Source organism: Gallinula chloropus, assembly GCF_964237585.1.
Source record: "Gallinula chloropus genome assembly, chromosome: 17".
In the NCBI taxonomy this organism is placed as follows: Eukaryota; Metazoa; Chordata; class Aves; order Gruiformes; family Rallidae; genus Gallinula; species Gallinula chloropus.
The window spans coordinates 1,834,132-1,978,310 of record NC_140102.1 but is presented as its reverse complement, the minus strand read 5'-3'; the positions used below and the strand labels follow the sequence as shown (position 1 = coordinate 1,978,310).

At 44.8% G+C, this 144,179-nt stretch overlaps 1 protein-coding gene across 1 annotated transcript; it reads left to right on the top strand.

Moving 5' to 3' along the window:
* Positions 1–44,246: 44,246 nt before the first annotated feature.
* Positions 44,247–88,384, top strand: SFSWAP (splicing factor SWAP; the record flags this gene model as incomplete). The annotated part of the gene is made up of 18 exons (XM_084272268.1): positions 44,247–44,506; positions 47,038–47,207; positions 47,697–47,834; positions 50,366–50,451; positions 54,344–54,569; positions 55,593–55,708; positions 56,613–56,748; positions 59,392–59,629; positions 59,951–60,082; positions 60,445–60,538; positions 62,812–62,989; positions 65,480–65,713; positions 66,824–67,014; positions 77,453–77,718; positions 80,722–80,847; positions 84,237–84,407; positions 84,974–85,046; positions 87,968–88,384. 18 exons carry the CDS (start codon positions 44,247–44,249, stop codon positions 88,031–88,033), a joined length of 2,901 nt encoding a protein of 966 aa, XP_084128394.1. The 3' UTR covers positions 88,034–88,384.
* Between the last annotated feature and the right edge of the window lie 55,795 nt (positions 88,385–144,179).

Sequence of the window (144,179 nt, the reverse complement as noted above, 5' to 3'; positions counted from 1 at the left end):
TACTTTGCTCATGATTTAAAACAAGAGAGACATTGCACACCAGTTTGAGAACATTTTGCTCACCTCATTCTTTGTCACAGTGTACAACATCCTCATCCTTCCTATCTCTGTCCTTTCAAAGACACATCAGTATAAACACTTTTTGAATGACTGATAGGAAGCTGGGGAGTTGAACTTCATGCATGGCAGCATCAAATTAACAGAGGCAGAACATGAATTATACAGATAGTTTTTCATTTATTTCCTTCAGACTGTACAGCTAATTAAGACCTGTATTTTTCATACGAATTCTGTAATTACTCTGACACACAATAACCAAGCCAGTTATCTCTGGTTAGTACTATGCTCCGTAACAGAGTAAATGTTCATGGTGGTCTGTGGGTCTGACTTTAGTCTGAAGCATAAAAACTAATAACTGAAACACTTGGTTATAGGAGATCCTCTGCTGTGAACTCTTGCTTACATTTGCTAAAATCACACACCCTCCTTCATGAGGAAGAACGAGCCCATTAGAAATTCCCATCTAATGGATGATGAGCAGGCCATTTCAAGAAAAAAATAATCCTTCTGCCTGGTAAAAAATATGCAGAGAAATTACAGACCTACCAACCTCATCAGTGCTTCTAAATATCTAATGGGAGGATGTGAAGAGGACAGGGCCAGACTCTTCCAAGTGGTGCCCAGTGACAGGACAAGGAGCAATGGGTACAAACTTCTCCATTTTAAGGGTGACAGAGCACTGGAACAGGCTACCCAGAGAGGTTGTGGACTCTCCCTCTCTGGAGCCATTCAAAACCTGCCTGGATGTGATCCTGTGCCACATGCTCGAGGTGATCCTGCTTTAGCAGGGGTTTGGATTAGATAATCTCCAACCTTCCAACCCCAAACAGTCTGGGGTTCTATGATCTGAGACCTGAGATTGTTCATGTCTGAGCATCTCACAGTATCACAGGTGTGTTTACTACATTATAGACAGGACACACAGAGTAACTGAAGAGTTCTATGGTGGTCCATTGCACCCTACAGTCATCAAATATGGCAATGACCATTAATTAACCATCTATTGCACAAACAAAACTGGTTTTGGGTTGGTGTTTTGTTTTTTTTTTTCTCTTAACACAAAAGACTGAGGGGCTGAGGTGCAGATGCAGTGTAAGAGAAGTAGGATTTAGGCTGGAACACCTACTTAAACAGAAGTAACATGCATCAAGACCACTTTCCCTTTAATTTTTCCAAACTTCTTAGATTAATTACTGAAGAATTAAAAGCTTACTTCCCCCCACCACTGCTTCTCTGTTAAAAAGGTTGCTTACCACTGTATTAAAATCAAATTTAACTTTGTTTTATGCAGGGATGAGGGGATTCAGGACCTGAGCTACAAGAAGTCATGTGAGACTGGATCTCATCTAAATTCATAAGTTATAAGCACCAATATTGACCTGACAATGTTATCAATACTCCTTAAATACAATAATTGAGGAAAAATAGTGTTTATGGTTCCTGGGCTTTCCACACATTACTAGTTTTAAGCATGGGGAAAACACAAAACCCAAGAGGTTGCCCAACAAGATGTTACTGGGAAGCTGCTGAATGCAACACTGAGAGGCAGAGACAACATCAAAACTTGGAAATATTTTCCTCACTTGTCTTCAGCATAAAAACACTGAATTGACCCTCTGCAATTGTACCTGTTCCTCTTACAGCTGTGGCCACTCACAGAGAAGATTAGACATAGAGAGAAAAAACTGACACTCTTATCACCTCTACTTATCCAAATAAATGAGTCCATCTGAAAGGATTATAGACAAATTAAGAGTGGAACCAATTTTTGCTAACACATACTATGCATTTTTTATATCTACAACTGAGAAAAAGAAACCAAGGAATCTCAGTGCACAAATGACACCATTTATTTCTTAATCTCCCCCTTTTAAAAATTCATTTCCAAGTCAGTTATATCTCAGCAACTTTTTTTCCTCTACCATGGATCAGTCACTGTAAGGGAGCCCACAGGAAGCAAAGGAGAAAGTGGTAAGGTGAGGAGATGGAGATGTATGTTTCTCATTTGACCTTCTTGACAAAGATAAGGTGGAATATATTTAAGCACCTATAGAAAACAGCCCTTTTTCTTTTTACAGCTCTCTCCTATCTCTCTCATTTTTGTGTGGAAGATTTGCTGCTCTCCCACAAATCATTATCTCTCCTTGACATGCTCTGGCCTACGCTCTGCTGTGACTTTCAATAACCATCTGCATTCTTGCTGGAGCATAGAGTTTTGGGGACAGAGGGAAGGAATCACACATCATTGCCACCTAATGACCAAAATAATGTCAGACTATTCAAGGATTTTCACATTTTCATAATTCTTTCCTGGTTTTTTGCCTCTTCCTCCATGTGGCCACCAAATACTCCTTCTCTTTGACAACGACCTTAATTTCTTAAACCTAGGTGTAAAGACAGATCCACAAGTATTTTGCTAAGCACTGTACACACACCACTGTATTAGAGATATTAATACCTCTTCACACTGTTACTGTTAAATTTATAGACACACACTGCATATGGAAACACTGCTCATTTGGGATCCTGGGGGCATCAGGAGGAGTGTGGCCAGCAGGTCACAGGATAGGATCCTCCCCCTCTGCTGTGCCCTGGTCAGGCCCCACCTGGAGTGTTGTCTCCAGTGCTGGGCTCACGATTCTGTGACTCTGTGATTCTGTATGTAGGAAAGGTGGGACAAGGAGTATCAAAAGATATCCCTATTTGGGCCTTTCTAATTGTTTGCTCTCAGTTCCACCTGCACTATTTCCCCACAGTTGTGTGAAAGATGCCATTTCCTTTGTGTCAGTGAAGGACACAGGCTGAGTGTTGCCTACCTTTATTTATTACTTGAAAAACACTTGATAATTGTCACAAGACAGAGCAAATGAGGTTTTTGAAGAAGCCTAATGAAATTGATATCCATCGTTTACTGGATTTTGAATGGAATTGGGCATCTAATTCTTTAAGTATTTTAATGAAAAAAACCCCACATTAAAATTTCAGTAAATGGCTAAAGCACATAAAGAAACACTGGTGCAATCAGTGGCTGGCATTGAGAGCTCTGGTTGAGCAAGCAAATAGAAACAAAAGAGGAACTGCTTCAAACAGAACCCTCCAAAGTTTCTGCATTATTTAGATTCTACTAGGTTTTAGTAAGTGAAATACTTAACTACACAACAGTTTTCAAACTTTGGGAGTTGACTGGAGTCTTTTTTTTTACTTCATATATCATGAAGGACACTAATAGCCTCCTCTCTTTGTGCATAATTTATCTCAAAAAGATGAGTCTGTGGACAATATAAAAGCAGCAATAAATCTGATTAATGCCTCTGGTACCCCATGCATTCCTGGTGTTCCTCTAGTTGTTGTTATCCCTAGGAAAACTCTTCAGAGGATGTAATTAACTCCAGGTAGCATGTCCCATCTAGCAATTACACTAACAGGGCACCCAGCCCTCACTTGAGTGTATCTGAAGGCAGCTGTCTATCACTTACAGTTGCACTAATTGAACAGGCAAATCCTAACTGCTCTGCAGACAGCCTGAAAATCCACATCCAAGCAAAGATGCCAGTTAATGGTGGGATGAAGATATTGCTTCTCTTTTCAGATACCTGTGTGATACCTTTGGGACAAGCAGCCAACTTTCATTGTGTTCATGCAGAATCTTCCATGGTGCAATTTGAACTGCTATTTAAAGCCCTAGTCTTTGGTCTAATGCAAGCAACAACCCATCATGATCGCTGGTGGTGAAAAGAAGCACCTCAAGTGTGCATTTCTGACCCTGACAACCAGCTCTGCTTGCTGTGGTGCCATAGTCAGAGCTGCCTCTCCTGCCTGGGAGGTGGCAGAGCAGAAATCAGCTCTCACAAGTCGTTTAGACACACTAGGGACCATGCCCAAGCTAGGGAGTGCCATACTCTGTGACCTTAAACCAGTCACCCCACACTCTTCCCCCCTCTGAGCCTTAGGTCCAAATATATACCATGGACATAAAACTCATTCCAGTTCATAGGAACAGTGTGCAAATTAACCTTTCCAAAACACAGTGAAAGCTCCTAATATACTGCCAGGTTTCTGTAGAAATACAGTCTCATAGCTACTGCTGTTTAAGAGCTGGTGGGCTTTTTTGGGCTCTTTGCTTGTTAATAAGGAAAAAAGTGAGGTGAATTAGAAACACTTTGCTATTCATCTCACTTATTGCCTTCTATCCCTTCCTCTATTGACTGCTTCTCATTACTCAACTCCCATCAGTGAATACGATCTCCTATCACTGCTCTTTGGCTCTGCAACGATTCACCTACCCCTTTTAATCCATTTTTGGAGGCTGTCAGTTTTGATTTCTTGCCTCCAAATGTCATCTTCATCTTTGGTGTTCTGTCATTCTTAATCCACAGCGAACTTAAACACACCATTCTGGAAAGCATGCCTCAATTTTAAAATAAGCAACCATTACTTCATGTTGCAGTCTCACTCCCACAGGACAGCTGATCAATCCAGACCCCAGATAAGAAGTCTTCATGGTGAGCCCATAGCAGTTCATCATGATGACCAGAACCAACCCGCAAGGCAGGTAGTAGGATGCACACAGGGCTTGAAAGAAAACTGGCATAACACACATACTGCCTGAGAGCTTCACAGTTTCATATGACTGTGTCAACTGCTGTCTTAGCTGATTTGACATATGTCTAGTAGCCCGACTGCCAAGGAAGTAGAAAGACAGTTTAATCAAAACACTGGTCATGAGCAAAATTCTGGATGATAATCTCATTCCCTGAAGTATTTCTTCTGTGCATGAAAGATGGAAACACATCAGCCAGATGAACAGAGAATCATCAGAGAAGAAAAAACAGATATTGTAACCTACAGCCCAATGTGAAGAGGAGTCAGTAGGTTGGGGGACCTAATTTGGGCTCCTAATTGGCAACAGAAGCTGCAAAATGTTCGAGGAACTTGTGAGGCAGGAGCAATCTGTTCATGATTCATTTGGCTGGCAGAAGACAAGCAAAGTGGCTGATGGCCTGACCTTTCTTCCCAGAGAGCTGATAGACACTGTCCTCATTTGAAACAATTCCCTGGAAAGGTAGAAGAGAAGTGATAGTGCATCTTTAACTAGATATTGCTCTTATCAAAGAGCTGCACCTTTTACTTTAACAAAGATTACGAAAACAAAGGACATGCTACTTCAGTAATGAGAACAGAAGGCTCTTAAAGTGTCTACATTCCCCTTTTCACCCATTAATAAAAGCTTTAGCTAATAACTTAGCCTATCTGTTGTTTCAAGGGCAGAGCAGCACTCATATTTTCAGGTGTGTAGACAATAATGAATTTTGGAAAGTTCCTATGAATAAACTTTTTCAGCCCTTGTCATATTCCCCTTTTTAGGTTATTCCAGTATCCATTCTAGTCTCTCTTTTTAAGATAAAAGCCTTTGTTAGAAAACAGGAGAGCACAGTGACGTTCAGAGTGTCTGTCCAATTCTAGATACCAATGTAGAGACAGCACAGAAAGACAATTTTTGGAGATCAGATGGTCTGTGTTTTCAAAGTGCCTGAATTGGAGTACCACAGAGTCAGCAATCACAATTGAAAGGCTCGTCTAAAGTACCTCATTTCCTACTGTTTTGGCTTTCTGTTGCCAGTTACTTTTCCATGGATAGCACTGTGCATGACATGATGTGGAGATACCTATGGCTTGGAATACTCCATCATTTTGGGGGCACATAATCATTCCAAGTGGAATAGAGAAACTTGCACATGAAGTTAAGCGAAGGAGAAACCAAAGCAGTGCCAGAGGCCTGTTTCAGCACAGTCCTAATAAACAGTCCCTCCAAGAAGGGTGCATTCCTTGGAAAGGAAGAGAGCAGCTGTACTAAATTTATACTTGGAACAATTGTTTTCACATGAGATCCCTACGCCTTCTCCTCTTAGCTACCACACACAACCGACCTCAGGGCTCAAAGATCAGCCTTCTTGCTCAGTTCAAGTGAGCACAGAAAACCATAGCAGGCTCTAACCTTTCCCTTCCTCCTCCTGCCCTTCAGAAAATGAAGCCAAATGAGAGAGCAGTGTGTGCTAAGAGGATAAAATCTCTTGTGTCTTTGTTCTCCTGTAACTCAGCGGTGCAGGGTAAAGACTGCAAGGTTAGCTTCAGAGCACATGATGAAGCACTAAGAAGTCCTTAGTAAGAGTTGTGTCCTTTGGGCAGGCAACAGTTCTTCTCCAGTGTTTCAGAAGGGCCCAGTGACACAAAAGGCACAAAACTACTGAGACAGCAAAACAGATTCCAAGACAGCCCAGAAGTCATTAGGTGTTCTTGTTTCCAGAAGGCATCAGCAATCCAACACCAGGTTTTGCACCACATGAAGACTGTAGGCAAAGAACACACCTACGCTGGCATTTAACACTGCAGAAGAGACAAGTATTGCATCAGTAAGAAAGGTTTTGCCTGGTGTGTTCTAGATAATCTCTATGGAAGCTTTCTTAGAGGTTTTCACAGACATACATGGACAAGAATTTTCTCCTCCATAGCCCATCCAGTCCTCAACCACAGGGGAATTAATTGATTTGCAAGAAATCCCGTGTTCCCAGTGTATCCTCATCACATATCAACAGCCAGATGAGAACAAGAACACAAGAACTCCTTCTTGTGCCAGACCTGTACATTATTTATCCTTCTTCTCATGGCAAACTGACCTCCAAAACACAGGTTTAAAAAGTTGATGAGACTTGCTAGCCCCAGGGAGATCTAAGCTCTCATGGAAGAGCAAACACATTTGGTAGCACTCCAGATCCACTGGGGAATTGTGGAGTGTGTTTTCCAGATGACATGTCATTTGTCAGAGCCAGCCAGGGGAACGTTACCAAAGGCTGAGTCCTTCACTGCATTTTGGAGATGCTGTCTCGTGATGTGAGCAAACTGTTGACATAAACGAAACCAGGTGGGATACTGAGTTATTCATTCCTGAGATCTATGAGCTGTGCATTAAAAAATATAATAATTATAGAGAGCAGCTGTGTACCCATGGCATGAAGTTTCCCAGGTATTTTTATCACATCAATGCAGTGTCAAATCACTTCAGCTTCCAGTGTGTGGGGTGTGAGGAAGCAGAAGACAGGTGGTGTTCCTTGTACTTTTGCAGAGATTTTTGCATGTCTGTTCCAGTGAAATGCTGGAATTGGAGATGCCTTATGGTCAGGTAGATATTTCACAGATGGGTTAAACGAATTCCATTTTTCTCTCCTATTGATCACCTGGATTTAAAAGGTTTCGCCTGATTAGACCGTGCAATGGGCTATATTTAAAGCTGGAGCTCTCAGTGTGATGCTGGCACAGGATAAATACATCTTTTTAAATCCATGGTGGGAAGGGGCACTTTCTGGAAGAGGGGAAAAAACTCCCTCACCAAGCATGTGTTAACTTCAGACACGAGGGAAAATCATACAGGGGAAATGAAAGGGAGAGAGAGAAATGCTAACCAAAATCAGATCATTTCTGCTGACCTCCTGCATTACCCAGAGCCTGTCCCTGGATTTCTTGGGCAGAAAGGCATTGTGGTAGAAGAGGAAGAATTCAGCCAGTGTACAGACACCCATGCCAAGGAGCTTGCAAGAGTGTTATTGAAGTAAAAAAGCCAAGCATCCAGTCAAACCTTAGTTAAAGCACCTTGTAGCAATGCATCATCTCAGTGTCTTTAGTTCAGTGACCACATACGGGTTGTACACAGGATTCCAGCCTCATTCCATGCACAGAACAGGCAGCAGCATTCAGTTTGACTGACTTGCAATCCTTCCTTTATTGCCCAGCACTTAATGCCTCTTCCTGCCCCCTAGCTAAATCCCAGTTTCAAAGTAAAATTCCTTTTCATTGCAGCTTTTCCATAGTAGCTCTTCTAAGATCTTGGACATTTGGGTCAATGGGATCCTGGGGAGCATCAGGAGGAGTGTGGGCAGCAGGTCACAGGAGGGGATCCTCCCCCTCTGCTCTGCCCTGCTCAGGCCCCACCTGGAGTGTTGTGGCCAGTGCTGGGCTCCCTGGGATCAAACAGCCAGGGATCTCCTGGAGAGAGTCCAGAGGAGGGACAGAGATGCTGAAGGGCCTGGAGCATCTCCCCTGGGAGGAAAGGCTGAGGGAGCTGGGACTGTTCAGCCTGGAGAGAAGAGACTGAGAGGGGATCTGATCAATGGGGATCAAGAGCTGAAGGGTGGGACACAGGGGGACATGGGCAGCCTCTGCTCAGTGTCTGTGGGGACAGGACAAGGGGCGATGGGCTCAAGTTGGAGCTCAGGGAGTTCCCCCCCAATCTGGGGAAGAACTTCTTCCCGGTGAGGGTGAGGGAGCCCTGGGACAGGCTGCCCAGGGGGTGTGGAGTCTCCTTCTCTGGAGAGGTTCCAGCCCTGTCTGGACACCGACCTGTGTTCCCTGTCCTAGGGATCCTGCTTGGGCAGGGGGTTGGACCTGATGATCTCACAAGGTCCCTTCCAACCCCTACGGTTCTGTGACTGTGTGATCTTTGCAAAGTCAAACCTACAGTGCTGACAGGAGGTAAGAGGTAGTGCTATTCCTATTTCACAGGTGGGGAATGCCAGCACAGAGGCAATGCTAAATTTAGGAAGATGTGAGTCACTTAAGATATGGGCTTTTTTTAGCATATTCATTATTCACACCCCACTTAACTATGCACAAAGACTGAGGCCTTGCATTGAAGTTTCTGCAATTTACAGAAGTTTGCTTCGAATGACTTCCTATTAAATGTTTCAAAACTGCAAGTTCCTGATGGAAAACTGTGTCTGGTTTCCCACAGGAAATGAAACACATACAGTTGTGCCATCTGCCTATTCATGTGCTGTTAATACCCCTTCCGCCTCATTTCTGAACCTGTGGGCTGGTTTCAAGCAGAATTGGCAGAGGAAAAAGGTCTCTAAGTGAATGCCTCCAGGCCTAATAAAAACTAGCAGCTAACAGGGAGCAAGACCAAAATTACAGCCTCCACTGAGAGGAACGAGGTGACACCTCTCCCTCATTCCTGTCCTGCCAGGCGGTGCCAGACCCCGGCTCAGCACACACAGCTTTCAACTAGGGGACCTGGGGCACACATGCATGGAGCTGATACCCATGTTCCCCTTTGAGAAGCTGTGTTCTCATCTGGTGATACAAAACAGAGAAGCAGAAGTGGGCAAAATCCTCTCCAAGATATACAGTAATGAGCACATCTCGGTAATGATCGCTCACTGCAGGGCTGTGCTGGGCTGCCAGACAAATGTCACCCTCTTCTATCACTGCCAGTAGAGGCACTCGGATCAAGCATGGTTTTCACTTCCAGAAATGCCAGCACACTTTCCAAAGGATGCTCTGGTGCTCATCTGACAGGACACAAGCATAAAGATTTGGCATCGCTTAGCCAAGAATAAAATGGATCTGCTTTAAAAGAGAAACCCTGTCCCTGTCCTTTCCAAAAGCCAGCAAAATACACTGCAGGGAGGTGAAGGAAACTAGTTTTGGGAAAGCAGCTGTTGAGCTCAGCACAGCTTTCATATAAACAGAAGTCTATGCCATCTCTATTAGCATGGCTATACCCGAATTTCCTGCAGCCAACCCTCACCTGAAAAACTGGCAGGGGCTGTTACCTCGTTCCCTTCAGCTTGCCTTGGTCTCAAGAGGGTCACCTCCATGTCTGACACCTCCTGCCCTCTTTACAACAGCCAGCAATTCCCCCCATGCCTTCCATCCCTTTCTGTGAGACCCTATCTGTAGTGACCTGACATGGTAGACCCTGTGCTACTCATCTCATCAGCAAGTGGTGACACTGTAGGGGAATAATAGGGTGACATTGACCTTGGGATGCAGATTGTGCTGAGCTTCTCTGCAGTCTGCTCAGGGAATGTGCACCAGACCTGCCATGGCATTTGCAAACCAGGCAATGAAAGAGATATCATTCTCATCAGCTTAGAGGTGTTTATGTCATACCAAATGCACTTTTATAGGAAATATAACTGCAAGCAGAGGAAGAATTGGCTGCTTTTACCATAAAGCATTCCTAGATAGGGTGATGTGAGGGTTTGTGGCATGGAAAATTAGAGAGACACACATCCAAAAAATGAATTGTAATGGTGCAGCTGTAAATTCACACTCTCTCACCTACACAGAGCTTCACAGCTCTCTAGCAGCTATCCAGAGAGAGGAACCTACAGATCAGCCAAGAAGATGCCAGTCACAAAAACAGTCACATGCTGATTCCTCCTGCTAGAAACCTGCCCTTGCAGCAACCTATTTGGCATTCCCTACCCTGGAGCTGCAAATGGAAGAGCCCAGGCTGGGGAGTCTTATCCTTCTGCCTCTTTCTCTGCCACCACTATATGATGAGGACTAAAAGTACTGAGCCCATTGCTTGGTTCAAGAGTTCCTTCCACCCAGAGCAACCCCTGTGTGCAAGCACACTGTGCTGGTAATGACAGGAGTGCCGTGGGTCTGATGTTCCCATCTGGTGGGGCCTGTGAAAGTTGTGCTCTTGATCACAGCAGTGTCAGAGTGAGCACAGAGAAGGAAGAGTCGAGCTAGTGAAGAGGTAAAAAGCACTCAGACAAACCTCGGTTTACAGGAGGCAAAGGCACTTCAGGAGGATGGGGTTTACCCTCCAACAGTTCCCTCAGGTGACAGCTCGTGCTGTGCAGCTCTGCCCCAATGTCTGTGAATGCACCCGCGTGGTCTAAATCAGGAGAGGGCTCTCTGTCAGAGAAATCCAGTAAAAAATAAAAATAAAAAGTGAAAAAATGGTTGTTTCCTTCCTTAAATAAATAGGATTCAGAGCAGGAACTGAAACCTGCTTTGAACAGGAGTGGAGACTCCAGATGGGCAGTTTGTCTCTCAGGACAGGTCTCCAAAGAAATACTTGCAGTCCCAGGAGTTTGTAACTGCAGGTGTAAGGATAATCTTCTCTACACTGTCCTTGTTACAACACTTAGAAGAGAAACAAAACAAAATGCTTTGAATGGAGTGCACAGAAACCCACTATAACTGCTTCTGGCTGGGCTTTCCAACTGCCAGGTTGTTCACATTGGATGCTGCAGCAGCTGGCTCTGTTTCTGGAGCAATATGGAAAAGTTAACTAGGAATCAGTTCCACATGGCAGTCAACTGGAAGGCCTAACACTGATTATTATAGGATAAACACAATTGGAAAGGGGGGGGGAACAATACAAGCTGAAGAAGACAAATGCAGATGTTAATCTGACTTCTGTATACTCAGAATTCCAGTTTGGGTCACAAAAAATACCAATATAAACCCCAGAGCATAGATCATTTGGTCCATCAGGGCAAAGTCCAGCAATAATTGACTTCACCCCATCTTATAACAGTGCTCTAGGCTAGAAAGTCACACTGACACAAATAGACACTCCTCAGTTCCCATTTTCTTTTGTTCCACAAATTCACTTCAAATTTGGCAGAGCATCTTCTGACCTGTAAGCTATGTGACAGTCATGCAAAGTCAGATGAGAACCTCAGGTTAGTGGCATTCTTGAAATAAAGCCAAAAGTTGTGCTAAGTTCACACCCCCAACAGTTAGTGAGAGATTTGAGGGGGTCACAGTGCAGAATTTGGCCAGTGAACTGTCTGTCCGTTACCCAAAACAGGTCCCTCTCAGTGACTGTCCTGTCCTAAGGTCATTCTTGGAAGACAGGCAATCAGAAAATGAAATGAAATTGTAAGCAGATCCTTCAAGTGAAACCTTATTTTATATCTAACTCCAGGCTTGGTTTTGTGTGCTGAAGAGCTGAGTGGAATCTCATTTTATTCAGTGCTGGAAAAACATATTTTGATGAGCAACTTCTGAAACAACTGAGGGAGACACTGAGATCTGCTTGAATATATATTTCTTGTATAGTCTTCATTTTTGCCAGTTAAAATATGTTGCAACAGCGGGTACCAGTCTGGAATCTAATCTGAAATAACAAAAAGTACTGCAACACTTCTCAGTGTACTGGTAGACACATTATCTAATACTTTGCTGCTTTATACTGCCCTTCCCCACTCCCTCCCTCCCCCAATCCTTGAGAAATAATGGAGAAAGACCCTTTAAACAAGCTGATTCCCCTCCTGTTCCTCTGCTCCCTTCAGGGACTGGAAGGCTGCAATGAGGTCCCCCCACAGCCTTCTCTTCTCCAGGCTGACCCAGCCCAGCTCCCTCAGCCTCTCTTCACAGGGGAGCTGCTCCAGCCCCCTGAACATCTCCGTGGCTCCTCTGACCCCTCTCCAACAGTCCCACATCTTCCTTGTGTTGGGCCCCAGCTCTGGACACAGGACTCCAGACAGGGTCTCCCCAGGGCAGAGCAGAGAGGGACAATCCCCCCCCGTCCCTGCTGCAACCCCTCTTGACTCACAGATCAAATGGGCCCTAATGAGAACTGAAATTAGCTGGTTACCCAGCACTCTGAGGATGTGATACTCCTAGTTTTATTTTCCAAGTTGTTCATCTTGCTGACAATTTTCCCTTTCTTTCCCTTCTCCCCCTCTACTACTACCTGTCTCATTAGGGGGCTGAGTTTATGGTCAAGCCCTTGAAGAATTCAGTGCTCTGAAACAAAGGAAATCATGTCATAATAATCTTAGGAAAATATATACACATGAGAAAGCATCCCCTGCAGAAACAGCCATTACTGAGTATTACACAACACTGGGCATTTTAAGGCATTGTTTAATTTAATTGCTAGTACCCATTTTAATTAATAAGAGTTATATTTCTACCATAATGAGCAATAGCTTAGAATAACAATGTAGGAAATCCAAAGTGTTGGAACAACTGAAGATATCTGGCTTCTTAAAGAGCTGCAGACTTAGCCCAGGAATGTGACAACAGATTACAGCATGGTATCCAAGCAAATGTCCCCTCATAATCCCCTCTGCTTATAGCTTCTACAGAACAGTAAGTCCTCCAGGATAGGAGCTGCATCTGCAATGCCTTTCGTGACACAGCTTTGATCTGAAGTGGAAAATACAGGGCTAAATTCATAATAATACATCTGTGACACCTCTAAAGTTTTCCCATGTAAGCTTAGGCTTAGCACAGTGGTAAAGGATTTAAAAAATGAAAAGGTATAAGAAATTGCAGAGAGAAGTTATGAGGCATTTCTGTAGTGAATATGCACAGTATGCAGGCAGCAGAGGCAGGTAGTTCAAAATGAGCAACAGCAGAGGGAAGCTGGATTGTCATGTAAAGGTGCTCCTACTGCTTCTTACATCAAGGCCTCTTAACATGAAATTTTAGGTCCCATGCATGCATGAGACAGGCTGATCTTCACCATTTTTCTAGCCCTTTTCTGAAATCCTGAATGCAGATGGGGATGGTCTCCAAGGGCACTGGGGATATCCAGTCCCACAGCCCAGGGAAGCCAAGCCCTCTGAGCTGTAAACTACAAGCACTCTGCTTGGACAGGACCCAAACCTGACTCCTGAAACAGGTATCATGGGAAGGGGCTCTAGCACTGTTCCTGAAAGGATTCCTCTACCTACCTGCTCCTTTTCTAGCCTCTGTCCTCACACTTTTAGCCTGTCCTTTAGGTAGGGTTCCTACCAGCTCATACTTGCTCTGTAGCTCACTATGGCACATAGAAGGAGGGGCAGGCTGTGAAAGCTCCAAAGAGGAGCTGGTTTTCTCCACCACCATCCCAAGTGGCCCTGCATGCAGCAGCCTCTGACACAACTGCTAGAAATAGCCAGCAAACTACTCCCCAGCCTCATGTCCAGACCTGCAAAGATATTCAAGGACAGAAAACGGTCTGACTGTGTAAGCAAGGCCCTACGTACAAGTGATGGAGGCTGAACACAAGGAATTTTACTTCACTGAGCAAGGTCTCTGCTGATTAAAGCAGCTTGACCTGTGACAAATCATAGAATCATAGAATGGCATGGGTTGGAAGGAACCCCAAGGATCACAGAGCTCCAACCCCCCTGCCACAGGCAGGGCCACCATCCTCCAGGCCTGGAGCTACACAAGACTGCCCAGGGGACAAAAAGGGGACAAATGGGACATAAATCTATTTTTTCCTACCAACAGTGATTAAAATTTATTTTCTACTGCTTCAAACATACAAAACAGATCAAGATAAGCAGCACGGACCAGTAAATTAATTCCCCCTGCCCTCGTGACAAGTGGCTCTCCTTAGAAACATTTCTATTTCTCCATAGGGAAGTCCCTCCATTCTGCACAAGGAGAAACATCTGCTTCTGACAGTGCATAAACAGCCACGTTTGTATGGCTGATGGCTGAAGGCTAATAAGAGCAAACCAGATTCAGCTCAGAACATTAACGCTGCCAAGAAAAGCGCTGTCTGTGCAAGCTGTTTTGGCTTGTGTGCCCAGAGCCCAGCGGGACTCTGAGCTGGCAGATCATAGTTCACACTGGTCTTGCATTGGAGTGCTGGTGGGTTTTTATTCTGCAGCTCACCCTGCACACAAAGCTTCCCACACAAAGTCAAAGAAAACAAAACCTCAGTGAACGCTCCAAAAGGCAGGGGTTTGCTTTGGACACGTAATGAATCACTGCAGCACTCTCCCTCACCACCACTATTCACCAGCAAAATGAAGTGGAGAGTGGTCAACTGCATTTGCCAATCATTTTCTGAGGTCATGCCAGATGTGCTTAGGGATCTTGGATTTAAAGTTCAATATGTTGCCACTTAAGGTCAGCATCACACCCTTCCTCAGCCCCTCCTGGGTCTAGTGAGGTCTTGCTCTTTTGCTCTATTTCAGACCTTTGTCTCAAGGAGTTTTTACAAGTTTTCTGGAGGTGCTGAGGAAGAGGATGTGGGCTGCACAGACCAGACAGGCAAACTGCAGACAGTTAATTTCATTGCCCTTTGGTCCCACAAGATAATGAAACGATCCAAAACTGGAAAAACTCAGTTCTAGTCAATGAACCAAGATTGAGAGAGCTGCCATACAACTGAAATGCTTCTTTGTGCCTTCTGCAGTCAGCTTAATGGGCCTGGGGATGAAGATTTGACCCTATACGTTGTAAGAAGAAAGTACTAATTAGTTTGAAAGTGAAAAGAACTTGCCATTTAGATTATGTAACCCATGTTGCTGCTGTCCTACATAACTACAGGGAGCTAAATAATATGTAATTGAATGAAAGATGCAAGATGGGGCTGGAAAAATTGTTGAAGTAATTAATACCACCAGTCAATTATATTGATTTATACATTCAGTATTCCAGGCAGAAATGGCCACTGTAGGTTATTCTCCTCAGGAGTCAATGTATTCAACTGCTATGCAAAAACAAAGGGGAAAAGTCAAAGAACAGAATTTGTAACATTTGCAGCTGAAAAAAAAGGAGATACTGAGTACACAGTGTGTACTGGGAAGTACACAGTATCAGCAGAGGGGTGGCAGCAGAGACAGGGAGGGGATTGTCCCTCTCTGCTCTGCCCTCTGTGTCCAGAGCTGGGGCCCAACACAAGGAAGATGTGGGACTGTTGGAGAGGGGTCAGAGAAGCCACGGAGATGCTCAGAGGGCTGGAGCAGCTCCCCTACGGACAGAGGCTGAGGGAGCTGGGCTGGGTCAGCCTGGAGAAGAGAAGGGACCTCATTGCAGCCTTCCAGTCCCTGAAGGGACCCCAGGAACAGGAGGGGAATCAGCTTGTTAGAGGGCAGAGACTGGCAGGACAAAGGGGATGGAGTGAAGCTGAAGGAAGGAAGGAAGGGTTAGAGGGGATATTAGGGGGAAGTTCTTTGCAGAGAGAGTGGTGAGGGGCTGGAACAGGCTGCCCAGAGAGGGGGTGGGTGCCCCATCCCTGGGGGTGTTCAAGGCCAGGCTGGATGGGGCCCTGGGCAACCTTGTGTAGCTCCAGGCCTGGAGGTTGGTGTCCCTGCCTGTGGCAGGGGGTTGGAGCTCTGTGCTCCTTGGGGTCCCTTCCAGCCCAGACCAGTCTGGGATTCTATGATACTGCAGAAGGGAAAGTCCTGCTGAAAAAATTGAATGGAGAAAGAAAGAGAAGCAGACATAAAGCACACAGCATACATTGCTTAGCCAAACATGTAACACAATACCAGCTGCTTCAATATATTGTTATTTGCACAGTTTATTCTGCCTCTCTGGCATTATTCAAAATCCAAAGGCAGAGTTTCTCCTGCCTCTGGCTGTGTAGGTACATACAAAACACACACCCGTACATACACACACAGAGAAAGCAGCTTTACAAGCATGAGTCTCGAGGACTCCAAGGCATGAAGCATCACAATTCCTACCCCTACACAGAGTTATCATGGTAACAATATTGTCAGTTAAGGATAAAATAACAATTTGCATTATTATCCACTGTAATGCAAATTGTTATTTTTACCAGCAAATATATGGCTGGCTTTAGCCTCAGTGGCAGGATGAATGTTAAATCAGAGCTGATGAATAATTCATAGATCTTATATAATGCAATGGCTTGTTCTAGGATCCGTGTTTGAAGAATGACTCCTCCTGGTTAGACGGTGTTTGGATTCCAGGCCAGTGACACCCTGGCATGACCTGCCTGCAATGAGATAATGATCTGCTGATGAAAGGGTTTGTTTGTTGTCTGGGGTGGGTTTTTTTTAAACCATTAAAATTTTATTGAGTTTTCATTACACAGACATAGCTACAGAGGGCTGAAATAAGCAGACTCAGAGACTGAGTAAGCACGTTCCTCTCGCTAAGCTGCCTGCAGAGTTAACAACTATGTGAAGCAAACTAAAGGCCCGTTCACAGCACATCCTACTCAAAATGGAACGCTGCCCTTGGCATCAGGAAAGCTGGGTCCCTTCCCAGCCCTGCCAACTACCTGGGACATGACAGAAACACAGGGAAGGGATTTCCTTCCACGCAGGAAGACTGCACCCTTCAGAGGACAGGGACTGAGCCTTGGGGGTGTTCCAACCAGACCATCAACTTGACTGAGATGCCCTCTCCAAGGTGGCTGGAATTAAGATACTTGGCACCTATCAAGAGTGGGAACAGGATAAAGGTTCTGTGGCTTTTAACTACACAGTTCCAGCATGATGAGAATCTTATTCACAGATATAAAAAGAGCAGGAATCCCAAAGCTTTGGGATGTTTAGCATAACTGAGTATACATTTTTCCAAATGTCATGGGAAACATGTTTGAACATTTCATTTAAAAAACAAAAAATGCAAGAAGATATTTTCTCTAGTACACAATGGCTTTTGGTTGCTTTGAGGGGTGAGGGGTTTTTTGGGGGTGGGTGGTGGTTTGGTTTTTTATATTCCTCTCCCACATGTTATAAATATCTCCACTAATGAGAAAGGTCAAAAAATGAGTGGAGGAAAAGCTCGACAGGATTGTGAAATGCTGCCCTGGATGTTTTTCTAACTAAGTATGTGCTCAGAAAACATCACTCATTACAAAACAAATAACACAATTAAACCCATATTCTCCTCAAAGGAGTTTTGGGGGGAGAATTAGTTAAACTATCTCAGAGTGAAAAAACCCAAAGCATGGCTGATACGGGCTGAAGGGCTGTATAGCTCTTGATCCAGGTTATTCCATGATGAGCTGTTACACAAATTCTCACATCCCCCTCTTTAATGCCATCTGCTATCAAACACAATATTGATCTAGAGGCCTAAACAATACAACAGTCCCAACACCCATATGGGCTGTTGAGGTGCTGGCTGGAGTCTATCAGTGGGATATAGAGAATCCTACACAGCAACCCACATGCTCTCCTCACAGATGAAGGTGCAGCTCAGAGTTCTGGCTAATTTAACACAGTCATGAACCCTCACACTCCTCTTCTCACGTCCACAAACCCCCTGTTATTGCCAATCTCCCTTCCACACTGCAGTGTTTAAGGGGCCAGTGTTGAAACCACAGGGATTCTCATGTGAAGAGATTACTCCTAACAGGAGCTGAAGTCATTTCTCCCTAACCTTCTTGATGACCCTGAAAATATTTATAATTCCTTAGCATTTATGCATTGCTCTGATTCAAAAGAATTAGGAAAGAGATACTCCCAGCAAGGAACTAATTTACACATATCTCACACCTTTGGGAACTGATTTATAACCATCATTGGCTTTAATAAATTCTGCCTCCCTGTAGTTGTTAGTTCCCAAGAGACCTTGATAAAAGCCAAAGTGTCAAAAGGATGGCTAACACCTTGCTGCCCAGATCACTGCAATTGCTCCAAAAAAGGAGTATGTGAGAACTGTTCTGCTGAATTTAAAATTAATTTGGGATTTCATAAAAAGCTCTGTCCGTCTGAGGCTCACACCTGGTGTTCTCTAACAACCACTGAGGCAGCTCTCAGAAGCCAACCAGCACAGCCCACAACAGCAGCATGCAAAAAAAAACAGCCTGGCATCCAAAAGTATCACCTGGTGTTAGTAAGTGAGAAAAGGGGACTTGCAGCAGGAGGAATACTCCCAGAAGCTGTTGTGCTACTGCTCTGAGCTATGTCCTTCAGCATCTCTGTACCACACCATGCATCTATCAGACATGCAAGCACGAAGCTAGGAACTAAGATTGGATAAGGAATGTTATGGGGTGGAAGCATCCCTGGACCTTCTCAGAGAAGAAAGACATCAGCTTGCTCAAACACCATCATGGAGGCTGTGACTGATGTCCAGATACTGCAGCTAAATGTCACAGCAGAAGCAGACAGCACTCACAGAGGTGCAAAAGCTACTGTCTGGAGTTATTCCTACAGCACCTTCAGCTAAAGTAGCTGAATTATAGCTGGACCAGGTATGTTGCATGTGTTGCTGCAGTTTGATCAGTGCTCTGTAAGATCAGAGCTGTGACAATTCAGATCAAAGTAGGGATTTCTAGTTTGGCTCTTAACTTACTCTATTTGATGAATGTCTTTAGCTTTCAAGCGTGTGCTTGCAGCCCTCCTAGTTCAGTAAGGGATGATGGCATGGTTTTGTTCAGGTATGCTGCCATCTAAGAATAAATAGGGATGAGAGGAAAATAACTACTCATTACAAAAACTAATAAATCCAACCCAAACTCTGTATTGATGCTGTGCTGCCTCCAGTTACATGAGAGACTGCAGCACACCTTCAGCCCAAGGAATCCTTTGGGTTTTAAGTAGTAAGTCATCTCCTTGAATGCAAGTTAGATGCCTTACAATATGCTCCCCACATGTGAGCAAGCAGCTGCTCTGCTGCTGTTGCTCTAGAGACAGTGGAGGGGAAGGAAGATTACAGATGGGTATGGTTATGAGATGAAAAGCATATTGTTTAGGTTCAGCAGTACTGAAACATCCATAGTGCTGCCGTTTGCATACAATGCTCTTTTCCATTTAACCACGATGACAAAATGATAATTGCCTAGCTACAAATGTCTCCATTTCAAAAGGCATATAAACTGACAACCAGGGAGGGGAACAATAAATCCCCTCTAAAAATCAGAGACAAATTTGCCTAAGCCATGCAGCCTACTGCTGAGGGTAACAAACCCCTCAGACCTCCCCATTAAGCAGGGTTAGACAATGCTACCATATAGGTAGGAGGCTTCTACAATAGACCTAAAGCCCTTTTGGAACCGATAACTCATGATAGCTGGTAAAATTACTTTCCATCCAGGTCTGGTTATTCTGTATGTTGTGCTAATGATGCTGTTTCTCACTGAATGGGATACTTGCGATGCCCATTAAGGATCTCAAATTACTTTTACCAATAGTAGATCCATCAAGCCAAGTACTCCATGAAGAGATTTATATAGATGTATTCAAGAGCACACACAATGACATTTAAGTTCATCATGCTGTACAACTTTCTTCTAACATGATCTTCAATTTCTAATTAAGAAATCTGCCTGCTACTTTTCTGTCCACTTTCCCTTTGTATGTCAGCAGCTGTGCTAGCTGCTGAATGGAACTTCAATAGTACTGCTAATAGTAGCAAAGCTTGACAACTGATAGCAGTTTGATAGCAAAGTCATCACCTCTGTGTTCTTGAAGTGCAGAAAGTGTTTTGAGAATCCTTAAGAAGAAAGCAGGCAGGTACAGACCACAAAATCCATTAATTACTAACTCACTTAACCAGTGCCTAGGGTGCTGCTTCTTTTGAGGCTGTTCTACCCCTGTTTGTGGATGTGGCTGGGTGTCCCAACTCAATACCATCTCTCCTCCTGGACATTAAGACTGTAACACCTGGAATTTGTCTATACATTGTGTTCACATGTATTCAGTTACAACCACTGCAGCAAAGAAGTGGTTAAACCAGCACCAACTGTGTGTAGCTAAAATTAAATGTCTTCCTGAGGCAGAGAAGTGTTGCAGCCCTTGCAGAACACCTGAGTCTCAGTTACCACGTGGAGAGTTCATCCTGCTGTGCGTAATGCAGCACGGCGCTGAGATCCCTCAGCCTGCTTCTAAATTAACTGGAGCAAAGCTGCTTGTCCTGGGTCACAGCACTACATTGGCTTCTGCTATTCTGGGGACCCGAGCTGTACATGGTTGCAGCACCCCAGCCTGCCTGGAATCACTCCAGTGATGCACCACAGCACGCACCCTTGGCCTCAGCTGTGCTCTGACCAGGCAGGGTGACCTGCAAGCCAAGACCTACCTACCGGCTCCACCCTGGAAGCCTCAGACTTCAATCACGACTTGTATGCCCACCCATCTCTTCAGAAGCATTGCTGAATATCAGAATTTGAAGCCCAGCCTGCCCCTGCTGATTTCTAAGCCTTGTCCCTTCTGGAGCAGCACTGCAAACTGAGCAGAGGGAGCCTTTCAGTTACCTCCCTGCCTTCGGCATTCTGCTTTCTCCACTTTTTTTTCAACTGGAAAAGTACCCATTTTTCTGTATTCTTTCTACAGAGACATGTGGATTTAATACAGGTCTCAAGATAAGGTATGGCTAAGGAAAGGACTATTCAGATGGCTCAGGTGATCCTACACACTCTGTCCAGATCAGCCCTCGATGCCATCCAGTGGAAAAGCATTCCAGTGCAGTAGGACAGGACAGTGTTTATACCCCAATTCATCTCTTAGCCTACTCCCCAACAGCTTCTCCCTTGAGAACAAGCTCAGGTAAAGCTCATAAAATTCTTCAAATATATAACTGCCAAGTATCACAATTACAGTTTTAGTGGACCTGATCTATTTCCCCCACCAAGGCAAAGAAATAATGGAGTGTCTCAGCTCAGATATTCTCCCTTCCATGTTTTCACATGCCCATTAATATTTTTTTAATTTATTTTTTAGAAGCATCACCCTGGCATAGAGCACAAAGACTTAGTCATCAAAACTGAACCCTAGTGATTGTAACACAAATGCTGCTCCGAAGCTGAAAGCATTAATCACTCCTGCAAATAAAGGACTATTTACTAACACTTTTATCTGAGCTCAGACAAAACACTTGTAAAATAGCCCTTTGTTGGCACCTCAAACTAAAGGGCAAAATGTTACTGTGGGTCTGCAATTTGTCATCTAGAAACTTATAATGAGCAACTGAGGGGACAGGCACAGCCCCGATTCTGCTGCTTTTATTGCATCCACCAGCCTTCCTGTCTTCTCAGCTGCTCTGACTTTTCAAACTGTGGCTCTTTAAGTTGCAGCCCGAGGAGGATGCAGAAGGTAAGTTAACACCACAGACTTCCAGCATATCAATGTGAGCAGTTCTTCATTATATGCAATATTTGGCAAAAACCAGGCAAGTGAGAAGAAAAGTAGGGATATCACCTAATTAGCAGCAGATGAAGGTACAAATCCTACTGTCCTCTTCCATATGTACAAGATGCAAGAAACAAACAGTTTTTTGGAGGGGAAAAAGCACTTCAGCTATAAGGATCATAGTATTTACTTGTTGATCACATCTTGCTTTCTCTGTGCAGTTATTCCAAGAATGGTTATTCCAAGGTTGTCATTCAAGGGTGTTTGGGCAGGTTTTGACTCAGAGAAATTTATATATGCTGCACTCAAATATGATGCCTTTCCTTTGCTGTTGAAAATCACCCCATACATTGCCCAAGAACAAGCCAAAGGCTAGCAAGATAGGAAATTCACTTTACAGAAACAAAACTCCAAAAGCCAGTGCTACAGAACTGAAGTGATTGGGGTTTTTAATGACACTTTCCTGGATCTTTTTCATTTAAGTTCTATACACTGATGTAAACAGCTCAGCTGATAATTACTCTGTATGTCATACAGTAGAACAGGTCTGCCACTGACTTGTGGGGGTCACTCTAAGTGCCTTAATGAAATCTCAGCTTTGTTCATATACGTGTTAATCTGTGACACTCTGTATGCTTGTTCAATAGCTCTTCCCTCTGCAGCTAGTAATAGGCTTGGTACAAATCTAGCTAAATCAAGTTACTATAAGACAGAGAAATTAATAGATTTAAAATTCAATTAATTTCTGTCTATATTGTGAGATTTCACTGCCAGGCTTTAACATACTCGTTTCCTGAATGCTGACAAGCAGAACAACTTGTATTGATTCCCAGTATTCACCCTCCATATGACATCACTGACAGCTTCATTACATGGCGTGCTAATTATTTTCCATGTGGTCACCCTTAATGAGATTAAATATACTTTGTATTTTCAAGGCATTTATTTGGAAGGAATGTGATTGGATTTTCATCACATCAAGGTTATTGAGCCTAATACATGGTAGAAAGAAAAAAAACAACTAAGCACTTCTGAAAGAGAGGTCATCCACAGATGTTATTTAGAAAGTACATTACTGAAGTCATTTTTGTGAGATATTAAAGAGGTATTTTATTTGCAACCCTGTGCCATTCAAGTTGTTCAGATGTTCTTTGCATATTTATAATGCACACACACTTGGGACAACTTATCTCCTATTTGGAAGCAGAATTCAGGTTCCACTTAAGTCAATGGGAATTCTGCCATCAACTGTAATGAAATCAGGATTTGGTTGATACTATATGTAACTCAAATAGCTTCAAACTACTCAAAAATACTGGCATGAATTATCACCAACTCCTGCCTGTTGTAGAATTCCTCTCACAACAATCAGGCTGCAGCAACAGAGACTATGACTGCAAAAGGGGTCACAGTACCACTGCACTAGATGGAATACTCATGTCTCATCCATGTTATGGTCTTAATCTGCCTGAGTTTTCTCTAATTTAAGTCATTTAGTACATAACCTGCAGACACAGAATAGTATTTCACTGCAAAAAAACGTGCTCCTATAACCAGCCTGTTTTCAGGTGGTTCATACATAAGGAATGGCACCTGTACGTGAATGTATAATGCCTACAAAGAAACAGGTTACAACTATCACAAAAGCTTTTCTTTAAGGCAACATAAAATTCTGTATCTCAACTGGTCTTTTAAATAACAAAACCTTGTCCTGATTCACCACATAAAACAATTATGCTAATTTCTACTAGTCCTCTGTTCCTGCAATGACTGAGAGTTCAACACGATCATAATTTGGCTGACTGGGAGATTGTAAAAGAGGCACAAATAAAACACTGTGCCAAACAAAAAATCCATAGCTAGTAAGCCATACAATGTTCATTAATAGCTGCTTCCTCCCAAAGGACTCCCACCAGCCGGCAGAGAATCTCACGTTCTTGTTTCCAAGGATCTGTGTGTGATTCAAACTAATTTTCACAGTTAATTCTGTTTCACACAACTCAGGCATTTCAATGGTGACTATTTGCTAGCTGATCTCCTTCAGCTCATCCTCTTACTGCACTGAATGTTGACCAAACAAACATTTATCGTGTATATATAAGAAAATGCAAGCAAACCTAATAGGTGTTCCTGGCATGAGCAGGACAGCTCACTGCAGTCCCTGTGCCTGAATTTCCACCCACTTCTCTCCCACCTGTAAATGGGACTGGACTCTGTCCTCTGAAAATTTAATAGTGTCACTGTGAAAATGTGTGTGCCTAGTGAAAGCAGGACTTTGCATGCTAAGGAGACTCTATTCTAATGTTAACGTGCTTTTTACTGTCCAGCTGCCAATAATTCTGAATAAGCATCTGCTTCCAGTCTCTCTCAGTACTGTTGGCTTGAAGGCTTGAGTTTCGTTCTCCACCCAGTGCTTACTGAGGGGGTGATAAAGGATGCAAAACTCAGGCTTCAAAGGGCTTCGTTTTAGGGATCAAAAAGTGGAAAGACATTAGTTTCTGCAATGACCCTTTCTGAACTTCTGTTCAAGCTGTTTGCATCTCTCCCTGCTGCCCAGAAAAGAGCTGCTGTTACATAGCAGAGGGACATCAAAGTTGTCTCCAACTCCAACCAATTCTGTCATACAAGAGGAGCAGGAGACAAGGGTCACATCACCACTAAAGCCACAGAAACAGTGGGAATGAGTTACAGTCTGTCAAACGGCACTTAAGTATCCAAGAACTACAAACACTTCAGGGGAGCTCAGGCCCCTCCTCTGCCTTGCATGGATCAGGTGGGTCAGTGCAGATATGAATTTGGCCAAAGAGTTTTGCATGTTATAAACCCTGCTCCATGACTTGTTATTTTATTCACCTTGCAATCTGCACAATCTGCAATCTCCAGTTTGCAGAGGTGCTTTAGTAACAAGTAAGTTGCTCAGTTCAGAAGTCAGTTGCCTGTGCCACAGAATCAGCAGGATATAAATAACAACATGGATAACTGGTTCTGTTCAAACCTTTAGTTAATCTGAAAAGAAAACTTCTGAAATAACCATAAAGATCAGCTCTCCCACACATCAAGCAGAAAACCAATGCCCTCCTCACTTTGATGTGAAAGGATGCGACTGATTCTTTCTTTCAATGATCATTAACATGCACAGAAAACTTGATAATGACTCTCCACCCCCCCTACAAAAACTAATCATCCCTCCTAATTCCCTCCTCAGGTATCCAGGCAGTTAGAACCTGTTCTGCCAAAACCAGAGTGGTGGCACATCCACCAGCATCCTCTCTAAATGCAAAGCCCAGGTAGGGATGACACCCACAGCAGCTGGAGAATAGGAAAGGGGAAAGCAACTCACATCAGTGACAACAAGAATTATTCTGCCAGATGCCCACTGGTTTTGTACCCTTGTACATTATAACACCAGCTGTATAACCAGGATACCAGTGGTCCTACTGTGCTGTTATTGAAACAAAACCAAGTAGGTTGAACAGATGATCAACATCAACATTGCTAGCAGCAGTCCCTCCTTTTTATCCCTGCATTTCCCAGCTTCTCCTGCCAGGCCTGGTCTTGGCTTGGAAGGTCTCTGGGACAGTTTTCTCTGTTCTCTGCCTCTTCACACATCTACTGTCAATTGCAGAAAATCATATTTTCTATTTAGTAGAACAGAGCAGAATTCCAAACTGTGACTGGAGGAAATTTTAGAAGTGGGTATGAACTTAGGGTTGTTTAAATATTAAAAATTTACTGAACTGAACTGAAAGAAGGAAGGGGAGGGAGTAAAGAAACTCCCAAAGAAAGAAAGAAAGTTTGGAAAACAATTCAAATAAACAGATAACTAAAGAGAGATGTGAGTGCACTGCAAAACCAGAGCCATTCCTCAAGTGAGCCTAAAAAGCCAGTCTCACTCAGCCATTCAGACACACCCAGAAGCCACTGAGTGGCTGATGGAAAGCAAGACACAGTGACAAACAGCAGTGAATTTTCTCCCTAGTAGCTAGTATGGGGCTGTGCTTGGGATTTGGGCTGAAAACAGTGCTGATAATACAGAGCCATTTCTGTTATTGCTGAGCAGGGCTTACACAGAGCCAAGGTCTTTATTATTGCTCCTCACCCCACTAGCAAGGAGGCTGGGGTGCACAAGGAGCTGGGGTTAAACCATGACATGGGGCATCCAAAACCTGGATCATTTAAAGAGAAAATAAGTTGGTTCTCAGCGGATTTGCAAGGTTCAAACCTGGTATTAGAAGCAGCATTACCTTGTTCAGCAGAGAACTTGCCTGCCCTTTGAAGATGAAGCAGAGAATCTCTCCCAGGCTCTGGTGTGTCTGCTCCTCCACTAGTGCATTAAAAACAAAGTGCAGAAATGAACTGACTGCTTTTCATTTCTTTCCCTAATTACCAATCACAGCAGCTGCTTGGTGGAAGAATAACATGCTTCCTTCCCTTTCTTTGTTTTTTCCCCTCATTTGAGCAGAATCATAGGCTTGTTTGGTGCATATTTTTGTGGTTGTCTGGTTTGGTTTTGTTGTTTGGGGTTTTTTTTTTCTCACAACACTACTACTTGCTGCTGTCAAGAGCTGGTTTTGTTTTAGTGGTTTAGCTAAGGAAACTACAGCAATACAATAAATAGGAGATAATTGGATACGTCTGTCCTGCATTTATTAGCTGCTGCTGACATACCTAAGAATAAGCCTGGGTGTCAGTGCCATCAGGCTGGAAGTCGTACAGCATATAACAATTTTGACCTTAAGACCTGCAAAGATGCTGTTCTTCAGTATTGCAGGATATACTGCACAAGGACTGAGGCAGAAAACTGTCCCATAACACACACATACTGTCTAAGCAAAATAATGACTGGAATAATTAATGCCTACAGGGACAAGATTCAAGTGAATACAACAATCTGTTCTTCACAACTAACCATCGCCTGGTAAAGCAGCTATAACTCAGCAGATGAGCTGGACAGCCCATGACTCCTAGGTGTTCCCAGCAAGGAGTTTGACTGGCACTCAAAAAATCCAGGAGATGACTGTGGTTTGAAGCAGTAATGATAAACTGACCCAGGATTCACATGAGAGAGAACACCCAGGCTAGCCCTGCAGTCAAGCTCATGACTAGCCTTTCACTGCACTGAAGGATCAAGTCAAAATGATCACCAAACACTTCTGGATATAATTTAGCCTCGACCAGGATCCAAGTTTTATCACTCAGCTTCAGTTCACAGTTACATTAACACATTCTGTGGGCTTTCTTCAGAAAATTGGGTATCTGACATACTGGAATTACCCAAGATAACATATTTGCCTTTGTGCATTTTCACGGGATGATTTCTCTGCACAAAGCATCAGCACCTTTTTTACACGGGCTCAATCCCCACAAATTGTGCAGTATCAGTGAAACAAAGCTTAAGGGAAATTATACACTTTAGCTATAGGGAAATCTGGGTTCTGTAGAAGACTACAACACATTCCTCAGTGGCTCAAGCCATACATTATACCTATATGAAGAGCAAAACAGCACGCAACCAACAACGCAGCTGGCCATGCAGCAAGGCTGCTCCTATCACTTAAATAGATGAGAAAAGTTGCCAGTAAGTGCTGCCAACTGCTGCTCTAATAAACAATATTCCTCTCGACAGAAAGCCAGCACCACGTGCTGATTTATAGTAAATGTGCCACTCTTCCCCTGTGCTATCAGCACTACAGACAGTAACAAGCAGCTCAGAACACAAGAATACACACTTATAAAAACAAAACTACGGGTGTTGGCACCACACCTGATCTGCCAGATGTGAGCATAGAAGCCTTTGAATTGCTGCAGTGGACACTCTAAGGTCCTTTCCTGCATTTATGTTGTTGGTTTCTTGAACACAGCTTTGAGAAGGAAGAGCAATAAATAGTCAGTGAATAGTGTTGAGCGAGATGTCTGACACATTTGGATCTATGGGAGCCTAAGTCACCTCAAAGGCTGTGAAGAGGTAGCAGAGGTGACTCCCTGTTGTAGAGGTGAGTCATATGTATACTTTGGACACAATCAGGCAAAATTGAGAGCTGAGAAAATGCTCTGGGTCACAGATAAATCTGTACAACTTCCTTCTGCATCTTCAGAATGCCTGCCGTTCAATTGCCACCACTCCTGAAGGGAGAGGAGTCTTCAGAACAGTATGAGCCCTCTTCATCATTATCTGCTGATGGGAAGCATCCTGTTTTGGAGACTGCATTAGCTTACACAAGTGTGAAGCTGCAATATTCCCATCTCCCATCATGTTCAAGATGTTTTCACAGTAGGTTATTAGCATTGTAGCTGTACTGATGTTATTCCTGCACGGTGTGCAATAGGTACACTGCTCAGCCTCCCCCAAATGCTCTTCCATGAGCTCTTTCCACATACACAAGCCTGTTCTGGGACCCACCACAATTCTCCGTTCACATTTTACTCACATCTGAAACATGCTCTTCATTCAGAGAATGAAGAGGGGTGGCAGCAGGGACAGGGAGGGGCTTGTCCCTCTCTGCTCTGCCCTGCTTCAGAATCTTAACTCCACACTCCTTAACTCCACTCCCAGCGCCGTCAGAGGCACTCATGCTCCATCCTGAGCCAGCTCCCCAGAAGGTCTAAATAAATGTTTTCATGGAAAAATATACTCTTAGACCTAGTGCAGTTGTTTACATTTGACTAAAGCTTAACACATATTTTTCTGAAGTTAATCTTCCAGAAAGATACTTAAGCTTAGTTCAAAGGCATTTCAGGGCAGAGAACTGTGGATTTATTACAGCAGTTGTGATTTATGTCTAATCTCTTTTAATTGGCATATGTCTGGCTTCAGTTTCCAGCTGCTGATTCATACAAAAACACTATTTAGGACCCAACACTTCTTTTCCCACAAAAATACTACTTCACTGTAATTGAAACCTCTCTCAATCTCTTTAATATCTACATACTCTAAAAACTGAAAAGCTCAGCCCATTTCCAGTTAGATTTGCAGTCTTGGCTCTGCACACTTCCAAATCATTCTCCTGACCCAAACTGGGATTATGCAAATAAGGTCTGTTTGATTTAATGTCCCCAAACAGCCAGGTTTCAAATGGTGCTCGGAAGCATCCACTGCAGCCTTCCAACAGTTACTCTTGTGATTGGAGATAAAAGGGCACTAACTGGGGAGTGTCTGAGTGATCAGACCCTGCTTAGAGCCACAGTTACAGATCAGGACAGGGATGGAGCTGTTTGGCAGCATTTACTACCCTGGCAGACACTGGAAGAAATTTCAGGAAAACCTTTAATTCTGCTTGTGTGTTGAAAGCTGCCCAGAGACAAAGACTGAGTGGTTTCAAAATAATTACTGCCTAGTCCATCTTTTCTTCATTGACAAACGTGCAAGGGAAATAAGAGCACATTAAATGTATTTTGAAGAGAGATACTTTGTCCCAGAAATTCCCACATAGAAAAGGGGGCAGAAAGCTACAGACCACCCACCAGACAGGGCCACTTTCAGCAATCTAGTAGCTGAACACAAGCCTGTGTGAGGTCAGGTCTCACATCATGAGCAGCACCTCCCAGTAGTGGGGTTTGTAATTCTGTTTATGTCTGGAAGCTCTGTCTTGGGGGGTTGTGCTGAATCTCTAATGGCCAGTGCTGCCATAGCTGGCAGACACTAAAAAGGAAGCTTTTAGAAAGACAAGGAAGAATAATTTTCACATGTTGTATATAAAATGAAGTATTCCTCCCAAACAGTAGCTTTTTACAATATCAAGAGAGAGGTTCTGCCTTTCCAGTTAAGGCTTTTACATTGCTCAAAAATGAATAAGCATTTAATTAGAGGACAGTTCTAAAACAACACTTTAAGGAGCAATTTAGATGAAATTCAGTTATAATCTTCCAAAACCAGAAGAGGCCACAACTGGGTAATAAACTACTACTTCCTCCTAGCTGGGAACTTTTACACAGTGCTGTAAGTCTTTCTAAGCAGGGAAGTGACTAAAACATGCCTACATGAAAGTCTGAGCATGAAAATATTTGCTCTCCAAATGTTAATTTGTTTGAAAAAACATTTGTGGTTGTCCTTAGTTTTATATTTAATGGAAAAGCACATCAAAGAATGAAGCAACTCATTACAGGGATGCATGTTTGTTTGCAACCTACCAAAGAGCAAACAGATCTGGGCAGAGAAACACAGGATCTTTCAACAAACTGGAAAATGCTGTAAATTAAGTTACTTTCCTGGTATTTTCTGTGCATTTCTTGGTTTGGTTTTTGGGTTTTGTTTAGGGTTTTTTTTGCCTGACTTGTCTTTTTCCTGGTTTGGATTTGGTATTTTTTAACTCCTGGTGCAATCCTGACCAATGCTGCCCGATAGCTCACAGACCTGCTTGCACAGAAGGTTTTTAAAAGAGCTGCATGTTCCAGCAGCGGGGAAGTTGGAGCACAGGGAGAAGAACTTCTTCCCAGTGAGGGTGAGGGAGCCCTGGGACAGGCTGCCCAGGGGGTGTGGAGTCTCCTTCTCTGGAGAGATTCCAGCCCCGTCCGCACACCAACCTCTGTGACCTGTCCCAGGGACCCTGCTTTGGCAGGAGGTTGGACACAATGGGCTCTGGAGGCCCCTTCCAACCCCTGTGAGTCTGTGAAGTTGGATCAAACTAGTCAATTTTCTGTCCTCTTGAGCATCAGCCAACAGTCAAGGCAGACTCACTTAACCCTCTAAATTAGCAGCTTCCCCCCATCTGAAAAAGGTATCTGGAAATAGCTGAAATCTAAGGTCTGCAAAGAGTATAAAAGAGCCCACATAGCCCAGAAATCAAACAGGCTGCTCAGAACTCCACCAAAAACCAGAAAAACAATGGCAAGCTCTTACATACTTAACCTTGTGACACAGAGAAAGGCTTTAGCAGCTATCCTCCCTCTGAAGTAAAAGTTACACTCACATTCTAGACAAGTGAATGGGTGCTACTTAAGAGCTTTCTTTTTTAAAACCAGCTAAAAAGAAATGTAAGAACTGATTCCTTGATACAGAGAAAACACTCTACTGAACACTACAATAACGTTACCCCATTGTTACACAGAAACTGCTGCTCTTATAAAAGTTGAATGACTTTCACCTGGGAAACAAAGAAATAAAGAGAGAAGGGGAAAAACTCCTACTCTTTAATTTTGTCTGGGCTTTTGCCTTTCTTCTGATATAATTTCAGAAGAAAACACTTCTGGAGTCTCCTCATACCGAAGCTGACAAAACAAGTTTAAGATGTAGGTGGCTGAGGAGAAAGACTTAGGAATATTCTTTTGAAAGGGTAGTGTTTAGTGAATTTGGGGTTGGTTGGGGGTTTTGTTGCTTTCTGCTGGTAAGTTGAAAGCAAAGAGTATCTTTTCAGTGGCTTTTTATGAAGACATATTGGTGACTTCTGTAAATAAACCCACATGAAGTATTATTAAATTAGAACAGCATTTCTCTAACATACTGGTTTGAGGGGAAAAATCTGTTAACAGTTGGCAGCTACAGGACACAGCTTCTCATTTTTCTGGAAGCTGAGCCACGTTTTCCTTCTCTCCATGCAGGGGATTAAAGTCCTCATTGTAGAAAGCAGGTATTACCAAACTCTTTGGTAGAAACAAACATACTGAGGATTTCTAGGCTAAATGTAGAATATTTACTAAAATCAAGTATTTCTTTCATGTGGGAAATGTGGGTAATCAATATAAAAGTTTAAACTCTGTATTTGTTTGTTTAGCTAATTACTGAGTAGATTCCCAATGAACTTCTAAAAGGAGGAGGCACTACATTGCAGAAAATGCTGAGAAGTGTGGAGAAACATCTTAAGAGATTCAAATGTACACGTTAGTTTTCAAATTTCACATGCTCTTTCCTCTTCCCAACTATCTAACTTCCACCCTTATTTACTTAGGAAAGAGTAGTGTAAATCCCAGAGTCCAATGGATATATTCATTCTGTTGGGCTGCTAAGGAAACTTTCTTTCAGAGAAGGCATAAATAAATTTTCAAGAATAATGCAGCCAGACCAGCAGAACCTTCTGGGTGCACAACATGTAAAGAATAGCACAGGAGAACTAAATTATACCTTTGAATATGTAGGTAACTATGATAGATCATCTCTTTCCCATAGTCTAGAAAACACAGATTTTTCTTTCTGTATCAAACATGAAACCATCAGTGCCACAGATCTTCTCCTTAGCTTGTGCTGTTAGCCCTGAACATTAGCCAGTATCAAATTATCCTGTAACAGATCTAAATGTGCAATAAATTCCAATTACAGGACTTTCACTGAGCTGTTCAGTCCTCCTGAAATCACTGAGCTCCACCGCCCTTGTCTTAAAGTCAGTTGAGAGGAGTATTGTGGAGTTGATTTTCCCTTTGGCTTGGAGCAGGGCACATGATAGAGGCTCACAGAATATTCAGGCAATTTGGCCAACAGGTGCTTTCCAAAGGTTTCCAACAGCAAGAACAGCAAAACATTTCAGTGCCTTCAAAAACCACTGACAAATTCTAAATTGTGCTTCTTCCAAAGCCTCAGGGTATAATTAAAAACATTTTTTAAAATGCCAAAACACATCCCATGCCCCTACCTAAACCACTTCTTTGGTAACAAAGATTCGGACTGAAAATTTATGAAAGAGGAGAAACTTTCACACCAAACACTTAAAGCTTAATAGTGTTACAGTTTTGGAAACTGAAAAAATAATTTTGGAGGAGAAATGTTTAGGTAACCTTAAAAAGAAGAGCTACAAGGCCAATTTAACACTTTTTAATTGTTTCAGAATTTCTGGAGTTATTTATACTCAGATTGTACTCAGTCTTCTCTCAGCAAAGTCTCAATAACATCAGATATTTTTTGCCTAAGGAAGGAACAAGGTAAAAATGCCAGAGTAACTGCACAGACAATAATTAAACCCCACACTAAAGTGGGTTGTACCAGATTTGTAGTGGAAAGTCCACCAAAGGAAATAGGTATTTAAGATTGTTTTTGTTTTGCTGGCAAGAAAGACTAAGATGAGATGCAGAACTGGTGTTTGAAGGGATAAAAAGGGATATAAATGTTATAATTTTCTGTGTCTTGTGAGATTATCAGGTCTCAGAGAAAGAATAGACTTACCAGGCTTCAAAAAAAGTGGTTAGAAAATATCACACACAAGGAAGTCACTGAGTGGAGCAATTTCTGGCATTACATTTCTGGCAGCCTGAATTTTCAGACTCATAACAAAGTCTTCCTTTGGGATAACAAAACCTATTTCTTTTGCTGAGCATAAACCTTTGAAAAAGGAAGAAGTGAACTTTGGGGAAGTTCCATCAAGAGCAGGTTGCTGTGGGGAGAAAGAGAAGTGCTTCTTCACTAGCTGGCCACGACCAAAGCATCCCAGGAGAAAGTCATCTTTAAATAATTCTGCTGAGTACACATTTGGGAAAGGTTTGTGTGGTCAGACCCTGTTTAATGGCCAAACTCTGTGCAATGGTTTCTGAGATGAAATGTTTCTGCAGACAACTATCCATTTCAGAAAGGCAGTTGCTTCTTGCACTTCTGAAACGCTGGGTTAGCCCTTCCCAAGGTTCTTATTGCAGTAACAGTGCACACAGAAAACAACAAGGAAAACAAGACTGAGGCACTCCAAGTAAGTATTTCTGACATGGTTGAAAGTCCGAGTTCCTGTTTCTTTCTCCAAACAAACCAGCAGTAAGTAGGTAAAACCAAGAGAGTTGTGTATAGATTTTTTTTGTAGTTGTGAGGACTAACACTGCAAACAAAGCCCTCTATTCCTAGAACACATTCCAAAACCACACTGACATTTCGCAGATGCAATTAGGCCAATAATTAATTCATGTAGCATAATCTAGAAACAAATCTTATAAAGACAGCAGGTCGTTAGGAGCCACCCAGATAATATGAAACCACAAAAAGCACGAGGTGTCTGTGCCCTGCTGCAGTACAAAGATGATCCCATTCCGTCTCTGTTAAATCACAGAGCTTTTTTGGGCACTGTAAATTTGGGTCCCTTCAGCTTTTCTAAGAAAACACTAGGTCTGACAGCATTAAGGTCTTTTTCCAGTCTGGGTTCTCTGATGTCTGAGCTCAAAATGCAGTTTTTTACCTTTGGAGGAGTTCTAGGATTTATCCAATCCTGATGTCCTTTTTATACAAATTGGTATCAACTCAGGTTCGAGTCATCTACTCTGCTGTCAAAGCTCTCCCACAAAGGCTTTAAAAGCTTTTTAGTCAGTCTCTGTGTTTTAAAATAAAGTATTTTCTAAGTGTTGAGTTTGATGTTTGCATCTTGTTTCAGGTTTGCATCTACTAGTTTTGTGCTGTGTCTGGTTTGTGCCTCTAACTCTCAGTTCAATGATCAAGACTGTCTGATGTTCACTTAGCTCAAACACAGTCCATTCCCCAGTCTCCACACTTGAACAGTAGTCAAACACAATCAATAATTAATGCAGTGCAAACCCTGACAGCCTTCCTTTAACACTCCTTGCCAAGGCCCTTTAAATCTGCTCTCAGATTATGAGACAAGACAAATGCAAAGAAGTGCTCTTCATTGCCCTGTTGCTAGCAAGACAGTCACACCCTCAAGTACATGCAACTACACACCCACACATGCTATTTGAAATTAAACCTTTTCATTGATCCACTTCTTGGCAGAAGAGTCTGAGTGTGATTCACATGGCTGTATTATTGTCTCTCTTGCTCAAGGAACCACCACTAGTCTTCTGAAGATTGTCATCTTGTGAGTTCCCAGGAAAGGCAAGAGAAAGAGTAAGAAACTGCACTGAAAAGGTGTAAAAGAATGAGGCCCTTTCAGCAGTGGCAGGTTCCTGCATGACATGTAATTTAAGAAGCCTTGATAATAAACACAACCCAAGCCAAAATGCTGGAGAACAAGCATAAGAGTGGGTAGAGAGGAAAACTTGAAGTGAACAAAATGCACCTTTTGATGCATAGTCCTCACTCTCTACTCATCACTGCCTGCATCCCTAAAGGAGAGGCAGAGCCTCTTGAAATGAGTGGGATCATCTGAGTCAGTGGAAGAGATGTACAGATTCACAGGAGCATTCAGATTAGAATGGAACTCAGGAAGGGTCATCAGTCCAACCTCCTGTTTGAAGCAGGGTCACTGTAGTCAGGCCAGGATACTCAAAGCTTAAACTAAATCCTTGGGGAGGCATTGCATCTTTCAGATTATTTTATGTTATAATCTTCTGAAACAGAACCTGGGCTGCACCAAAAGCAGCGTGCCCAGAGAAGTGATTCTCCTCCTCTCTTCCACTCTCATCAGACCTCCCCTGCAGTAGTGTCCAGTTCTGGGGTTCCCTGCACAAGAAGGACATGGAGCTGTTGGAGCAAGTCCAGAGAACATGAAAGTGATCAGAGGGCAACTCTCCTATGGAGACAGGCTGAGAGAGTTGAGGGTGTTCAGCCTAGAAGACAAGAAGTAGGTTCACAATATAATGTGTTATGTGCATAATTAACATTCTCATTTTAGTTTGCATGTTATTCTTGTCCACTCTAACTAGAGTTCCTGTCACCAAAATATTGCTGCTTATGCCATAAATTAGATCTCTAAGACATTAATTCTATTCCCCAAGACATATCAAAACCTATATGATGTTACTGCTTTATTTTCCTCCAAAACATGAACCAGCTGTCTGATCCAATATTTCACAATCTTAAGCTCTCAGACAGAAGTCACTAAGGTATTGAACATAAATTACTTCTACTGGAAGGAACTTCAGGAATGACTGGCTGCTGAGCAGCATTTATTTCCTTGCCATGTGAATACCTTTAGGTGTGCTCTCTCCTTCAGTCTGACACTTTCTGTGTCAGATTGTGCAGATGAGAACAGAGGTAGTACAACAACACTAAGTCTTTCTGCTCAGGTCCATAGCAGTAGAAACTTCCAGAAGATGTTAGCACAATGTGATCTTTAAAACACCTACTGCTTGTAAGTCTCTCTCTAACACACCAAGTTATTCAGGAACAATGCCAGTACAATCAAATTATTCTGAGATACAATTAAATGGCTTCAGCAGGAGCATATTCCCACACAAAAAATTAAAAGATTTAGGGTTGCAAACAGTAGCAAGCCAAGATGAAAACATTACTAAGTCTCGTCCTATAACTAGATCAGCACAGGCCCACAGACAAGCCTGAGCAGCTCTACTGACACATTTTGGCTGTGCAGAGGCAGATCCTAGGCTGAGATCTTTGTCTTTGAAGTTTTTCTATATTATAAAGCCTACAAAAACAGGAAAAACATCACAAGTCTTGGATTGCTTGTATGCTGAGACTTCATCTTATCATGCTGATCAATATTGTCTCCTTGCTGCATGTGCTTTCCTTTTATGTCAAAATTGCACAGGGTATGGAGATGACAAACACACCTTGTCTGTGTGTCTTTACTGATCATAGCAGATCTTATTAACTCACCCAGCACTATGAAGCATCTGTTTCGGCTTCCTCTGTACAGGCAAGTTGCATTAACTCAAGTGTCTTACCCAGTTCAGACTTTCAAGCTAAGAAATCCATAATGATTGCATCAGAGAGGCATCTTTATGAAGCATCAAGAGATCCTGAAGCAGTTTGCTTCCAGGTTTGGTTTTTCCCCTCAGAGCAATAACATTTTGAGACTCACACATAGAATTCTGTGCATCAAAAAAGAAAGAAGCTGTGGGAATGTACATCAATAGAGGAAGGCAGCACAACAGGCACAACTCTGAAAACATGTCAATGAATTTTAGAATAATAAACTCTAATATAGGATCTCTCTTTCATCACTTAATCAGCATTTTCTCAGATACAAGTATTTAAAAGAGATCATCAGAGACAAATACATGTCCTTAAGTACAGGTATTTTTTCCAACTTCATCCACCTTTCAGAAATGGATCTGATCCCAATCATATTTAGCAGAGGCTAAGGTACTTAATGATCTTCAGCCAGCAGTGGCACTCAGATGGGGTTTTTTAAATTTTAGATTCAAATCTTGGATACTGTCCTCATGGGAACGCTAACAATTGGTACCCAGCAGGTCAGCAGTGAAAGTACAAGTGCTCCACTGGCTTCCCATATTCCTCACTTGATCCCAGACAAAGTGTGAGAAAGAAAAGATTTTTGCAAGGGATTGTGGCAAGTTGCACCAGAGAAAAAACACACAAAGGAAATGGCAAATTACATATGGCTTTACACTGCCTGATCTGAAGCCACAGTGTGTAGCACACTCTGAAAGCACCAACTGTTGAGTATGAAACACTTGATGCCGCTGAGACATTCGGAACCCAAACATCGAACTCTGAAAGGGAAACTGGAGGATTTTTCATCCAAGAAAATCTGAGGCCTCAGAGGAAAGAATTAACTGGATTTGATTACTCAGACTGGCAACATCAATATGAAGGCACTTCAGCCTTCTTCTTTGTCATCTCCTTGAATTGTGCAGCCTTACAAAAGACAGTGTTGCTGGAGGTCTTTGCAAAATAGTCAGCTACAAGATGCAGAGAGCCATAGAATCCCAGACTGGTCTGGGTTGGAAGGGACCCCAAGGATAACAGAGCTCCAACCCCCTGCCACAGGCAGGGACACCAACCTCCAGGCCTGGAGCTACACAAGGTTGCCCAGGGCCCCATCCAACCTGGCCTTGAACACCCCCAGGGATGGGTCACCCACCCCCTCTCTGGGCAGCCTGTTCCAGCCCCTCACCACTCTCTCTGGAAAGAGCTTCCCCCTAATATCTAATTTAAACCTCCCTCCCTTTCATCCCCCTTGTCCTGCCAAGTGTGCAGTCCACTGTCCTACTGTGCCACCCAGCACTGGGTTAATGTGTCTATCAGTGACTTTCACACTCCTGACAAGCTGTGACTCAGCTACATGACTGATGGGTCAATTGTAGCTACTCTGACTTGTAAGCTGCCTTACCAAAAGTTACTATTTTTTAAGGTTATATTCTGCCTCACAGAAATATTTATTTGAGGAAACATTTTTCAAATGTTTTAGACTTCCAATATTTTAAAAAGCATGCATGAAATATCATCAGCTGCTTATCAAGGACCTCACACAAACTTTTACTTCTAAATCCATGTGATTACATCATCTCTCACACACACTATCAAGGGATTGTTAGCAACATTTCTGCCTGCAGCCTTCATGGACAAATTGTCCATGTACTGGTTGTTCTTACAGCCCTGGCAGAATGCACCAGCAACTCTGAATGTAAAACCTTTCAGAGGACCATCTCTCTCCTCTTCACCCACAGATAAAGGTGCAGACTTGTTGATTTGTATTTCACAACAATCAATATTACAGCTGAACCTAGCCAAAATTTAATTTTCCATCAAACCTCAGCAAATCATAACTCTATGCACACCCTACAATATGGACTGAACGTTTTTCTTTCCACTATGGATCAACAAAACTCCAGTGCTGTGAGCAGCAGCCTAGCAAGCAGATGACTCACTGCACAGGTGGATTAATAGATTAAAAAACCTGCTATTTGGGAACATTCACAGGAATTAGAAAGTAATTGAGGCGCACAACCACTAAAAAAAAAATCAAACCTCAAAGATAGTCAAGCATACTCCAATCTGTTTGCAAACAGCATGCCAACGAAGGAGAGGAAATTTTCATGGTTTCTCTTTGTAGACATTCCCTTGTGGGTTAAAGGAACCAATGAACTAAGGTTTGTTGACATTAAACTATCTGCATTAAACCAAAACAAGATCACAACTCAGTATAGTCCCCACCATGGGAGGCTTAAGAACTCCTCTGATCTCCATCTGTGAAACTTTCCAATATATGATCTTGAGTAACTAATCTTTGACAAAACATTTTTAAATTAAGTGCAAATAAAATTAAAATCTTTTTTAAAAAAACCCACTCTATAGAACAGAAGATCACAGAACACTGAAGAAGCTAAAAGGACAATACAAACTGCTGCTACTCTGTTTCTTCCAGGAATGAGTAGTAGTCTACCCAGCCCAAATCTTTAGTAATTATTTCCACACAGGAGTGCAGTATTGATTTCTCTAAAGCACACAGAGGGCCAGGAGTACTTTAGCATCATTTGAGAGTGAGGCCTCAAAAAGCAGTGGCTGTTGAAGAATATTTACCTCATTTGCAAAAAAAAAAAAAAAAACCCAAATCACAGATTGCCAAAGTCAGGAAGTTTGCAAGTAAAGCTTTTCCAGAGCTTCTATATTCATTTTATCCTATAAAATGACAGCCATTAATAATCTGTATTTCCTCCTTGTTATTAGTAACACACACAGCCTCACAATCCATCACAACTAATGAATCTGTCTTGGGTGTTTTAAGCATGCTACTATTATAAAGAAATAACAGTGGTTTAAAACAGGGGCAGACTCTGACCTTTTCATAGCTGTATATTTCCAATGATGTGAAGTACAAAAAAAAACCCCAACCAAAACCCCTAAAAAACTACTGATAAAATGCTAAAAGCATTTTTTGCTGAAAGCATTTATTTTTTACTTTGTGTGTCAAGTGGAATTCTCTTCAAGCAACAGATCAATGATCATCAAGGTTTAGTTAGGAATGGTATCACACTGTTAGACAAATGGTATTGCTCACAGGAAAAGGAAATTTATTTTCTATATGCAGTAAACCTGCTCAGCTACAACCTTCCCTTCTTTTGCAGACAGGATTCTTAATGGCTAAGAGGAGATCAAATACAATGGGTTGGACTGTAACACAGGGCTGGCTGCTTTGTTGCATGAAGAATTTAGTGTAAAACCTTGCTGCCACAAGAAGGGTGCTCTTAAACTTATCAGTGCTGCCTACAAAGTAGCAGCTCATTTTGGTTGCTTTATCTGCAAGACAGAACAGTATTCAAAAAACAAAGCCAGAACACAGTAAGTTACTACCCAGAGACACTGTGTTTTGCAAAGAAAACCACAGCACATTCTTTATGGAACTTGTGTTACAGGTTTCTGCAGGAACAACAAAAGCAAATCTATGATGAAAGGTGAATATAAAGAACTTGATTCATTACAAACTGATATTTTAAGACTATTTCATTTTATCTATGGACCTTTTCTACAGTAACAGAAATTGCTTGCTGCACACCTCAACTGAAAGTGCCTCATACACAAATACTTTTTATTTGGGAAAAACTCTAAGAAAACAAAGAGAATTCTGCTGTAAGAGAATTCAAAACCAAACCCAACATTGTTAGTGGTACTCAAGAGGTTGAATTTACCCTTTCCAAGCACACAGTAGTAAAACACCTTATAAAATACAACGGTGAGAGTGGGTTTGAATAAAGATAAAGTAAAATGAAGGAGAAAGGGACAATCTTTACGTATTGTTTTCTGTTTAACTGTATCTTTGCTTTATAAAACCACCCTCAAGAAAGGACTCAGCCCTCTGGTGTAAAGGCAGCAACCAAAGAAGTTAGTCACAGAAACTGGCAGGCTGTGAAATACACACACAGAAACCCAAAAGAAAATTAAAAGACACTACCAAAGGATGCATGACATATCTGTGTAGTCAACAGATAAAAACAGTGTGCTAAAAAGAAGAGAGGGGGGGTTAGCTCATTTTTCCAAGAGAGAGGTAAGTAGAATCTTTATACAATTCATACAAGAGGTAAGTAACTCTCCAGGTACAAGGTGAGCAACTAAGATATGAATTACAGCAAGCTTATAATTAAAAAGAGCTGGAAATCCTTAACCACTACTCTGCACCCAGTCATTAATGCAGCCAGTTACACACTGCAGTCATTAACATACCCATAAATTGTTTACCTAGCTACTGCTATACAGCAATTCTGTATTTAAAATGTGATTCCAATTCAATTGAATTGGAATTACTGTATGTTTTCTGTGTGGATGCTACAGTAATGGCAGAAGTAACAATAAAATCTGCTCCAAAAGTCACTAACATTTAAGGAATATCTTCTAGAAGAGAATAATTATGTGCAATTCCAGTGTTCAAGGAAACCTCACCGGTTCTGTGCATCCTTCCCTAAAGAAGGCAGCAGCTCTTTTGTTAGAAGACACCACTGAGATAGAAGAAAGGAGTCTGATGGCAGAGTGGGTTCATGCCAAGTTCCATAATGAACAAATGATGGCCAAGAAAAAAAAAGTAACCCTTAGATCTTGGCTCCAGCCTGACTAAGCAGAGCATTTTCTACAAAAATAAAAACCCTACTTCAATAGTTTGAGAGAGCCAATGTCAAGATTAATCCAGTGACATGTGAGCTGCTTTCTATTTTTAACATTAAAAAGTTGTGCTCATGTTGATTAACAGCATCCTTTATGGTAGCTCTCCCATATGCAGTTTTGTCCCCTTAAAACCAATATAGAAGACTAGAGCCTGGTCTTTGAATTTATACCAAATCCCATTCCCAAATTATAGCTTCTTAATTACTGAAAAAAACCACATGTCTTTTTGTGTGGAACTGCTTACCCATCCCATGTCCTGAGTTCTGCAGGGTCTCTAACCCCAGAGCTTCAGATTTCATATCTTCCATGTGCTTGAAGAACCTTTGATCCGTTCTTTTGGTATGCTGAAAATTCCTTCCCATGGCTGCAAAGAGATATAAATGTTATTTTCCTTTAGAATCAGCACAACACACTTCTCTTTCAAACCTACCTCAGAACTAAAACATAATGTATTACACACTTCTAGCTAAACTGCAAAACTATTCTAGATGAACACAATTCCATTAAGACAGAGGGAGAAAGGACTGCTAACAGCCTAGGAAAGAAAGGCTTGGTCTTTTACTTGCCTTATTCCTGATTTCCTACATGCAGCAAAATAAAAATAGGAAAAGTGAGAGAAAAAGAGGGATTTTGTAATTGTTTTCCTGTTACAACTAGCCTCTCTTCATCACAGCCAGGACAGCTGGGATGAATCAAGGGTCTAAATGAAGTAACACAGGCATCCTACCATATAAAGGCTTTTAAGCAGTAGCCTATAGTAATTTCAGAGGATCTTATTAGTAGATATTAAAGTTGGATGTGTCTTCAAGCATGGTAAAAAAAGCATACCCTATATCATGTTAGCACCAAGTTTCCTTCCCAATTACATTGTACAGTAAAAGACACCAAAAAAAGTTGAAGGGGGTTTACTTTTTCACACATTGTGGGAGAAAAGGAATGGATGGGTACCTTTGTATTACAATTCAAATTCATAAACTGCCATGACATGCTTTCTTAAATACATTAAGGATCCCTGTATGTAGTCTGTTTTCATTCCTGCTTGCACAGGTACTCCATAATCCGAAAACAACTGTTGTGATGTAGTCCTGTTCTTCCAGAAACCTCTCTCAGTCTCTCGTCTGTTTACAGGCTAATTGCACGTGAACAAAGAGCCCAGAAAAGTCACATGCTGTAACAAACAGCAAGATGCTGCCCCAGGTCCCAGGTTTCATTTTGTCCCCTTTCTCAAGAATTGACACGTGGTTCCCCTTTTCCATTTCTTTAAGTGATTTTCAAGCCACCAAACACAAATGAGGTTTTGTAGTCCTATCCCCCCTGGTTCTTTACGATTCCGTGGCAACATTATCAACACCTGGTGCTTTATTGTTCCTGGGTGTTCTGGTCTGTTCTCGGTTCTACAAATGGCTCAGCTGGCTGGAAAATTGCTGTTTGTTCGCCTTCACCCATTTCACCATTAGAGAGTTCATTAAATACTCCCTCCACCTTTCTCTAATTGCATTCTTTGTAACTAAGATTTCAACTTTTGTCCTTTGACTCATGCACAGCTCATGTCCTCGTCTCAAATGCTGGTAAAGTGGTCTGAAGTTATCTTATTACATTGTCACTTCAGCTGCACAGAGCCATTTTTGTGCCATACTATCTTTTTGCTGAATCATTTACTTCACCAGAAGACCTATGGAAGTCACAAAATCCTCACCACATATCAATGTCCAATTGCCTTCTTACAGTCCCCATCACACCTTGTTACTTCTTCCCTTGGAGTTCTATTGTTTTATCTTGCACTTTTCTTCACTCAAAACATTTCCCAGCTGGTAGAAAATCATTGTACAACTTTCAAGCACGTTTCCACCTGTCTCCTTGGTGTTTAGGTCTGCATTTTCCTTCTCAAAGACACACGTTACACTTAGGACTTCTATCTTTCATTAAAACAACTCAGTCATTTCTCTAAAACACTAAGACACAACTGAAGCATCGGCCTTCAGCAGATGTATCAACTGACAGCTTTGAAGCACCAGAAAAAGACTAACTTCCACATACTCATTGGGACAGACACACACATTAACTTCAGCAGATTTTTAACCCTCTTTCCTCGGACAGGGGATGGCAGATGGAACTGTACACACATCATTGTTGCCTAAAGGCAGCATTATGAAGCTCACTCCACATTTCACTTTGAGATACTGTGAAAGGCCCCTGTGCTGTTTGCAAGTTAACGACTCTAGATGAACAAAGGTTGAATTTACACCATTTTTTTTACTCCATCCAAGGAAGTTTCTAGACTCCCCTTCAGTAAATGGGTAGCAGGTATCTCTAAGCGCTGACACAAGCAATGTCTCTTTCCGGTGGCTTTTCCTCACACTGCTTTCTGCATTGTGTTCCTTTGTGGACGGTGTTGTCAGCAAGTTCTTCACACAGACAGAGCCCCACAGCTCTGCCTCAGTTAGCAGGCACCCAGAGCCTGTCCTAACAAAGGCTGTGAATTGTGAAACACAACGCGTCTCCTTCCAAAGGAAACCTACACAGTGCTTCCTCGTTCTTTTAAGAGTGGTAAAAGTAGAACTCCTGAGGCAAAAAATACTGAAAATTTCTGCCTGGACTACACAGTTTTAGCAAAAATTCCCCCTTTCGTTGTATTTGGAAGCCGCCCAGCAGTGCCACAGCCGTTCTCCTGCCCACTCGGGCGCCCAGGCCTCTCCCTCGCCCGCCCTACGAGCAGGCTGAGGCGCCTTCCCGCTCCCGCCACACAGCTCTGCCCCGCGAAGCCGCCGCCCCGGCCCTACGACGCGTTTCTGCGAGTCCCGCACCCCTCAGCCCCTCCGTTTCCTTCGGGCAGCGCCGCTGCCCTGCCCGTCGGCGGCTCCTCCCTGCCCTCGGGGCGCTGCGGGGCTTCCCAGCTGCGTGACAGACACCGGGAGATACAGCTCCCTGTCCCCTGCGGGGCCTCCCTCGGGCTCTTTTTACACCCCGTGTTCGCGCTTCAGCGGAGGAACACCCCGCGAACACCCCGCCCCGCCGTGTGGCGGCAGAACGCTGACGCACACCCAGCGCCTCAGGGCAGCGGCGCGGCCCCACCCACCGCTCCTCCCCCTCCCGCGGTGCCGCACTTTCGCCACGCCCGTGGCGTCACAGTTCCAGCCTGGCAACCGGCCGTTGTCGCCGGACGCCGAGTACCGCCGCCGGCAGCGCGGAGCCGCGCCGCGCCGCCTCTCCCTTCCGTCTCGCAGCCGGACTGACGATAAGCGACGGGCGGCGAATCTGTTCCCTGCCGGAAGCCGCCTTGGCTCCGCTCCGCCAGCGGAAGCGGAAGGGTCGCCATTTTGCTTCGGGTGATGGCGACTGTGGTGCTGTGGAGCTGGAGAGTTTAGTGCGGGCCCGGCTTCCTGGGGGACTCGCTTCTCGGACAGTCGTTGTTACTGCGAGTTTCCTCCTCCTCGCTGCATCTCTTGGTGATGTACGGAGGGGTCGGAGGTTCCCGACGGACCGCAGAAGAAGCAGGCCCGCCGCCCCTAATGTTGTTGTCAGGCGGGGGAGCGGTCCCCGGACCCCCCGGAGGAGGTGGAGGAGGAGGTGGAGGTGGGAATAGCCGTGTGGAGCTGCTGGTGTTCGGCTATGCCTGCAAGCTGTTTCGAGATGATGAGAAGGCTCAGTACCAGGAGCAGGGGCGACACCTTATTCCTTGGATGGGAGACCCCAAGATCATGATCGATAGGTCGGTGTAACACAACCCCCAGACTCTGCTGCGAGCTCTCCTGTTATAGCCTCTTTCTGTTCCTCCCCTTATGCTGTGGGCAAGCGAGGGCGGGGGATGAACAAAGGGCTCACTCTGGAAGACGTGTGGGGAATCTTCACTGGCAGATTTGGGAGAGCAGCTCCTCCTGATAGAGTGTTTCAAGTGCTGCTTTTGTGTCGCTGCAGGGCTCCCTCCCCTCTTGGCAGTGGGAACTTGGGGTTCCCTTCTTTCTGACATTGTTGGGAGGTTCCCTTCTTTCTGACATTGTTGGGAGGTTCCCTTCTTTCTGACATTGTTGGGAGGTTCCCTTCTTTCTGCCAGCCAGCCTGCGTTGGGTCTTTGCTCCAATTGTTAGGGTAGGGGTTACAGGGTGGAGAGCGGGAGAGATCTGTTCCTTTTCAATGAAACCACGAACATCATCTTTTCTCCCTTGGAAACCAAGGGAGACTGTGTGGGAATACTGATAAGGCACTTTATATGTTCTCTAAGCAAGAAGGGTGCAGAGTGGGGAGTGGGAAGGTACTTACCCACTTTAGTAGAATTGGGATTTTCTTACTTCTCCTCTGCGATCTGGCTGCAGACTGTTGGGGGGATATCCCAAAAGCAGTTCCTCCTGGCCTAATTACTGTGTCCTCGTGCCATGAGTCACAGTACTAAGGAGAGTGACTTTGGTTTTGTGTGACTGGTTTTCAGGTTTTATGTCAGGAGTGGCTTTCTGTGGTTGTTTTGCAGTAGGTACAGATTCACAGCCAGAGAGAGTAATAGCATCTGCTGGGATGTTTCTTCTGATTTCCAGGTGGTTTCAGCACTGCAGAGTTCTATTTAGAAAGATTCATTCAGGAGGAGTTTTCTGGATGTTTTCATGGGGAGAGGGAAAATGGGAGGTCAGGATGGATTTACAAGTGGAGCACTGAAAGTTCAGTTTAAGAGTTGTGGCTGACCCTGGAAACCTCAGTGGGAAAGGGAGAAGGATCTTGGTTTGAAGAGGATCACATGACATACTATAGATATTTGCTCCCTCAGTTTCATCATTGCTTTGGTGATATACATGGTTTTTCTTGATTTAACAGCTGTATTTGGCTTGGAAAAATAGCAATGAGGGAGGGTCTTTGAATTTCCTTCCAAAGGACTGGAAAGAAATGCCCTTGCACTATTTTGGGGTTTATGCCATTAATGGTTCTTGAAATGAATTTGTCCAATTGGAATAAACATAAAGACATGAAAAAAACCCACCCCAACAATAAATATTTGTAGCTGTGTTTACTTTCTTCCTTTCATGAGAAGTGTTATGATGCACACTTCTAATCCAGACGACCCTTGTGACAGGCTTCATTAGCTGTGGCCCTTTTTGTGGTCCTGTGCAACAGTAACCCAGTTTGCAGGCGTTAGAGAAATTGTTGGGAGCAGAAACTGAGTATGTGCATGTACATCCACCTAACACAAAGAAATCTAAATAACCTACGTTTATAAGTTAAGGTAGCTTGCAATTACTAATCTTACAAACTCCTTTGGAAGCTTAGATTCCTTTTATCTCCAGCAGCAGGAAGTCTTCATTTTCACCACTTTGAGAAAAGCACATTGCTATAAGAAGACTTGGGTTGAAGTTTGCCTGTGGACAGAGCTCGATTAACCAGACCTACGTGTTTCATTAACTATTTGCTATAAGAATATTTACTTTCTTTGTTTTTGGTCTAGCAAGTTGGCACAAGTCAAGAGTTGTGTGTGGGAAGACACCTCAGCGGAGTCGAGTTCACTGTCACTTTATTTTTCAATCAGTTTCTCTTGCTGAAGCATAAAACATGATCCCAATTCAGTGCTTTTCCTGCAAATAAAATGATTTCTGCTTAGTGGAAAGGAACTGTCCGGCCGTTGAACTTGGCCGGTTTTACGGTGAACCTCCTTAAATTGCATGTATATGTTACTGTTCCTATGTATGTGTGTCTCTCTATCACATAACCCAGAACTTATTTCCTCAGCCAAATGGCTAGGGGCCGAGCCTAGCCATGATTTTACCTCCAATGGACGCAAGTTTCTATGGTGAAGATCTCTGCTGAGAGTTCGGGACTAGCAGAAAGAAGCGAGGAAATTTCGGCCGTTGTGTTCTTACGGATAGGTATTTATGGATTCGGGTTTGTGTGAATGTAAGCTATTTGACTTTCCAGAAAAAAAACGTATTTTGCAAGTGACATTGATTGGTTGGTTGAAGCACGTACGGTAAGAGCTGTTAAGGAAATGGATCCCACTTAAAAAAAAAACTATTAAAGGATACCTTTGCCTTTAATTGTAATAATTTATTAGCTGCTTTTGAGAGGAATTTAGACTATTAAACAAATTTTCGCTAGTTGGTGACAAACGATTATCAAAATTAAACGTAACTTCTAAAAGGAAAGATGCTTTAACATAATAAGTATTTTTTTTTTGTTGTTCATTTTTTAATGGGTAAGTATTTAAGTAGTCACATAAACCCAAGCCCTAAGTTCTTTGCATTGACCAGCTGCTTCATATTGCAGGTACGATGGGCGTGGTCACCTACATGACCTTTCTGAATACGATGCTGAATATTCCACGTGGAACAGAGATTATCAGTTGTCGGAAGAGGAAGCTAGAATAGAAGCCCTCTGTGATGAAGAGAGGTATTTAGCCTTGCATACGGACTTGCTTGAGGAGGAGGCGAGGCAAGGTATTGCTCAAGGACACTTCCTCAGTTCAGCACATGTCTCGATAAATCGTTTTGGAATTAAATTTACTCCTAATTTTATACTCTCTTTTTCTGACATTATCTTGACAGTACCCAGAGGATTGGAAAAGCGGGAGTCTTTGCGTGTGTGAGAGGACCTCGGGATAGTTTAACTATAGAGCCACACAGAAACTGCCCAGATTCTGAGGGCAGACTGGGATTTCAGAACCAAAAAAAACCCCAAATAAACCATTTTCTGCTTCATTTCTAGTGTTGTGTAAATGAAAATGCATAATTACATTAGAATGTTTTAACCCTCTTTCAGGCTGTGTACATGCTGTGTTTTTCTGTTCAGTTTTTAATGAAAGCTGAAATGCTTAGGTGAAAACTTCTCATATAAAAACTAAAGTAAAACATGCTACTCTTTCTTTTTTGCTAAGAAATTAGCTTTTAATTGTGTTCTAATGATTGGTAATTGCATTTTTGTTGAAGAGGAGGAATATAAAAGACTGAGTGAAGCTTTGGCAGAGGATGGTACCTATAATGCTGTGGGATTCCGTTATGGAAGTGATTATTATGACCCTTCAGAACCTACTGAAGAGGAGGAGCATCAACCTGCAAAGCAAAGAGGTAAGGGACCAAGATAGGAGGGGTTAATTGAGGGGAAGAACGTAGCACCTCTGTGTGTCTCGCTTGCAGCTGAAGGTTGAAAGTGTGTGTTTCATTAAAATGCAGGTGGGAAATCTCAGAGCATTTCAGAGCTTTATGGAACTGTGTTAGGAGTTTTTGCAAATGTTGCTCTTTATGTTTTCCTGGCACAGTCAGGACTGCAGTAGTCAGGATAGGAAATGTAATCCTGCTGGCTTGCAGGCTCTTACTCAGAAAAAAAACCAGTAATTCATCACATGATTGACTGCTAAGACTGTGTTTCTTGGTAAAAAATGACAAGATCGCTACAAACAAGAATATATGTGTGTTTAAGTTTCAATTTCTTTCATTTTAATTACTATAAACAAGAATGTCTTCAATATGGTGTGCTCCTTTTCATGATCTTAAAAAAATCCCATAGAATCAAGTTCTCATGTTCTCATCTTTAATTACACTAACTTTGTATTTTAACATGAAATCTTGAGGAAACTTTCAAGTGTTTTTGAACTATGTATGAGTGGTGTTTGAATTGTTTAATTAACAGTTGGGTTGTTTACAAATACTCCATACTGATGGGTTACTGTGGTACAAGCTGTGCTTTCTTTTTTACCAAGGTGTGTGCTACAAGGCAGGATTGGTTTAGGTGTTAAAGCTTGTTTAGTGTCTTTTGGTGCTGTGTGTGAGAGGTGGTGTCAGGGCAGTGTCCATGCCACTTGCATTCTACCAAGGGATTCTCCTGTTGGCTTCAATACTGGTGCTGAATTACATTTTTTCTGGGGTTTATTTCATTTGGTTTAGTTGAATTTGTCTGGTAGATTCCACATCCACATAGTTTCCAAGTTCTCTTTGGATACTGGTTTTGAGTGTTTCTTGTTGTAAGCATGTTTTCTTATGTTGTGTGGTCCTGTGTATATATAGGCAACTGAAAAATGGGAGGTGATAGAGGAGAGTGTGTTTGTAGTTTGGTGAATGCATTTCTCCAGTGGTCACTTTAAAAATGGAACCTGCTGAACCTTGGAGGGTGTCTGTATTTTAGGGGACCTGCATGTAAGTGTGCCATGTAACTGAATCAAGTGTATAAGGAATAAATAGCAAATCCAGTTCCATTTGGTAAGGCAGCTGTTGTGAGTTCAAGTTGTGTCTGGGTTGCTCCCCATTATTTTTCTTTCCTCATATGGTGAGATACACAAAGTAATGTATTTCAGCCTCATAAAGTCATATTTCTAGGAATAATGCTAAAATATGATGACTTAGTCATTGGCAAAAGAAATATAACTACCCAGTCTTCCAAAAAGTTAATATTTAGTTAATTAATACTTGATGCAGCATGGAAGTGTCATGCTAAGCTGTTACAAAGTCTTGTGGTGTAATGTGAGAGTTCTCAGTGCTGCTGACAAGGGTAGAGACATCCTCATAGGCCATTGGAGCATTGTCTCAGTTTCTTACCAAACTCTTTATCTTCTAGACACTTTTTATTACTGTTGGATAGCAAAGGGGCCTTTTCTAAGTAACTCAGAAACATCAGTATTATGTTTTGCTGTAGTTTAACTGTACAAACTTAAAATATATTGTTATATGGTAACAATTTCCAAAAATACAGAACATATAAATTCTTAACATGATTTTTTTATAAATCAGAAGAGTAAAATCCAATACTGTAAAAAAAAAACAACCCAAGAGTAACCTATAAGATAGCAACAAAAAAGTTAACTTTCTTTCACAAACAAGGGCATGTATGCAGTAATTGCTGTTACATCTCATCCATGATTAGGATGCTGTGCTGCCTGTAGATGTGAAAAATCTGTTAAATAATTGGATATGTTTAAATGTAATACAAAAGGAACCATACCAACTTTAGATTGAACTCACAGCTGAATGGCAGCATTTATTTTAATGAATTAAGGCAATTACTGGTTTAGCTCTGTAGGTGATGAAAGTAGATTTTAAGCTCTGTGTTGCATTCCCATACAAATTTCATTAGGGAGCTGATGAAGGTGCCTAAATTTGTTTGCATAGGCTGAAATCACTGATAAGCAGGTACCTGAATTCAGATAGACCAGATGTGTAGGTCTTAACAACTTAATTTAACAACTAGAGATACTGGATATCTGTGGTATCTTAATCACTGTTATGAGAAGATTGATCAGGTCCATTGTAAATGTCTGCCCTTAATTTTGTATGGATTTTCTTGTAAAAAAAAAGTAATATTCATGAAAACAAATGTTTTCTAATGATTTAACACTTGTTTGTCTTAAGCACTACAGGCAGGGCTAAGGTTTATAGGATTTTATTCTTCCAGTACCTCTGTTAAGACATAATTTATGCAGTCTGAAATAACACTCAGAGAGGAACAATATTTAAATCTTTAGTGCAAATGCTGGTGTTAGTTTCATTTGAGAAATTCCTTGATTGCAAATCCTTTTAGATAAACTTTATTTGAATTACTTGTTGTTAATGATTGAGTACTTTGGCATGTTTGGTCCTATAGTGTTTTATTCTGTTTTTCCTTGTAGAAACAGCTCAGACAGAAAATGTAGAGGAAAATGAGGAACCTTTCGTTGCCCCTCCAGGACTGAACGTTCCTTCTGATGTGGAACTGGTATGTGTGTACATTTAATGCCACCTGCATTTCTGTCAATTTTCAAGGAGTTTATGGTGCTTTACTGATTGTTTTTTTATTTCCATTACCTTTAACATGGTACATTTTAAATTATTCTAAAATATTAGCTGAATCTCAAGTGTTCTTTCCTGAATTCTTGAGGTCAGTCAACTCTCTTGAGTCTTTTTCCCTCTAAAATTATTGCAGTGCTTCTGCTAAGTGCACTTAGTATCACTTGTGGTATTATTTTAGGTAATGCAAAAAAAAGGCAGTTGTTCTTGGGATGGTTACTAGCTGATGCCAGGGTTGGCATTACAAATCTGCATGACCACTAAACCAAATGATTGCTTCTGTTCAAGATTATTTGTTCTGGATTCTTTTTGATTTGGTCCTAATCTGAAGAGGGTAGCAGGTGATCAAGTATAAAGGCTGTGTTTAAGACTAGCCTATTGAAGGAAAAAAGCAAGTCTATTTCTAGAAAATTCTGAAGTAGAAAGTGTGAGCACATAGAACCTCTTTCCTTTGGGTGATGTTACTGGGACTTGCTACATAGTAGACTTAATTGCAATGTGTAATTTTCCTGAAGGGATCTGAACAGCGAATCACCTGCTTGAATACAGTTGAACCATGAGATTTTCAAGTTTCATAAGAGAGGCTGGGAACAGATAATACTCTTTCTATTATACTGTGGTCATGAAAGTGTTAATTCATACTGGGGCAGCCTTCTCAACTTGATAACATTCAAAGCACTCTGCTAGAATAACTTCTAGTGAACACAGGGTGTTTTTCTGCTTCATCAGCTTTTAATTGAAAACTTTTATCGTGTTCTATTTTTTTATATTAAATAAGAGCTATTTAAATCTAATGTGCATCTTTGCTTGTTCTAATTTTACTTCCTCTACCTCTCTTTACAATGTTATAATGCATTTCGCTAGTGAAGTGTTTACAAACCTACTTGAGTTCAGAGAAGATTTTTATACATTATTGCCTTTAAATGATGAGTTATACTTTAGTCTTAGAGCAAGAACATTGAGTTCTCAGTGAGAAGCTGCTTATTTAGCAAAAAGTAACTGCTGGTGAAAGAACGTTTGCTGGTTTAGATGGCTGTTTTGCTTGAATCCTGTTCTGAAACTAGGGTTATTTTACATGTAAGTTGCAGAATGCAGTGCAGGGTTTACTGAAGTAATTCCTCAGTCAGCTATTGAACTCTGGTGTATTCAGATGAATAACAAGCAATTGGGGAATTTGGTTTGGATTTAAAAAAAACAAAAAAAAACCCTCCAAAAAGCCCAGAAGCCAAAATGCATAGACAGCAGCTCTTAAAAGTGTGTATATTTGACCTTGGGTTGGGAATTGTGGGAATTTATTCTTTTTTAGGCATTGATTATTTGTTGTTTTTCTAGTCATTTAGTTTTACCATTGAATTTATTTTATATTTTTGAATTGAATTGCTGTGAAGGATAACAGCCTGGTATTATTGGTGGGGCTTTGCAGCCATGTTTAAAAATACTTCCCACTCCACCCTGTTCCTATTTTTAAAAAAGAGAGAAATAGGTTGTAAATTCCATTGCCATTTTGTTGATTCACCAATGATTGGAGAAGGTACATATAGATACACTGCTGATCAGTGGAAATGACTGAGTGGTGTTCTAGGTCTTTCCTGAGTTTTCTGCTAAGTAACATTCAAGTTAAAAGACGTGTCACTGATGGTCAACAAATAACCTTTGGATCATTTTGGGGAGGCAGCTGTGGTGCTTGTAAATAAGATAACATTTGAGAATCAACTTGCTAATGTGGAGACTTTGTTCACAGTCTGCAAGGTACCATTTGATAAAGACAGATACACAATAATTCCTGAATTAGTGCAAATGTTAAATAAAGGCCAAGGAGTTAGCCAGTGCTACTGCAGAGAAGATCCAGAGGCTGCAGTGAACTGTTGAGTGTTCAGATTATGGCAGCTCCAACTGCAGCAGTAATGTCATTCTGGAAATCAGAAGAGTTGTACTGGGGTTGGAGGGGGTCTTCCACTGCTTAAAGCTGTTGGTGTCAGAGTTATTGGCAGAGATGACTGTCTTTTGACAATTGTATTTTAAGAAGTGTGTGGATGCTATAATTTGGCCCACCACCATCAGTTAAATTTAGGAGGAGAGGTTGAAGATTGCTTCTGTTTTCTCCAGATGAGAATGTTGAGAGGCAAGATAAGAGTTAGAATTATTTTCCAGGTTTACTGAAGGTTGAAGGATAGTAGCTTAACTTTTGGAGTAAAGGAGACTCATTCAATAAAAACATGTAGTTACAGTTCTAATTAAAGATTGGAACAGGATATCTGACTAGGTGATAGAACTTATGTCATTGGAGTATATTTCAGAAGGGTTTTTGGTCTGGCAAGAGCTCTTTCACACGTTTTAGGAGTTCTCAGTTTAAATGTTTTTGGTATTTTTATTAAATGTAATGGCAAACTACAGTATGTCTCTGATATCAGCATCTCTGCCATTTAATTTTTTCCACTTTGTAATGTTTCTAAGGTTTTGTAGATCAGTGGTGTTATTCTTAGAAGTCAGTTAAAAGCATTAATATTCATAGTGCCTGTTTTCCAGAGCATATAATGGTATCAGATTCAAATTTAAGACTAGATATTAATTTCAGATACATTTTTGAGCTCCCTTGTTGAGTTGCAGCTTTGATTCTCTCAGCCTTATTTGTATTTCTGCTTAAGAAGCACAGAAATAGAGAAATTTGATCTATGATCAAATCATGAAATTAGCAATGCACAAAATGTTACCAGTTTAAGAATTTCATTGCCTCTGAAATAATCACTGGTAGTTTTAGAGGGACAGTAAAACTTGAAACAACTAAGTGCTTCCCATATTGAAGATGTTGTTCTAGTAAAGGATCCAATCAGCTGAAAATAATTTCTAAAATACGCTGTTTGATCACATTCAGGCTTTTTCCCCAAATAGAGTACCACTGTGCTTCCAACCCTCTGAAAAAGATCTAGACCAATAAAAATGCAAAGCTAAAGCGAATCATTAATGTGACACTTCCATCTTTATAGGCTCACAGAGTATGTGTTTCTACAGTTTATTTAGCACAAGGCAAACCAGAGCTATCTGAGTATGAAATTGAAGACAGTGAATGGTGAAGTTCATTCATTCTTTAGCTATATGCTTGTTCTTTCCACTCCTTGGGTTTGATATGGCAGTGCTTAGATGGGATTTCAGGAGTAGAAGTGCATGGATGCTGCTTAACTTTATTAATTTTCCTTTATTGTTAACGTGTTCAGTGACTCTCTAAGGGAATGTGGCAGCAGATAGGTACTGCAGTTCTTCCCTTGGTCTTAAGACACAACATGTTCCTTCTAAGCAAATGCACAGTAACAAGCTATTGTAGTTAGGGAACAATATTTGTACTTTCAGTGATAACAGAATAAAGAGCAGCTTGTGGGAAGGCAACCATACATGTTGAGTCTTCAAAGCGCCTCGAATATGGCCAGGTAGAGCCACTTGAAGTTGCCACTGCTGTGTCAAGGAACACCCCTGTGCCAGCAGAAGTGTCAGTGTGACCCTGGAATGCATCTGGCTTCAAAGCATCTTTTTGCTATATGGAACTCCACCAGGATTTGTTCTTCTCTTCAGTTTGCTGGGCAGTGGCAAAAATAGCTGTGCTGATAGTAGGAAAGGATCTTGCAGAAGGAAATGATTGAGCAGCTAGGGAAGGTTTGGAGTGGGGGGGCGGGTTTGGTGCTGCTGTGCTCTCAGGAGTTGAAAGAGTTGCTAGAGGAAGCTGGGAAGAGGGGCAGGGAACTACTGTTCTTTGTAATTCCCTCTGGAGTTCTAACACACTTTACAAGCTGCTTCTGAAAATACAAATATATGTTATTTTACTCCCCCAGCCACCAACAGCAAAGATGCATGCAATTATCGAGCGAACTGCAAACTTTGTGTGCAAGCAGGGAGCCCAGTTTGAGATCATGCTGAAAGCCAAGCAAGCACGCAACTCCCAGTTTGACTTCCTGCGATTTGATCACTACCTCAACCCCTACTACAAGTTCATTCAGAAGGCGATGAAGGAAGGACGATACGCTGCCCCCTCTGAAAGCAAAGCAGATGAGAAGAAGCGTAAGTTGTTGGGTGTCAGATGGATGGCTGCAGAGTGGGAATCATTGAAACAGTCACTGGTTTGTGTTTGGGTTTTATTTTGTATAATGACCATATCTTTTTGGTGCGTTGCAATGGCAGTGCAGTTATCCTGCAACTGAGATTGATGTGATGATCATAGAATCATAGAGTGGGCTGGGTTGGAAGGGACCCTAAGGATCAGAGAGCTCCAACCCCCTGCCACAGGCAGGGACACCAACCTCCAGGCCTGGAGCTACACAAGGCTGCCCAGGGCCCCATCCAACCTGGCCCTAAACACCCCCAGGGATGGGGCACCCACCCCCTCTCTGGGCAGCCTGTTCTAGCCCCTCACCATTCTCTCTGTAAAAAAACTTCCCCCTCTAACCCTTCCTTCCTTCAGCTTCACTCCATCCCCCTTGTCCTGCCAGTCTCTGCCCTTTCAACAAGCTGATTCCCCTCCTGTTCCTCTGCTTCCTTCAGGGACTGGAAGGCTGCAGTGAGGTCCCCCCACAGCCTTCTCTTCTCCAGGCTGACCCAGCCCAGCTGCCTCAGCCTCTCTCCATGGGGAGCTGCTCCAGCCCTCTGATCATCCCCGTGGCTCCTCTGACCCCTCTCCAACAGCCCTACATCTTCCTTGTGTTGGGCCCCAGCTCTGGACACAGGACACCAGCTGGGGCCTCCCGAGGGCAGAGCAGAGAGGGACAATCCCCTCCCTGTCCCTGCTGCCACCCGTCTTCTGGTAGAGCCCAGGATACAAAATTTGGTGGAGACTCTTAGGAGATTGTTTTGGGAAAGTTTCAGATACAAGAGCTGCTATGATCCTTTAGCTTTTCAAAGCAGGTGTATAGCTCTAGTACAGTGGGAAGTTCATCTGTGCGCTTAGATGGCCAGCAGTATCTTCTTGCATCTGTGTTTTTGTGAATAAGCAGATTTATGAAAACAGTAGTTTCTTAAGAACATATGCTTGTCCTGTAGCATCTTTCTGTCCCAGTCAGATAAAATTCAAACTTTGCTTTTATTTAGACTCAAGGGTCAAATCTGAGGAAGAAGATGATGATGACGATGATGATGATGGAAATTATCTACATCCAAGTCTCTTTGCATCTAAAAAATGCAGTAGGCTTGAAGAGCTTATGAAGGTATGTAACACTATTAAAATTACTTTCTACCTTGTAGAAAAATCTGATTCACAGGCTCAAAAGTTCTAATATACAGGTGTTAACACCTTTTCTGTCTTTTGATAATGAAGTTATTTGTTTGTTGGTTTTTTTCCCAGACTCTGTCTTGGTAATTAAAGTTTGTTTTGGTAAACTTAGAAGTTGACTGTTCTCTAGTACCTAAATTGTTATTTTTCCACTTGCATGGGTTTTTATTCCTGTTACGCCCTTTGGCATTGAGGGCATCAGTCAGGGCTATCATAGAATGGTTAGGGTTGGAAAGGACTTTAAAGACCATCAAGTTCCACCCCTCTGCCATGGGTAGGGACGCCTATCCCTCAGAGCCTGTATTGAAACTGAAGAGATTAACATATTTAATGCCACCTGTATATTTGGCTGAGTTGTAGTTAGGTATGTTGACATGAAGTAATAACAAGTTGCAGCAAATAATGTTTCAGCAGAAAGTACTACTCATTAAACATAAATACTGCTGCATGTGCTATTTCTATTTTCTGAGTTTGATCAATGATGAATCAGGATTACTGACAGGAGGTTTCATACATTTGAGGTGTTCAGAGGAATGGCAGTGGTGCTGCCTGGTATGAAGACAGGTTCTGTGGGTTTTTCCCAGCATTGTCAGGAAACAAGGAAGAACAATACCCACCTTGATTTTTTTATTATTTTTCTTATGTTAGGGATTTCTGTTCCCATTCAATCATTAAATCATTATATTTTGTAATGATTTTAAAAAAATAAGTTGAATCTGATAGGAGAGCTACAAAACCAGTCATTTTAGTGTTTGGACAACATTATTGATGTCTGTTAGCATGCTTTAAATATGTACTTCAAATCTTACGTTTTTTTCCTGTTCTCAATTTTGTTTCAGCCTCTGAAGGTGGTAGACCCTGATCATCCCCTTGCAGCACTGGTGCGCAAAGCTCAATCAGATAATAGCTCGTCTACACCACAGTCAACAGATGGGGCAGCTGTACAGACATCACAAGCAGAATATTCTTCTGATTGTAAGTGCATTGTGATTAGGCAGCTGGTGGTGTGTCTTGATGAATTGTGTGTGGGTGCTGGTGGGAAGAAAGTGCGTTAGCTTTGTGTTTGATCATTCATATCTGAGACTCTTTCAGTCTTCTGGATTTGTGAAGGTAGATTCTTCCACTGAGGATCCATCAAATTTTTAGCTGTTTTGGAAAAACAGAAATGGGCTGGAGGGGATGGGTAGGCAGGAGGCCAACTCTCCAGTCTATCACAATAGCTTTAATGTTTTTTGATAACTTCCATCAGTTTCTATTAATGAAGCCTAATGAATGCCTTCACTGTTGAACGTAACTGTCCTATAAAATAGTTAATGAGATTCCCATTAAAAAAGCTTACTAGATTAAATAAAATGCAGATGGTAATCTGCTTGAAACAGTTTTCCTGGAGTGTCTAATACTGAGTAAAAATCTGCAAAGGCAAACTTGTGTAAATTGAAGGATCCCAGTGAAGTAATAAAAGCTGGTGTTAGTATAATATTATGTTCTGAAGTTGGAAGTAGTTTTCCAGTAAATAAATAAGTCTTTTTCTTTCATTATTCAGTTTTTCATTATTCTATCTTTTATTCTGTGCACTGGTGCAATGTTACATGTAACACACTTCAGGAATATGCAAGTGTCAAAGTTAAAAATTGATCTTTTAAATTATATTTTCACTGCAATGAAAAATCTGTAGCTATGGATCTTAAAAGTTAGTACTCCCTATCAGAGAGCATCCTTTACTAAAGTAGATGCTCTGATTTATTTTGTTCTCAAAAAAACCCAACAAAAGCAGTGATATATTTAAATTATGAGAGATGACGTAGAAGGTTGTGTGCTCAACTGCTTTTTCTGTGCCTGATATTAATATACCAAGACCTTTGCTTATTTCCAAATTCTTGTTAAATCTTTAATCTTAGATTTTTCTTGAACCATTCCCAATCGATGTATAAACTGTCCTGTCTTCAAAGCTCTAAAGAATCTCGTTTGCTGTGGAATGTTTATTAACATTATCTTCTTTGCATGTGTCTGGTTTTCCTTGTCTTTGAAGCTGCTTAATTTAGCCCTTGTAGAAAGCCCCTGCAAACTTCTTTAATTCTGAAAGGTGAAGTCAAGCTTCATTGTGGTTATGTTCCTCTAATTCTCTTCAGATCTCAGAATTCTGAGAAGTCCTTGATTCCTTAAATGTAGAAATGAAACTTACCCTTTCATTTATGGGACTTACCATTTGGCACTACTGAACAGTAGTGCTTCATGATACAATTTGTAGATAATGAGTAGTATGAGTTACCTCAAGGTGGTGGTGGTAGTGATGACGGAGTTCGTGACTTTTTAATAAAGTTATTTCAAAAAAGAATCACCATAATGATCTGAGTCGATTTCAATGCTATTCTAGGTTTAGAACCCCCCCCAAAGGTGGGTGTTGTCCTGTTAATATATGGAGAGGAATATGCATGGAAATAATTTTCATTTTAAACTACCTGAGGAGACTTAATAAAACTGAAATAAGATTTCTATGGAGAGATTGAAAATTACTGGCTATTTCAAGAAAGACTAAAATCAGAGGAAATATCTCTGTAGAATAAGGTTTGTCAGTTCTTTGATTACTTTCTTCTCAGGCTTGAAGCTGAATGTATACAATGCAAACTGGGAGATAGTAATAATATAGTAGCAATACAAGTTAAATTTGCAACTCTTCTCCCTGCCTTTAAAAAATTAACACATCTTTATTCTGCTCTCCTTATAGATAACTTATTATTAGAAGAAAGTAAATACTGCCACACAGGAATGTTTATGAAACTTAAAAGAGGATAATTCATTATAATTTAATGCATTGATTAAACTTTGCCTCTGGAAACGCAAACTCTTGCTGTAAATCCTTATGAAATATTTTACCTGCATACCTTCTGTGTATACATCTTTGTGCAGAATATCTTTAGATTTACAAAAAATAACTGCTAGTTAAAAGTATTAAGCTAATTAAAACATTATAAAATATAATCCTTAAAGAAATAAATCCATGAGCCCTTGAACTCTCAAGAAATAAATATTTAGAATCGGAGAAGCCTCTGGTGTGGAAAACTTGCTCAAATTATTGTTCATTGTATTGTTGTTAAATTGCAAAACTTGTCTACTCTCTGAGGTTTCAGTCAGTAGGTGTGTGTCTATATGTATATATTTATAAAAGCCCTATGTTGTTCTATGTATAGTGACACTACTGGTTTAATTTCTCTATATTGGTTTTTAATATAGGCACATATCTTCCTTAATGCATGCATAGTTTTAATGGAGTTAAACTACCAGGGGTGAATTAGATTAGGAAGAATGTTTCCATAGTAGGTTGTTTATGTTAATAGGCCTTCTCTGGTTCGTCTCTTCATTCATACCTGTCTGGCTTCCAGCTGACCTTCAGGATGTTTTGATTCTGTCCCTTAATCAACATGTTTCTTACTCATCTGAAGTGTGTTACTAGAAGCATTCTTTTTTCCTTTGTTTTGTTTGGTTTTTTACACAAGAAATTGTTTAGTGTGAATCTAGATACTCAGTATGTTTGTACTGGTGCAATAACGTGTTGGCTTTTTTTTTAATGGGGTGTTTTCCTTCTAATTAAACACTGGTCTTGAATCTGTCTTTTTCTAGCAACTGTGGCAGCCATGTATTATAGTTACTACATGCTACCTGATGGAACCTATTGCCTCGCACCTCCACCTCCAGGAATAGATGTTGCTACCTACTACAACGCGTTGCCTGCAGGGGTGACTGTCTCAAGCACTACAGGGGTAGCAACAGTACCTCCCCCTCCTGGTACTACACCTCCACCTCCCCCAGACACAACCGAGAGCAGCAGTGGGTTGACTTCAACCACGACATCTACAAGGTACCTCATACAAAGTTACTTGTTGGTTGGTGGGTCTCTTTCCTGCAGTTCAGTATGAAGTGTTTAGTAAGGCTGCTACTGATGATTCCCCAGTAACATTCCCCAGTGTTTGTACAGCTTTGACTGTCTTCACTTCGGTCTTTGATCTTTGCTACTCAGCTGCTGTGAAGTTTTTGCATGATGGAGAATAATTTATTTTAACTGCATAATGATCCCAGAGGGCAGACACTACACAATGCTTTTTTTTTTTGTTGTTAAAGAAATATTTGGAAGGATACTTTTGTTCTAATTATAAAAATGATGTACTTTTGATGTTTTCAGCACAATTGCACCAGTGGTTGCCATTATACCTCCACCCCCAGATATCCAACCTGTTATTGATAAGCTGGCTGAGTATGTTGCTAGGAATGGGATAAAATTTGAAACCAGTGTTCGTGCCAAGAATGATCTCAGGTAAGAGAAGATGTTACTTCTATTTTAAAAGTTGAGGTTTTCATTTTTAAATATATTACTAGGACATGTGGGTCTCAAGAAGAGAAATTTTTATTTTATTTTATTTTTTTCTCCCTGTTGCAATTCAGGGACCCTACTTCCTGCCAAAGCATTATTGCCCAAATCCTCAAAACAATCAACCTAACAAAAACATGTCTAGAAGGCTTGCTTTGAGATTGTATCATCTGGAAGTTTAGGCATAAGTTACAGTGCTTCCAAACATCAAATAGGGTTCCATCTGCTAGAGAAAATTAGATGGCAAAGGATTGTTGGTATTTACTATGTTCATATGCATTTTCACATATTTGGTTTTCTTTTAACAGATTTGAGTTCCTGCAACCATGGCACCAGTATAATGCTTATTATGAATTTAAAAAACAGTTCTTCCTGCAAAAAGAGAGCAGTGACAACTGTCAGGTACATGTCTGTTTGTATATACATATGCTAAAAATGCCGTGTAAGTGAGAAAAGGGCTTGCTAATCTGTTGTGTTACCATGAGACTTAGAAATGGGACGCTAAATTATGGAGAGATTTTTAAGTGAAGGATGTGATTGCTATTTTTGTGGTTGCTTTTTAGTTTTGTATAGCATTTAAGGGTATGTGAGGTGGTGTGATACTTAGTTCTTGCTTTTTTAGCATAAGCAGCCACTCAGTGTGCTTGTAATATTAAATGGCAATCTGAAAATCCTTTGGATTTCTGTACAGGGGAATTTCTGCTTTGTGGAGGTTTAGAGCTTTGTAGGATTGAGATTCGTGCTCAGTTGTCAGAGAGGTTAGGTGTAGCTGTTCAACAGCCATCCATTATTGTATGCCTCATGGTTCTTTTTAGAGCAGTTGCACTGTAGCTAAGCTACTTTTCTGACATGCTTTTTTCTGAGGGAGGTTTCATTAAAGAGCAGTGCTGTCACTGAAACTGCTGGAGCTTCAAAGTCTCATATGAGTTTACTACTTGATTTGCTGCTTCTAGTCCATGTTATTAGAAGATGATACCCAGACTTGGCATCCTTGTTTTTAACTATTCTCATGTTAGCTAATCTCATTAGGTTGTTCTCTTAGTGAAAAGAAAATTGCAAATAGTATCAGAAATACATTATCTGATGTTAACTTTTCATGGGAAAGAGCTATTTTTTTTTTAGGCCCTATGTCATTTGTCAACTCAAGGCTTAGATTGGGGAGCCTTAAACTGAAGAAGGTAGGCCTGTGGGTAAACTCAAAATCGCTTTCTGGAAAATGAAGAGATTCAATACTAGTTGCTGTTTGAAACACTTGTCTCCTAGTATTTGTTTTGATAGTGAAAAATGTTTTCAAAACACCATTCTTAAAGATAAGCTGTGGTAAATACGAACTTAACTGATACATTACATGCAGAACTGTCCTGTACTGCAATGCTGACTGTTACTCTAGAATTTATTTGCAAACCAGGGGGTTGAATGCATAATACTTATACAATTAATAAGGACTTGCTAACTTTTATTTTGGGGGGAAATTGTATACTAACCAAAGTGAATAATAAAGGATTCGTTTAAGTGTTCAAATGAGTGCAGCTGAGAAGCAAGCAGAAACTGGTTTAAGTCCCTTGACATCCTAAAATGCATATTTTCCTACTGCATGGTTTTCTAAATAATGCCATTCTCTTCAATTTTTTTAGAATAACGTTTTCAATATTATCTTTATGCTTTAGTAATGTACATATGGGCATCTAATACAATTGATTGTTCTCCTTTTGGCCATTAAAGTTAATAAGACATTGTACTACTGGCTTCAGTAAATACAGAATGAAGTCCTTGATTTCCTTGTGTTTTTCCCCTCCGAGGATATTCTGAAATGAGTTCTGTTGGTCAGGGAATGGCTGTATGAGCAAGGAAAGGATCTCTTCAATACTTGGTACTCCAACATTAAATATTCCTAGCAGCAGCCAGTGGATAGCAACCAAACTATTTATTGGGAGAGGCTCATTTAAATGTTGAATTACTTAATGCCTTTCCCTGACTCACCATGTAAATATTTTTAATGCTCTACAATATCCATCTTAAAAATTTTTATGCTGTGAGTTTAGATGTCATCTTGAGTGATTTGGTCATGTTATAGAACCTGTTATTCTTTACTCTCTCAAAAATCTCAGCTCATCTGTACTGTATCAATTTAATACCACAAAAAAACATTGATAGGCCCAATCTTCTTCAGCAGAATGTTGGAACAAATCAAGCACGTTAACCTGTGTCGATCCCTGCAAAACTTGATTCTGTAAAGAAGATATCACATAATTGTACATTATGAGAACATGTCAGAAGCTTTCATTCTGTCACTGTGAATTAACTTTAATGGATTTTGTCCTGGACCCTGGAGATCAAGACCTAAAAGAATATACTTTGGGAAGAAAGTATGTGCTTTTAGGGTCTAATCTTAAAAACAGCTGTTGGTAAAAGTGTACCAGTTGAACATTTGCTTCACTGTAAAATAAGAACACGTTCTTACTGTAGGTCTGTAGTTTTTACAGCTTCTGGGTTTGCATGAAGCCATGCATTATTTGTAAGAGGCAAACTTTTGGTCTTATTGATGTAATAGCTGTTAGGTGATCAGCTGATAATGTAATTTTTTTAGTGGCTGGCAAAATTGCAGCTCCACAGACACTACATGAATTCCTTCATTAACTACCCAGTTGGTAAGCTTGCACCTTTCTTTTGAAAAGGGAGTATCTTCCTCTGAAGATGTTCCAGCAGATACTGCCGGTGAAACTCCGAGTGAGACTCAATTTGCAGATGAACACACACCTGAAGATACGTCTGAGCCAAATGCCAAGGGAGTTCCAGGAACTAAAAAGGATGTTCCTCCTCCTAAAACTGTCAGTGATGGTAAATTGGTGAAAGGTACGTTAGTGTGGTTTGTTGGGTGTGAAAATGTTTGGTAGCAGTAGTTAGAACTCGGTGATCTTTAAGGTTTCCTCCCACCCAGATGATTCTATGATGTGCTTAAAGGGGAAAAAAAATGGCCAGAGGAGAGACAGGGAAGGTAGGGAAAAGAATTTCATCATGTGGAAAATATTTTCACTGGAAACATCAGAAGAGGACTGAAGTGAGTAATTTGATTGCTTTCATATTTCTTTCTTATCAGACTATCAGGTATTTATGGTCTGACAGAATAAATTGTTTTATTTCAGCTTTGTGTGAAGTTGAAGGCTTTCATCAGTGACCTCAATAGAATCTTATTTTTGTCATTTTAAACTCGACAGTTACAAGCTCTGTGCAAGGAAGAAGTTATTCCTTCTGAATAAAAGTAGTGGTCCTACTTGAAGCCATACATAGAGAGGCAGTACACTAGGCTTGTTACACAGTTCATAGAACCATAGAATGCATTAAGCTGGAAGGGACTTTTAAAGCCCCTCTAGTCCAGCCCCCCTGCAGTGAGCAGGGACATCTTTACCTAGATCAGGTTGCTTAGAGCCCCATCAAACCTGACCTTGAATATCTACAGGGATGGAGACTCTGCTAACTCTTTGGGCAACCTGTTCCAGTGATCCCACCACTCTCAGAGTTAAGAACTTTTTCCTAATATCCAATCTAAATCTCCCCTTTTCTAGTTTAAAACCATTCCCCCACAGCCCTTGTGAACAGTTCTCCCCCTAGCAACGACTGAAGCCATCGGTGTGTTATCAGCATTATTCTCATACTAAATCCAAACCATAGCACTATGCCAGCTACCTACTAGAAGGAAAATTAACCCAACCTCAGCCAAAACCAGGACACCAGGGAAGGAACAATCTTCCCTGTCTTCAAAGATGCCCTATTAAGACACTGTAATATAAAACAACAAATGATATTGTTTCTTCTTGTTGTGCCATTAATAAATGGCAAACTGGAGCCTGTGCTTTAGTAATAATACTCTGCTCAAATTTAGATGATGGAGTGTAACCAGTGAGTCATTTCAAGACAATCCTATTCCTATAAACTTGTTTTCATTTCCTCTGATAAGGTACAAATCCCACTTTCTTGTAAGCTAAATACAGTACTTGGCTGCGAGACAGACATAACATCCACACTAGGTTTTTCTTCTGCCTCTGGGAGAGTAAAATCCCATTTTAGGATTTGTTCTGTCGTATGAAAAATTTGGAAAATCGCTATTGTAATACCTCTTCTCTTGGAGTTCTTGAGTTCTTTATTTCTGAGCCTATTTCCTTACCCCAGCACTAAAAGGTGGCAAAGCATTTATTTTTTTAAACCTTAGTATGTAATTTTAATTATTGTATTGAAACATTTCTAATCACAGTCTTACATGATATGTATGCAAAAGGCATCCTGAGAAGGAGAACCATTGCAGCAGACTGTATGATTGTAGGTTGCTTTGCTTGAGATCTGTGAGAAATTCCATTTTTTATTCCTAGAAGTTGCATTTTGGATAAAGGCTCTAGAGACTAATTCTGTATTCTTTTCAGAAAGTGCTTCTCAAAAAAAGCATTCCAAGGGGAATGCTGTGAGGCAAAAGGATTAGCTCAGACTTACAGCTACATATTAGCTATGCTTAATATTTTTTTGAAAATCCATTAATACAATCCAGCTTAAAATGATCTGCAGCTTCCTTTTTATTGTGGCATTCCATGGTTTTTTTACAGATGTTCTTTTCCCTTTGGAGTGTGCTGGCATGAGTGTGTTACGCTGTGCTTTTGTGTTGGAGTACTAAGACTGCTTGAAAGGAATAGTTGACCACCAATCTTGCTAAAGCAAGCTAGCTAAGATATTTTGGGAAAAGCACTTTACAGGAGGTACAAATACAAAAGCAGTGAACCATTGTTAACTCCCCAGAGTAATTAATTTTCATATAGAAGTAAATAAGTCTTTAAATACTGTTCTGTGAACCTGCCAAATGCTGTTGTTGCACAAGCCCTTGTTTTAGTGTAAAAGAAACATAAGGGACCATGTTGTGCTGTAGTGTGTCAGAGAGGAGCCTGAGCATAGAGCATTTTCATCTTAAACCTGAGAGAATAGATTGTGCATTTGTGAAAAGAACTAATACTGAAACTGAACATTTTTGGGACATTATTGGAGATTACTTGTCTCATCTCAAATGTAATTCCTGGGATGGTTTAGAGTAACTTTCTTTTTCCCTACTACTGCTGAAGTATTAGAAAAAGACTTTTGAGAGAGATCTTTACAGGACAAATGTAGTTTCCAACATTTGTTTAAAAAGAAAAAAAATTATCCTTTTCCCCTAAACAATTAGTGTAACATAAGGATGATACAAGTTGGTTGGGTTTTGGTGATTTCTGTGATGTAATCTGCATGAGTAATGGATAAAGTAAAAAAATTCAACCTCCTTTCTACTGTAGTCTAATGATGGACAAAATCTTACCCATTCCTTCACAGCTTCATTTGCTCCAATAAGCTTTGCAATCAAGGCCAAAGAAAATGACCTTCTTCCTCTGGAGAAAAACCGTGTTAAATTAGATGATGATAGTGATGAGGAGGAAGAAGAGGGCAAGGAAGGCCAAGAGAATGCTAACAGTGCTTCAAACCATACCCCAGCTGTTACCACGCCTTGTACTGCTGCTGAAGAGAAAAAACCTCAACTTACACAGGAGGAGTTGGAAGCTAAACAAGGTATCCCATGTTACACTTAAAAGGCTGAGTCCTTCAGGCAAACTACAAAACTATCATGTGAATAAGGATGGAATTTTGGGTATTTTGAATCTTCCCTGTGTCTTGTTAACAGGAGTCAGAATTCTTTTCCCACAGTCTCTTGCTTAGTATTGAGAATGAAATCTTCATTGCCTGCTCAGCTAAAAACAAGCTTGTAACACCCTGGAGTTGAGCACTTTGCCCTAATGCATGATCTTTTAGAATCTTACTTTGTTTTTCCATTACAACCTCCAAGTAAAACTCTAAACTTCTCATTTCTGGATTGCATTGACAGAGCCCAGAAAGAGGCATGTCCATTTCTCATTTCCTTCAGGGAATAATGAAATACTTCAAGCTATTTTTCAGTTACATAGCACTCCTTTACAGACTTAATATCACTGTGTTGGTGTTTTGTTACTGTAATAATGCAATGCCATTAAGTTTTTGTATGGGTTTTTCCTGTTCCTGTGTTTATGTATGTCAGGGCAGAACGGTATGCTGTGTGAATTTGAATGAAATCATCTTTTAAAGGGATCAGATTTCCCCCATTCCTCCACAAGGCTGTTTCACAGCAGAGGTTGTTTAATATAGTAGAGATGCTGTCAGTGTTTACTAGCTTAAAAACTTAATATTTCTCTAACAACTATGAGTATGCCACAGGAATTTGATTTTTCATTTTCAGAATAGTTTTTTGCTCCTGAGTAGCTGTTCCTTTCTAGCACAGAGTACAATATGGTGATACATATCTAAAGTGAATATGAAATATATATTGGAAAGGTTTGAGAATGGTTGGAGGGGCTGTTTGGTTCACAGGATCACTAGATTGGAAAAGACTTTTGAGATCAAGGCCAACCATACCTATCCTCTACTAAACCATATCCCTATCCACCTCATCTACCCATCTTTTTAAATACATCCAGGGTTGCTGACTCAACCCCCTCCCTGGGCAGCCTGTTCCAATACCCAATAACACTTTTGGTGAAAAATTTTTTCCTAATGTTGTTTGTGTTGAGGGGATGTGTTTGTTTCAAGGAATCCAAAGTTCCTCAACTGTGACTCACTCTAAACTTAATGCTTAATTGTCTCTTTTAGCAAAGCAGAAACTAGAGGATAGATTAGCAGCTGCAGCAAGAGAGAAGCTTGCACAGGCCTCCAAAGAATCAAAAGAAAAGCAGCTACAAGCAGAGCGCAAAAGGAAAGCTGCACTGTTCCTGCAGACCCTGAAAAACCCTCTGGCAGAGGCAGAATCTGAGAAAATTGAAGAGAATTCCTTCAGTAATGAGGTAAGCAGGACAGAAATTTCTCTTTACTGTAAAGCTAGCAGAAAACTTTCCTATCAAGTGTGAATCCGACAGGATGTTGTGAAGTTGACTGAAGAGAGGGAGAAGCTTTTCTAAACAGGGTGAAACTTGAATTTTAAATAGTGTTAATCTTTGTCAGTGATCTTACATGTGTCTGTCATCTGTCATTAAAAACCTGGTAGAGAAATATGATGCTTAATTCAGAGGTCAGTTAGCCAGAAAGGAGTTTGCAAGACTGACTTTGTGCTAGTGGATCATGAGTTCCAATGCTTACCTTTCAAGAGTGTTTGGATTACTGCTGTGGTACTTACTTATTTAACGTGTATTTTGATGTGAGTAGGCATCTTCAGGTTCAGGAACGATTCACAGGCAGCTGAGCTCACTTTGAGATTTATTTTGCACCTGTTCTGCTTGGGTTTCTTTGATTCTTTTTAAATCAACTGGCACAAATCTGAGATGAATATTGGTGAACTGATCTGTGTGATTGAAGGTTTCTAGCTGGGACATCCTTACTTGAGAAAACAAGGGAGGGGTGGTTCTCTCACCTATTGTTTTTGAGAAAAGAATAGGTGGGAGAAAACTAGGCTATGGAATGTTTGCTTTTCATCATGTTTATGTTAGCTGAGTATTATAGAATCATAGAATCTCCTGAGTTGGAAGGGACCCATAGAGATCATTGAGTCCAACTCCTGGCTCCACACAGAGCCAGTTTATTTTATGTAAACTCTTTAAAAGTTTAGAACACCAGGATGTTTTTCTCTCTCTTTGAGGCCCAAGTTTAGTATGGGAGTTATAAAAGATTTTGGTGTATTAGAAGGATAAGATTTTTAAAATAAAGCTGAATTTACAGCATTCAAACCTGTCTGCATGTAATTCATTGGGCATAGACAATGACAAGTAAAATCAAAAAAACCTCAGTGAAATAATTGAGGGGTTCATCATTCTGCTAGCTGTCTTCTGGCACACTGCTTGTGGCTACTTGATTATGAAATGACCTAATTATTTTGTTCAAACTCTCTTATTTTAGAGTGTAGAATCAGGCATCTTTCTGTAGCAAATCATCTGGAATGTTGGTATCCAGCACCTTTTTCAAAGAAAATTTTATATAGTTGTGTTGGAAATTCAACCCCTCTGCCTGTTTCTAGAAAACTACTAGGAAATAGTCATGTGGCAGAGACAGACTGCTTTCCAGCTTTCTTCTGCCTTGTAATTTTCTTGTCCATTTGTGCCCATTTTCATTGTTTTGATAGTTAACAGCAATATACTGTACTAGCAGAATGGCAGTTTTAGAGCTTTCAGAGCCTCTGTTTTGGGTAGGGTGTTGTGCTATTGTACTCTGAGGCAAAATCTAAGAGTAATGTGAATATTGATGATGACTTTTGTATTCCTAAAGCCTAATATTAAGTTGCTAGTAAATTCCCTAGCTGTTTGGCCATTTGAACTGTTGTTTCCAAAGAAATTTAAAGCCAATTTCTCATGAATTGGCTGTGTGTTGGATTTCTGGAATTTATCACAAAGATGAAAAAGAGGATTTATCATGCCAAGTAACTGCTAACCAGTTGGCATTGTCTTCTGCAGAGCTATCACCAGTCAGACTGTTGATGAGGAGTTACAATAAAAATATCATTTTGGGTAGAGCCTCTAGAAATCAGTTTTATAGGACTTTGCATTTTTAAGTAGGTAAGGCTGAAGAGGAATCTGGGCCCAAAATATTTCAGTAATGAAATATAAAACTGAAATCTCCAACCCTGTATTGATCAAAGCCACGTGTTTGCTTTTTTCCCTACTAATAAACAGAGAATGCCATTTCAAATAGCTAAGAAATAATGTGTTTCACATAAACCCTTTCTGATTTCAGTAAAATAACTATAATTTTAAAAGCCTAAATGAGGGATTTGAATTTCTTATGTAGGAAAAATCCTTCAAGTATTGATTTGTGCATGCACTGTAGCACTGTCCTGAAGCTTTTCTCTCCATCTGCAGGTTTTGGCAGCAGAGCTGTGCTCTCTATTGAGGAATCACTTTCCCATTTACATTGTATATTTTCCATTTAGGTTCAAGCTGTTTCACTGAGCCACTCTCTTTTTTTTTTTTTCTGCTAGTATAGTGCTTGTCCTAGCTTAAGAATCAGTAAATTTACTTCCAGGAGTGTCACTCATTTTAATTCAGCCCAAGCATCATTGTATAATATCCACATCCTAATCCAGTGTGGTCTGATGTGTGCTTGCTAAGAGATGGGGGAGTCTGTGTTTCCAGCACCTGTGTGGACACTTCCAACAAGTCCAGACAATGTCTTATTTTAATGAAAAAACCACTGTCAAAATCCATTTTCAACAGAGTCACCTTAGACCTGTGGCTCCACTGCAATAGCTGTAAACAGCTGTGGGGAAAAGGTAGGAATGGGATTTGGTGGAGACTGTGTAGTTTCCTGAAACTTAACTTAAATAGAGCCCAAAATTTATGCTCTTGGGGTATTGTTGCAGGATCCTGCACAAGCCAGATAGACAAACACAGGAATTTCAGTTGGTCCTGCATTCAAACCACCTGATCACATTGTAAAGACATAGTTTATTAGGATGTAGAACCTCAGCTTCTTGCTTTTGGAATTGTGTTGCTCCAGAAAAACCAGTAAATCACTCCTGGCTGCATTAATTAAGCAAAACTTCAGCTCTGGATACTGACAGAAATTTTTATATGTTGATTGTGACAGACTGATTCCAAGAATGAATGACAAGGCTTTCTGTTGTTTCCTGTCCCACACAAAGAATCCCAGTACCTAACAAGGAGTTCTTTGCTCAGTTCTTGATTTTTCCAAATCGATCCTGGATTATGCATCAAAACATTTTTAAGAGAACAGACAGTTAAAGAAATCTACTTGCAGCTTTAAGTGATCCATATCAGCCTGGAGCAGCAGATCTGTGAGTGCACTGTTGTGACATCCCAGGAGAGATCCTGCTTAGGATTCTCGTTGCTTCTGCTAACAGATTTTCCCTGACTGGAACAAGTGTTCAGTACTATTTTCCACATACACTGAGGAGTTGAATGCAGAGAGTGACAATGCAAAACTCCCCAGACCTGCAGCTCTCCTCTCCTTCTCGAGGGGATTTGTCAAGGACGTGGATATTTCTAAGCTAAGGTTCTTTTGATATTTTTTTTGAGAATGCCTGAAATAACCAGTAACAGCTGACTTTTTTTCAGAAGAGTGGAGGAGTGTCCTCACTGGCATCTAAACTTACTGAAGTTCTAAGCTGAACTTAGTAAAATGAACTTTTCATCAAAAACTGCAGCTTGATCCCACTTCTCAGTAACGGGATTTGGTAAAAGCCTTTCTCCCACATAAGTACATTTCAGGAGAGGCATCTCTCTCTCTCACCTGAAGTCCAGTGTATATTTAAGAAATTTCTTACCAATAGAAACTGTTTGGAGGTCGTGGGGGAAGTGGTTCTTCATGAAAGGGTTTATTTAGACTTTTGAATGTATATTTAAATGTTTCTGATGTGACTTTGCTTTTGGAAATGAAATTGTGACTCTGGTATTGAGAGAACTAGTGCTGTGTTCATCAACAGTCTTAAAAGGCCATAATATCATTGGAAATAATATTCCTCTGAAATGTAGTTTGTTTATCAATACACTTCTATATGTTTACATAGTAATATGCATATGGATTTGGGCATTTAAATGTGACTGTTTTCCAAGCTATTGTCTTTCCATTTGCCACACATGAGAACACTTCCCTCTCCATTTGTTCCAATGCATAACCTGCCTTTGCTCCACTTGCCTGCTTTGCCTGTTCCTAACAGCCCATTTGAGTCAAGAAATTTTATTGAGAAAAAGATAAGTGAAATCATACTGCTGATTTGTTTAACCTCTGTTGTGTATATACACTGAGAATCCAGTAAGCTGCATCATGATGTCTAAATCAATTGATAAAAAAAACCCCACAGCACAGGGTCTTCTAAGATTTGAGGGTTTTTTTCAGTCATTTCAGAAGTAAAAAGCTGCATTTAAAAGCATCAATAGCAGAAGGAACAAGAAGTAATTACAGTGGCTGTAATTAAAAAATAATATATTTTTGAAAAAGGTGAAGAGAGAGAAATAGGTAAATCAGTTTTATGGATGGATGTAATAGGGGAAATTTCAGAAAATTAAAAATAAAATATTAAGCCCACCAAAAATGTCACTTAACATTTCATCTCCTGTTTTGAGGGGAGGAGCAACCAGTGAGGAAACAAAGACTGACTATGTAGTAGTCATAGAGTTAACGTAGTGGAATGATTTTTGTAGCTTAAAATGTGTCTGAAAAAAATGGAGTAGTGGAGATGCATAATAAAGCATGAAGAGGAGATGAGAATGTCCATGGGAGATGCATCATTCCCATGAGATTGCCCCTGCCTAATAACTGTGTAAGAACTAGTAATGCTATTTATGTGTATACACAGAGCATGCTTGTGCTGAAAACCTGCTTATCACACTGTGGAGAAATGCATTAAAATGAGCAAAGCTTTCTTGACCTCTGTAAGATTTTCCTGATACCTGGTATTTCTTGAAAGAAATGCTGGCACTGAGCGTACGTTCTACCTTTGAACAAAATTGATTCTACAAACTGCATGTAAATGGCAGAGGATAGCACAGAACGTAACACTTTTAACTTTCTTTTGCTTAAAAATAGTCAGATCCTTTTTTTATCTCAAGGTGAATGATTTCTTTTGTGTGGCTTCCTGGTTTTTCCTTAAAGGGAAATGGAGCAAGAGGAACAAAAGGCTGAAAAATGAGCTTGAGCAATGAAGCATCACAGCTTTTCTCAAATAGCTGCTCACCCTTATTGCATGCATTGCCACAGTGCAGTTATGCATAATATTTCCTCAAACCAGCACTTGGAAAACATGTGGTTTGGCTCTGTTTCCAAACCTGCTCAGCTCCAGGTACCATTGTAGCTACTGAAGCCTTTCCTGTTTTTCAGGCCATGGGTAAACAGTAACTGTTTGGCATCTTCTTTCTTGTGTTTACAAATGCAACTCACTAGACACTTTTGTACCACAAAAATCCCACCAACTGGCACATCTGTTAGGTGGAGCTTGTAGAGAGAAGTGGCTGTCATTCCATGAGGAACAGCAGGGCTGTGGTCTATGGCAATGACCAACCTGTAGTTTTCACAACTCCAGCACTTCTAGACGAGCAGAGCTGGAGTACACCAGGTCATCTGGAGTGCTGCACTGAAGGGCTTTTGTATTCTTAAATAAAGTAAGGCAATTTCTAATTTGAAATACAAACCTTATTCCAAAATTATTAAAATTCCTTTAAATTTTTAAAAATTTCCATTTATATTTCCAGATATAGAAGTAGAATAAAGGCTACTTGTGCATATATATATATATATATATAAAAATATTTACTGAAATCTAGTAAAGTTGATTAAACATTGGGAGACCTCATGTTAAGATGGTATGATGCTGGCTACTGTCTCAAGTTGAATTCGGAATACAAGTGTCACCCTTGGCAGTAAGCCTTGGGACACTTGGCCTGTAACAATTTGTCACCTTTTTCAGGGGTTAAAATGTTGTTTGTCTGCCAGTGTACTGATTCAGAAACTCTGGATTGTCCCTAACCCTGTCCATCTGAGCTGCAGCTGGGAGCAAAAGGTTGGGAAAGGGAAAGAATCTGTTATGGTGCTGTGGTTCTTCATCTGTGCAGCCAAGCCTCACAGCAGGAAATAGGCATGGTTCAGTGTGCTGGTGGTGAACACTTGCTTAATGGTTTTCTTAACAGTGGTTGAAAGTGATAGCAGGTTATAGGAGGCTTGCAAAGGGAATATCTAAGATGCCAAATCTTTGCTTCCAGCAAAAAGTTTTGTTAAATATCATTTGGGCAGGTCAAATCCTCTCCCTGCTTCTCCTGTCAAAGGCAGACCTGCAAACCTGCATTTTTCCTTAAAGAAACTGCTTGTGACTGACCATTAAAGTGGTTTAATTGATAAAGTGTCTCCCAGAATCTCATGCTGGTAATATCTGATTAAAAACGGGGGACCAGCACCCGTGGCTGGCTAGGCAAAGGTACAGAGTACTTGACTTCTTCAGAGAAGTTATTTGATGCAGTCACAGGTGTTTTGTCGGTGTGGTACACTGAATTTTTTTGTCTATGGGACATGATTTAACTAATAGTCTGTCTGCTGGTTTTGTAATACAGATTATTCTGCTAATCTCTTGTATTCTGTCCTATGCCAGAAATGCTTTAGGGCTGATACTACTGTGATAGGCATGTAAAGGCCAGTTGGCTCTACCTAGAGTGTTTGCTGCATAAACCTGAGCATCCGGTGTAAAGAGGAAGAGCCACCCACAGTGATAACGCTGCAAGCCCAGGGAAGCACATCATTTGAAAGTAACACTGTTTAACAGCTTGTCCCAAATGTCATCTGCCACTGTGCTTCTGAATATAAAGATTCTATAGCACAAAGCAAAACTTCTTTTGGCTCTTTCATCTCCCCTGTTTTGAAGCTGTGTTTTATCATTTGTTTCTTTAGCTGGCTTGTCCTTACTGCCCTGTATGTAACAGCTTTTTCTCTCCTGTGGCAAGTGCTCTGTTTACAAGTGAAATAGAACTTTGCCATGTTTAATACTCTATTCAAGGCTGGCCAGGTATAACAGGGTTATCAACAACTCTAGATAGTGGATGTCTTTCATACTTACTGCTCTTGTTGATCCTGCTTTTTTAGCACTGGACTGCAGATGATACTGGATGCCTCTTTGGAATAATAATGTTTAACTTAAAATTATGTTTGGTTATTTTCTTAACGTTAATTTGTGAGCAAAAAGTAACAGTCTAATGAAAACAGTCCAATAAGTATTAAAAAATGCTTTAGAATATTTCAGGGCCATTCATTTTTTACCTCCCCTCCTTCCCCCCAGAATATAGGTATCTGATCTTCCCTTTAGCATGGAAGGCAGGGGTGTGTTTGTGAGCTTCCCTTATCTTGCTTTTCAAAAGGACAGATAAAAACATAAACCAAAATGTCACTTATTAATGTGGCATTTGGGGGGTGGATAGCTTGCTGGCATCTGGAACTACATTTATTGCAGGAACCCTAATATCAAAAACTACTTGAAGGTTATAATTCTAACTGTAAACAATTAATATTTAATGGGGGGGGAAAGGTAAATATAAAGAACAGCCATCTTAATTAAGATAGATGAGGGAGCCAAGAATGTTCTATACCTTGATTTTTAGACTTCAGAGTAATCAAGATACAAAAACACACTGATCCATCCAGCAGATTCACAGCCACTAATGTCTTTACAGTTCAACCTTCAAAATTGGGAATGCAAAATTCTGGCAGTGAAAACCTTATCACGGGCAGTGTACAGTTAATGGATGGTTCAGTGCAGCAGCTAAACCCTAATGAAGCTGTTGACTCTCTGAGTATTATTTCATTTGTTCTATCGGAATTTCTTCTATAGGAATTTTTTTTTCACTTCTATTAAATTATTTTGGGCCAGTTTATTGAGGCTTTTTCTGATGAACTCTTCTAAAAGCAGTACCTGCTGGCTTTGATGCACAGAGCAATCAGGCATTTCCACTGCTGGTAGACAGTGGCATGTTAATTACAGAATCACAGGATCACAGGGGTTGGAAGGGACCTCAGGAGGTCATCAGGTCCAACCCCCCTGCCAAAGCAGGGAAATTCTCAGGAAATACTTCACCGTCTGGGAAACTTGCAGTGAAGAAGCTACAGTGGTAGGAAAGCATCTGGAGTTTCTTCAGATTTTTATGAAGTAAGAATTGTTCTGATGGTCTTCACTCTTTCCAATGTTGATCTAAGGTAGGATTCAGATTACCTCCAAATTCAGCAGTTCAGAACAGAAGGAATATTAGTCAGGTACCCACTCCATTGCCATGCTTCCCAAAACACTGCTCTGCTGGGCTGCACGTTGTTGAGCCTGGTCAGTGAAACAGTGTCTTCTGCATTTTTGGCAATGCTAAATAGCAATCTCCCACTATCTGTGCTTGCTGTGGTATTTATGGGGTTTTTTTCTGCATTTGTGCCTCCAATTTCAGTTCCCATTACCTTAGTTTGCCTGGATCAGCTTTTAGTAGTAAAAACACAAACCTGTGACAGCTGCTCCTGTTTGCCAGACACTGGGGTGGGGTTTTTTTCCCCCAGATATTTTTAATTAGCAGCATTATTTATAAACCTAGAAGTTCTCTTTGTGGCCTGGCATCTTGCTGACGTTAAGTTCCTTCACTCAGCTCTGTGTTCTGCTCTGTTGGAGAATCAGGTCATTCTGCTGGTGTTTTTTTTTGTCTTGAAAGCAACTGGTGGAGGAGTCAGCCCATTTGTTCACAGTTGATTGTGCTGTATCAGCCTGAAAACTATCACCTGCATTCCTGGTCACAGTAATGTGTTGTGTAGGTTTGGGTGAGTAGGTGACTGTGTGTTAGCTGTTGTCTTGCACTCCAGAGCCCAGGTGTTGACTTCTGTATGGCTTTCCAAACACGGTTCATTAAGCTGAAGCAGTGGTGTCTGACCCTACAGCCAGCCTGCAGCTCAGCTTTTCTTAGTGTTCCTTAGTGTAAGCATCCTGAAAGGCACAGGGAGCTCCTGTTTTCAGCATCCTGTGATTTTGGTGGATACCTAGGGGTGCTTAGCATTGTGGGGTTCTTCATCCTGATGGCTGAGAGAATCTCTACGTGTGAGCTAAAAGGAAATGAGTCCTTTGTTTATTGGCTTCTTTCTTGTGTTTTGTGTGGCCCAGTGAACTTGGGCACTGGAAACTGTTGGGTTTCCCTTCTCTCTCTTGTTTTCCTCAGCTACTTTGCCTGCAGATATTTTGTTTCAAGCTACTAGAGGTGTCTGCTTCAAGGCCAACTGGTCTCCTACATATTCAGTAGTGTTTAAAGCAAAGACTTAAATACTTTATAAAGAGATGAGTAAGGTGGTCAGGGAACAAAAGTCAGCTGCAGTGGCTTCCAACTCTGGTTTGGTGATGAGGTGTTTGCAGTTACACATGGATGGTGAAGTTCCTGAAATTGGAAATGGGCTTCCAACAAACCAGTCACACAAATGATTATGCTGTAAAATGTTTATACTCCTTGAAGCAAACTACTTCAGTAGTGTGTTATTGCTGGGTTTGTAAGTACTGTGATAGCAGTTACCACTTAAAGCTCAGAAAAGTGTCAGGGTTCTCTTAATTTGAAGCCAGATTGGACTTCTCATTATTCAAATGTGGTCAATCATTGCCTTGACATATTCACAGTTGGAGAAGGGTGAAAAGAAAGGAAAAGATCACCTGCTCCTAATTTGGTGATTTGAGGTTTTAATGTGTTGCATTTCATTCTGATCACGGTGAGCATCCTTGTATCAGACGTTGCAAGTGTCAGACCAGGTGGAGCAGAAATTATGACAAGGGAAACTGATTTCTCCAGTTGCCTTGAAATGGCAGCTGGGGGAATGACAGGCTTTGAAATGAGGAGCATATCTATAGTGCCTGACACGAATTGTTCTAAACAAGGTAGTGAGCAGAATTCTCTCAGGTACAAGCTGGTAATTTGAAAATTTCTTGGAGTATGGTATGTTTTGCTTAACTGACTGCAGTCAGAATTACTCACTGAGCATGAATTGTCCTTGAGATTAATAATTTTTGTGATCATCCCAACCCTTTACATGCAAAACATTTATTTTGCAACATACAGAAATAAATTGTAACAACACTAATTCATTTTGCTGTTTTCCTTGAGGTTGTGATCTAAACAGCACAGTTCAGGGAGGAAAAGGACACTAAAACTTCACTTTGAATGCCAGTAGTTCCTGATTGTATTTTCAGGTCTTAGTAAAAATTTCTTCTAAAACTAGAGATGGAAAGTTCAAACTGTGTCTTGGTTAAGCTGGCAGCCTTAGCATGTGTATCCCAGCTTGCATGTGTATCTTTGGGGAGCTGTGGAGGCCTCCATTAAATACTCCTAGATGCATGTTTTTGAAGATGTTCTCCTTGCTTAGGTACATTTTACATAATACTGATGCAGCACTATGAGGTTTTTAAAACATTTGTGGGAGGTTCAATTGTTATTGGTTTAACTGCTTTCTTAAGATGGATGTACTTCTCTCACACTTTCACGACTCAGAGATTGGGATTGTTGGTTGTTATTTTTCTTGCTGTTGTACATGTTATCCAGCATTTTGGAAAAAAAAACAACCTATAGTGTATATTGGGAAGACAACTGAGCAGGATATCTTGAGTTTCTTTGCCAGAATGTGCACATACATGGCATGCACAGGAGTAGATGTAGCCCTCTGTTCAGAGTAAAAGTCCTACTTATCCTGGAGTAGAGATACTTCTGTGTTGTCCACAGTGACAGAACTTCCTCAGATGTCAAAGCTGCATGCTGATTTTTATACTGAACACTGTTCTTTCTTTACCTTTGATTTCAGAGTGTCAATAGTATACCATGTCCTGTGACTGCAGTCAGAACTTTACCCACCCTAGAAGTTAAACAAGCAGAAAGGGCTTCAAGCAAAAGCAGAGATCCTCCCAGGGATGAAGAAAAAGAAAAGAAAAGAAAAAAGCACAAGAAAAGATCTCGGACAAGATCTCGATCACCATTCAAGTATCACTCATCATCTAAATCCAGATCCAGATCACATTCAAAAGCAAAGCACTCGCTTCCCACTGCCTACAGAACGGTCAGGCATTCCAGGTGGGTTTGGAAACCAAGCATGTTCTTTAGTGTTCTGTGTGGGCCACCACTTCAAGGGGTTTTGCACTTCTTCCACTATATAAGCATCTTTGTAGCCACAGTCACCTCAAAGGCAGTAGAAACATAGAATCATAGAATGGTCTGGGTTGGAAGGGACCCCAAGGATCACAGAGCTCCAACCCCCCTGCCACAGGCAGGGCCACCAACCTCCAGGCCTGGAGCTACACGAGGTTGCCCAGGGCCCCATCCAACCAGTAAATAAGTATCAAGTGTGGAAGGTCTTTGCAGATATTTTTAATTAAATAATGTATCGTTAATTTCTGATTACATAGTGCAAAATATGTACTGGTAAATATTTTTTCACTCTAGTCTGTGAAATACCTGGTGATAATCTCTAAGAATAAGATTACAGCAGGAAGATAACTTGCTAATAAGTCTGTGGCTGTTGTCACATGGAAATAGAGGTAGAGAACCAGGTGGTTGAATAGCAAAGTTCAGAAGGAAAGCAAGCAGTTGGGTAGCAGGTGAAAAAACATGATGGGTGAATGTCAGAAGAGGTATGACAGGAATCCAAGAAAGGTGACAACAGAGTTAATGAGGAGCGGAGACCATAGAAGAACATAGCCTGGTGCTGTTAACTATATTTAATCATTAATGAGATTAAATTCACTACACTAATTATCCAGCTATAAGATTATTTATATTTGGTTGTATCAATACTGTTAAGTACATCTAAGGCATCTGGGTCTAGGTACCTTTAAAGTTTATTACCTGTAAAATTAGTCACATCTGAATGCTCTGACTCCTATCAGTTATTGAGTGCAGTAGGAAGGGCTTGTTTGGAAGTTGCTTTCTCCAGATCATTCTACAGGACATTAAGTAACCTGTAGTTCAGAGGAATGGTGCAGATAAGTATTGCCACAGCTGCATGTGTCTGTGATGCATGCAAAATCATACATTCCTTTATCTTTGTGGCTGTGCCTGTGACATGCTTCTTCCTCACAAACAGCTTCTAGCCCTTTTACAGCAGCATGACACAACTTCACCAGGACAGTATGAGTTTCTAACTACAGTAACATGAGGTGTGTTAACATGGTACAGCTTTATACTAGATGTTTCAGGTTATATACAGTATTTTGCTGAAGGTATTTCTGCTTTTTAGAGATGCAAGGAGTTAAATGAGCATAACTTGAGCTGAAAGCATTGGTCTGACATGCTGCTTTTGACTGCCTCTGACAGCAGGTGGTCATGATGCTCTGTGTATGCAGTGAGCACATTGCAAAACACTACATGCCATTTCTTTTCTGTGCTTACCCTCATGTAAAGGGAGTGATGCTGAATGAAGCTTTCTCTGTTTAAGTGAATACAAGTCTTTCAGAATTAAGAGTATACTGAGGGAAAGTCTTCTCAGGTGAATCACTCATCTTTTCAACTCCATGTCAAGCCATGTCTTCACTTAAACATCCCATATCACTTCATCTGAGCTATGTTGCTTATATTTATCTGTGATTTTACTGATTCATGGTTAATATGGAGAAGCATGACAGTGAGGCTAAAAAAACCTCAAACTTCTGTGGTACCTTGGAAAGGACAAAGAATAATCTGAGAAGATCCTTACTGTACTTGGGTGTGTTACTCCATAGAGTAAAGATGGTCCTGTATGTTATATGAGTTTGCATCAGGTAGTAACCATATTCATGGGAACTTCCAAAGCCAGCTTGATATATGCTGAGATCTGTCTTCAGTGACTTCAGGGAAATAGATATCTGGTCCTTTAGAGAAGTTTGAATACTTCCAACAACTGGGCTACATTTGAGACTGCTGGTGCAAAAGTCAAACAGTCCACTGAAGTGAACTACCCAGTGGTTGGTTTCATTATGTTTTGGGTGGCTTGTGGGTTGGGTTTTTTTGGTGGCTGTAGTTCAACCGGTGGAGAAATCACACAAAAGTAACCAGGTGTAGGTAAAATCTACTGGAGCTAATCTTTGTGTGCCACTTTGACTGTGCCTCCTGACACAGGTCAAATAACAGACATATAAGGGTCTTTAACATCATGAATCAGCACAACACCTGATTTAATCTGGCTGGGTGTTTCCTAGATCAGGTGTTAAATTCTACAGCCTGAGAAGTCTGATAAGCTTGATACTGGCTGGATGAATTTTAAAATTGTTTCAGAACAACTGCAGCACATCTTGCACTGAAAACACTGCATGTTAGGAATCTTGACAGAGCTGAGAAGGGCTTTCCATTCAACCTGCCTTTGTTCTGTGAGAGCCAGTTTAAACAATGCTCTCTGAAACCTATTGTTTCTGAGAACTTGAGGCAGTATCATCAGTGCTGAGTGGGTGCCTGTTCCCTTTGAGCTTCTTGCAGGCCGTATGAAACAATTTTAGTGGCAATTATATCAGATTGGAGACATGTTAGAAATCTGAATGTACCTTCCTATCTATAGCCTTTCACAAGAATGTGGCTAAATTTGAACTTCTGCCCAAGGACCTCTTGTAATTCAGCTGCAGAGAATACCTTTCCTCCTGCATGAGATGTGGGAGTTAAGCACAGAAAGTTGCAGTAACTTTCTTTACTCAAATGAGGTCTAGTGGGCTTTTCAACCTCTTTCTGTTTATGTACCTTTAATCTGAACTTTGCAAAGTAATTCTCTGTATACCATTTTATATCACTTGTTTATAATTTATTTTTGCATTATTAGAGTTCTAGAGGTTCTGCTTCATTTAAAAATGGTCTTTGGGGGCAAGATACATTAAAAATACTTTTAATAAACAACAGTGCAAAAACTGTATCTTCAGCAGTACTGGAGTTGAAAAGTTGTGTTCCAATAACATTAATGCAGCTGACAAGTCTTGGAGACTCAGTACTCCATGGTGGCATGAAGTAGGTCTTTGAAAGCTGTTACATTGGTGTTTGGTGACAGCACATTTCCACTGAACTAAAAGTAATGAAATAAGTAACAAAAAGCAAACTTTTGGATGTGTTTTCCCTGTTCAGGTCACGATCAAGGTCACCTAGGAGAAGGGCTCACACACCAGAGAGGAGGAGAGAGGAAAGAAGCGTCCCAACAGCTTATCGCATTAGTAACAGTCCTGGGAACAGCAGGAAACGCCCACGTTCCAAGTGAGTATACCTGGAGAAGGTTATATGCTGGCATCATTAGAGACGTTAAACATTGCCTGATGTGCTGTATAGGTTTGGGTTTTTTTTTGTTCTGCACCTATCTCCTAGCTGTAAAAGTTCATATTTTATTTGAACTTGGTATTTCATTCTTGTTGGGTCATTTTCTCCTGCTCGTCTGTGCAAGCTGTATGACCTCTGCACCAGGGTCATACCTTATTCCTACGGGTATTGATTGACATCTCATCATAACTGCACAAATATGGGGAAACTCCAGTGTAGCAGATGGTATGCTTTACATTTAGCAGTTATTTTCCTGGCGGAGGGGAATGTAGGAGTAGAGAGATGCCTTTTATGAGAGCACCTTGCACGTAGTCTCTCTGAACCTGTTAAAATGGCTTACCAGCCATTATTCCAGCTCACCACTGCCTAAGAAAACCATCTGCAAACTGGGTGCCCAGAAGGCTTTGAAATGTTTGTGTCTCTTAATGTTTTGTGGCATGTAGTATCTTCAGCATGCAAGGAAGTGAAATCTTTTCATGTTTGTATACATACACAAAGCTCAGCACATTGAAGTTACTAAACTGAGTGAACAGAATTTTTCTCCTCCTCAGTGAAGATTTAGTCTTTAACCTGTTTCTCTGAATCTCTTGTGGAATGAGAAGTAAAGAGATCGCTTCAAGCTTTATTTTAAGATTTCTATTGTTTTTAAGATAACTTTCCATCTCTTGACAGCTTCTAATTAATCGATGTGCAGTATGTATAATTGAGAACTTCATCAGTAGACTCCAACTGAATCAGTTTTCACATTCATCAGCTCGAGATAATCGAGGCTTCTGTGGAATTCAGCATGCAAATTTAGTTAAGCAGAAAAGATAGGGGAAGCTCAAATGTTTTTCCTCATATAAACACCTACAAGAATTACTTCACAGCCCTGTTTTTTAATGCAGTGTTGCTGTATCTGCTGCTTGACCATTTGGCACTTCAAGCTAGAAATTATGCTCAGGGCGATGCCATTCGAAATGGTAAATTGTGACAGTTGTGAAACAAACTGGATTGGTCTTTAAACAATATTGTCTATAAAGGTAGAAAATGTGAACTTTTGTTAGGCTTCCCAGTGGAAAATGGAACACTACATGATAAAATATGGCAGAAAGCCTTGTCTTTCAGCCCTGTGAGGACAGACACGTTCAATTTTCAATTAAAGATTTAAGTGCTATGATGGAACAGTTTACACCTTCAGTTATGGAGTAGATTCTTCACAGTGGTGTAACAGAACCAATGTTTAGGTTCAAGGTCTGTTAAAGGCTGATTAGTTTACTTGGGCTTTCTATGAGTGAGCAGTGCATGTTTGGGCTGGTAGCTGAGGGCAGGTTTCAGCTGTGCATAGCAGCAGTCAGCTGAGTGGTTACACTAAGTAGTGGGCAAGCTTTAGAATCTAGTTCTGTCAGAGGACTGAAAAATGAGAATTAATAAATACTGCAATGTTTTAAACTGACTCAGGACATTAATCTGATTTTAGCCATGATGCTCAGCAGCTAGTGTTGCTTGTGAATTTTTAGGTATGTTTCCAGAAGACAATATGGAGAAACCAGGAAGCTATGCTTGTCTTGTTTGGGATTTACTGGTTCACTGCTTGTAGAATGAGATGTACTTCAGAATAAATATAACAATTGTTTTTCCTTCTGCTTATCCTGTACCTCAGTTGTCATCACAGTCACTTTAAAAAGGGAGTCTAATGTAAATTGTGTTTTAATCTGACTGCAGTGAAATACTTTCCGCAGAGAATATGCATGGTTATTTTATGCCAGCTTTGGTACCCAGAAAAATATTTTTAAAATAAGGCTAGTTTTAGCAAATGGACCATTCTAAAAATAGAAAGTTGATTGACATGTTCATTCAACCGCTGCCGTGTTTGTTCATTATCATTTGAGATGAAAACCACTGGAAAAAGCTTACTGTAAAATACTCTTCCTGCATGATGAATGTTTGCTGAGATTTTCAAGAGTTAAGTATGAAATATGCTCACAGCTTGATTACTTTATGATGCTTTAAGAAACTAAGCAATTACAGTATACAATTAGCTAGTCAAGGAATAGCCGACTTTGTAGCTGGTGTGTTTTTGTATAGCCATGAAAATGTTAGAGGCCAGTGGAGCTGTGGGGTTTGTCTTCTGCCATTTAATGATTATTTATGCAAGGAGTGTGTAAGGAGGTTTTGCAATTTGAAGCCTTGAATGTTAAATTCTATATAAAAAAGGGATATTTCTGTGATAAATTCTAAGCATCAGAGGTGTACAGGATTTGTATGGGAATTTACTGGGCTGTAGCACAGCTGCTTTTAAAGTAGCAAATCCCTAAGAAAATCAAAATAGAGGAACCACTAATGTGATACTTAAAGATGGCTTGAAGTTTTACAGGGTAATTTAAGATGTTCTAGAAGCTTCAACAGCATTCTCCTGAATTGACTTCTAGCAGTGCATGCTAGAGAGAGATGCCTACAATGAAGTATTGCCTAACTCTAATTAAGTCATTACTCTATTAATTTAAATTACAGTATATCAATATGGGCGTGTAAATCATACAGACATAAATTCATAACCATGTATGAAGATTTTGATAGTTCCATCTCTAGTATATTACTAATTAAATTCTCTTTGAGCTCAGTATTGCATATGAGGAGGCTACTTCTGTTCCCCTTGTCTATCAATAAGGAACACATCAGGTATCTGTAAGCTTTTTGTTCCAGCTCTCACTGTTGCAAACATTTGTGTGTCTAATTTCCAAGTCATCAATGATTTTCACTTTACATGTATTGCTAGGTCTGGGTCTGTTTGAGTGGCATACAAAAGCTTGTTTATAGTTTTGAGCCTGTGGCATTATAGATTAGATCATAAGGCAAAGGGTAATTCCTTTTAAAAAGCAAACAAACCATAGATTTGCCTTGCAGATCTTTTGCATAGCTATGATTCCATGGTTGGCTCGCTTGTGAGCCAGGAAAATTGTAAGGGGTATAAACTCCTAGATTTCTCATTATATTTCAAGTGTCTGACATTGTTTAGAAGGAACTTCCCTCTAGCAAAGTTATTCTGCAAATCTCCAGTGAAAGACTTCTCCCTGTAATCCTTCAAATTCTCAAAAACTGGGCAGTAATTCCTGTGTAGCCATGAAGTGGCATTCTAGGGGAGAACCTCAGGTACTGGTAGTTGCCTAATGAAACATGTTAAAAAGAGCTTCTGAGAAAGTCTTATGCACAGCCATAGAAATGCAGTTTTGGGGTAAGGCTCTAATGCTGGATGCTTGAGAAGTATCCTCTGGAAGAGCTTGGCAGAGTGTGAAAAGTAGCTTCAACTGAGCTAGTGTAATACTGCTTCAAATGTTTTCTTCTCACAGAAGTCCCCATGAAAAGAAGAAGAAGAGGAGGTCTAGATCACGTACCAAATCCAAAGCCAGGTCTCCTTCACCATCCATGTCACCAGGCAAGCCATCCACACACAAAAATTCTGTACATTCAACTAGTGTCTCTCCTGTGGAGAGCAGGGAATCCAGCCAGGAACGCTCCAGGTAATGTGCTCCTTTCCTGTATCACTGATGTCTCTTGGCTGTGAATGTGTCTTTTGACCTAACTGATATGCTGAGGAGCTCTGTATGTGTGGAATGTGTGTGCATTAGAAGTGGAAATCACTGGGAGGACAGTGTTATTTGCATCAGTCTAATGAAGACGTTGGATCTCTTTTGCCTACTGAAGCAAACACCTCAAAGCAGAAAATTCTGCAACCTAATTCTAAGTTAGATATTGGCAACTCTCACTAAATGGAATAACTCTTTGAAGTAGAATTTTAATAGAGGGTTTTGAATTGTACTGTGTGTGCAAGATTCATAATTGCATTATTTCTACAGAATATAGAACAGTCCTGTTAAAAATTCCCAGGCTGCTGTTCAGATTTCTCTATCAGATGTAGGAGTGACTCTTCTGACTGTGATTTATCGTGGCTTCTAGTTGAATGAGAGAACTGTTGAATAACATGAGAGGCATGTACAATAAAACCCAAACTGTGATGGTTGAGTGAAATGCATTTTTAAAACATTTACTATAAATATCTAATTCCAATTGTACTTTTACTTTTTAGGGGAGTTTCTCAGGAAAAAGATGGCCAAATCTCTTCAGCAATCGTGTCTTCAGTGCAGAGTAAAATCACTCAGGTACAAATAGACAAATTCAGAGTATGTTACCTAATTAAGGGTGTTGACCATATAATTTCTTCTCTTACTACCTTGTACAATAGTCCTTCTAATGTTTGCTTGTGAGAGACAATTTTGTTGCTTCTCTAGCTACTGTCCTTTCAAGTTTAATTAACCCGCTGAAGACCAGGACAGATTCATTGCACTACAGTATATCCACTGTTAATATATCCTCCACCCTCTGCTCTGCCCTGGTCAGGCCCCACCTGGAGTATTGTATCCAAGACAGGGATCTCCTGGAGAGAGTCCAGAGGAGGGACAGAGATGCTGAAGGGCCTGGAGCATCTCCCCTGGGAGGAAAGGCTGAGGGAGCTGGGGCTGTTCAGCCTGGAGAGAAGAAGCCTGAGAGGGGATCTGATCAATGGGTATCAATAGCTGAAGGGTGGGACACAGGGGGACATGGGCAGCCTCTGCTCAGTGTCTGTGGGGACAGGACAAGGGGCGATGGCCTCAGGTTGGAGCACAGGGAGTTCCCCACCAATCTGGGGAAGAACTTCTTCCCAGTGAGGGTGAGGGAGCCCTGGGACAGGCTGCCCAGGGGGTGTGGAGTCTCCTTCTCTGGAGAGGTTCCAGCCCGGTCTGGACACTGCCCTGTGTGACCTGTCCCAGGGACTCTACTTGGGCAGGGGATTGGACCCCATGGGCTCTGGGGGTCCCTTCCAACCCCTGTGATTCTGTGATATGAAAGTCCATGTCATGCTACAGTACTGCATTAGCATGATGATACAGTACCAGTAGTAGGTATTTACCAAGAGCCCATCTCAACATGTAGTGGTGTCTTTGTGGAAGAAAGAAGGCAGATGCCTTGGCAAAGGCTGAGTTTGTAGCATTGGCAGTAGAGGGGAAATGTGTCCTCTTGCAAGCTGGAGTAAATACATGCTTTGTATTAAGCAACATCTTCAACTCGCATCAGCGAGTCACCCTTGTTGCTGTTGGTGTCTCTCAACTATTGTTGTTACGATTCTGTGGATATACTCAGGTTTGCTGTGAGTCGTAGCACACATGCCTCTGTGTGCTGTGCAACACTCTAAATGCAGTCAGCTTCCCTAATGCAGTGTTGATACCAAATCTGTCAAGATAATTCCTTTCCTTTTCTAAAAACTACACCATGATACCACTCTCTAAAATTTTTAATTTCAGGCATATTTAACGTTCTTTCAATTAAATATGACAAGTTTAGAGTAGGAAAGCTCTTAATTATGCTTTGGAAAATGTATGATCTATAATTGGAGTTGCTTTTTATCTTGTCATTTTTTTCGATGGATAGATTATTCCTTCAATAAATGAATGTTGTTCAGAGATGTAGTTTCACTAGTGATAGGGATTCATACTAGTAGACTAGAAGCTTATATACTATATTTAATCCATTTTCAATGAGGAAAACAAACTAAGAATATTCAGGAGAATAGGAAGTAGCAAGTGTAGGCACCAGAGAAAGGAAATAAGAGTATTCATCCCATAGGGCTTGTTAGGCTGGAAATTCCTGGTATGAGAAATAGGAACTACAAAGTGGAGTAAACATCCCACCCTTTAAAAACATAACCCCCTCAGCCAGAGGTAATTGGTTCCTGTATCTCTTGGGTTAAAACCTCCTTGCAGCATAGCATTTGCCAGTTTAGTATTGGTCTGCTTGCTGGAAGTGCAGCTGGAAGAGGAGGCAGGATTGCTGTATTAAAATGCAGCTCTTTGTATTTGCGAAAATACAAAAAGGAGAATGAAACTTTTGAGAATCTGCAAGGTATTTCCCAACATAGATTAGTGCAGCATCTTTTTAAGAACCCAAAGAAATGTAATTTACCTAATTATTAGTAAGATTCTTTTGCTGCCAATGTGCAGGCTGACCCTGACCAATTCAGTGTCTGCTTATTCACATCCTTCCATCTGTAAAGTGGAATAATGATGCTGAATTCCCCTATGAAATCTTTTTAGAGAGCTTCAGATGAGAAGTGCTTTAAAAGAACTAAGGACTTTAATTCATTTATATTGCATTTGTGAATAAATGTTTTTAATAACTTTAATTCATTACTGAAACCCCCTTTTAATTTTGTGATAGGTTTTTTTTCTCAACCCAATGATACCATGTGGTTTACATGAAGTTCCATTTCCTTTGGTGACGCTGTTCCCACTGCGTCCTCCTACAAGACTGAGAGCTGCTGCCTGGTTTCACAGCTCTTAATGTTTCAGTCACTGGCACGTATGATAACACTGCAGCTCTGTTAATCTCTGGTTCAGGTTTACAAAGGAAACAAAAGAAAAATGCTTCCATTATAGAGTCAAGCTCTCTCCTTTTTTTGATGATCGCAGAGTCACAGGGGTTGGAAGGAACCTCCAGAGCTCATCAGTTTCAACCCCCTGCCAAAGCAGGGTCCCTAGGACAGGGCACACAGGTCGGTGTCCAGACAGGGCTGGAATCTCTCAGGGAAGGAGACTCCACACCCCCCAGGGCAGCCTGTCCCAGGGTTCCCTCACCCTCACTGGGAAGAAGTTCTTCCCCAGATTGGTGTGGAACTCCCTGTGCTCCAACTTGAGCCCATCGCCTCTTGTCCTGTCCCCACAGACACTGAAAAGGGGCTGGACATTTCCCCCTGTGTGCCATACTTAAGATATTGATAAACATTAATAAGGTCCCCCCTTAGTCTTCTTTTCTCCAGGCTGAACAACCCCAGCTCACTCAGCTGTGCAGTGGAGCATAAGCCACCCTTTCATGCAGGTTTTTGCAATCACATGCTCTGCCTCTGTTCAAAGGACAGACATATGCAGGCCTGGAGGTTGGTGGCCCTGCCTGTTGCAGGGGGCTTGGAGCTCTTATGATCCTTGGGGTCCCTTCCAGCCCAGACCATTCTATGATTCTGTCTGATCATTCTGCTTTCTATTTTCTACAGGATCTTATGGCCAAAGTGAGAGCAATGCTTGCAGCTTCCAAAAACTTACAAACTAGTGCCTCCTGAGATCTGCTGAACTGACCATCAAGAAATTGTGTGGAAAAGAACAATATTCAGATAAACTGCCTCATCTCCAGTGTACAGCTGAGCTTTTAGCTCACTTGGTTCACAACTCGTCTAATGTTACCCGAACTCGAGGAGCTAAAACTTCCCCTTCTGTACAGAAGCGTCTCCTTGAAATTTCATTCAACTTTTTCAGCCAGAATCTCTTTGGAAAGTTTTTTGGTTTTGTAAATTGATTTTTTTGACTAATTCTTCAGTAACATTTTATGATCAGCAGCCTATATGTGTATATTTGTAAATACCATGTTTCTGTGAAGTATTACACAATAATAAAGGAGGAAACATCTTTCATTAGCTAGAGTTTTTGTGGACTCCTTCATTGTTTGCAGTTGACTTCGGTTACAAATTCATTTTTCTTTAGTACTTTCTGCTTTTTAAAATAATTTGTCTAAGCTGCCTGAGCACCTTAACCTCAGGAATACTTTTTATACCTTCCTTGGCAGAAAATGAGGTAAGAAGAGTGCCTGTTTGCTTGGATGTTAGTAGTGGACTTGTTTTGAACAAGGGATGTGTGCAGAAAAATCTCTGAGCCTCCAGTGAAGGAACTGACCCTTTAAAGGCAATAACTGAAGTCAGTAGCCCTTTGTCTCAGTGTGCCTTGTTCTTTCTAGTTAGCTAAGGAAAAGAGTGCATTGCTTTGGCCATTTAATAAGCATAGTTTACAGAAATCCAGCATGATTCTGGTTTAACATCTTCCATATGGTTGAGAAAGATGCTTATTAACCTGTATTTTACTGACATGTGCCAGTTAACACTTTCAGAAAGCCCCTGGCCTCATTAGAATTGCACATTTGTTAATTATACATTCACAGTGTACACTGAGGTTAACTTTTTGACTGAATTCTGAGTACAAGAAGGCATGTGTGAATTTTCCCCCAAGCCTGCTTTAACTGAAGTTTAGTTGGTGTATTCAGAAGGTGCCCTTATTAGCTGCTCTCTGATTTTAGAAGGAGTGGAACCAGGGCTTTTAATGACCACTGAGAAACTCGGTGATCTGTAATCACAAAGATTGGGGCTGTAGTGACTCATGTCATAATTGTCTCAAATTTTATAGAGAGTAGGTGGAGGTTGGAGATGGATTAGAGAAATTAATGTGGTGAAGTTTGCACTTACTCACAGACTAGTTGGTAAGTTAAGTTGGCTACATAAAACTTGCACAGATTAGTAACTCCAATGCAAAATCATCTTGTTCCAAGATGGGGGGGGACAGGAGGTGGTGTGGGGAGGAACAACCCATTGATCCAGTTCAGACTTGGAGTAACGTGATGGTGAAAATGATAGTTGTTACAGCACTTGGCTGGTACTCACTTGGCACAAGAGAACAATATTTAAACCACTGGAAACAATCAGGTTCCTCTTCAATTTTTGGCCAGTAACACTTGTAAGAATTTACACTCCTCTAAACAATACAAAATGCTGTGTCTGATGGAGAGACATCTCCTTGTGCACATAAATTGTGATGGAACAGAGCCACTGACACCGTAACGCGGGATCATGGTACCCACCATTCACCTAATTATTTCAAACTTACATTTAATGTTTTGATAAGGACAAAAATAACCTTCAACCACTGTGAGATAACATTTTCCCTGTGTGAGCTGATGAAACAGTACTAGTAAAGCCAGATAAAAAAGGACATAAAGTAAAATTCATAGGCAGCTGTTGTCGATTGCTGTGCGACGTTAAATTTACAGCAGCTTCATTTCTCCCTCATAAATGGAGTTAAAAGTCTCACCATGGTTAAATAATTGGCAGCTTGAATGCCAGTTGTTTGTCATTTAATAGGAAAAAAAGCCCAACTCTTTGATAAAATAGACTGGGCAGCTTGTTTTGCTGCTGCTTTGCAGATTTATTCTCTTTGGGAAGGTTGTTGCTTTAATGACTTCTTAAAATATTTCCCCTCCCTGTGAGCAAGCCTTTTTTTGTTGTTGTTTCTGTTGTTCTTTGTGGATTTTTGGGGGTTCAGATTTTTTTGGTTTTGGTTCAGTTTTTGTTGCTTATTCCCTGTTGTGGTATGAAGTGAGATGGAGTGTTTAGCTCCGGGAAAATTTAGATTAAACTGCATTTTTATACACTCTTTATTGTTTACTGGGTTTGTTTGCATTTAGCACTCTCATGGGTAGTTGTATTCTCCAGAATTTAAAAAGTACTAGTGTTTTTATTGTGTTATTTTTTCTCTTTCCAACCAGAAAGGACGTTTTCACCACATTAAAGGGGCTTGAACTGCTTTACCAGTATAATTCCTTTGGATGTGTTCACATTTAGAGATGGATGCTGCTTTTTTTGCTCTGCCTTCACAGGCTCTGGCTGGGGTGTAATTGCTTGTACATACAGCGTGAAGCTTGTGCTACAATCAGTACAATCCCTGGTGTCTGACCAATATCAGGGAGCTCTCGAAAGAACTTCAAACTCCCAAATTTTTCAAACATCTCTTTTTCCAGGTATGGATTTTCAGTGCTACCCCTAGAAGAGACCCTGTTACAGGGTCCTGCCTGAGAATCTGAGGCCACTGGCAGCAGGTTTGGGGTCTGCAGAGGCTCCATCTCACACCCCACCTCCCATCCATGAGAACTGTAGGTAACTCCATGTAACGCAGGCACCCAGGGGGCTGAAGAGGCTCTGCATCTCCTGGCTGTACAGCCAGGGTCTGGGTCCTGATGGGAAAGGTGTGAGGCTGCTACAACTGGGAGAGTTTTAGTGAGAGGGAGGTGGGCTTTGGGTACTCATGAGGATCTCACTGTGGTAGCTCTGGGCTGTCAGCAACTAGTTGTAATTTTTCAAATTCCTTAGTTTAATGGACACAATAAAAGATGAGATTGTTTTGGTTTAAATTTGGTCAGAGTTTAAGCAACTCTTTAGCTGTAGGTACTTCTAATCGTTTCCTCTGCATGCATGTAAAACCCAGAAGGACATAGAGGGCCAAGGCTGTCTTTCCCCAGCACTTGGTCTGTAAGGTGCTAGTCAGTCTTTCCTTCTTGTCTTAGGAGTTCCAGGGCAGAGTTTTGAAGACTTTTGTTCTTTAATTCTCTGTTTATACAAAGAAAAAGTAATAATAATTGTCTGTAATCATGCAGAGTTGCCTCCTCTCAAAAAAACATCCCAATTTCCACAGAAATACAGTAGGAGCTGCTCAAGAAGTACCAGTGTTTTCACTGTGGAGATTAACATTCTACTGAGATAGCAAAAAGAGACTTAAACTTTGTTCTGAACCCCTAAAGCATTTGCAGATGGGTATTTGTAGGTGTTACAGACACTCCCTCAGTGATGGATGGCTGTTATGAAACAGAGCTAATAGGACAGAGGCATTGCTACAGCAAAGTAGTGTGCAGCCATAAGTTCTCCACTTGTCTCTGTCAGATGGAAGTGAAGGAGTTAAGTGTTGGGTGCTCATGCACATCTGTCCTCCAGTCCCTGATAGGGTTTCCTTCAGAGCCTGTTTTAGTACAGCCAGCCTGATGAATGGCTTCTATGTCATCAGCTTTGCCCAACCTGCCCGTTTTCATGGTTGAAGAGATGGATTAAAGATGCTCTAGTTTTAATTAATTAGTGTGTTCAGTAGCTATTTGGCTCTTCAGACAGCTGATGGGTAACCTGTTAATGATAAGAAAGGTTATAATCATTTGGCCATCTCTGTTATCTGCTGTTTGGTTTTCCACAGGAGAACAAACCTTGCTTCCCTTGCAGGGCAGCTGATGTCAAGCTGAGGTAATGGTTTGGCATTGAGCAATTCGGCTCTGTCAGGAAGCTGACAGGCACTGAGATGTATCTGTGGTCTCTGGGCATTGATCAGGATTTCACATCTATTGTCACTTGTCACTCTTTGTATCCCAACATTGTGTTTGACACCAATTATTCTGGAGCACACCCATTCTCACCCGTGAGCCTCGTGCATTAGAAGCAATCAGAACCACACTCTCAGTTTCTCAATAGGGCATCACATGACAACATTCAGAATTCACGTTTACTTGGATTTAAGGCAATGCCTGTTATCTTTTGTGAAGACATTTTATTGGGAAATCCTATTTAATTAAATTTCTACTTTAAAAAAGGCATTTATCATCTATTCCTCTTCTTGCACCCTACCCAGCAACTAATTAGGTGAAGCAAAGAAGTAAAAGACCTGTGGACTGAGGTTAGTAAAAGTGCTAAAGCATCATCTTTACTAATTTTTATTTTGCTTCATGATCTGAAAGCATGAAAAGCCTTGGACTGATCTAACATCCTTATTTTCATATCTTAGTTTAACTGGGCTATAACTCTGTAAAAACCTGTGTGAATTCCTCAGTGCAGTTGCAAACTCAGTGTTGGGATTTTTTTTTCTGTTGTGATTTAAATATGAACATGTTTTGGATATTTTGTTTTGCTGTTGTTTGATCCTTGCAGCACCCAAGTTGTAGTTCAGTTAAATGTTACATACTAAAGGAAAGATTTTATTGGAGAAGTTGGTTGGAAACTAATACCTGCCCACATGTCAATTAGGTTTCAGTCTTGCTAGTGGCCAGCTGGTGTGGTATTGCTTCTGTCATTCTGGTTGAATCATTGAAGGGTTCTTGATAATTGAATATGGAAATAATGTCTTTGATTTTTGCCTTAATTTTCCCTGCTCTGGATTACAGAGGAAGTGAACGTATGTATGGGACACAGGGGGCCATGGTCAGCCTCTGCTCAGTGTCTGTGGGGACAGGACAAGGGGCGATGGACTCAAGTTGGAGCACAGGGAGTTCCCCCCCAATCTGGGGAAGAACTTCTTCCCAGTGAGGGTGAGGGAGCCCTGGGACAGGCTGCCCAGGGGCTGTGGAGTCTCCTTCTCTGGAGAGATCCCAGATCTGTCTGGACACCGACCCGTGTGGCCTTGAACACCCCCAGGGATGGGGCACCCACCCCCTCCCTGGGCAGCCTGTTCCAGCCCCTCACCACTCTCTCTGCAAAGAACTTCTCCCTAATAACTAATTCAAACCTTCCCTCCTCCAGCTTCACTCCATCCCCCTTGTCCTGCCATTATCTACCCTTTTACCAAGCTGATTCCCCTCCTGTTCCTCTGCTCTCTTCAGGGACTGGAAGGCTGCAATGGGGTCTCTTTAGGCTGAGTATTAAACTGTTGATCTCTAAATAGAAAGTGTGACGACTTCTTGATGGTATTTGACAGTGTTCTAAATACAGCTGCCTGGTAGGGAGAGAGAAATCCCAGTTGCAAGACTGCAGAAGGGTAGATGCCAACTTCCCCAGACAACCTAGAGTGGCAGGTAGGATATGTTACTTCAGTGAAACCAATGTAATTTAGGGAACCAAGCTTTTCCTCGTCCTTTTCCTTGTAAAATAAGTTCTGAGTATGTATTCTTCCAGGGAGAAGTCCCATATATGCTCATGTTTCCTCTATGAAATAAAATCAGAGGTTCTAGTTAAAATGCAGTGTAAAGATGTTTATCTGCAGCTATATTTATTAGGATATGGTAGCCTTGGTGATTGTAGGACTGACCATTAAATTATTGCTCCTGCTTGTAATAACAGCTTTTTCCCTTCCAAAATGCCAAAGCTTGAAAAAAAAAATCTGTGCTCAAGAGACAGGTCAGAGTGTTGGATGTCACAAGGAAGGAAACAAAAGTCACTTTTAATTTTTTCTCCTCCTTTCTGAAGCTCTAATAACCTAATTCATGTTCTAAGGAAAGAAATGGAAAGGAAAAATTAATTTTGTGAGGACTGATGAGAAGATGAGTATTTTTCCACTGTGAGTCTCAAGTGTGAGAGGATATTTCAGCCTTAAGCTATTGAGACAATCAAAGTATACTGTCCATGGACTTCAAGTGCCCTGGGTTATGCAGTGAAGACTATAAATCACCAAGGACAGTGATTGAGAAAACAGTGGGATGGGTGAAGCCTGTCTCACAATGCCATTATTACAGTCCATTTTCAGTAAGCTGCCTGTGCTGTGAGAGAAGATAGAAAGCTGTATGACCTTGACCTCATCTACAAACCTTCTCCCAGTGAATACTCAACACAGTGAAAAGGCAACTACTCCAGATGTGTGTTTCTAGCAGGAAACCTCTTATTCTTGCAAACCCCCAGCACAGCTACAGGCTGGGCAGAGAATGTGTTGAGAGCATCCCTGAGGAGGAGGACTGGGGACTGTTGGCAGATGGGAAGCTCAATGTGAGCTGGCAGTGAGCACTTGCAGCCCAGAAAGTCAACAGTATCCTGGGCTGCATCAAAAGCAGCAAGTCAGGGAAGGTGGTTTTGCACCTCTGTTCTGTTCTGGTGAGACCCCACCTGCAGTACTGTGTCCAGCTCTGGGATCCTCAGTACAAGAAAGACACAAAGCTGCTGAAGCAAGTCCAGAAGAGGCCACAAAAGATGGATCAGAGGGCTGGAGCACCTCTCCTGGGAAGACAGCCTGAGAGAGTTGGGCTTGTTCAGCCTGGAGAAGAGAAGGCTCTGGGGAGACCTTAAAACATTCTTTCAGGGCCTGACAGGGCTACAGGAAAGCTGGAGAGGGGCTGGTTACAGGGGCAGGGGGTGACAGGGCTAAGGGGATACCTTTAAACTGAGAGCAGATATTGGGAAGAAATTTACAGTGAGGGTGATGATGCCCTGGCACAGGGTGCCCAGAGAAGCTGTGGCTGCCCCTGGATCCCTGGCAGTGATCAAGGCCAGGTTGGATGGGGCTTTGGGCACCCTGGGCTAGTGGAGGGTGTCCCTGCCCATGGCAGTGGGGTGGAACTAGATGGGCTTTGAGGCCCCTTCCACCCCAAACCATTCTATGATTCCCTTGGATTTGTATGGTAAAATATTTGGGATTTAAGTGTGATGGTGTAATTGTGACAGACAGGAACAGGGGCTCTTTTAGATGCCCCAATCTATTGTTTTATATTCCCAGAAAAAAACATTTCATGCATTTGCATAATAAGAAGCCAGCAGCTTACTCAGTTGGATCAGGAATTGTGAAAGCCTTTGAGTCTGTAAGTTAATCGTTTCCTCAGAATTGCCATTGGGAAGAGAGAATAGATGGTCACTACTCCTTTGTGCAGGTCCTTCATCTGTTTGGGTTCACACTGTCCCCCTGAGTTGTGCTGCAGTTTATCAGGGGGTAGATATTTCCAGCTCCTTTGTGTTCCTTCTGCCAGTGCCCTGAACACAGCAATAGACCTTAATGGTCCTGACCAGCCTCACATGGGACCTTCCCCCACAGCCTCTGAGGGGACACTGCCTTTCAGCTCAGCACCATCACACTCTGCTTAGCCAGCTGTAGGTCTGTGCATCTCCAGGGCCATCGCAGCTGTGCCTGCACCTGATTATGGACCTTGCTGACCTGTACCTTGCCCCACCAGCTGATTTCCTTGCTTGACCTCAGAGCTGCCTTGTCACCACATGTCTGTCCAGCAGTCTGCACTCTGGGCTGATCCTTGCTGCTCTCTGTGGGCCCACGCTGCTCGCTTGGGTACCAGGGGTGTGCCTGGGCTGGTGAGGCCCCTGCCCTGCTACCTGCACATCATGCTGAGCTCCCAGCACCCAGCCTTCATGGAGCAGCTGGCCCTCACTGCTCCCTGCCTCTCCAGCTCACTGGCTGTTGCCACTGTCCAGTGAGGGTATGGAATCTCCATCCCTGGAGATGGTCAAAACCTGACAGCACCGTGATCCTGGGCACCCTGCTCATCCTGCTTTGAGCCAAGGGCTGGAATGAGATGATCTCCAGAGGTCTCTGTTAACCTCAGCTATGCTGTGGTTCATGTTTGTTAATGCTCCAAAACTGGTTATCTGAGTCAGGATGGAAATGACTGGGTGTGCATCCCCTCTGCTGTATTCTGTGTCTGGAACAGTTTTGCAGAGGTGCATTAAGCAAAGGTGAATGCCCCAAAAGACTGAAAAAAGCCAGCACACTAAAGTGTCTTTTACTGAGCTCCTTCCCCTCCATAAAAGATACATTTAGAAGTATGAAGTAAGCTGGGAGACCTCGTAGCTGAACACTGGCAGCTCCATAATCCCATTAAAACACTCCCTGAGCCCACACATCCCACTGCCAACAACTCCCTCCCAGCTCAACCTTTGTACATCACGGAACCGTTTGTCTTCAGCTGCCTCTTCTGTTGGTGCTTCTGGAACGGACGTCAGCTTGTCTGACGTCTTGGAATCAGGAAGTGGTAGGGACTGACAGCCTCAAGCTGTCACTGCACACCCAGACATCGAGCTGTGGATCCATTAGTCCTGCAGAAGGAGCGTGTTACATTCCCGCTGTTTGTAATCTCCCTTTGGAGCCAGCATTGGCTAATGACTTTAATGGGATCATGCTTGGCAAGAATGAAACACATCTGTCATCCTTCCCCTAAGCTATTTTTGGTTTTAGGGCATTGTAGGTAAGGGGACAGAGTGGACAAAGAGCGATATGAGATGTTGTATTTAAGAGAATACTGTAAAAATGGGTGAGCTGTGCTGGCAAAGCTGCTGGCGTCCCTCCTGGGTTTCTGGACTGGCAGAGAGGCATCTGCTGAGGTCTGACAACCTCGTGACTTTGATGACACTGGGATGGCTTTTGGAGCATGGGTATGAGAAGTGGGGTGGAAAAGTTGTTGTTCTCATACCGTGACAGTGCAAATGTGCTGGGTTTTAAGGCCAGTGCAACTTTGCCCACAAATGAAGTCTCAGATCTTTAGAGGCAGAAGCAACGCTGTGTTTCCTTCCCAGGATGACCAGTGCTTTAGGTGGAGCTGGGAACACCGAGCAGGGCACAGTCACACCACCTGCTTTACAGAAACAACCCAGCTACCAGCCTTCAAAGGCATCCAGCTTCCTTCCTCCTCCTGACAATCCTCCAAGCCACAGCAGAAGTGATGATTCAGGAAGACTGGGAGTGAGTATGCTTTCTGGATCATCTGAGGTGGCTTTTCTGTAGAGGGTGAACAGGCTGGATGCTGTTGTGTAAGCAGGGGGTTGGTTTAATTGTGCCTCTGAAGCAATAAGCAGTTCCTGTGGGCATGTGGGTGACATCTCACAGAGAGGCAGAAGCTGCTATTGAGGATGTGCATGGGTGAGAGGCCTCTGCTCCACGGACTGGCTGCTCATCAGGAGGCAGGGGAGTACTCTGATTCCCCAGCTGCTCGGTTGACAGAGTCATGGTCTTGCTGCCCACAGTGTGCTGAAGTTTGTACTGCTGGAGGCACTCTGAAACCTCACTGAAAGTTGGGCTTGGTGTCTGGAGAACTTCTCTGTATTTTCTTGTGATAATGCAAAGAGCATGAGTGTGATGGTCTTGCTTCAGTCACAAGCAGACACAAGGTGTCAACCATTCTGTAAGAATAATCTTTGCCTTTATACCTTAAGAATAGGCAGATACAGTAGATACTTCTATTTATCCTTAAATAATGGTTATGTGGGAAGTTTCCTTCCATTCATGACCTGTCTGCATGGAAAGACAGAAGAGATGTATGTTAAATATCAGTTAAAATAGTGTGCTGAGTTAAGAATTAATTCAGATGGGTGTCCCAGGGTGCATGTGGAGACTTCTAAGGCTCAGGCAAATATGGCTTAGACTCCACAGCAGGCATCATTTAGTAAGTCAGACCATAGATAAAGTTGAACTAAGTAGGATGATGTCCGGTTCCAGCTGCAGTTCTACTCCACTACTGGGGCCTCTTTCTTTTTTTTCTTTATATTGTAAGAGGAAGGTCAGTGTCTAACAATAGAAGACAGAGTTCTGTATCCCATTGTGCTTGGCTCTGACTTACTGATGTTCTCTCTCACTTGGGAGTGAAGAAGGGGAGCGATACTGTGATTTAGTGATCTCACAGGTTTCAGAACTAACTTGTGAAACACTGAGCTGTAAGAAAGTGCCAGCTTGGCTGAGACATCTGAGCAGCAACACGTGATTTGCAATGGATTGAAAGGTCAAACCAAGCCTTTATGTACACTGAACGTGTACAACTCGTGGTAGGGGCATGGGTAAGATCCCACCTGGGGAGATGTCTCCCCACTGCCAAAGCCCAGAGTGTTCAGAGTGCTCAGTAGCTGTGGGTGAAGGCAATGCACTCGACTGCTATTTTCCATGCTTCCAAGCTCTCCCTCCCTGTTTCACCTTGCTGGAGATCTGGAGAACATCTTGTGAAGCCTAAAACTAATGACAAATTTGGGCAGCCATCAATTGATTTGATCCTCTCAGGGAAACACTTTTCCAGCCCCTTGAAACACTAGCAACCAACTATCCCCTCCAATTTATTGTTCTGTTTGTGAGCAGATCTCCACTGGATGAAAGCACCTCGTCCCCAGACACTTACAGGCACTTTTTCCCTTGTACATGCTTTCTGCTTGGCTAGCAACTCACTTGTGAGCGGGCCAGCTTCATCCTTGGGCCTCTTGAAACCCCTGTCTTGTGCCAGAAGTCACTGAACTCTCTTAGGAGAGAAAGCAAGGAGCTGTCACCCAACAGTGACACCGTAGAGCAGTCCCCCGTGCTGAGATTTTTGTGTTCCTAATGATGAGTGCCTCAAAGGTCAGCTCTAAGTCTGAGCTTGACAGCCCATTGAAAACCCATTTTTTTTCAAGGTCTCTCATCTCAACACTGGAACTTTGGAGACAAAGTTTTACAGCTTTTAGCCCTTTGCCAGTAATGAGTTTTACACCTTAATAAAAGCTCCAGCAAAGTGGGATCTATCTGCAATTTCTTTAAAGTCACTGAAGAGCCACTGACTTCATTCAGGCATTGTCAGCAGCACAAAAGCAGCTTCTTAACAGTCTTCTGTAAATGAACTGTTACCTTAAGAAACAGTTTCCCATTACTAGTTCTTATGTAGCTAGTTTTTCTATCCACAGCACAGAGTTTACGTTCAACTGAAACCTTCTTTGCCCCAGTACAAAAAGCTTTCAATGCTGTTTTTATTGCCCAAACAGAAATTAGCAGTAGGGAGGTTCCACTGAACCTCCCCAAAAATGCATGTGCTTTGCAGGATAGGCTGCTGGTAAAAAGCCTTCCAAACCCTTCTGTTGTTCACAGCACAGGGGCTGGGGCTCTGAATGATGACACGTCAACCACGCTTGCTTTCCTCCACCTTCTAAGAGGGGTATTTCTGACCTCTCTGAAAACTGTTCCAGACCAGCACTCATCAGGTCCAATGATGCTGCGTTATAGAATCATAGAATCATAGAACCATAGAATGGCATGGGTTGGAAGGGACCCCAAGGGTCACAGAGCTCCAACCCCCCTGCCACAGGCAGGGACACCAACCTCCAGCCCTGGAGCTACACAAGGTTGCCCAGGGCCCCATCCAACCTGGCCTTGAACACCCCCAGGGATGGGGCACCCACCCCCTCTCTGGGCAGCCCCTTCCAGCCCCTCACCGCTCTCTCTGCAAAGAACTTCCCCCTAATATCTAACTTAACCCTTCCTTCCTTTAGCTTCACTCCATCCCCCTTGTCCTGCCAGTCTCTGCCCTTTTAACAAGCTGATTCCCCTCCTGTTTCTCTGCTCCCTTCAGGCACTGGGAGGCTGCAATGAGGTCCCCCTGTTATGTAGGTAGGTGGCTATTTGCTGGGATGGAGCTGTGATCCAGGTTATGTACCTGGGTTTGCTAGGCATGGCTTCAGACAGTGGCAGGATGAGGGGGATGTATTCCATATTTAACAGCCAAAGCAGTATGAAAATACCAGTGAAGACATACCAGTTGATAATGGGGTCGCTCACTGCATTGCCAGGGAGGAAGGGACACAGTGTCCTGTGTCCCGCTGGCCAGGGGTGTTACAAGAGAGCTTGCTCCTGCTAGCAGCACTACTCAAGCTTGTCTGCTGCTTCACGCTGGTACTGGGCTCTTACTTGACTGATGGGACAAATAACTTCAGGACTGAAGCAAAAGATTCAGGAGACACTAATTCTTTTAAGAGGGGGGGAGGGAGAGGTAAGAGTTAAACCTTAAAATACTTAAGCCTGGTTTGAATGGGTGGCTGTAACCACAGCTATCTGCAAACTTGTTTTTATGAAGAGAATAAACCACTGTCACTGCAGTGTAAAAATGTTCCTTTCAGAAGAGTCAGCAGCCTGTAAATGGAGACCAAGTCGGCATCACGACCGACAAATCCAATTGCATGGGGTTTATTCTCCCAACTGTTGATGGCAGGAAATAACAAGGGGAAAAAGCCGTAAACAGAGCTGTGCTGAAACACTGAATCACCAAATCTAACTTTTCTCTTAATTGGACTGTCTGGAGGATGAGCCTTTGCAGCGCCTAGAAGTACCCATGAAAACTTAAAAGGGAGAAAAGGAATACATTACAGCAGCTAATTTGTAGCACGGTGCCAGTCTGCCCTTTCCATACTCCCTATCAACAGCAATCATAACAGGCTAATTCCTGGCTGTAACGTGTTCTTTGTTATTTGTACATCTGAAGCTCAGGGCACGCTGCAGCGAGTGGGGAACGGGGAGAGGGGCTGGTGCTATCAGAGGAAGTAATCACCTCATTCCCTCCGAGCAGTGCTGGAAGTTGTGCTGCAAAAATACCCTCACCAGAGGGAAAAGCTCTCAGCTGCCACGTGAAGAGCAGAGGAATTTGCCTTTCCTATTTCATATTTTAAATGATATTGCTTAGAGGTTTAATAACCAAATCTGGTGAGAAAGAGGAGCTCTGGATTTCAGGCACCCCTATTACCAACCTGTGTTGATAGCAAATACTCAGGAGCTTTCCTGGGGGGATGCCTGGGTAAGGGAGCTGGTGTTCCTGCCTGTGGGCTCGAGGCACTCACTGCTGCTTTAGGACTTGGAGGTTCCTGCAAACACTTCCCCTTACTCCCAGTGGGGCTGTAGGCTGGGCTGTTGGCTGTGTGTTCAGCTGTCATAGAATCACAGAATCACAGGGGTTGGAAGGGACCTCGAGAGCTCATCAGGTCCAACCCCCTGCCCAAGCAGGGTCCCTAGGACAGGGCACACATGTCGGTGTCCAGACAGGTTTTGAATATCTCCAGAGAAGGAGACTCCACAACCTCCCTGGGTAGCCTGTCCCAGTGCTCTGTTACCCAAGAGACACCCATCTGTGTCCTTCAATCTGCATCCTGCACCCCACTGAAGACAGAGGACCATTAAAGGTCCGAGAACTCTGCGTGTCCTCACAGGAGTGCTGCTCTGGGCTGGAAGGTGTTTGCATCACAGAGCTATGGGCAGCAACAGGGGTGCACTCACTGCAACTAAAGACATGAAGAAGGGATGTTCAGTGGTGTCCTGTCACCCCTCTGTTGGCTGCTACAGAATTTAGAAGTCTTTCAGGGTTTGAGTTAAAGCAACAAAATAAGAAGTAAGGAAAGAATCCTGCTGCAGCCAAGCTCTAACCCAAACCCAGCAGGACATGGCTCTGCTGTCCCTGGGTGCTGCTGCCCAGAGGTCTGCAGGAAGCGGCTTTAAACATCTGCATTACAGCTCCAGTTTTAATTTATATTCATTACTGGTTTTATCTGTGCACAATTTAGCCCAGCATTGTGAATGTTATTAACTCTTGGCGTTAATTGTCAGGATTTGTACAAGAATATTGCTGTTTGACTAATTAGAGTCTGGCCAAGTGCACAGCATCAGGCCTTGGGGCTCTTCTGCTAATTGTGCTGAGCTGTTAATTTGCTGGGATAAATATTATCAAAAGGCTTCAATAATTAACATCTCTTCATGAATTGTGCCCATCACCTGTCCCCATCTGTCTCCAGACCGGGATGCTGAAGCGTTTTACCCTGTGGCAGCACATTATCATGCCAAGCAGGGCAGCCCAAAGGGGGGAAAGGGAAGCTCCAGGTTTTGCCTCTCCAGACAGAAGGCAGAACCACGGTGAGGTCAGAGCACCAGGCTGGCTCTTGGTGGAAGCCTGTTCAGATCTCAGCTTTCCAACCGTCTCCTTACGTGATGTCATGCAGATCACACCAGTGCTGTGTGAGAGAAATGGAGGTGATTTCACCACTTCACTGTGAGCAGTGTGTAACCCTGGGCTGAGGGCAGTGCTCTGCTGCTCAGGCCTTTCAGCATCGCTCAGAGGGGACAGGAAGGGAAAGCTAAAACTGAGCCCAGGAGGGAGAACAAAGCGTGGTGGTTGTATGGCTGAACACTGCTGCTCTCCACTATGAGCCCTGTGTATTTCTTGCACTGTGCAATGAGGCTAAAATCTTCTGGAGCCCACACAGTCATGCAGCTGGTAATCCTATACGGAGATGTCTGCACCCCTGATCTGCAGGCACGGGGTTCTGTGGGGTGAGAAATGCACTTCCAGGGCTCTGGAGGTGAGCTGAGCTTTCCTAGGCTTCTCTAACTTTTCAAACTGCATTTCCCCCTTTTCCAGAGCTCGGGGCTTACTCGATTTTCAGTTGCATCATGGCATTAAAATTGGCTTTGGAGTTAATCTTAAACTGATTAAATTCTTGGCTATTAGAATCTTAACAGTAAACACACATCATCTAGTGTGGCAGTGCTCTTTGGGCTTGCATCCTAAATACCTCCAGGTAGATGAGGCAATACTTTGTGCTCTTGTTTATGAAAGGGGCAGGGTGATGGCATATGAGGCAACTTTCCTTTCCTGGTTCCTCCTGACGTGTGTGCTTTTTCTTCTCTACAGCAGCCAGAGCACCAAAGACTTCCATGACTGATGGGTTCATTCAGGACATCTCAGAGGTAGGTAGAGGAGATAACTATTGACTTAACAGATGATGGTGGTTGATGGGAACCAAAAAAGATGAATGCATAGCTACAAGTGACATCTCAGATCTTGAAACATGGAGTTTTCTGGGCTGTAAATAGTTTCTATTTAATACAAGGAGAGCGATGTTGAGCCTTAATAATTCCTGCTTCAGCAGCAATCAGTCTGGGCTGGGATATTTTTATAATCCTAGCTATTGATCTTCTGAAGAGCTGTTGTGTTTGAAATAATTATTTCAAAGATAGATAGAGGAAGAAGTAAGATCATCTTTTCACAAGAGCTTTTTTTTTTCATGGCTTAAATATATTCATTGTAGAAATATCTCCCTCCAAAGAGGTGAAGATCATCCCCAGCATCCAGGGCACTGCTTTTTTTTTTCCTGCTCCATCTGCCAGAAGTTTTGCAGCTGGCACAATTCATTAATTCTGTTCAATCTGTGTTCTCCTAAACCAGCAAGGAATTGGATAATCAGCATGCTGGGTGTTGAGCATACGGTTTGCTTTCTACTCTGTGCTGCTCAGGAAGTGTTACTACAACTGCTTCTTCCAGTGCTTTCTCCAGAGGGGCAAACAGCAGCATATGGGTGGTGTGATGGGATCTCCAGCTCCTTAATAGGAAACTGGGTAGCACTGGTGGAGCTCATTGGAAGCTGGCACTGGTTTTAGCTGTTATTTCTGACATCAGCACTGAATCTCTGTTCATCCTCCAAGCTGTGAGTCCATCAGACAAGCCAGCATGAGCAATGATGGTCTTTCTGCAGGCTCTTGAGGCACAAGAAGCCTGTCAGCATCCAGACAGCCGATCTCAGGAGGTACTGGCCCTAAGTGGTGCTGCAAGGAGGTGGCACTATGCTTGTCACACTTGTTGAGCAATGAATTTGAGTGACCCATCTCTGTTCCTGGCTGCTGGATGGGGCTTTTTGTTGGTCAAGTAGCACTAGCAAGGGAATGGTCCTTGCCTTCCTGAGAGGAAAATCCTACGCTTGCCAGGATGTCCCAGGGCATCTGAGCAGGCTGGGATGGAGATTGAGAGGAGGGAACAGAAACAAGGGTGCAGGGATGGGGAAGGGATACAGGCACTGTGGGAATGGGCAGGAACAGGGAAAACTGATTTAGTATGGGGAAAGAAAATCGTGTGCTCGGGAAAAGCCTGTATAAACTTGCACAGATCCAACTGTGGATAGAGAGAGGCAGGCAAGGAAATGCAAGCATTTATGACCATCTCCATAACACATTATACCCCTGTTACAACCTTCAAAAACATACTGCCTACCTCTCTTTATTATTCTGAAAATTATTGTTTCATGACAAAGCCCAAGTCCTACAAAAGCTCCTGATGCATAATTCATGTCAATACAGGATACTGGGCTTTGCTTTTCTTATTTTTCCCTTGAAGATCTTCCTGGAGGACTCCAGGGAAATCCATTTATCAGGTGCAAAGCAAAGCTTTGCTTTTCCCTCCCCTCCCAACAGAAAGCCATCACTAGGTGCCAGTGTGTGGAGCAGCATGGCTGTGGGAGTGTGTGCAGGACCCCCTTGTTCTGCTGCATCCCTGCAGTGACAAACTGCTGCCACCTTCACCTCCACACGTGTGTAATATTAGCAGCTGACCTGTTGACCTCCCCGTTGTCTTTAAATGTGTCTCTGTAGGATTGAAGCAACACACACACATGTTTTCCAGGAGAAATAATGGATGTGTGACTTGGTGGAGACATCCACCCACTCCTCTGGGCTCCCCTGTACAAATACTGCTGCAGCTCCTGGTGAATTCACATATGAACAGAGAGCAGCCTGATCCCAAAATCTTCAGCAACCCAAGACTTCCCGTAGGGCAGCATGTCCAGGGTGCCAGGGGGGCTGCAGAGATGGAGCTGTCAGCCCATGGCCGTGCTCACTGGCTCTGTGTCACCTTCCACCCTTCTCTGCCCCATCCTCACTTCCCCACAGCGCTGTGCCCTCCCTAGGGAAACAGTTCTGAGTGTGGTCAAGTTGAAGTTAAATCCTCACCTCAGATCACAGCAGACATCTGGGTGATCCTCACCTTACCCACGCTGCCAGTGCAGCTCTGATCCACCTGTGCCTGCACCACGGCAGAAGGAGCCTCACAGACACAGGGATTTCATTGTATTTACTTGCCCTGTGTCCTTTTCACATGCCCAAAGTATTTTCTGTGCAGCACAGAAAAACAAAGAGGTTCCTTAAATCAATCATACTCTTTCCTAAACATAGATTAGATTTTTCCCTGATGGTTATTATTAAAAATCGTATTAATTTACACTGCTAATGGCAGGTTTACTGGCATGCAGGCAATTCTTACTGTCAGTATAGTTAAAAAAGTGACTGTATGTGGGTCATTTCAGACGCCAGCCCTACTGAGGTCAGTTTGTAGCCAGCAGATGCCATTCTGTTGCCTTCATCAATATTTCAGCTGCTCTCCAGCAGCAGCTTAAACCCATGGGTGATGATCCCCTTGCTGCAAAACAGGGTAGCGGGGGGATTCAGGGAATCTGAAGTCAGTTCTGAGGTTCAACCCCAATAACCTTCCTAACAACTCAGGGCAAAGCGATCCCTGCACCCAGTCCTTGTTTGCAAAGAGCAGCACAGACAACAGTGCCCCATGGCCTCAGCACCAAGGACGCTGGTGGGTTGAGCCTGGCCAGGAGTTAGGCCACTACCAGCCCCTTCTTTAGTTCTATTCTGGCTTTGGTTTTTCTTTGTTTTGGGGGGGGCTGTTGTTGTTTGGGGTTTGCTTGGTTGTTTTTTTTAAGCACAAAAGCACATTGATCAAACCTTCGTTATTTAAATGCTCTTGATCAAGAGGTGTTACCAACGGGGCAGGACGCAGAAGGCACATCCTTCCCCTTGCTGGCTGTCGAACAACGTGCCACGTTTGCACTTTGAATTCCCAGATAATTAGCTAAATGTACCCAAGGAAACCCTAATTTATACAAGGTTGCTGAATAATTGCTACATTTCACTTAAAATTAGCTGGATTGGAGCGTTTTCTGTTCTGCCTCTGCTGATACCTTCTGGAAGTGGTGGGGACCTGGCTGTTTGCTGAAGACAAGGACCTCTGAGACAGGTAAAACATGACCTTTATGCTGCTGGGGCACGTCCTCTCGCCTCAACACGCTGTGGCAGCATCTGCACAGGAGGGAAGGGAGCTGGGGATGGAATATGGCAGGTTTTTTGATCATGTAATTGACTTCTTTCTCATCCCTCCCCCTGTGTGCTGAAACACCTGTAAAAGCATCTTACCTTCTGCTAAAAATAAATAACAGAAGCAATCTCTAACACCCAATTATCTCAGACTGGGAGAAGCAGTTGTGATTAAGGTTTTAAGGCAGCCTTCAAACCACAAGCCTTGGCAGGTGTAGGGTAGAAGGGAATGTGGATAGCAGTCATTGACTTGAGAGGTGCGCGGGGTAATAAAAGAGGTGTTAGCAGATGGGAGATAAAAACAAGGGATGTGGGGAGTGCAAAGCCTGTGAGGTAGCTGCTGATGAGCAAGGAAAAGTAGGAAACTGTGCTTGAATTGAGATGTTTGGATGAGTGGTCCAAGGCCAGCAGCTTCTGAGCCTGAGAACTGGCGTGTCTGGTTGCTGGAGCAGGTTTGTCAGGGAGGGCGGGAAACAGGGGGCTGGAAAACTGTTTGGAGTTTTCCACTTGTGTTCTTGTCTTCCCCTGGAGCAAACCCAAAGCCTTGGGTGCAGCCTCTGTGCTGCACTGCCAGAGTGCTGCCCTGGCTGCACGGGGCCGGGGACGGGCTGCGTTTGGTCAGGGAAAGGCTGACGATGCCTCGGTGGTACCAGTGTTCCCGTGACGGGCCTAGTCCTAGCTCAGCCTCACCTGAGCAGAGCAGGGGGGCCTAAACCTCCTCCCTCACTGCCACCCCTTCCCACGGCAACCCCCATGGACAGTCTGCCAAGGCAGAACGGATATATCTCTCAAAAAAGGTTTGGACAGCCCTTGCTGTGCTGGGGCAGAAGGGTCTTTGGCGCGTCCACACTGCATGCTGCGATCTGAACCCCAACCCGTGTCTTTCCTTAGCTGCTCTGTAGGCTGTTCCTCTCCAGAGCACCCCGGGAGCTGGAGCAGAGGGGCTGGGATGGCTGTGCCCAGCTTGGGTCTGCCAGGGCTCAGCCCTGAGCACCCCTGAGCTGCCCATCACGGGGTGCTGGTGCTGCCATTGTGTACATCCTGTGGCAGGGGGTTGGAGCTCTGTGATCCTTGGGGTCCCTTCCAACCCAGACCAGTCCAGGATTCTGTGATTTCAGACACGTTGCACAGGCCCTGGCAAGGAGCAGTGATGTTTGCAGAGGGCTCTGCTGCTTGTGCCAGCACTCAGAGCCGAGTTAAGGGACGTGACACAGAGAGGGGACCAGGACACTGAGCCCACGTGCGATCTAACCCAAGGTATCAAAGGCAGAGGGGGGGCTTTGGTGCTGCCTAATGGACTGTCCTTTAGAAATACAGTGTTTGCCTCTGGGGATGACGCACTCACCCCAGCGAGCTGGGAGTGCTTGAAGTGAATTAGGCTGTATAATTTCAGGTTGCCTTTGAGTCAAAAAGAAGTTTTGGAGATTCATTCTTTATTTATTGGCGTGTTTTCTTTGGCTCCAGAGAAAGAAAAAGGACATTTCCCGCAAGATGAAATAAAAATATAAACCACTTTCCATCTTGCCTGTAAAAAGTGCCTCAGGAGTTTTATGAATTCCTTGGTACAAACTGCCAGCAAAGTTAATTGGAGGACTGGACAAAAACCCAGATTAGGGTGGTTTTTTTCTCCTTCACATGCATTCTTGCCTTTGTTTTGCCTAAGTGCACTCAGCGTCTGTGATATTGAACGTGTCCATGTACAGAATAAAAATGGATTGCTTCTGGAAAGGTGGGGGGTTTGAAAAAAAACAAACAAAAGAAGCAACAACACCCCCCCTCCCCTCATTTGCTCAAAATAATTCTTATATTATCTCTCATTGGCTTCAGGCTGACAGTACCTCAGAGTTACAAAAAGATGAAGCAGCCCTTCTTCCTCTAATAAAGCAAATTGGAGCAATAAGCAAAGCTTTTGTTGTGCCCTCAGCCCCAGGTGCTGGCTGGGACCAAAAGCGCCCAGTGTTTCATGCTTCCCTTTTGCCAGTTGGGGGGTATCCTCTAGTGACAGGCATCTGTCCCAAGCCAGCGCTGGGAAGCCCTGGTGCCATTCAGAGCCTCCCGTGCCCGTTCATCTATCTGCATCTCCTTGTGGAGTGAGGTATATTCATTAAACCCCTCTGCTGGGAGACCACCGGTGGGTTGTTTTTTGGCCTGGATCTTGCAGCAGTGGAGGAAGCAATGATCCATGCCACGAACAAACAGGAGGTAACAGGCTTCAACATGCTTTGCTGCACGGGAATTACAGCAGCCTGGCAGCTATTATCATTCATTTAGGGGCACCAGAGGCTGGCTGGGTGGAAGTCAGCCGCTAAGGTGAAATCTGCTCCATTATTTCCAATAAGAGATGTGCAGAGCGTAAACAGGTTGGGATCTTCACCATGACCAGCAAACCAGCTCTGGATTAACTACTGTGCCATGCCCTGCTTTATTTACAGCAGGTCTGGCTGTGCAGTCGTGTAACGAATGTCCCTGTGTTTAACACACGTCCCCACCCGCAGCGGGGCTGGTGGCCCCAACCCGCTCCCGCTGTGGCTCCGGGGCTGGGGCTGGGGCAGTAAATCGGTGTCACTCCTCAGGCTCTTTTCTTGGCTCCATCCAAGGTTTGCACAATTTATGTCATCCTTTGGCAAACAGCTTCCACGCCGATAAACCAGGGTAAAAATAACTCCTGTCTCCTTCCTGCTAACCTGATTAAGGTTTTTAGGGTCAGGATTCTCTTCTTAGTACCCATGTCCTGTACTGGCTGCTGTATAGTCCAGGCACAGCCAAGCCCTTTCAGCGCTGTTCTTGTACTGAGAAATACAATTGGATGTAGGTTGGCTTGGGGCTGGATGGTGCCATTATATCCCCATCGCACTCCTGAATGGCAGCCAAGGTTCCCTGCCTGGTAAAGAAAATATATAGCAGCGACTTTTATGACTTACTGAGAGTAGAGCGAGGATGCAAGGTGGAAAGTCTTTCTTAGGGCATGTTCGTTTTCATGTGAGTGCACTGCATTTTAAAATACAAAGGTTATCCATTTCCCTCATGCACTGGAAAGCAGAGAGGATGTGTTTTCTAGCACGAGGGGCCCTTTCTCGTCTGCTGCTGTGAACTTTGCTCCCTGGACTGACGATTCACTGACTTGGAGCTGCAGTTCAGCAACCAGCTCATGCACCCAGCTCGCCTGAGGTGCTCTGCTCTCTCCTCCACAGCAGCGATGCTGGGGGCAGGGGCCGGGTGGGATCCTGACACCCCCACAGAAGAATGCATTTGGAGTGAGGGGGAAGAGAGCAAGAGGATGCACAGGGGAGGTGGGGGAAGGTGGAGGGCTGGGTACCACAGTCCGGCTGCTGCAGGATTAATGCTCAGCCACCTTTCCAATTGCATGAGCCACCCGAGAGGTGAGGAGTTACAGGAACAGAGCAGTGACTGTGCAAGTACAGACGTGGCACTGGCACAGCGAAGTCACTTGTGTCACTGGGGTTTGACTGAGCATGACCTGAGCTGTCAGCCAGGCGCCAGCACGGGGGAAGAAAGGCGGGTCTGGTTCTGCCCCTGCAGACACTGCCCTGAGCCCTGCTGCTGGTGTGCAGGGGCAGAGGGCAGTGGCAGCGCTGCTGTGGGACCCAGGGGTACTGGCACAGCCTGGCACCGTGACAGCCCGAGCGTGGCAGGGAGCAAGCCAACCTGTCTCCTGCACGCTCTCAGGGAGGGCAGATGCCACCTGCCTTTGCCCACCTCAGCGCTGCAGATCCAAGCAGAGCTGCCTGGGGGGGCTGCAGGTCACTGGCTCCCTCCTGCTCCACCTGCTCCTTAGCTGGTTAAACAAAACCTGGCCATAGAATCTTCTATATTTCCTGTCTTCCTCTGCCTTTGGCCTGGTAGGGAAGGAGAAACAGCAACACCCCAGTTACCTCCTCACTCGCATCCATGGCTTGGGCAGCTCCCTTGCAGCTCGTGCTCTCTGGAGGGGAAACGGGCTGACTTCTCTGCTCCACACACCACCAATGTGTCCTCCCCTGTTACAGGTCTGCTCCTTTACCTCCGGGCTCGTGTTTCTCAGGCAGCTTGACTTGAACCAGGCACACCACATCAACCCAAGTGCCTGTTTCAACATTACCAGAGTCAGGTCTTGGTATAACTTCTGCCAGGCCCTTGATCATCTGCATGCTGATTGCTGATCCTCACCTCCCGTATACCCACGGGAGGTGCAAGAGCCCTGTAATCCTTTTCTCTCAGCACATTAGTGTAAAGCCTCATGAATCTCTATTAAATTTGAGAAAGAACACGAAGATAGTTTGCAGCTGCCTTGTTGATTTTATATTTCCTCTCGTTGTAGTGCCTTGCCGTGAAGCTGGGAATTAAATGGCTAATAAGGCATCTGCTCCAAGCAGGAGTCTCAAGACTGTGACAAAAACAGCTTACATCAGGGTTTGGGTTATTGGTTTTTCTTACCCTCATATAATCATGTTATTAAAATCTTTAGGGATACCTGATTAGAGGCAGTGACTGTCAAAGCCAGCTTAGCTGGCAGAGCACACAAGTAGGCAGCAGTTGGGATGCTGGAGGTATCTCCACAGCTTGGGTGGGTACTGGAGTTCTGGACGGAGCCGTGGGGCTGGGCAGCAGAGCACTGCAGAGGTGAGGGTGCCTGGCAGGGTGCTGCTTTTGGGCTGGTGAGCTGAAATCCTTGAGGAAGTGGATGCTGAAAGAAAGGTGCCTGTTCTCCAGTGGGGGTGAAAAAGATGTTAAAGCCCCTCTGAGCAGCCACCCAGAAGAGCTTTTTCCAAGGAATAGGAGCTGTCTCTGGAAGTAGGAGAGAGACAACGGCTTGGGCTGAGGTCACACTTGTGCACCATCAGGTGATGAGTTAGCTACGGGCCTGGGAGCAGCAGCGGTCCTCTGGCATACCACACATGGGTAGGAGCTTCCAACAAGGACCCCAGAGCTCTGCACGTGCATGAGCCCATCTGCTGGTGAGGAGGAGGATGGGGATCAGTGAGCTTTGCTGAGGGGAGAAAGGGTTGTTCAAGTCTCAAGTGCCTCAGCTGCACAGAGGGACGTGAGTGGGAGCAAACCAGCACTCAGTGGTATCTTGGGGAACGAGATGAAGTGTCTCATTTTGACCTGGATGCAGATAATTGATACCATTTTTTGAACATTTTCTAAAAAAAAGGTACAAACCATAGTATCAGACCTGTCATTTCCCTGTTAATTTGAACTCCAAGTTCATACTAATTCAATTAATTAAAGTTATAGCTTGATGGAATGAGTCTTATCCATTGTGACTCTGGCCTTCGTTGCTGTGATTAGCAATGCCTCCAAGATAAATTCTTTTCTCAGCTGCACTGGGCATTGGTCCTGTTGTTCCCAGTTAGAAAGTGTGGCTTATTGTAGCAGTCACAAAGTCACCGTGACTGCTACAGTGATGTGCCTAGCGAAGAGCAAATATTTTTCTTATTAATGAAATTGCATCCATTTTCATTAAAACAGCTCTGTCCCACTTTGTTAGGATATTTTCATAATTTTTTTTTTCTTAATGGGAATTTGCTGCAGGCCAGTAAGGAGGAGATGTAGGTACTAATGCACTGAGCTGCCATTACAGGCAAAATGAAGCTCAGCTCGTCACGTCCAGAAATGAGGCCACTTTGGCTGCCCAAGCTAAAAAATCCCAAACATTGGAGGTGGAGTAATGATCATCCCATGTCAGAAACAGAGTCTGCTTCCTCTCTATATATTTCTTTGTACAAAGACCTTGTCTGCTGGGACCTTCTGCACTTGTCCTTGTGCTGGTGTGTTTCTTCCTGATGTCTCCAGTGTGGTACCCACAGCAGAGATGCCACAGCAGCTCCATACTGCTGCAGAGCCTGTGCAAACCAAAGCACTTCATGGTTGCTTCAGCGATTAAACCTTCATTACAGCTCACCTTTACCATCTTCAGCCCCTAAGTTTTTCAGTAAAGTTCTAATTAACTTTTAAATGAAGACTATCCCTAATAAGCAAGGGCGGTTGCCAGGTCTCAGACTGCATTGAAATCAAATTGAAGCCTATGGATATTTTTATTCTTTACTTGCCCACCTCCCCAGGCCTAACAGGCACACTCACCCCAAGTGTAATGTCACCAATTTCAGAGGTTAATTAGACCCACACTTTTTGTAGTACAGTTAAACACCGTCCAAAGAAACTCCCCAAGTCATCTTCTGCTCTGCTCCAAACCTCCAGCGCTGCGTGAATGAGGAAGACACACGTTCCTACCAGCACAGACAATTTTGACAGCTCCTGATGGATTGGTGTGATTTGGCACTTCCTTCATTTCCTTTCCCCTGCAGATGAAACTCACTGTTAAAATTGGAGTTTGCTGTGCTGGAAATCATCCCTCAGCTCCCGTGTTTGCATTTCTCACTTGAACACCAAGAGGAGGAGGCTGGTGGGGGCTGGTTTTGGGGAGGAGCCTTGCCTCCTTTCTGAGCCCTATGGTAGGGGTCAATGTCTTCTGGTCTGTAGCTTCCTAAACCTTCCCCTCCACCTTCATTAGCTACCACAGATGCCTCCAGACTGATTTAAGTGCTGTCAGGCCTTGGGTGGATTGTGGCAGTACACTTTACTCCTATAAAACTCTCAGAACAGTAAGCTTGTCCTCCCTCAGCTAGTCAGACGTTCCCATCTCCTCTTGCTGCACGCTAAAACCCTTCCTCTGGGCTTTTCTTACCCCCCCTCTCCCTAAAAAGGAAGAGGTACTAAAGCTTGTTGGGTATTTCCAGCATGGAGGGAACTGTAGGATCATTTCCAGCCCACTTCAGGGTGGGCTTCAGGTGAGTTTGTTTCGCCAGGCACCATGGACATTGGCACCAGGCTGAGCTGGTCATCCCTTCATCTGCCCGTGAGGCAGTCCTGCTACAGACTGACCCTCACATGCTGTTTAGGCGCATTAATTAATTGCACAGCTAATTGCTGTTTGCTGATGGTGACCTGAGCAGAATATATCATTGCTTGTTAGAAACACAGTGTGTTTCCCCCACCAAGAACTCACACAAAGGTCTGACTTAAAAGGATATTGCATTCAAAAAGAAAAGGAGAAAGAGGAGGAGGAGAAGGAGGAAGAAAAGAAAGAGAAGGAGGAGGAGGAGGAAGAACAGAAGAGAAGGAGGAGGAGAAGAAGAAAGAGAAGGAGGAGGAGAAGAAGAAGGAGAAGAAGAAAGAGAGGGAGGAGGAGGAGAAAACAAAGTATCTGCAGATCTTCGATCAGTTTTCAAAGTGGCTATCACCTGTTCTCCCAGTGCCCAACCGCAGTGTGCTCTGCAAACACTGGGTGAGCTTTTCCTGGTTTCTTACTCCAGATCTCCCAGTTTTCTACCTGTGAGCAGGTGTCCCTGTTCTCCATGCTGCTGCTGACTCCACAAGACCGTTTGTTCGCTGCCTCTTCTCAGTCAAAAGTCTCGGTGCTGCAGTTGTGTCCCCTGAGACAGAGGTAGGTACTGCAAGCCCAAGACCCATAGTCACTTCACTTCCATTTTAAACATCTTCAACAAGATTGGTCTTCACCCCTTCCCCTTTGCTCCCATCGTGTCAGCGTTAACCACCTTCCACGTCTTGTCCCTTTTGCTTTGAACATGCTCAGATTAACAATGACTCTGTTCAGTGAGTAGGAAAGAATATAGATATATTCCACTTGACTTTGCTGGAGCTGATCAGGTCAATGGGAAGAAATTTTTCCAGTGATAAAGGGAAAGGCCATTTAAAAATAAAGCTGTGACAGCTCGTGCTGCTGGCACATGAACTGAAAGGATGAGTTCATTTGGGGAGTGTTAAGTCCCCTCCTAAAATACTTTGCAATCTGTTTCTAGTCGTAGCAGGTACATGTGTGGCCCCAGCAGCTCTCAAAGGGCAGGGTGATGTTGGAAGTCAAGATGAAGAGCAATGCAGAGGTTAATGGCTGGCTGGGCTCTAAAACCCAGGAGGACCCAGTTTCCATCTCACTGGGCTGATAGCTCATTTTGGGGGAGTCTTTCCCCATAATACAGCCAAACTGAGTTCTGGTCGTAGTGATGCCCAATTTCAGCTCCAAGATGAAAATACTGTAAGTTAACATCTTAAATGGATTGTAAATACAGAGTAAGAAATGGATGAGCCAACAGGCACTAAGCACAATGGGGGCAATCCCACCCACCTCAGTGGGAGAGTCACAGGCTAGTTAGAAGGGCACAGACTGTGAGACTAGAGCTCTGCCTTAGATGGAGTTTTGGAGGAAAACTAGACTTTGAAGTGAGTCACAGAATTAAAAAATCTTCCTTGTTACAATATAAGCACCATGGCTGGGCAGAGAGACTATAGTGTCTGATAGCTGAAAGAGACGTCTTCAACTTGAGTCAGCTGCTGTAGCTCCCTTTAATCATTAATTAGACCACCTGGATCACATAACTTTGGTCTTCCACCTTCACCTGACTTCAAATCCATTAACCCACTCAGATAAACACTCCAGCACTGACTGTGAAGTCATTTATGGAGCAGAAGCACCTACCTTGTCTCCTAGGAGGAGCTGTGGGAGCTGGCAGAGGTGCCGCAGTGTTATTCCAGGGAGCCACCTGTGGAGTTACTCTGGGAGGACACTATGTTCAGCTTATGTTGAGGAGATCCATCAAACTTCCCTCAGTGAGGATGTATCAGCCCTGCTTCACCGGTGGGAAGCCAACAACAACATCCCAACAGCATCAGGTGAGGGGGAAAAGGGAGTAAGGCACAAAATCTGTGTCAGGCATGGCCAAGAGCCAGCAGTGGGGCTGGATTCAGATGGGGAAAAAAATGCTCTGGGACTGTCCACAGGGTAATCAGGAGCCCTGGAGTGTCCACAGGGTAATCAGGAGCCCCCTGCTCAGCACCATGGAAAACCACCCCCCAGCCCGGGTGCAGGGCAGTGAGCTGCCTTCAGATGCACAGTGAAAAGGACGGGAGAAACAGGCAGGATTTGGCCCTCATGTCACAGGAACAACGTAAAATGCAGATGCTGGAGCCCGTCTCTGGCACACCAGGCTCGGGAGAGCAGCTGCGTGCTGCAGTCTGCTGTCCTGCTCGGGTACTGACCGAGTCGCTTCTCCCCGCTGACCTGGCGGTGTGTTTGCTCAGGCTCTGCAAGGTGGCAGCTGCTGGAGCTCTGGGGTGTTGCAGCAGCTAGTAAAGGTCAGGACAAAACCTCTTAGCTCAGTGTCTGGTTCACCTGTCACAACCTGGGCTGAAGGGGCTGTCCTGGGGAGGGGGCTGCTCTGTCTCTCCCTGGGTGATGTCCAGGCTGTGCCTGGGAGCAGCGTTGCCTTTCAGCAGCATGGAGCCTGAGGAGCTTCTGTGAGAGTGCAAGACACAGCTCTTAACACACATATGCATCCCCCAAAATCCCTACAAAGCCCATAGAATGAGGGATTAGTAGAACCACCAGCACAACTGCCCTGTGCAATTGAAATCCACTTTGGCCTCACTGCAGTGCTCAGATTTATCCCAGTCCCATCCCCAGCTCCACGCCCGTTGGGCACACAGGGAGCAGAGATGCCACAGTACCCAGAGGACACGGGATACTGAGGGTCAGAGTGGATACTTCAGTCCATGGCCAGCTGGGAGTCCTCAAGTAGTCACACAATTAGAAGAGACTTGTACCTTAAGTACCTGCAAGTCTCATCAAAGGGAACCTGTTCATACAGGATTTGTAATTCATGTTGAAGGCTCTGAAGTGAGCTCTTAAACTTTTTTGGGGGGGTATCAGGCTGATGTGCTCGCTCTGAGGATGGCTTGACACATTACACACCAGCTTGTCTCTTGCTGCTTTACAATAGCATTCAAGGGATTTAAATTAGCTTCAGCACTCTAATCGTGTTGCTTTTATAACAGCAGTGAGATAACTCCCAGGCATTGGTTATGTAGCCTCTGAGGGAAAGAGATTTCAGATGTGTTCAGCAGAAATGCTCTGTGTGAGCTGTGGTTATAATTTCATTAACACGATGCTGCTCAGCTCCTACTGGGAGTCAGAGCGACACCCCATCACTCTCTACAGGAGATTAGCATTATAATGGGGATCCAGCTCTCAGGCCTGCAGGAGGATGAGCTGTTGGAAGATGGGATTTTTCAGGCCTCTAGCCCAGATTTGACCCACACGTGGGGCTTCTCTGAAAAGGTTCTGCACGGTCCCTGCGTGGGGGATGCGGTGCTGGCAGCAGCAGGGTTGGGATGCTCGCTGGTCTCCTCTGCAGTGAGATCTGCCAGGCTCTGGCACCCTGTGCTTGGTGTAGGGCTGCTCCAGACCTAATGGGCTTCTGGCTGCAAGGCCAGACCCACAGCAATGCTCAGACAGCGTGCTGTGGGGTGTTTGCAGTGGGGCATCAGTGGGATGCTGCATGGGATGTGAGGAGCTGAGTACCACAGTGGTGTGCCTGCCACACCTCGCAGTCCAGAGCTCAAGCACTTTCCTGAAGCCAGCTGTCCCATGGAAGAGGTTTGCTCTGCGATGCCCAAGTCACAGCCTGTGCAGGACAGACCCCCCAGGGATGAGGGATGCTCTATGCTCAGCTCCTGTGCCCTTGGCTGGGCGGCTCTGCCATGGTAGAGATGGGGGGACTGATGGGGAGCAGTGCCCTAATATGCCCTAATACATCCCAAAGCTGAGGTTGGTTCCTAGCTCTCATAGTGTGTGTGCAGCAGACTTGGAGTATGGGCTTGGAGCATCACTTACTGATGTGGTGGCATCTGCCTGACTCTTAAGTAACTTATTAACACTAAAAGCCTGCTCAGCTGGTCTTTTTATTTATCTTTTTTTTTTTATGGTGTAAAAGTGTTACCTGAAGCCCCAGAGCTACTCTTGCCTCTTTCTTCTTCCTCCATACCTCGAGTCTTCCTCTATGGAAGCAGCTGGGAAGAGCAGCAGCCCCTCTCCAGCATGGTGGTGGGCACCCATGGAGTCATGCTTTCACCTTAGGCTGCAGAGAAGCTGTGGGGTCATCTCAGGGGCTTGATCTGATGAACTTCAGCCTTGTGGCATGCAGGAAGGCACAAAGCCTCCACTCAAAGTACCTGGCTATAACCCAGCCCTGCTTCTGCCACTGGGACAGGCTTCCCCTTCCCATAACACTGCCCATCCTTCTGGTTGCCCCTTTGGTATGTGTTGGCTAATGGTGTAATGCTAATGTTGGGGTGCAGTAATGCCTCTGCTTATTACTCAGCATAGGCTCCTTCCAAGTGGTTTTCCCACTGTCCAGCTGGGAACAAGTCTGCTGAGACCCAGTCAAGTCTCTGGGAGCTCCTGGGCTCGCGTGGGACACCAGTAACCCATGCTTGCCTCAAGTGACTTAAGAGAGAAGAGGGAAGCAACTGTGCAGCTCATGGATGGGCAGATGGTGGGGATTTGGTGCTGGAGATACCAATTTCCCAGCACAGGAGGCCAAAGCTTGTGCTGGTGTTAAGCTCCTGGGATGGGGGTAATCAGTGTGATGATTGCATCACTCCCTGTGTAAAACAGCACTGCAGGTGAGGTGCTTCTCCAAAGCATCCAAAGGGCCCCAGCCAGCCTCCTGCTTGTTATTTTGATACACAAAGGAAATATTCTTTCTCTTTTCGTTGGCTGCAGCCAGTCATTTGAGTTTATGGCCCATTCAGGAGGGTGAATGCCTTCCCCCACCTCTCCTCTTTAACCTCTCTTCAATCTCCCTGCTGATGGCACATCCAGCAGTTCTCTTTCCGCTGCCCACAAGCAATTGCTGCTGAAATTATATATCTTTTACTACAATGTTTTGAAATTCTCTTCTATTTTAACTGTGAAATCTTCAGGGCTGTCCTTTAGGCATCAGAATGAAGTAAAAATGGTTTGTTTTGACATGATTATTTAAAGGAGGGGGGTGGGACACAAGAAACTGTCTTAATTTCTCTGATTATTGAGGGTAGTGAGTTGTTTTGGGGTTTTTTGCTAGTTTCTACAAACAAAACACTTTATCTCTCCAATTCCCTGTTGTTGCAGTGTTGTGCTTTTCTCCCTCTAAGGGGCTGCTTGCGTCTCTTGGCACCAAAGGGGTCTTTTCTACCTTTAAAGCCTTTGCAGCAGCCCCTGTGATGCTCTTCTCTTGAAGCAAATATCAGAGCAAAACAGGCAGGCAGGACATGGTGAAGTTTGCAAATAGTTTTCTGTGTTCTGAAGTATCTGTCCTTAGGCATGTCTCTGGAGCAGGGGGTGTGATGAATTTCAAATCAGGACTCTGCAGGTCTCTTGTTTTCCAAACAGGGGTTGGGGGTTTTTTTGAAGGTGAAGGAAATACTGTTGTTGGGTGGGGGTTTTTTTCAGAGGAAGAGCTTGTCAAAGGGATACAATACCTTCCCCACATCTAGTGGCTGTTTGCAGAGCATAGGCTATAAAAGACAGATGTCAGGAGATCTGCTTATTTAGTCAAGAATTCTTATCCTCCCACAGCTCCTGATCCTGCAAGAAATAGGTGAAGTGCAGCATCACAAACACCAGCCAGTACTGATTTGCATCACTCTTCTGATTCCTGCTTCTCCAGCCTCTCCCCTCCTCCCTTCTCCAAGTTCAGCACAGCACGATCTAGACCCATGGCTGGGAGTTTGGGTGAAGCATGTGTCTTTTTGGAGAGACAGGAGCCCTGTGGGCTGGCAGACCTGATGGGAAGGGTCCTTGGGGGTGCAGCTGGCTGGTGGCTGCAGTGTTGTGTGTGTCAGGCTTCCTTTGGCAGGGTGCTTTGTTTTCCCTTCTTCTGCTCCTCTCCTGTTTCTGTCACTCCCCATCTCTCCCTGTCTCTTGACTCCAGCTGCCCTTTAGTGCAAGAGTGACAAGAGGGCTCCTGGCTGGTGACCTCTGCTGCTCTGCAGGGTTGTGGCAGTGTTGGCTCATCCCAAATGTCCTGCCTTGCCCTGTTACCCTGCGAGGGTCCCAGAGGGGAAAGGCTGGGCATGTCCCTGCCCTGGTCCCACCAGCCCTGTGCCCGCTGCCCTCAGTGTGTCCCAGGAGGGGTGAGATGAAGCCCTACCACAGCCATTGTCTGAGTAAGTAGAGTGCTGCTAATTGAGGGAGCCACAGAGGCACGTGAACTCCAGCACTGAACGAGCTTCTCACACAAATTAAATTACAAGGAGGAATAAGCCTAACTGTACCAGACAGCAATTAGCATAGCTCTGCCATCAGGAGCCAGTCAGCTCCTGCTGGGCAGGGGAAAGCTGCTTCCCTCCCCCCAGGAGGGACTCTGTGTGTGCTGAGAGCTCCTGGGGGTGGCTCTGGTGGGATAGGGGGGTGTTTGGGACTGTGTGGGTGGCTCTGAGGGAGAAGGGTGAATGTTCAAGGTGCTCTCGTGCAGCACACCCATCCCAGAGCCTCCACACCTGGGTCTGTGCACACTTCTGACTGCTCCCAGCACGGACCGTGGTGAGCAGAGTGTGATCAGCCACTGGTGTTGATTTGGACCAGTGTTTCTTGGAGCCTGGTGGATCTGGGACCCCAGACCTCTCTTGCAGCAGCCTGATCCCTTTCCATGGGCACATCACTACGTTCTGTGCTCTGTCCCCTACCTTCCTCAGGAAGCCCTGAGAAAGGGGATGCTGCTCTCAGATTTGGGTGACTGGGGGGCTGCTGGTTGTGTCAAGTCCCTTCCAGCATCTCCACCCCAAAGCATCACCTCCTTGCCCACCTTCTCCAACCTGCTCCCAAGCAATGTAGCTGCCTGTTCTTGGGATAAAACCTGGACAATGTTGCAGATATAATGAGCAGAGATGGACAGTACTGAGCCTCTTCACTCTTGGCTGCCTTCTGCCAGTTCAGATGCGACGGGTTCAGGTCCCAATCACTCAGTACTGAGGCTTTAGAAACCCCAAACTCAATTGACTGAGGATTTGCCAGAGCTCGACCCTAGTCTCCTCACTCAAGCTTTAATAACACAGGGAATTAATGTAAAGTATTGGGTGATTTAAAAATAATAAAACATTTCTCTAGTGAAGCTTTAAAAAGCGAAAAGGCATCTGATTGTGCTTTGATTAAGCCCAGAGAGAGGCTGTGTGTAACACATCCCCTCGGACATCGTGCTGCTGTAACCACCACAATGTAAGTTTGGTTTATGTAACAGCTTGCAATCTGTGTGATGCACTTCCCTCTGCAGTGTGGACACAGAGCTGAGCTGCGCTCTGATTGCCAAGAGCTGTGGTAATCTGTTATTCTGAGGACACAAGGGGTAAATAAGAGCTTTTCTGTAAAGCAGGGAGACTTTTCAGTAAGACCTTTGATAGAGCTGTGAGATTTTTTTGCCATATATACCTAGGCATCATTGCAAACAGGAAGATTTACTGGTAGCTTCAAGCCAGAAGGTTCATGAGCAATTTATTTCCAAAGCACTGTACTACTGCATGTGTTTGTTCTTGGTAAAGGAAAACCATTCAGGGGAGGGTTTTTTGCTGGTTTTGTTGCAGGGGTTTTTTTCTTCACCCCAGTTCTGATGCTGCTCTGCCTGCTGCAGTTCAGTTTCTAATGCAACGTGACATAACTAGCTGCTTGGGATCCAGGGAGTAGAAAGGAGTCATTAAAGTTGAATCCTGAGAAATAATTAAGTTCCCAAAGTTGCTCTGCATATTACACTGCTGTTTATTTCACAGAGGCGTGACCCTTCCAGCCTGAACAGGGCTTGTGTTTCCATTAGTCAAGCCTTAATTTGACGTTGGTGGGACTTCTCCCACAGGCTAGAATAGCCCATCAGCACAAAAGCTTTGTTTTGCCACCAAGAACAGGCTCCCAGTAAGCATTTCCCTTATGGAACTGACAGTCTGCCTGCAGGCTTCAAGCAGGGAGGAGTGATGGAGTGGGCTGCACTTCCCTTTGGCTGTGGCTCCGCTGAGGAGGACTAGAGGAGGCTGTGGAGGAAGAAGCTGTGCAAGAACTGCCCCATCTGGGTTTGCTGCACAGGAACAGCTTTGCCTGGGAGCTGCAGGGTTTTCCTGTTGGACATGAGCAGGGAAGCTGAGCAGAGCTGGCAGCTGTCCTTAGGCTGTGCTTTGCTCTGCTGAGGGCCACGTTAGCTTTGTGGGCATCGTGTTTCTGAGATGAATTGTTTCTAGCAAGAAAAAAAAAGCCCTGCATTTGCAGCACTAGCTCCAAAATATCCCTGGGTATTGCTGATGCTTCAAAACAGGTTCCCCAGTTGGGCTTTGTAACCAACCAGGCCAGGGGAAACTTCTGGGTGTGCAGTTTTGGTGAGAGTTCAGCTCTGAATCCAAATGTGTGACTCAAACACATCTTAAGGGTTCTTTGCTTAAAGGGCAGAGTTGAGTTTGAATATCTAGGCTCCTAAATCCCATTATAAAGGGTAAGCAGCTGGGACTGCAGCTGTATGAATGCAGCAACGGCCTTAAGCTAATGGTTCATTTTCCTCAGCTCTTGAACTTCATTAAGTTTTTAAGGCAAGAAGATCTGGGTTAGATGAGGAGAAAAAGGTTAAAATATAAAAGGAGGTTAGGAAGGCCATGAGGAACCTGCTCTCTAACCCTTCTGCATGGTGGTCAGCCATGCCTGAGCTGGTCTGGAGAGCCTCTTACAGCTGCCCAGGGTCCAAGCTTGAGACTCTCAGCACCTTAAATAACTGCAGCCCTCCCAGAGCAGCAGGCAGGCAGGGAAGAGAGAGCTCAGTGTGAAGCAGGGAACAGTTAAATCCCGTTTATTAGGGACTTCAGAAGAGGGAAGGGGAAGGAACTGGCAGGATGTATAAAAAAAGATGTTGGGCAGAGGAAAATGTTGGAGTAAACCAAGGAGAGGGCAAGCATGTGCTGTTCCCAGGTGGGATGTACCACAGGAGCTTCACTGCCCTTGCCAGCAGAACCCCCCAGGTGTCTGAGCCAGGTCCCAAGGAAGGTTGTCAATCAGCATGCCCCAGGGTGAAGTTGGATACATGGTTGTATTGGAATTGATGAGTTGCTCTGCCACTCCTGCAGTGCCTGTGTAGGGGTCAGGGGACTCTTGCACCCTTCTGGTGTATGCCATGGGATGTGCTGTCTTCCTGACTGACAAAGCACAAACACTTAGTAAAGCACTATAAAAGCAGGTCAAAAGTTTCATCATTTTTGTAAGCCAAAGGCCAATCTGTTGAGTTTGGTGGGGTAAATCAGGACTGCTTTTCCCACTGGGAAAACTCCATCAAATGCTAGTTTGTAGTGTTTAATGTTGGGGGGTTTTAGTGAAGTGACTACATTCAACTTCTCATTAATTAACCTCTAGCCTCCAATGCTTAAAGGAGATGTTGCATGAAAGGACATTGACGTTATTAAAAAGCAATGGGAGGCAGGATGGGAGTGCAGCTAGTGAGGAGACACTGACTGTGCTTTGCCTTAGCACAGCAGCCTGGCCCAGCCTTCTGCCCGGCTCGTTACCACACGAGCTCAACTGAGGCTCTGCTGTGTTGGGGAAGCTCGAAGCAACGCTAAGCCTGGAGAAACATGTGCCTCTTTTGTACTGTTTCATAATTCATGGGTGTTAATGCCTTAAACACTGTTCTGTGAGAGGTGTACGATGCAGCAGGGAGAGAGGGGTAGCTGGTGCTGTGCGACACGCTGTGTGCTGGCTGTCAGCTGAGGAATTAGGTGTTGCCACCATCTCTGGTGTTACTATTGGTGCCAGGGGACTTGAGCAGTAGATTAAGATGACCTCTTGTTAGGTGCCTCATGGATGAAAAGAGCTCTCTTACCCAGGAGAAGACCTAAAATGAGGACATGACTGCAAGTGAGGGAGATGGAGGAAGCTAGAAAATCATATTGCTCAACTTCCTTATGGGAAAAAATACACCAGGTGGGGTCCTGATCATGTAGGGTGCCTGTATGGGCAAGGGGGGGACAGCACAGCTGCCTGGGGTCTGCTTAGAAGGAAAAAAAACCCCAGGCAGAAGGGGTGGTGTGGAAGGAAGTGTGAGTGGGATTGTTTGAGAGGCGAGAGAAGGGAGAGAGGGGCCAGCTCGCAGCCAGCTGGAGGAGGGAGCTGATTTCTTGGTGCTAAATGAGTAATAAAAGACAAAGCAGAGTTGTCTGCAAAAGCCTTTGAAATAAAGACAAGCAGTTTATGTTTGATCTGATATATGGAATTCAGCTGAGAGCTGCTCAGATAGGAGCGCCCAGAGATGGTCAAAGCGATAGGCTTGGAAAAAGACCTCTGAAACAGCGTTTGATATGGGTACCTGTAGCAGTGTGATTGGCAGGGGGAGATAAAAGGGCTTTACAGCCGAGGAGAGGCGAGCTGGGGAGAGCTGCAGCTGAGTGGGAAGCCAGGGAAGGCTGCATTTTTCAGGAGTTATGTGGGAGAAATCGGGGAAATTTAGCCCTTAAAGTGAGTTAGAGAGGTCTGAGCTGTGGTGTGAGTGGGCTCAGGGGAGGGATGAGCTCCAAGGGGAGATGGCTGGAGCTGCCTTGGCCCGTTGAGCTGGAGCTGACAGATGGATGTCCATAAGATGCTGGAGATCCTTTGTGCCAGCCTGTGATTATGCAGAGAACAAGACTCTTGTGGCCAAAAGCACTGCAAGCATCTCTGCAGCATCCCTCTGCTCCAGAGCCCTGGCCTGCAGGAAAATACTGGTTCCCCCACTCCTAAGTCTGGCTTTCTCCTTTTACACAAGCTATAAAGAAACATCCCTAGGTTGGTTTTTCAGTCAAAGAACCAGGAAGGCAGAAGAAGCAGCTGTGTGCTGTCAAGGCATCTGGAACTGCCTCATCCCCCTCCACTTTCACTCATGGAAAAGAAAAACTGCCAACTTCCCATGAGTAGTACTTTACATATGTGCAACTACACATGTAATACCAGTCTTGGAAAAATAACTGGGTTTGTTATCACTGGTCACCCATCAGTCCTAAAAGCAGGCAAGCAAGAAGGTGGCTTCTGGGTGCTATTAATTCCCAGTAAGCACATTAGATTCCAGTAGCTGATTCTCCTATGGCTTCTAGGAGAACAGCAGGGTGACATCACAAACATCCTTATTCTCACACTTCACAGCATACATGGATTCACCACTGGTTCTCAGCAAGAAGCCTGTGCTACGTGGCCTTTTCCCTTTGGGAAAGCCACATGTGCCATCAGAGTGGCTGCTTCTGGAGAGGGGGCACCACATTGGCCCCTGTTCTGCTGCCATGCTGCAATTTCATAGAATAGAATCATTCAGGTTGGAAAAGACCCCCCAGATCATCTAGTCCAACTGTCCCCCTACCACCTATTTACTCATTAACCCACGTCCCTGAGTACCTCATCCAACCTTTCCTTGAACACCCGGAGGGACAGTGGCTCCATCACCTCCCTGGGCAACCTGTTCCAATGCCCAACCCCTCCTTCTGTTGAGAAGAGGCTGGTTCAGCCTGGAGAAGAGGAGGCTGAGGGGAGCCCTTCTCCCCACCTCCCCTGCCCTGCCAGGAGGGTGCAGAGAGGTGGGCGATGGTCTCTGCAGCCAGGGGACAGGAGATGGGACAAGGGGCAATGGGCTCAAGCTGCCCCAGGGCAGGGTCAGATTAGATATTAGAAAAAGATTTTTTTACTGAAAGAGTTATGAGGGCCTGGAACAGGCTGCCAAGGGAGGGGCTGAGGCTCCTCCCCTTGGTGTGCTCAAAAAAAAGGGTAGATGAGGTACTGAGGGATGTGGTTTAGCTCAGGATGGGAATGGTTGGACTTGGTGATCTTAAAGGTCTTTTCCAACCCTGTGATTCTGTGATCTTCCCCAGTTGATGGGGCAGAAAATCATCGTTTCTCCACTCACCAACACAGGAGCATCTGCAGTGCTATACCAGGGCAGGAGAAGCTGTGGAGTGTCTACAGCTAAGATAAGGATTCCTGCATATTTAATGTGAGGGATATTTTCAGCCTAACTGTGTAATTGGGGAAATTAAATCGTCTGAATGTTGTCACACATGCTAATTGTGCTAAAGACACGGAGAGGGGGGAAAAACATCTTCATCTTGCACATAGAATATATAGTAAGGAGACAATGACATCTTAGATTCATCCTCACTATCCCGGTGCTCCAAGGTGAGGACAGTTCAATATGTGTGTTTGGGTTGAAATGCAGGCAGGGAGAACAGAAATACAGTGTCCTTGTTTACAGGGGTTTTCCAGGCACTGACAGAACCAGGCAGATCAGGGAAATGCAAACGTGCAAATCAGCTTCACCAGCATTTCTTGTCTGGCACAGAAGTTTTGGGCTAAAAATGGCTATAGGAATGGTTGAGGTGATTGTCCCTCTCTGCTCTGCCCTCCCCAGCTGGAGTCCTGTGTCCAGAGCTGGGGCCCAACACAAGGAAGATGTGGGGCTGGTGGAGAGGGGTCAGGGGAGCCATGGGGATGCTCAGAGGGCTGGAGCAGCTCCCCTATAGAGAGAGGCTGAGGGAGCTGGGCTGGGTCAGCCTGGAGAAGAGAAGGCTGTGGGGGGAGCTCATTGCAGCCCCCCAGTCCCTGAGGGGAGCAGAGGAACAGGAGGGGAATCAGCTTGTTAAAGGGCAGAGACTGGCAGGACAAGGGGGATGGAGTGAAGCTGGAGGAAGGGAGGGGGAGAGGAGATATTGGGGGGGAAGTTCTTTCCACAGAGAGTGGTGAGGGGCTGGAACAGGCTGCCCAGAGAGGGGGTGGGTGCCCCATCCCTGGGGGTGTTCAAGGCCAGGTTGGATGGGGCCCTGGGCAACCTTGTGTAGCTCCAGGCCTGGAGGTTGGTGTCCCTGCCTGTGGCAGGGGGTTGGAGCTCTGTGACCCTTGGGGTCCCTTCCAACCCAGAGCAGATTCTATGATTCTATCTCAATAACCAGCTCTCTGCCTCTGTCCATGTGCTTACAGACAATTGCACTTATCTCTATTTTGTTCCCCTGCAAAGACAATATTTTGGCTGAACTACCCTGGGATGCTGTTCTGAGTCCTCCATCTGCGACAAACGAAGCGCAAGGAATGTGTTACACTTAACAGTGTGATGAGTTTAATTCTGTTCCTTCCTTAAATAGATCCTGTTCAGCAACTGACCTGTGTGAGGAGTGGCACGAAAGCTCTACTTTACCCCCTCTGTGTTCTTATGACACTGGTGTGGAGCTGGAGCTGTGCCATGTTGTATTGACTGGAAAGGAAAGGGAGGGGGAAACACATCCACAGGTGAGTTTGTTGTAACTGGGTTCCTCCTATCACCTAACTCAGCTCTCTGTTGCTGCAAGGAGCTGATGGCATCCATACCAGACAGCTTGTTACATCATGCACAGCCTCCACCTTCCCAGGAAGAAATGGACTCTGATTGCACTGCTTTGGTTACCGTGATGCCAGCGCGACTGCTCCTGTGCTTCAAGCTGAATGGAAATCCTACCCCAGCCTGAGGGTTTAGATCTTCTCTGAGAGAGGGTTCTTTGGGCCTTGATGATCAAGCAGGGTTTTGTCAGAGGAGGAAATCTCAGGCAGTAAAGTTAAACTGTTACAGGAGCTCTGCCTGCTGTTTGTGCATCACACAGCCACAGACTGGTTTGGGCATCTCCATTTGTGACACAGCTTTTGGTGAGCAGGTTGGCACCTGCCACCTTGTCCTTCAGAAGTGCTTGCCCAGAGTGTTGCCCACGTGTGGTGGGAGTTGCTTTGAGTAGCCTGAGGATATGGACAAAGCATCTGCTGGCCCTGTGTGTATAGTTATTGACACTGCAGGTTCTTGGGTGTGAGACTGGCTGAGGTGCTGCCACAACACAGATGCTGAGAGCTGACACCTGGGTGGATGGTGACACTGAACAGGAACTGGCACCTGCAGAAGTCAGGGGCAGGAAAATTCAGGGGGATTTGGCCACCTAGATGCTCTGAAGGGGATTTTTTTGGGGGGTGTGTTTTTTTTTCTTTGACTGTTTCAGCCAGATCTGCAAAACCATCCAGGTCCTGCCCTGTGTGTGGCTCCAGCCCCAGCCGGAGGAAGGTGCACGGATCACAGCCCTGGCCCTGAGCCTGCAGCAGAGTGGTTGGGATGGGAGTGGGGATCCTGAGCTGTGAGCTGAAACACTTCACTCAGCAGGACCAGGGATTCTGTCCATCCCACCTAGCTCCCACTACCTAAAACTTGGCACCCTGAAGGTGACTGCTCAGGGTCCTGTGTCCGCAGGGGAGAGCAGTGGGTGCTCTCCTCATCCCTGCACCCACTCTAGCTGCACTTGGAGGAGGGCAAAGCAGCACCTGGGCATTCAAAGGTGCAGATAAAACTGTCCTGACCACCCAGGAGTTCCAAACTCCCCTGTGCAGGTGAGCAGCCCTGCATCTAAGACAGCAAGTTGTCCATCAAGCTCTTGCTAGCTTAGCTCAGTGTTAAAATCCTGTCTCCTGGGGTCCTGGTCCCATCTGCCATGGAGCAACTGCTGCTAAAGGAAACCCAGAACCTCAATGTGGACAGTTCTGCTTGTGAGTCCTGGCTCTCATGGCAACATCTGCAGCTACCCTGACGTTACAGTTCTCCCCCCCAAGGGTTGTTACCAGGAGTACATACAAAACATTAATCTCTTTTTATTTCTTTTATGTTGCTTGGGGCCACCTGATCGCCTGTTCCACCTAAACCTGATCCACCCCCATCAGGGTAAAACTCATTCCTGGTGTGCTGGAGGCAGAGTCCTGCGGAAAGGAGGGTGGGTGGGAAGCTGGAGTTCTGTACAGCGCTCCTCAGCAAGAGGATGGAGCCTGGGCTAAGTCTGCTGCAGTGAAAGGATCTGCAAAAGCCAAAACCTCTGTGATCACAGCCTGTGCCTGTAAGTAATATGTGTATGTGTGAAATGACTGTGGGGAAAGTGTTCTCTTTCATTAGGCAAGTGTTAATATATTCTAGATTTGGTGGAAACAGGTATGCTCTTCCATTTAGTGCCACAGGAGAGAATTAAAGGATTAAACAAAGGATTAAACCACATTTGACATGAAGCAGCATCTTCCATTTGCCCTGCTGTCAATCTGCTTAAAACACCCAGTCTGATGGAAACTGTGAAGTTTGTGTCCCTGATGTGCTGCTGTGAGAGAGGATGACCTGGGAGGTGAAGATAAAATGGTAGCATGTGCCATCAAATCTTGAACCCCCTGGAAGCAAAACTCTTCTGGCTGGAGCAGGTTCAGCATTTCTCTTTGGCTGAGCAGCTCACAGGCTGCCCACGGTGAACCCTGAGCCTTTGTTGGCCTCATCTGCAGAATGGGATTCAGGTTTGGAGGGGAGCGTGCAGCATCGTTCCATGCTGACCAGGAGAAAGGGGTCTGAGGTAGCCTTGCTGCTGTGGGGTGATGCAGCTATGGCAGGAGAGGTGGCACCATGGATGTGCCATAGCATCGAGCCCTGGAGCTGCAGGCACAGCACAGGGACCAGGCTAGCACACAAACCACGCGCTGCAGGGGGACAGTTTGTGCTGAGCACAAAGCCTCTAGAAAGTATTCCCAAGTGCTGGAGTAAGCCAGTCATAACCCCAAACCCAGTCTGTGGGCTTTGCTGAGGTCAGTGAACTCGTGCTGGCCCATCTCTGCTCACACAGAGAGCTGTGGGCTTGTCCTAAGCTTGGGGTTTGAGTGGCCGCTGTGCATCCCGAGTGGCTGTGCTGCCTCTGCCTTCCTCCCGAGGATCGCTTTGATCTGCCCACAGTCATGTCAACTGCCAAGAGAAATGACCCCTAATAAGAAGAGATGCTGGAGCTGCTTAGCAGGAAATTACTACATGAGATGTTGCTAAGCAATGTCAGGCTGCCCTAACTGCCCGGGATAACGCTCCTCCGCTGGAAAGCCTGGGAAAGGTCGAGGGGTGTTGGGTGGCTGCTGCTTTCTGCTCTGAGCAGTGGATTCTGGAATCGAGCAAATAATAATCCTCATCTTGTCAGGGCTGGCGTGGCAGTGAAAGGAAATCTCCCCTGAGAGCAGCAGCAGCAGCTGTGGGATGGACAGGACTAAGTGGGAGCAGTGGGAGATGCACGGAGGAGGAGTGAATCCTGAGAAGGGGAAAGGGATGTAGGAAGAGGGGGAAGCACCCCCTGGGAGCTGGGCTCTGTGGCAAGGTGGCTGTGGGCGTCTTTCCAAACTGGAATGAAATGGTGAAGGGGAGCTGCCAGCCCCATTGCTCAGCACCTGGGTGTGGGGAGCTCTTGCCCTTTGGGCTTGGCTGGGCTTGGCTGGGCTTTCTGGAAAGTTGAACTTTGCTTCAGCGAGGAGCAAAGTTCTTGACCTACAGCAGTAGCTCTGGTTGGCGAGGCTCTGAGCCCTGTAATCCAGGGCTTCCCTCTCTGATTTCCCTGGCACTGGAGAAGTAATTCCAGCCCAGCTCGTGTGGACACAGGGTGGCACAAGCTCATCCACAGGAAGCAAGGTCTCCCTGTCAACTCTCTTTAACGAGTTTCTTCTGGACAAAGATTTCTTCTCTCCTCCTCCACTGCTCTGCTCCAGTCCTGCCTGGTATTAAATACATCCAGAAGCAGCTACAGTTTGTTGCTGAATTAATCTGTTTGTGCAGAAGGTGTCCGATCAATGTCCTTTACAATTTTGCCCTGGCAGCATCTAGAAGCAGTTTCTCATCTCTGCCAATTCTTCATTATTTCCACTTCTTATTTACCTTTTATTTTGAGTACATGTACAGTCCCTGTTTTAAAACAAGTTTAAAGACAATTCCCAAAGCTGTTGAGTGTATTAATGGGCTAATAGGAAGCGGGGAACACAGATGCTAAGCATGAAGTACGTTTTCATCCCGAACTGGCAGGAGCTGGAGATGTCAGGGTGTCCCCTGCCATCTGGCCTGTCAGAGCATGTGGCAGATTCACAGCTCTCATGGGAGGGCGTGCTGCAGAGGCCACAGCATCCCATTATGCTCTTTATGGGGACAAGCCAGACGTTTGTCTCGCTGAGGTTGGGTATCAGTTGGAGATGCACCAACCACCCCGCGGCGCGAAGAGCTGGGAGCACGGGGCTGGTGCTTATGGGTGGAAACACGTTGACTCTTGGAAAGAAGCGTGTTGGAAACCGGGGGCGTTGCGGCCAGACGCAGCTACACAAAGCCCAGAGGGGACACAACCTGCCCTCGGGGACCCGGCCCTCTCCCGCCAGCCGCAGCGCTGCGCTATGCGCGGACAGCGCGGCCGGTGCTCGGCGCTGCGCAGCGCCGCGGCCAGCCCGCGCTGTGCCGCTCCCTCCCCGCCGGAACCCTGACACCGCCTCCCTCATTAGCATCCCTTCCTCCTCCTCCTCCTCCTCTCCCTCTCCTCCCCCGCCGCTGGCCGGGCGCAGAGGGGTGCATGGCAGGAGCGGAGGAACCGCGGCGGCCCCGGGCAGGAGCAGCAGCAGCAGCCGCCGAGCCGCGCAGCGCCCCGCGGCACAGCTCGCAGCAACTTTCTCGTTCCGCGGAGTGCGGGGCGATGTGACCGCGCACCCGCCGCTCAGCAGCCGCCCCGGCGGTGGAGCCTCCCCGGCAGCGCGGAGCGGAACTGAAGAACCTCCGCGGAGGAGCGGAGCAACCCCGAGGAGAAGCGGAGCAACCCCGAGGAGAAGCGGAGCAATCCCGCGGTCCCCCCTCCCCGCCGCCCACCAAACACCGCCCCCCGCCTCTCTCCCCGGCGGCACCCGCAGCCCGGGGCGGGAGCGCGGATGCGGCGCGGAGCCCGGCGGCCCGGCGGAGCCCAGCGCGGGGCCGGGCCCTGCCGGGGCGGGCGGCGGGAGGCGCGGGGCGCGGGGGGATGCTGAGCCCCGCCGCCCGGCACCGCGCCCGCCGCCGGGAGATGCTCCTCGTGGTCGCCCTGTGGCTGGCGTGGCAAGAAGCGCCCGCGGCGCCGACCCCCGCGGCGGACGACATCACCCGGGGAGTTGTGAGTTACCCGCACCCACCTCTCGGGTTCCCTCTCTCCCACACTCCCCCCCCCCTCGCCCCCCAGCCACCACCTCCGGGTATCGCCGGCCCCCGCGACGCTGGGCGAGCTCCGGCGGCTGGAAACGCTCCCCGTGGCAGCCCGAGCCTCCAGCTTGCACCCGCTGCCCCTTCACACCTGGTGCCCCCCAACCCAGTACCCGCTGGCGGGTCCTTCTAACGCCCCTGTGCCCGTTGCACGGAACCCTTGTGAAACCGGTGTGTGCCCCCCCCCACCCCCGCACCCGGTGTACGTCCCCTTGTAACCATTGCACGCGCACCCGCACCCAGTATAGTGCACCCCCGGCACCCACTACCCCCCCAGCACCCTGTTGCAGCCGCCCAACTTTCCCCCAGCCCCACGGGGGTGGCCCCACCAGTGTCCACACAGGGATGGCGATTTCTCAGGCGCGGAGACAGGGCTGTCTCAAGGGCTCTCTCAGCCTGCAGTGGAGCCAGCAAGCGGGGTAAAATGGCACGTCTAGAGTCAGAGCAGCCCCTGGGGATTGGGATGCGCTCGGGGATCCGTTAGGGTCTGCTCTGTGCCGGCAGCAAGGAGAGGCTTTGACTTCATTGCGGTGGTCTGCGGAGCGTGGGCATCCTTGTGGTCCTGCTGCTCCGTGTGCAGGGAGGTGACAAGTTTCAGCAGGCAGCGGAGGTTTAGGTCATGTCCCTGCCAGGTCACGGTGGCAGCAGGTCCGTACAGCTCCACACCACCTCCTGTGAGAGGGGAGCGATGGAAGCTCCCCTCCTGGAAGAGGAAAAGTTTCTTACAGCTGATGCCCCAGGACTACATCAAACGCAGCTGTCGGCAAGCTGGCTGTGGCTGGGCATGGCCGGGCAGTCCTGGGGCTGGACCCGCCAATTTGGAGAAATTCCCTGGGCTTCAGTGAATTTCAAACCTCTGCCGGTGCGTTGGGGAGGGAGGATTTGCAGCACACCGGGGTTACCTACCGAGCCACGCTGGCACGGAGCAGCGTGCCAGGACGCGGATGCTGCCGCCGCCGAGGCTCAGCCACCGAGTGCGTGCTCCAGCTCCAAACACCTGCCAGGGAAGGACAGAGCCTGGCGTTCCCCATCGGTTTGGAGCAGAATAGAAAATATAAGGGGAGAGAAGGCACATCTGCATCACCGCGGCGCGTTTGCTCCCCTCTGTGAGCGACCGTGAAAGCCGGGATGAATGTTGCATGCAAACAGCACAGGAATTGGTGTGTTCTGCCCCAATCAATTTGACTCAAACTTCGTCTTTGACCTGCTTTTACCCTTGCTGCTGCACACGCCGCTCTCAGCTTTCACAGGTTAAATGGTAATGCTCCAGGGGGCTTATTAGTTATCGCTGACAGCTTCCAGGCGTTGAGGTACCTTTGTGTGTGTGTGTGTGTGTGTCCTGGGCTGGATGTGATTGAGCTGTAGCTCAAAACCAGGCTGAGGAGCTGTGGCAGCCTCACAAAGGCTGGTGATAACCGTGCAGGAGAAGGGGATTAAGGAGTCCTAGGTTAAGAGGCTATTTAGGCTGGGCAGGACAGAGTAGATGAAGTCAGATGGGTGTCTCCGTGACTCCTTGCTGGGGCAAACGCATCTCTGGCTGGAGGGGGGGGGGCTGGTGGGATCGTGAAGGGGCTGATTGTAAAGCAGGTTTGTACTTATGCCCTCTAATGAGCAGCAGGGAGCAGAAAATGCCAGGTATTTTCAGAGGTGTTTGTCAGGAAAATACCACAGTGTGGGAAGCGAGCGCTTTTAGGGGAATTATTTGACATCCACTTTATGAAGCAACTAAGAAATTAAAGATCTGTGATGCATTTCAGCTAAATATTTGAAAACTAGGAAGCATGAAACCAGGGCAATAGAAAGCTCCACTAACCTTTGAAAATTATATCCAGCAATTCTCCGCAGTAAATAGAGCACAATGTCAACAGAGCTTTTACATCCCCAATTCCCACCCCCCACCCCTTGCAGCCCGGAGGCTCTGGGTGCCAAGCAGGATTGTGCCTCTGAGCTGCATCCTCCCCTCCAGTCCTGCCATACGTTGGTTTTAAATGAAACAGTGATGCTGGGCCAAATTAAAGTTCAGCAAAACGAGAGAGGGCTATAATTCAAAGGCAGCTCCTGTTAGAGTGCTGCCCAAAGTAATGCAATATTGAATGATTCTCCAGATTTCATTACTAGTGGAATATCCTGCCCAGTTTATAAATCTAGCTTGATTATTAATGTTTTTATTGTTTTCCATTAGCTGCTCTAACAAAGAGAGAGCATAAAATAGCAGATGGAATGGAGCTTGACTTGAGTGTTTCCCCTGAATTTCAGCACGTTGCCTGTGAGATTTCCTGCCCTGCACACTGCACCGCTGCCTTTACAGTGAAGCCCCCAACCCCTCCCCACCGCCGTGCCCAGTGTTCACTAATCACATCTCTTTATGGCTGTGGGGCTTGAGCCTCTCAGGGGTGTGAGCAGCAACAACTTCATAGAGGCTAGTAGTAACCCAGTAGTAAGAGCTCTCACTTCTCTGGGCTTTGAACCAGGTCTGAAGGGAGGTCTACCTTCAAGCTCTATTTTTCAGAAGAGCTGTTGCAGTGGAGTCTCTACGCTGCAGGTTTTGACCTGGAGACCTGCTGGGCTGTAAAGGAGCTGGCTGTTGAACAGGTAGCTCCTGCCTGCCAGGCTACAGGTACTGTGACTGTGTGGTGGGACACCAGGCCAAAGCTGTGCCTGGTGAGGGGACTGATGCCCAAAGCTCAGCAAGCTTGGCCTGAGGGAGATGCTTTGCCCTGGCACTGAGGTTCCAGGGCAGGGCTTGGTGGTGGTGGCTTCACCAAGACCATCCCTTGTGGACGTGGCGCCTGGCATCAGCCTCCAAGGGAGGCAGGAGTGCCAGGGAAGTCTTGGTTTGGTTACAGGAGCCTGGGTGCAAGGAAGACTGGGGCGAGCTGCTTTCTTCTTGGCTGTGTGGTCGGGGGTGACAGGAAGGGTCTGTGTGTGCCCCCCAGGCGTTTCTCCAGCTGGGGCTTGCTGGGCATTCCTGGGGGCTTGCGTATGAGCGACGCCTCTCTCGGCCTCCCGCTCACAAAGCCCGTCTGTGTTGTTCCCAGCGAAGTTGCTCCCAGGGGATGGAGGCATTTGCATTCATCGGTGGAGACCACAGACCCACGTCCCCCTCTGCCGCCGTCCCAAGCGGCTCTTTGTTCAGGGCAGGGCCCTCGCCTTTGTGGCAGCTTCTCATTTGAATGACAAGGATGCGCTTGTGGGGAGAGCTGGGGTGGCACAAAGCCCTGCCAAGCTGTGCCCCCCACTCACCCCCCTCCCCGGCTGGCTGCGGTTGGCCGGGAGGGGGACAGACAGAGGTTCCTCTGTATCCCCACATCAGGGAGAGGAGGGATGGGAGGAGCAGCAGTTTCCTAAGGATCTGCACCCTGCGTCTTCCAGGTGCCAAATTTCAAAGCAGAAGCCAGCCCACGCCTGGGGAACGGGCTCCTCCTTGCTGTCTCTGGGGTGCTCCTGCTGCCCACAGGAGGGTTGGAGCATCCTGCCACTGCCAGGTGCCCACGTGTGACCACACGTGTTGGTCCAGCCACCTTCCTGCTCCCTCCTGCAGTGGGACCAGCCAGGAGCGCTCCTAAATTGCTGCATGTAGGTACCTGGGGCTGGGCATGGTGTCCCTGTGCTTACCTCCTGGTTCAAGGCTGTGGATAATTAGCCCTCTTAAATCCTTGCATGGAAATAGGCTGTTCCTTCTATCAGAGAAACTACCAGACTTGTAACCTTCTGTTTCTGCTAATGGGGAAATTAAAAATTGATAATCCCAGTTGGAGCTTCATTCAGCCCTGTGAAATGGCAAGCTTTTCAGGACAAAACGCTCAATAGGTTCCCTAAACAATAATGCATTCAGGCCCCTGGCATTGGAGAGAGGAGCTTTGCTTGGCCCCTCTGCCGTTAGAGCACTTCATTCCCTGCCCGAACAGAGCCGTGGCCATCCCAGGGCCACGAATTCCCTCCAAGAAAGTTAAGCTACCATGTAAGAATAAAATAAAGTGCTGCTGGTTAGATTTTAAGGTACCTCTTGAAGCCAAAGTACAATGCAAACTAAATTGGCTTGACAAAAGGCTGGCTGGAAGCTTTCAAACAGACAGGCTCCTGTGAAAGCATTTAATCTGGTATTAAAGCCCTGGCTGGTCTGAACCGCCACTTCCCTTTCAGATTTGAGCACCCCAGACCTCCAGATACAGTAATGCAATTTTCTTCTGGTTTGGCTGCTATTGTGGCCCCAGCGGTGTGAATTACGCAGGGTAGTTAAGCTAAATTACCCTCTTTAATGAGAGCCTGCCTCCAGAAAGGGCTGGGAGTGGAGGTGTGAAGCCCCTACTGTCGCTGGGGGCTTCCCCAAGGTTGGTGCTGGGGATGGGGTGGGTGAGCTCCCGCTTTGGCCTCGTTCTTCATCCTTGGGTGCTGAAGTGAAGCGTTGGGTGGCAGGACCCACCCCATCATGCCCAGTGGAGCTAAACTAAAAACTCACAGGGCTCTTGCAAGGGAGGCTGCTGCCTGCATCCACCTACCTGACTCAAGCTGTGGTATTTTGCTGTTCTCCCTCGTTAAATTAACCTTGCAGAGAGGCAACGTGTAAAACCTGGTGTGTTCCCATCCCCTGGCGTTCCATGGGGCTCTCCCAGTACCGTCTCTGGGGGTGTGACTCACAGGCGGCCCCGCTGAGGACACCAGGGTGGCATGGGGGTGACGTTGTCACAGAACCAGAGGGCTTGGATGTCTCCAAGAGCCGGCTCTGTCCCCGCAGGTTCATTAGTGCCAGCCGTGGCTCTGACTCATCGCCGGGGCCACGCGCTAATTTCTCATTATTTACTCATTGGCAAAAGCGCTGCAGGAATGGGCTGTGCGGCTCGGGAAAGGTCATGTGTGGCTGAGGGAACCTTGATTTCTGGCTGGTGAGGGAGCAGACACGTACCCTGTGTTGGGTCTCTAGTGCTGGCTGGCCTTGTGGAGGTGGCAACGTGGGAGAGAAGAGTCCTCCCATCCCTGGTGCCAATCGCCGGCTGATGGGAAACCTTGGCCACCGCGTTGTCACTCTTTAAAGTGTCTCATTCAGGGTAGAGCTGCACTTGAAAGCCAAGGATTTGCTTTCAAAATAACCCAGGATCTGACAGCAACAGTTCTCAAAATGCTTTCTTTAATCAAAATCACTTTAAATGGGTAGATTTGGGAGTTTCAGGAGCTCTTGCTGCTGCACGCGTGCAGCTGCGTGTCTTCTTTGTCCCAGATTTTTATGAGGATTGTCTCTGATTTCTGGGTCAGAGAATTAAGAGATTTGATGTTATATTAAAAAAAAAAAACAACAAGCCCACACCAAACCACATATGCAAAGTTAAATCCAGAGCAAAACAAAGCAGCGTGCGGGGGCGAGGGGAAGATGCTGCCCAAGGACCAGAGAGTTTTCCATGAGCCTGAGGAGAAACTGCCTTTGACAATGGGTTTGTTCAGAGGAACCTCCTGCCCTGACTGGTGTTGGAGTAAATGCTGATGATCACCAAGGAGTGTGGTCTTCAGATGGGGCTCTGGCAGTTTGATTAGCCACAGTGATTTAATAGAAAGGAACCCGATTCCATCCGAGGAGTTTCCTGCATCGGAACAAACCCTGTGCAGGGGAATCATTCTTCCAAGAAATGTGGAGCTGATTTACAGCTCTGGGTGAGCAGGGTCTGCATACAGTGCTTTGGGAAGTGGCAGTATATCCTGAATATTTTTTTCTCTATTATTATTTTTTCAAGAGGCAGTTTCTGCCTGCTGCCTGTCAGTGGTCAGGAGGAGTTCCTCACACTGGCTGACACACTATTTCTTCCTGACAATATTGATCTTTTTGGGTGAACAAAAGCAATTTTACCTGTGTCACAGGGTCCTTGCTTGAAGGTGATGGACATGTTTGGATTATATCCTCTTGTCATTTAACAAACTCCCAGCTGGCATCTCCTGTGGTTCAGCTCCCAGCTGCTGAAGATCACCCGACCCAGGTTTGCTCCATGATTCCAGTGCATCCTATGCATCCCACACGTCCTCCTTTAAGGATGCAGGACAAAAGACTCTCTTACCCACAATGCAAGCAGGAGATAAGAGGTCTGGACTGCTTCATCCATGGGTCTCCTTTGAGATGAGAAGGCTGCCTGTCCTGCACCACAGTGGAGGCATTTAACAGCCCAGGGCCTCCGTCCCCAACCACCCAGCTCTGGATTTTTCCCACTTCCCACCCAGTGGTCTTTGCTGAAGATGGCAGATTACCAGGAGATCAAAAGGAACCTTCACCAGCCGTTGCCAGGCTTTGGGGATTGCACTGTCCAAGGCCTTTTTGAGGTTGAGGAACCAGATCTGAGAGTGATATCGGGGCCAACCGAGCAAATGAACCCTGGAGGGGTCCTGAATGGGATAAAGAGATAGCTTAAAAGACTGGTGTGTGAGGAAGGGGCTCCCATGGGATCCCTTTTGCCAGGAAAGCCCACTCCTCTGAGGAAGCATGCGCTTGATTGGCAGCTGCAGACTCCAAAACACTGCGAGTTACAGGCTGTTCTGCTTGTTGCCAGCTTGGACTGTCTATGTATCAGTCAACACTTCATGAAGATTGGCTTCTCTCTGTATGTGAGATGTCACATACAGAAGTACTACTGCTGATGTTGTGGCTGAAGTACATCTCAGGAGATGGGCTCTCCTGTTTCCTTTGAAGCCAGAGCTGTGAATCCCAGTGCCCTGTGCTGCTGGGCAGCTCTGCTGAGCTCCTCCGCAGACACCCTGGATGCAGCAGAGGCCTGGAACCTTCTCAAAGACCTAGAACCAAAACATATCAGTCTGCTTGGGTAAAGGGTATCCCACAAGTAAATGCTCCTTTTGCCTTGCTGTGGCTCCTAGGAGGTTTGGCTACAGGATCCCAAGGAAAGCAGGAGGATCAAAAAGGTCCTGTAACTGCTAGAACCAATCCCACCACAACTCCAGGTCTAGTTACCTGTAAGCTCTGGAGGTGATGAGTTCAGCCTGTGGGAAATGCCACCAGGTTTCACCTGTCACTGAGCAAGAGAGGAACAAAGCAGTCTCTCCTGCCTTTCTCCAGCCAGCCATGTGGGAACTCCTCCAGAGATATTCCAGCCACTCAACATTAGCTATGTCCTAGCTGGTGCTTGGCCAGGGCTGTGCCTTTGACAAGGCACGTGGTGGGGAGCGTGGGGAGCTCCCACCAGCCCCTAGGCTGGTTCCCACCTTGTTGTTTGTGTTGACTTTGTGGTTGCTGTTGCTCCTCTGTGCTGATAGCACCCCTCCGGCGTGTCCACCAACAGACAGGCAGTCAGTGGTGCCACTCCAAAAAGCATCTTTGCTCCTTTGATAAATTCCCTGCATTAAATTGGCTTTTATTTCCCTCCTTTGTTCTCCATTCTGCTACCGCTTGGCAAATTCCCCGTTGCTCTGTAGCAAGCCACACTGTCCCTGCCTCGGCATCCTTCATGTCAGGGATGCATTTTTGTTCAAAAGCAAGAGGAAATTGGGTTCAGGAAAGGGAAATCCCTCATAGGTGTGCTTGTGAAGTGGCAACGTGCTTTAGATAGAGGCACAGCTAAGGAGAGGAAGGTGTTTGGGGACCTTTGCCACACTTTGCTTGCGCTGCAGAGTGTGTCTTGCAGGTCTGATCAACGAGACTCCACGGTGAGGAATAATTTTGCGTGGCCTCAGCCAGCACTGAAGTGTACAGCAATCCCATCCTTCCTCCCAGGCTGGATTCATGTCATACTTCATGACAGAATGACAACCCTGTCAGAGAATCTGTTGCTGTGTTGGCATATCTAACACGCCTCGTGCTTTGGTACACGCTCTCTGCGTGCCCAAGGAGATCAAGAGAATCTGGAGGAAGTCAGCTGTCCTGCTCCAGGGTGGAGCAAGGCCAGTGAACAGGACAACAGTGATTTGGGTAGCCTTCTCTAAGCTCACTTGGGCTAGAAAATTCTCCCAAGAAGATACTATAATTCTTTTTCTGTGCCTAAAAACCAGAGCACCGAGTGCCTGGTCCAGAAGGCTCTGAGAGGTGAGAGGTAGTTAAGGCAACAGCATCTCTTGCTGGAGGTAACCAGAACTCCCAGCACCAGGTCTCTAATAGTCAAAGGCTTCCCTTCGTGTAGGGTATCCAATCCAGCCTGGAGTGGGGTGGCTTCCATAATGTCCCCTCCTTTGTCATTGCAGCTCCCTGAGGTACAGCTCAGGGGGCTCCATGCGAGATGCAGTCACTGGGTCAGAGCTTGGCAGCATCGTGTGTTTCAGCTCTTAGGAGCTGCTTCGTTCCCCATCAAACCCTGGCAGTGCTGAGGGTCGTGTGGTGGGGGAAGAACTGGTGCTTGATGTGTTTGCTCAGAGTTGCCAGGAGCCAGAGGGATGTGGTACCTGTGGGAACCGGCTGCAGCTGCAGGATGCGAGTCTAGTGATGTCCTAGAGTGAGTTCTGCCTTCTGGACACTTACAGGTCTGCTGGCCGACCCTGGGTTAGGGTAGGTGTGTGTCCCCCATGAGTCTGCTCTGCTGAGGTGGTGGGCAAGATCTTTTCATCCATACTGATTACCAGGGGGGGTTGCTTCATTCTCTTCCAGCCAGGTGTTTCCCTGTGCCAGGGGTTGCCAGGAGCCCAGCAGAGCCCTGTGGGTGAAGCCCTCTCCCCAGAGGAGCAGCTCTTCTACCTTTCTCTTGGCTCTCTGCAAACCCAGCTTCAAATAACACCTTGGTTTTGCTGGTCCATGCTCCCTGCCTGGGCTGCGTGCTGGGATGCAGAGGCTGGACAGAAAGACGGGTGATGGTGGGTGCCAGTCCACCCAGACTGGTGGGGGTCCTCTGCACCCACAGCCCCTCAGCATCAGCAGAGCTGCTCTAGAAAACGACCTTTCTGAGCAAAACGGGGTTTCCTTCTGCAACAGCAAATGTCTCGGTGAGCCAGGGCTGCGGGACTGAGACATCCCCACCCCCAGGCTTTGCGGGGACACCGGACTACGGCCGGCGCCGGGCGGGCGCAGCTGGGGGACACCGGTGCATCCCCGTCGGTGTCACCGCTGCATCCCCGTCGGTGTCACCGCTGCATCCCCGTCGGTGTCGTGCCGCTGCCCTCTTGTGGAAACCGGGAAAATATCCGGGAAAACAAGTTGCTGCTGGGCTGGGCGCGGAGGCTGGTTGGCAAGGAGCCTGCGGGAGCAGGATGGGCCATGGGCTCTCGCTCGGGGTCTGGCTCAGCCCAGCCCTCCAGACCGCTCCCCGAGTGCCTTTTTCACTGCTGTTATTAACAGAGAGGGAGGGAAACGGCATTAACTTCCCCGGGGGGCTCCCAGCATTCGAGCCCTGCCCCTCCATGCAGACCCTGGGTCAGTACATCGCTGCAGGGTGAGGTAGCCTTGGGCAGATGGAGTTTGTGGGGTGCCTCCTGTGCCTCCGGGCTCGGAATTGCCTTTCCCTCCTGGCAAATACCTTTACCACCCGCTGCACTACCTCTGCCTTTCTCCTCACACTGCAGCACTGAGCCTGCTGAGCGGTCCCCGGAGCCCAGGGGCAGGCACAGACCCCCACCCATGGTGGCTCTGCCTCTCTTCTCTCTCCTGAGACACCTTGTGCCACTCCTGCCTCCTCCTGGAGGTGAAGTGCCCATGGGACCGGAGTGTGACCCTGCTGGCTCTCCCTTTGGCAGCCCAGCACCACCCCTCCTGCAGCTCCAGCAGCAAAGGGTGATGCCTTGGAGCAAACCTGCTGGTGCCAGGCTGCTTCTGACCCCACCACCTGCCTTGCTGCCAGGCCCCTTTGTAGTAGCTGGCAGAAGTTGTGCTGTGCAGTGTAGGTACCCTACTGGAAGGATGGTCTAAGGTCTCCCTGGAGCCTTCTCTTCTCCAGGCTGAACAAGCCCAACTCTCTCAGGCTGTCTTCACAGGAGAGGTGCTCCAGCTCTCTGATCATCTTCATAAGTCTCCTTATAATTGCTGCATTTCCCTCCTATCTCATTTATTAATAGCCTCTTCCTGGAAAAAAAAAAAAACAACCCAGCCTCTTTTAAATTTCTAAAGGAAGTGTGTAACTGTGAAAACCAACTTGTCTCCTCTTGAGTTGCTGAGGCACTTGGCAGCTTTTCTTCCTCCCATGCTCTCTTGGAAAGCAGCTTCTGTAAGACCCCAGGCATGCTGGTGGGAGTCATCAGTGCCATCCCAAGGCAAGGGCTGGGCATTGCTGGAGGTGAAAGGGAGTCAGAGTCGCAGGAGCTTCACATCAGATTCATCCAGAGTCCTTGGGGTGACTCACAGTCCCTCCTGCACCCTGCCTGTGCCATCACAGATACTCATTCTTGCTGTTCTGTGTAGAGGAATCAGTTCTCCTGGCAAGGACTCCTGTTCTGTGTAGGTCTGGGATCATCTCTCAGCCTCTGGGTCACCTAGACCCATACAGTGTCTGAGCCCTGACAGTCCTGAATCCGCTTCCTTTTGCTGAGGCACAATATTGTGTTTCTGAGGTTGCATGTGGGGAATTCAGCCTCGGGAGCCAGACTTCTTCAGAGCCAAGTCTGAATGAGGACGAGGAGCTGAGCCCTTCCTCGCGTGCACAGAGAGGCACAGGGAGGCTCCTCTGAGCCAGGAGAGGCAACTGCAGGAATTTAATTAACATTGCAAAACCTTTAAAGCAGAGTTTCTGGAAGGAATGCCAGCTCTGCTGTGCAAGTGGGTAGGATGCCTGAGAAGCCTCCACAGGGATCCATCACAAAATTCACACGTGTTTCTTTGCCTGGATGGTTGTGAGGACGGGGAGGAAATGGATCTGGCTGCTCTTCTCCACCAGGACAACCTTGGGCCCTAAAGAGAAAGCGAATTGGCAGCCAGCTCCCAGAGCATCACTCCAGGATGCTCCAAAGAGTTGGGAGTTGCTGGGTAGCAGCTGGGAGCAGGGTGATGTGCTGGCTGGGACCACCTGACGAAGGGCACAGGGTCTGGGTGTTGTCTGTCGGTGATGAACCAGGGCAGGTGTGAGCCCTGAGCTGGGGCTGGGGCAGGAGAGGGCACTTCCACTGCAGACTGGCTACAAACAACCCCAAAGTGACCACCCACAGCTGTGTGTGAGCCTTGAGAAGTAATAGTGAAGGTAGTGGCAGGTGGAGTAAAATCCACACTGGGTTGTTTCCTCCAGGAAGATGAGGGGGCAGAGGGAATTGCTCTGCTGAGGTAATCCCAGTCCCTGCATTTGGGGGCTTCACAGTCTCTGTGCACATCATTCCAGAGGAGGAGCAGCTCATCTGGGGAGGGGGGCAGCCCACACACCGAGGGAGCAGCTTTCTGCTGTGACTGGATCTCCAGAGTCCAGATGGGATGTGCTCAAGCCAGCTGAAAAGGAGGGGACCAGAACCAGCCCCCTTCTTTGGGGGCTGCACAGAAATGGGGGGGTGCCAGGCTGAGGGATGGCTGCTGGTTCCCAGCTAGCCTTCCTTTCAAGGGGCGGGAGGGCGTATTAGTCAGGAATAAAAAGGCAATCCTGTGGCTTGTTAAGGAAGATAAAGGAAATTAGTTGTTTCCACGGCATCAAAACAGCTGAAGGAAGCTGATGGACTTCAGTCTCCCTGGGCCTGACTTGCTGGCACGCTGCAGGGCAGGAGGTAACCTCAGCAAGAGCAGCAACCGAAGCAGCTGCGAACAAACACTTTAAGGACTCTCCTGACATAAATAAACATGGAAAATAAATGACGTCCCAGGCACTCTGCCCTCAACTGATGGGAAACAAGCTGCACTAACACAGCAGTTCAATAACCTGGAAGAGCTTCAAAAGAGACCTGTTCACCACCAGCCTCGGGAGAAGGGGAAGCGCTGCCTGCAAAACAGGGGTAGGAGATGTGGCAGAGCACAAGACAACAGGGGGAGGAACTACCCAGGCACTGGCTGGGGACTGATGATGGTTTTCCTGTGAGGAAGAACGGGAAGGAGAGGAAGGGTCTGTGTCTGGTGGTGGGTGCACAAGGGTGCCAGGTTTGTACCCTGAGCTTTGGAGATGTGGCCTGGGGAAGTCAGCTGGGTGTTCTCATCACACGTGGTGCTTTCTGCAGGGCAACATGCTGAGCCTGAGGGTGTGTAAAGTCTCCTGGGGGACTCAGGGATGTAAATCCCATCCCCAAAGGCACAGAAGTAGGTGCCTAAGGCAGAGGGGCTGCTGGGGAGGGGAGGGGGGGGGGTGTCTGCTTCTGCCATCGTGGGCGGCTGCCCCGGCTCTGTGTGGCACAAAAGCCCTTGAACTTCCCCCCCAGCCCACCCTGCTCCTTCCTGCTTCCCACCGCTCCAGCCCATCTCCTGCTTCACCCTCTAATTAGCCAGGACGGGGCGTTACCCCAGTATTCAGTGCTCCCTGAAAGCTTCTCTCAGACCACAGCGGCTGGGCTGGATCGGAGGGGCTGCTGCTGCTTTTATTCCGGCTGTTGCATTTCTCCAGCTTCTCTAGAAAATTCCCTTTGTTCATTAAACGACCTGTCTGTTAGGGCCCAGATGGCTGCTTTTCTCTTAGCTTTAGAAATCGCCTGCTTAATTTCCCTGGAGTCCTGCCAGCCCTGTGCCAGGGAGTCTGCTGGGGAGGGGGATGGAGGGAGAGCGTGCGGCGGGCACCCGACGTGCCGCGGCCAGGAGGCTCTGGCAGGGCTTCCCCATCGCTGGCCCTGCCTGCAGAGACAGCTCTGGGCAGGACAGGGACCACCAAAACCTCCGGAGGCCCCAGCTGGAGTCCTGTGTCCAGAGCTGGGGCCCCAGTACAAGGAAGATGTGGGGCTGTTGGAGAGGGGTCAGAGGAGCCACGAAGATGCTCAGAGGGCTGGAGCAGCTCCCCTATGGAGAGAGGCTGAGGGAGCTGGGCTGGGTCAGCCTGGAGAAGAGAAGGTTGTGGGGGGACCTCACTGCAGCCTCCCAGTCCCTGAAGGGAGCAGAGAAACAGGGGGGGAATCAGCTTGTTAAAGGGCAGAGACTGGCAGGACAAGGGGGATGGAGTGAAGCTGAAGGAGGGAAGGATTAGATTAGATATTAGGGGGAAATTCTTTGCAGAGAGAGTGGTGAGGGGCTGGAACAGGCTGCCCAGAGAGGGGGTGGGTGCCCCATCCCTGGGGGTGTTCAAGGCCAGGTTGGCTGGGGCCCTGGGCAGCCTTGTGTAGCTCCAGGCCTGGAGGTTGGTGTCCCTGCCTGTGGCAGGGGGTTGGAGCTCTGTGGTCCTTGGGGTCCCTTCCAACCCAGACCAGTCTGGGATTCTATGAAAACCAGCTGGGGTCTAGAGGAGTGATGGCTGGAGCACCCTTCCACCTGCTCGGGGTCTCCTAGTTATCCCGTTTCTCCCCCCGCCTACCAAAACAGCACCCAGGGGTGCAAGTCCTGGCCCTCACCTCTCTGACAGCCTTTTCCCATTCCCAGCCCTGGGAATGCTGCTCACAAGTGGTTTGAATTGAACTGTTAATGTTAACTCTTCATTTCAGTGTGCTG